Source organism: Gossypium arboreum, chromosome 3 (genome assembly GCF_025698485.1).
Source record: "Gossypium arboreum isolate Shixiya-1 chromosome 3, ASM2569848v2, whole genome shotgun sequence".
In the NCBI taxonomy this organism is placed as follows: Eukaryota; Viridiplantae; Streptophyta; class Magnoliopsida; order Malvales; family Malvaceae; genus Gossypium; species Gossypium arboreum.
In genome coordinates, this window is record NC_069072.1 from 1,349,404 (window position 1) to 1,458,410 (window position 109,007).

A 109,007-nucleotide genomic window follows, 5' to 3' on the forward strand; every position below is an offset into this window, starting at 1 on the left:
GACAACTTCAATAATTGATTTTTTTCAAAATTTCAAAATTCAAAAATACAAATGACTAAAATAAAATATATGAACTAAATCCATAATTTATGCATAATACTAGAACTAATAGTAGAATTCAACCATCACTTTAACAAGTATTATTAAGCATGGTTAACACTTCCATATATAAACTGAGGGTTAATATAACTTTTAGTCCCTAAACTTGGCAATTAGATCCACTTTGATACCTATACTTTTTTTTTCTTTAATTTGGTACCTGAACTTGACAACTAGATTCGTTTTGGTCTGAAACTTGGATTCCATCAAAATTTGATGACATTCACGTCATCAAAATTTTACATTTGTCAAGTTAAAGGACTAAAATAAACCTAATTGCCAATACAGGTACCAAAGTGAACTTAATTATCAAGTTCAGGGACTAAAATTTATATTAACACATAAACTAAATTAATCTTTATTTTTTTTCATTTATCTGTATTTATCAAAGCGAACTTAATTAGGGACTAAAATTAATATAATTAACACATAAACTAAATTAATCCTTTTTTTTTTTTCATCTATCTGTATTCTGCGACCATCTTTGTGGCATTTTAAAGGTACTGTCCTTTGAAAAAACAAAAGGTACTGAGTTGGCATTACACACCAACTACAATATTTTAATTTCTATAAAAAAAATTAAGCAACTTTAAAACCGGGACCCTGGGATGTTTAATGATGAGAGTAGTATCATAAATTTCTGTTTTTCAGGGGTTTAATTAGAGGTTAATATACTATTTAGTACCCATATTTAGTTTTTCTGTTCAATTTAGTGCCATAGTTGGGTGACCTCTATTGTAGTTTATCCTTTGTTTGTTACTAGAGTACACGTCAAATATTTGTTGGGCCACACAATGTTTAGTTTGGGTATCAAATTGAATACTAAAACCAAACTTAAGTACCAATTTGAACATTGAAACTAAATATAGGTACCAAATGATATATTAATCCTTTAATTAGTGATATAAACAAGAAGATTTATTAGTACAGTTTAGTTAGAGTGATAATCTGACATGAAGGGGAAACATAAGTAGGCGTGCTCTATCTGTCATCACAAAGCATAAAATCTGCTGTCTAAAGATTATGTCTGATATATGTATATATATATATATATAAGTGGATTCTTCTTTGAAAGTTAAACTTCTTTTTGGTCAGTTCTTGTCTCAAACTCAAAGCATAATCTCAGCCATAATTAAAAATAGCAGAGAGCATTACACAACACAACTGAGAATTGCCATGCTCGACAGCTCGAGTCTCAATGGCTACTGGTTCCAGACCCTGTTTTCTTTTTTAGTGAACTTTATCTTTGGATCAAGATTTGTTGACTGATGGGTTGATATTTGACGTTGGGTCAATGCACTTCAAAAAGTCCAAACTTGTCAACTGTTTTGGTATTGTTGTAGAGCTATAGACTATAGTATTGAGAATTTGATAGTGGATTAGTAGCTTAACTTAATAATTTTTTTTGGTTAACTACACACAATCTTACTAAATTACTCGTCATTCTAAAAATTTACAAGATGGTTATTAAATTATTTAAAAGTTTTCGTTCGAGTGATTGAAAATTTTTTATTTAATTTACTGAGCGGTTAAGTTTTTTTTTCTTAAAGTAAGATTAACGAGCTCCAAGTGATAATTCAATGATTGGTATGGTAGATCAGTACCCATCGATGAGTAGAAAAGCAGAGCTTAGATCCAAGTCAAAGATCGAAGAAAAAAGTTATTTGGATTTTAGTTCATAAATTCGTCATTTTTAAAGTCGTTTCATAAAAAAACTGAATTGTAGAAGAGAAGGGGAATGAAAGCTTTTGATTGATATAAGCGGTGCGAACAAAAAAGACTATACAAGAGCGATTTTAAAGGCCCAATGACTTAAATTAAAACTTTTGAATAGTTTAGTGACTATTTTGTAATTTTTAAAAGTTAAGTGACTAAAATACAAGCTTATTAATAATTTAATAACCTTAAGTGTAGTTTGCCATTCTTATGTAAATACCTTTCATGTCACTCTAATTTCTAAGTTACTGTTTTACTTCATTAGTAAATTCAATGTATTTTCTTATATTGTTAGTAAATATATTAAATATATTTACAAAATATTAGGTTTGTGAATACTTTATATATATAACTTATATTATACACATACAAAAGAATTAATTGTACCAAAATTATCTTAATGAATAATTTATAAATATATAATTTTATAGCATTAAATTGAAAATTTAATAAGAACACTTAAGGAAAAGCGATTAAAGATATAATTGATATCTACATCCATGCAAAGTGAGGTGAAGATGTACAAGACAACCCACACCCTAGCTCAAAGGTGAAATTAGGAATTTTTTTTATGAGACAAAATTAAATTATATATTTTTATGAGAGTTAAAACATAATTTAATCATTTTAATAGCTTATATCTTTATACTTTTTAAAGGATCCTATTAAAATTTTATCATTTTAAGATATCAACATATAATTTTACCATATACTAACTTAAAGTTTTAAAAATTTCAAAAAGCTGATATTAAATTTTTCATTTTAGGGGGACACGTCAGCCCCTCCCATCGCCCCTCCATTACATATTGTCAAGTAAATATGTTCATTGGTCAAGTTAGATGGGGTTCAAGCCAAATTAATGATACTATACATAGTTGTTCAAGTGTAACACTATTTAAAATTTGTAACTTACCAATTCAAGTTCCTTTAAGTTTATCAAAAAATATTATTTTTATTTAATATTTAAAAAATTATATTGTTCTACTCTATTATCGTTATATATTTATTTCCTTATTAATTTTTTCAACATACACTTTTTAACTTATTTTTTAATATTTACATTATAATATATTTTATTTAGTTTTTACATTACATAAATTTTATAATATACAAAAATAGTAAAGAAAAACATAGCATAAACTTAAAACATAAGTCAAGTCAAGCTCTAAGTAGTGAATATTGGGTTGAAACCTAATACATATTTTAAACAAATTCTTTTTTAGCCCAAAATTTTAGCCTAATTTTAGAAATGCTACCATAATTTTTTAAAAAAATTTATGTCAACATAATAAGTTGAAAGATTCACATAGAAGCCTTTCATCCTTGGTTTTTTTATGGTTCTTCATCGGAATCGAGATTGCTTAGTGGATTTCTCTATCTCGAAGAGCTCTTAATATGGGTTGTTTTCATGCTCTGAAATCCCAAGAATCCATACGAAAGGCCTCTCCACTTGATGGAAAGCCTTGATTGAAAGGCCACCGGTCTCCGTCCTCCATCAGAAGTGACAGTAAAGGATCTTGTTGTGAGAAGTACAACCAAATATTGCATGTGCTTCTATGTCCGGGGGTCATATTGTCTCTTAGAGCAATAGGGATAAAACCATTGCCACATCTAAAACATTAGAAGGCCTTTTTATGCTCTCATGACAATGTATGGATTTCTTGAATCTTTTTTTTGTATCCTTTCATGTGATAAAAGGACTTAATTGACAAAAACAAGTGATGACGGTTCACAAGCCACTTTCACATGGTTTAATAATGCTCCCAATCTCTCTACTCTTTAAAGATTTAAAATTCAATAATTCTAACTAATTGAATCTTAACTAGATTAACATAAACATTATTATCTATATAGGAGAATGTAAATTCGAATGTGCCGATGCGCATTATTTTTCTCTTTATGGATAGAGAAAAAATTATGAATACTTTTAGACACTGTGTCACATTAATTAATATATATATATCATTCTACTTCACTAAAGCAATTGCAAAGAACATTACAACCCTAGACTCAAAAACAACCTTACAAAGTTACAACCCCAAAATTCAACATCAATTTTCCCCATGTAATATTGGTCTTTTGAGCAGTTCTTTGTTTTAAAAATGCTACATAATTTAATTTAACAAAAAAAAAAACCTAGATTACCGAAATTAAAAGTAATGGGACTAGATTTCAAATATGCGAAGAGTCTAAGAGCATAGTGAGACCTTTTCTCATTTAGCTGGAGAAGTTTACTAGGAACATTCTCATGGACCATAATGTTTACAATGGTCTTTGACCTTCATAATGAAAAGTGAAGAGAATGAAGGGGTAGGGAAATGTTTATAAAGCCTTACAAGATTACATGACTAGAAACTTGGAACCTGGCAATGGCAATTTGATCTTCATGCAAAGCAAAGTACTAAAAACTAAAGGGTAAACTACATTGGTAGTCACCCAACTATGAGTAAATTTTTTTTTTTTTGTAGCGCAACTATTCATAGTTGAGTGACCATTTTAAAACTTATCATAGTTGGGTAAATAAATAAAAAAATTACCTATAGTTGGGAGACTACAAGTGTAGTTTACCCAAAACTAAAAATCACTGATCAATTCAAAGGCTATAAAGAAGGGGTCTTTGTAAGGCCAGTTTAGGGTTGAATCTGTCCTAAAGCTAGCACATGGTATGTGCTTGGGAACAAACCCGAGATCGGACACTAATCCTATGTGAGCATCAAGCAAATCTAATACAAAAACGCAAGAAGTCTTTACCTGATAGCAATGAAAAAAACGCAAGAACTTGAATGGTTACAGGATTCTCAAATCCAACTATTTTCAATATTCGAAAGCCACATTTGGCTACTTGGGCGATTATCAGTCACAGAAAGAAACTGCAATGCTTGACCACAGGTAAAAGTACTATGAAGGTCCTTATACTAGGAGTTAGATTACATTTTATCCCTTTACTAAAAAAATGGACAAATTAATCCCTATATGCAAATTGTTCCTTTCTGTTAAAATTTTCATCCATTTTTATTATTAAAACTAGCATGACTAACGAAATAACTAGACAATTACATGTGGCGTGCCACGTGTACCTTATACTGATGTACAAAGACATGTTTTAACTGTAAAAATGGATGTAATCTTTAATAAAAGGACCGGTTTGCTCTCTGATCTAAGATACATAGACTAATTTGCCCATTTTTAGTAGAGGGGGCGAAATGAAATCTGACCCTTAGTACAAGGGCCTCCATAATACTTTTACCCTTGACGTCCCCATCTTTTACAACTATTGGTAAGCTTAGTAGTCAAAACCTTAGTTAAAAGATGATAGGGTGCTTCCCTCAAGTATATGCATATAGCAGCCTTCCTAAACATGTTTATGGACTTAGTCATGCAAAATCAGAACAGAAATGGCTGAAAGCCATGCAAGCTGACCTGCAGCTTCCAATGTGAATCACATGCTACATCTACGGTGAGTGAAACTCGTAACTCACCTGCTAAAGGCTCAACAATGCTTAAACGTCATCAAATATATTCCATCTTCCCTATAAAAGAATTCATATAGCTTAGAAAGATAATGGTACAAGGTATACATCCAGGAGTTTGAGCTTTACAAGTTTGTCTGCTTTAAACCATAAACTAAGAAGACCATCAACCGAACTCTAATAACCCCCTAAGTAGGGTTAAAAAAACCAAAATTTGAGCTATAAATGAAAAAGATAATAAAAAAGCAATACAACCCAAGGGAAGAAGGTAATGCATCCCAAGGAAACAGCTTGTTCGAAGACGAATATTTATACTCCACAGACATAAACTAAGAAGAACACAATGAACCTCTAATGACACATAAGTAGGGTTAAAAAGAAAGAGCTGGAGACGATAAATGAAAAATAAAAAGGCAATGCAACCTGAGGGAAGAAGATGCTGCATCCAAGAAGACTGTGGATAATGCTCATGCCGACAATTTTTCAATCTGCTGTAGCTGCGCAAACTCCTATCAAGAAAACAAAAGTCAGTACCATAGCCAAAGCATACTCAAAAAAGAACAAATATCAGTACCTTATGTATTCTGCTGATATGTAAATTTATTATCGGTTGAACATTATTGGGAAATTGTCTTTCCAATTTTACATTTACCCGCTGAGTGATGATTAACATAAGTCAGATAATCAGGGTGAAACAACTTATCAAATCACACAAATCACTAAAATTTCATAGCAGTCATAATTTATCCTAATCAATAAAGACATGTTTTGACATACAATGTTTGGCTAAATCAAAGAAAAAACACATGCATTATTCTAATTGTAAATAAAAATGAAAAAAAAAAAAGGATAATGAGTAAAGTACATCTTGATGCTAATGGCTATGGACTACTTGCAAGCAGATCTCATTGCTTTTAGCTCTTCAACCAGTTTCTCAAGCCTGCTAATCCGAGCTTCAAGTGTTAATCCCGGTATGTCAACTGCATAGCAACTGCACTCTCCTTCAACACCATTGATGCTTAGCATTTCGGGAACTGGTTGTTCTGGCAGGCCATCCTCTGCATCTTTAACTGTTTGTTCTGATTCTCCCATCACAATTTCCTCCTGCACTATCTTTGGTTCTCTCTGATCCTTGTAGGGACCTTCAAAAGATTCCCCTATTCTTAGCACAGATTCATCCTCGATAACCTTTTCAGCCAATATTGCTAATGGCTCCAAATATTTAACAACCTCGTCATCTGCAATTGTAGATGAAAGACCTTGAGAATGGCCTGATGGGTTTCCATCATCATCAGAATCTTTAGTTTTGACCTTACGACTCTTCTTGCAAGATCTCATCATTTCTGCTATAGTTGGATTATTATCCTCAAGACAATCCTCTGCTTCCTTTCCATCAAACTTCCGCACGGAACAAATAGGATCATCGGCACTGGGTCCCTTCTTCCTTTCAACAGTGCTGGGTAATTTTATTGCATTTGCTAAAGGTAAAACCTGATGGGCAGAATCGCTGCTACCTTCCTCCTTGTCTTTCACAGCCAATGCTGGTTTTTTGGAGCTTCCAGAAGCAAATCTAGAAGAGGCAGACACAGGAGTATCTTCCTTCATTCCTTTAGATCTCACTGCGGATTTTTTCATGTGTTTTTTACTGAAACCGGGAGAAGCAGAATCTTTCTCATCTTTGTCCTTTCTTTTCAAAGTTTGAACTGATTCTTTGGAACTTCCCAAAGGAACATTGGGAGAAGTAGATCCCTCCTTGACTTCTTTCTTTCTTTTCAGATTCTTGGCTGATTTCATAGAGTTCCTTCTGCAAGAGCCGGACATAGAATCATTGTTGCTCACTTGCTTTTCTTCTAAAATCTGGGATACACTCTTTGATTTCTTAAGAGGAAAACAAGAGAGAGAACCACTAGCATTAGTAGTCTTGTTGATATTGTCTCCTTGTTTCTTTGAGCTCTTCGTGGAGCAATTAGGAGAAACCGACGGATCATTAGCTTCAGTCTTTCCAGGGAAACTCTCTATTTTCAGATGAAAGCCAAGGCAACCAGAAGAACTTTTCTCTTGTTTCTTTCCTTTAGGCTTCTTTGCTGATTTCTTCAACCCCTTAGCTGTTCCTTTGCTCTCCGATACCGACTTGTTCCACCATTTCAAGTAGCGTGCCGTAACACCAGCTTTATATAGCCGAGAAGGAATGTATAATTTTACACCAGTGAGTGATTCACAGTAATTGAGCCAGGCAAGCTCAGGAGTCTGATCTTTTGATTGAGGAACACAACTGGGAATATCTTGATCTATTCCAAATTGCCTCGCTACTCGATGGGGAAGGTACTGTTCTATGCAATCAAGCCCCACTAGCTCACTGGCCTTCAAACAACGAACAAAGGACTCTAGCTCTTTATCGAGACGTGCAGTAGTCCATATACAAAATTCATTCTCCCTATAAAACTTAGGTTGTTTCCAGTTATCAATCTGCATCGTATATGGCCGCCATTCAAAACTTCCATTAGCTAACTCTAGAGCTAACCTCACATTCTCAACCTTGCAACTCACATCGTGCCATTGAACCAACCTTGGCTCACCTTTTGCTATCGGATTCGGTTTGGGTCTTAACTCAGCAAATCTCTCCCAAGCCCAAACCTGAACTAATTGAAATGGTGACCAAAGGGTAAGCTTAAACACCTCTTCTTTCCCCATTTTAGTTGAAGCGGTAATTGCATCTTTCAACAAACACAAATCTCTATAAATACTAGCAAGTACAGCAGGTGCTAACGCAAGCCTTGTCCCTCTAGCTAAATGTACTGCAATGGGGAAAACATGTTCCCTAATCGTTTCGTGTGCATTAGTGAAAACATACCTCGAAAGCCAAAAGGCAAGAAACGCTTCATGCTCGATTTCATTGCCACTGTCCATGAACCTCTGCATCCATAAACGAGGGCAAGCCTTTTTAGCTTTGCTTCTCACGATTTCGATCCTTGCACTCTTTAAATTCTCTTCGGCTTCCTTCGATTCTTCAGCTTCGAGTGGGGTGAAAACAGGGGAACCCAGAACAGAAAACCCCCCAAGGATCATCATATCTTCAAGTGTAACACTAGCTTCTCCCCAAGAAAACAAGAAACTTTTAGTCCCACAATACCATTTCTCAGCTAAACCAAGAACTAAATCACTGTTTCTCTTAATCTGATAAGTTGAATTCACGATGGCTTCATAGATACCAGCTTTCTTCCAAGTTGATTCATGTAAAACAACCATCTTTTCAACCCATGCCGACCAATTACTTGCCCTGCATCTCCACCCATGGAAACTGATACTTAAAGGCAGATCTTTAGGTTCAATTGAAGAAACACGTTGTGAAGGAAGCTTAGGAAGTGGGGTTTCAAGGGAACTTGAAATAGGTTTGAGGAAATGAGCTGTTCTTAAACAAGGGTTTTTGTTTTCGTTTTCGCTAGCGGGTGAAACCATGAGCTCTTCCCTTACTTCAACTAAGCTTGTTTCTGGTTCTTCCATGGTTGAATTCATATCAGAAAATTTTGCAAAAAAAAAAAGAATGGTGCACTTTAGGTGTTCGACGGATTGTCAAAATCACATGCAGATAAAAAAAATTCAAAACAATGGAACGTTTAACACGGTACCGAAACAAAAGAGTGAAAAGAAATTACGGAAAGGAGAGGTTCGTGGCGGTGTAAGGACCATGAGGCGGCGCCGCCATCGTTTTGCTTTGATCTGCTTGAATGTTTGAGAATTTGGGCGACGGAGAGACTGCATTGACGGACCTTAAAAGAAAAAAAAAAAAACACCGATCTCTACGAAACGAAACCGAAGCTTTTTTCACTCTTGAGGTTTTAATCCTCTGCGGTTGTTTCTAGTTTTTATGTTGGTTTAATTTTACTTCTAATCCCGCAGATTTAAATTTTAATTTCTCTTTTACCTTTTAATATTATTTTTTTAATATCTAAGATTTAATTTATAAGATTATGGGTCGAGTAAGGCCAAGTCAACCTAAATTTTAGGTGGTTTTCTAGACCCAACCCATATTAATCTTTTTATATTATTTTGCCTAAACTCTTTTATTTTTTGGATGGACCTTTAGGCCTCGATAGGTGGTTTGGGCCAAAAATCTTACTCGATGCCTGACTCGTTTAGAAAATGAATCTTACTTTTTATCTAAATCCATTTTCAAGCCTATATTTTTATTCAAACTCTCTCACTTTTTGGGTGTGCATTCGAACTTAGATGAATAGCCCGACTCATGATCAAGTCTAATTATAAAAAAAGTTATTTATTATCTCATCAATTTTATCATATTATTAAATTTTAATTAAATAAAGAAAGACACTTTCAATAATTATAAGATTTATGCTAATTATAATATTTAATTTAATTGACATCTTTATTATACATCAACTCGAAAATAGTTGATTTGAATGTACTCGAGTGTCTCGATATCATTCAATTTAAATAATTTAAGAATTATATAAAATATATGAAACTTAATTAAATTTTATAAAAATATTTTTAAAATGATTCATATTAGATATTGAATAAAATATATTTATAAAATGAAAATAATATTTTTAAAAATTTATAATTACAATTACAAATATAAAAATAATAATATATCTTATCAAATATTATCCTCGATAAATCCAAAGCCAACCAAGTAATTGTAAGAAGGTTAAATTTTTTATTAGTCCTTATATTTTACAAAATTAAATATTTAGTCTCTATATTTTAATTTGATCAATTTAGATCTTTATACTTTTGAATTTTGAAATTTTAGTTTCAACCCAAACAGTAACAACTAAGTTTGCTTGTTTAAATTTAATTACTAGTTTTGTAATATGCATACAATTGTAAATTTAGTCCAAAATTTTCAATTGGAACATTCAAAGCCGTAAATTTTGAATTCAATCTTGACGCAAACGATAATTGTTAATCCATTAATTGATCTTTTAGCTAGTAATAAATGGAAATAACAAATTGACATGACATCACACATATGATATCATTTGGTGAGTCCAAAAATTTTAAAATATAAAGAGTAAGAAGATTAAAAATATCAAATTAAAATACAGGAACTAAATATAAATACGAGAACTAAGGACAACTTAGATGCTATTTATGCAATGTGTGAGTTGAATATAAGATATTAAAATTCCTTTTTTAACAATTTCAAGGCTTTATTTGCAATTATTCAATAATTATAACACCTATATTTTGGTATAAAGCTATTTGACAGGAAAACATGATTTATTAATTTAACATTCCATTTATGAAAAAAAAAAAGGAAATAAATTACTGCCCATAGTAAGATTACTTAATTTTATTGAAGTTACAATTATATTAATAAAACTAAATTATTAATAATTAATTTATCAACTAACTATAAAAATATCACAAATGTTCTTATACTTAAAAATAGATAAATTAATCTATATCGTTAAATCAAAGAGTAAATTAGTTTTTTTTGTTAAAAATTATCTATTTCTACCGTTAAATTTTGGTATAGCCTGACGTACATAAATTTAATTTATCCTTTTTTTTAGTAGAGAAGGCAAAATGCTATTTGACACTTTCATGGTACTTTTATCATGAACCAACATAAATCTAAAAAATGCGATCTCAGAGTTCCCAATGCCTCCACATTGTCATTGAAACTAATGTTTAAGTGACAATTCAAATTTTATTTTAATTCAAGATTTTTCGTCGGGAAAGTCTGTTTAGATTTAATCCTTACGTTCTGTTTAGATTTAATCCTTACATTTTTATTTTTAAGAATTTAGTCCCTCTATTTTTCATATTTTTAAATTCAAGTTCAATTGTTAACGTAATTTTTTTCTGTTAATCTTACTACTGTGAAATTATGACATAAAATAAAATACTCCATTAAGTAGTTATATACCTAAAATAAAGTTGAATCTACAAGGACTGACTATCTAATTTCGCCTTTTTTCGTGACCAGAATCGTTGTCGCGGTCAAAGTCGTGCCCATGACTTGTGTGTAGCAATGTTAAAAGAAAAATAAGGGGTTTAAATTGATTAAGATAATAAAATAATAAAATACGAAATATAATAAAATAAAATAAAACAGATTTGAAATTGCAAAAAAAAAAATTAAGAAAATAAAATAGATGGGTAAAAGTAAAAGAGTTGAAATAGCATAATAGAGTATGACGCAAGAATGGAAAAAAAAATAAAGAATCTATTAAACGCCGAAGGCTAAGTGTGTGTTTAATTGATTGTAGCACTAGGTATTTATACACCCTTCTAGTGCTAACTTTTAATTAAATTTTTAAAAATATTATCGTTAAATAAATCAAAATTTAAAAATCAAATTTAAACTTAAACTAATTACAAAGTTTTAACAATATTAAAAACTATTCAATATTTATCCAGCTAATTTAAAAAAATCTTGAACCTTTTAATCTTTATCCAGTCATCTTTATATCTTCAATCTTTCAATCAAGCTCTCCTATTTATTTTTTGTTTCAATTTAGCTCTTCTTTATAAGAGTTTAAATTCAACACACCAACTTCATTCCAGATAAGAAAAACTCAAATTTAATAGTATTTATCCGATAATTAGCCATAATTCGTCATTTTGGATCAATTTGATTCTCAATCTTCAAAAATTAATCAATTTTCTTTTATTTAGACAAAAAAAATTTGACTGGCAATGAAACCAACATGGTATCTTGCTTAGCATTTCATGTATAGTTGAATGTTGACGTTGATAATAATTTTTATGAACTTTTTTTTGGAAAGTTTAGAAATTTTTAATATACTTTTCTGAGTTTTTATGTAATACACGTGGATTATCACATGGGTTACAATGTTATCGTCTTTAAAATATTAACATTTCAATAAAAATTTCCAATAAAATAAAAGTAAATTGTTTAAAATTTGAAGGTCAATATCAAAATAATTGAAAAAACTTCAAAGTAAAAATAATAAAAGAGATCTACTAGGGACTAAATTTGTTATTATACCAAGTTTAAATTCTCACATATCTCTTTTTACGAGAATCTCGTGGCGACTAAGCCACCTCACATCTTCCTTTGATTCTTCTCTCCAAAAACCTAGAGAGAGAAAACAGGGCCTCTTACCCCCTCTCTCTCTACCTTTAAAATCCAATTCCTTTTCCTCCCTCGAACTGTGTTTTACATCCATGGCTGCCTCCACCACCAACCTCTCTCCTTTATCATCACATCTATCAAAACCCATCACCAACAAACCCCCTTTTATCTCTTCCCCCAAACCCTACTAAACCCCCTTTCTCTCCGTCTCAAATCTCTTTTCCGTACCCACAAACCTCACTGCACCGTCTCCTCCAAAAACCCCATCGCTGACTTCTTTCTGGCAAACAAACCCGACCCAGAACCCAGTTTTATCCCTTCTTTCATCGACGATGACAAGCCCCGTGAAGAATGCGGCGTTGTGGGCATATTCGGTGACCCAGAAGCCTCACGTCTCTGTTATTTAGCCCTCCATGCCCTTCAACATCGTGGACAAGAAGGTGCTGGTATTGTAGCAGTGAATAATAATGTTCTTCAATCGGTCACCGGTGTGGGTTTAGTTTCCGATGTGTTTAATGAAACCAAACTTAGTCAATTACCTGGTGAAATGGCAATCGGACATGTAAGATATTCAACCGCCGGTTCATCAATGTTAAAAAATGTACAACCTTTTGTAGCTGGTTACAGGTTTGGTTCTGTTGGTGTTGCACATAATGGGAATTTAGTGAATTATAGAACTTTAAGAGCTATGCTTGAAGATAATGGTTCGATTTTTAATACTAGTTCGGATACTGAAGTTGTTCTTCATTTAATTGCTATTTCAAAAGCTAGGCCATTTTTTTTAAGAATTGTTGATGCTTGTGAAAAGCTTGAAGGTGCTTATTCAATGGTGTTTGTAACTGAAGATAAACTTGTTGCTGTACGTGATCCTTATGGATTTAGGCCTTTAGTTATGGGAAGGAGAACCAATGGTGCCGTTGTGTTTGCTTCCGAGACGTGTGCACTCGATTTAATCGAAGCGACGTATGAACGAGAAGTGAATCCCGGTGAAGTTCTTGTTGTTGATAAAAAAGATGGTGTTCAATCACTCTGCTTGTTGCCTCACCCTGAACCAAAGCAATGTATTTTCGAGCATATTTACTTTGCTTTGCCGAATTCGGTTGTGTTCGGACGGTCTGTTTACGAGTCTCGACATGTTTTCGGTGAAATACTTGCTACCGAAGCTCCGGTTGATTGTGATGTTGTTATTGCAGTGCCGGATTCTGGTGTGGTAGCTGCTCTTGGTTATGCAGCTAAAGTAGGGGTTCCGTTTCAACAAGGGTTGATTCGTTCTCATTACGTTGGAAGAACGTTTATCGAGCCTTCGCAAAAGATTAGAGATTTCGGGGTTAAGCTTAAGCTTTCCCCGGTTCGTGGTGTGTTGGACGGTAAAAGGGTTGTAGTTGTTGACGACTCGATTGTTCGTGGAACCACGTCTTCAAAAATCGTTAGGTTGATTAAGGAAGCAGGGGCTAAGGAAGTTCATATGAGGATTGCTAGCCCACCGATTATCGGTTCTTGCTATTACGGAGTGGATACGCCGAGCGCGGAGGAATTGATATCGAACCGAATGAGTGTTGAGGAGATCCGAGAGTTCATTGGATGTGATTCCCTTGCGTTCCTCCCATTCGATAGCTTGCAGAAAATGTTGGCTAGCGATTCTCAGAAGTTCTGTTACGCTTGCTTCTCCGGTAAGTATCCTGTTATGCCGAAGGAGGTTAAAGTGAAAAAAGTAGGTGATTTCTTGGATGATGGATTGAATGGACCTATGGATTCCATCGATGGAGGCTGGGTTAGAGGTCCAAAAAATATCGATGTTGAGAAAGAAATCGATCCGTTGTATCAACAGAGTAAGATTTAGGGTTTAGGGTTTAACTCGTTTTGATAATTTCTGTGTTGGTCAGTGATTTTTTTAGGGTTCTTCACTTCTTCTACCACATGAAAGCTTTATACAATTTTGTCCCCATTATTTTCTTTTTGCAAAAAAACTAGTCTCCATTTTATAAATGTTGGGTTTTGATTTCTTTTTGCTTGTAAACAATAGACAAATAGATGAAATCATATTATTACAGGGATTTTGTTGTAATTATTGACAATTATTTCTTGCAAGCCTTTATGTTTCTTTTTATATATTTTCTTTTGATTATGGGAGTTTAAGGACTTCACAATTAATTGCTAAATTATGTTATTAGCCCTTTTATTATACATATGTTGTGAATTTAACCTTTGATTATTTTTCTAGTTTTGAAATTTCTATTTTAATCACAAAATATCTGTTAAATTTTGTCACTGTAAAATCGTGTAATGCTATATTAATTTGCTATTTTATATATTATTCAAAAAATTAATTAATAAATTTAATAATAGTTATTAGTATTTCAAAAATACAATCGGAAGCATAAACTAAACCTATATCAATGCGCATAATACAAAAATAATAGTGAAATTTAACCAAATAAATTTAGTTAAAATTTAGTTGTTAACATTTGGATTCGAACTAAAATGACTAAATCCATAACTTAAGCACTAACATACGTAATAATATCATAATTTGGATAAAAGTGCCATGAGCCTTTATACTAGAAATCTGATTAAATTTTATCTTTTTGCTCAATAAATAGATAAATTAGTCCTAAATATTAGACTAAAAATAAATTAATCTTTTAAAATTCCATTTATTTTTACAATTAAAATTTGTCTCTATACACAAGAATAAAAAACATGCGACAATTTTAATAGTAAAAATAAATTAAATTAATAATAAAAACCAATTTACTGATGATTTAAGGTACAAAAATTAATTTGTCTATTTTTGAATAAAGTGAAATATAATCAGACTTACTATAGGGTCCTATACGGTACTTTTACCCCGTTTAATTCAGTTTAACAAGCCATTAATCTAAGCCATGCATGATATCCGATGTTTCCATAATCGTACTAATGGTCAATTCAACCAAACAGCAATTATTGTACCGTTTGAGGTTTTTCAATTACGCAGCATATTACAATTTTTGTTAAAACAGTACTATTTAATCGCAACAATTATTACAACAACCGTAATGTTTTATTAAACCCAAAACAATCTAAACTCAAAATCACTCAAACAAATATTCCAAAATGACTTAAATGTAAACCAATCAAAACATGAAATTATTTAAAATTGTAATGACCCGACCCAAAAAATCTAAAGCCGAACCAATAAAAAACTGAATTTTCATTATGCATTTTATAATTTTTAAAAATTCTAATTAAACCCCCCAAAATTTTTGAAAATTTTAAGCAAACCCCAAAGCTTAAATGGCAACAATCTGAACTGAAATATAAATATACTCAATTAATAGAAACAAACAAAGAGAGAGCCAATATTTTGTGTTGTCAATGCAACAAATCATGTCAAACTTGATGCTTACATTCCAATATAATTTATCTACCATAAATAAGTACAAAAACTATAGCTATATATGATATATAATTGTTTAAGCTATATATATTACTTTATTCCGTGATCCGAGATGGATACCTGAGGCAGGTTGAACCGTGATTTTACCACGACCGTGAAACTCGTCAAACTTGGAAATCAGAAACCAATGAATGGATGCAGATGAAGTTATGAAATAATGAGGCATAAGGTGATTTTTTCAAATCTTACGAATGCCGGGACTCGGCAGCTACTGATTAGACTCGGATTTTGCAGCTGTGTTCCCGTTCTGCTGTTGCTGGTGGAACTGTTGCTGGTGTAGCTGGAACATCTGGCGGCTAATGGGAAGCTGCTGCGAGACCATGCCTTTGGATGGATCAGAATCGCCACCTAGTTCTTGAGTAGCGAGCTTTAATCGACGGACTTCCGCGGTTAATGTTTCGTTTAGAGCTGTGTCCAAAAAGCAACACAATAAGACAAGGAACGAGTTAAGAACAATCATGTTTTCCCGTGTACGAGACTTCGTAAACAGTGGGAGCAGACTTGGATTTGTTTTACTAGATGTGTATCGATACTACTACAACCCGAAAGTAGCATGCAATCTAAAACAAGTTAAAAGATACAAACAGTAGAGCATGCTAATGAAAATTCGATTATACCGTCACGGAGTTGTGCCTGTTGTTCCATGGATTGAATACGAAACTTCAACTCGTTGTTCTGATTGGTAAGCCCAACGGAATCTCTCTGCATCGATTTAAAGTTCAAGGATGAGAAACAGGAAAGTATGGAATATATCCTATAACATTAAAAAGCTCTAAATCTTCAACCTGTAGAAGTGTTAATTGAGCCGATAATGTGGTAGCTTCAGTTTGCAGGGTCTGAACCTTGTGCTCCAACTCGGAAATGTACCGCATCTTCCTTTCTTTGGAACGAGCAGCTGATTGACGATTAGCCAAAATCCTTCAAAAGAAACAACTGATAAGTTAATTGGCAATGCTTTAGTACAGTCGAAAAAGATATTAAATCAAGCAATACAATACCTCTTTGCACGCTTTGGATCAGTCATTGCGATTTCTGCGAGCTTCTCGTTTGCCATAATTTTCTTCAGTTCAGCTTCACTGAACTCACCGTTTCCGAGCTCCAAACTAAAGGCAGCTGAATTCCCATCAATTGAATTGCTTGGTGAGAGTTGTCCAGGACGAGATCCGGGTGAAGGAGGTAGTTTTGGTGATTCGTCACTGAAGTTCAACTTCCCCATAAAACTATCCATCGAAACACTTCGATAATGTCTCGAAGTAGGAGCAATGTCACCCCCTGCACTCCTTTTGTTCCCTTCTCTTTTCTCAGTTGAATAAACTCCGCCTCGTGTCACACTATTCCCGCTCTCGTTCGCACTGCTTTCCGCTTCATTGTCACTACTATCGCCACCGTTGGTCTTTGTTCCACTCGCTCGGCTATCTAAATCTTCGTGATTCTCGTTATTGTTGTTCTTATCCTCGGAAGAATTCAATGCATCGATGTTATCCAAATTCATATATGCCGAAAACAAATCATCCATTACTTCCCCTTCCGATTTCCTCTCACCCATTCCTTCAACGTTACCATCAATACCTCTTTCCCAACTCGTTTCCTTTTTAACCAACTGAACTGGCCTAGGCACACCCGAATTCTCAAAACCGCTGCCCCTTACCGGTGGGGTTACCGTATTAAACCCGAAAGGAATATCACTATTGGACCGCCTATGTGATTTTCGTGGTGGCAAACTTTCTCCAACCCGAGGAGAACTCGCCTTTGGAAAAGGCGAGGGCGGTAACAACGAATGCGAATCTTCCATACACACATCGTTCGAAATTTGGCTCACCGGCGCAGGACTCAACGGCGGCAACGAATCGAACGAAAAGAACGACGAAGGTTGTGACAAAGACCGAGAATGAGTCTGTCCAAGACTAAAACCCTGAGAAGAACCCATTTGATGGCTCGATGGACGAGACACAGGGATCTGTGAATAAGGCGAAATGGGTGGGATCTGGTTAGGGTGTGAAGGAGGAATACCAACTCTTTTATTACCATCACCACCGCCGCCACCTCCACCACCGCCGCCGTTAAAGTTTTGTCCAAAATGAGAGAAATGCCTAACAGCCCTGATTTGATTAGGGTTCAATTGAGGTATTTCAAGACGATTCATTGATAAAACTTGTTTAGGAATCGAAGAAGATGATGTTCCAAATGAAGATTGAATCCTTTGCATCAAATCAGTATTACCTTCTTCACTATCTCCCATTTTTCCTTAACAAAAAAAAAAAACAATTTAAGCTTAACCCAATTGAATTGAAGCCATAAACAACAACATACTAAAATTAAACCCAGATAAAGAAACAAAAACAACATTTTGTAGTGTTTTTCTTTAAGTACCTTAAAAACAAAGAACAAGTGCTATACTGCTACCTTTCTCACGCACATATACACAAACACTTTACCACCTTCTTAGAGGATAGAATCATCAAAAATGGTGAAATAAAGAGGTTATTGGGATTCTGTTTCTTGCTCTAGAAACTTTGACAAAAAGAAGAAAAGGATGCTTTTTTGTTTGTTCTTTTTTCTTCAGTGTTGAAAAACGAAATACCCCTTTTTAGGGAGGGGATTTTTTATTTTTTATTTTGGAAAAAATAAAGATTGGATTTCATGAGATGCACGTAATCTAATTTCTACGCGTGAAATTTGCATTTGGGATTTGAATTTCAATTTGATTCCGACTGCATTTCGCAAAATTTTCTAATCCCCTTTGTCTCCGGAGCTTATTTAGCATTTTTGTTTTCGTCTCTCAGTCAAAGTCCTAAATCCTAATACCAACATCAGAGGCAGCAACTATATGAATCCATCAGACAATTTTGAGATCTCAAGTTTGAATTTTTTTTATAATTTTATTACAAATTTTGGTAATTTCTGTTTTTTTAACTGAATGTTTATTCATAACTTCTTCTCAATTCATAAATAAAATGATAATACTTTTTAATACACTCAAACCCATGTTTTCTTACATTGACAACAATGTCCATAATAATTAATTTAAGACTCAATCAGTCAATTTTGAACCTTCTTATTTATTGATAAATGGTTGAAAAATAGTGGAAATGGAATTTTCTCATAAAAACATGTAAAATTTTTGTAATAAGAGTCTGACTGTATTTTGTCCTATTCAGGTTAAAAATTTATAAATTAGCCCTTATATGTTAAACTAAATAGTATATTAATATTTTCTATTAAAATTTTTATCTATTTATATTATTAAAAATTGGTGCGACTGACAGAATAACCAGGCACTCCATGTATACCTCATGTTGATGTACAATAACAAATTTTTAATAATAAAAATAGATAAAAATTTTAACAAAATAATCGATTTGCTCTTTTAACTAACACATAATGACTAATTTACTAATTTTTTAATAAAGGGACAAAATATAATCTGATTCTAAATCACATCATTTTATTTTAAAATATTATTTATATTTAAATTTTTCACTGATTTAAATAAAAATATTTATTTTATATTGTAAAAATAAAAATAATTCTAATTAATTAAATAAACCCAATTTGAAACCTTGTGGTTTGCATCGATTTTTGTTTTTTTTTCTCTTGTTGAACCCTGACCAACATTGTATTTTACAAATAAGAGACTAAGTAACATAAATGTCAATTTGTGATTTTTGCTCTTTACTATACTCAATTTTAGAATTTAGTCCTTTTATTTTTTAGAGTGATCCATGTAATATGACATATTTAGATCATAGTCCTCCAACACTTTAATCATCATAATTTGACCAAAATTTTATAAGTATTCAAATACAAATCTTATAATTATTAGATATCATTTTTAATAACAATTACACAAATCAATTGGATTAGGATTTTATCAGTTGTTTTTAAATGAAATCGTATATATTAACCATAAGTTTTAATTTTTGTTTTTTATAGAAAATAACATTAAGCGAGTACATCAAATCCAATCAAACTCATGCAGAGAGAGTATTATCCGACAATAAAACATCTTGAATTGACGAAAGGGGTCTTCAAATAAAATTAAATTCAAGGACTATTAGACTCATACTTGACCATTCGATTAGTAAGTACATTTTGACTTCTTGAAATGTGACGAATCCGTATCCTGCAGTCACTGTTGATGAAGCTGTAAATTAAACATAGCTCAACTAAGCTAGGTACAACCCACTAATAAACACTCAACAAGCATAGATTTTAATATTAAATTTTATTATATTTTTTTATCATTTTAGTATTAATCATTTGTGGCAGTAAATCTTTATATATTTCTAAATTAGCATATTTTTTAATATTTATTTCTTGAGATGACTAAAATGTTAACATAATATTTACATGGTGCATATTGATCTTCTACTATATTTTTTTTTTTTCCATTCTTATAATTATTATTTTTTTTGTGAATTACAATAGAAGGGTAAAGCTCTAATAGCAACACGACTAGTGCGGTTCGAACCCATGTCACACCTTGGGCAGTGAACGCCCTGACCATTAAGCCAACACACGAGTCTCCAGTTAATTCCTTACTTTGATTTATAAGATAAAAAACAATTATAATTTCCAAAAAAAATTGATAACATGCCTAATTTATTGGAATTTAATGAAAAGAAAAGATTTTATATCCCTTAAAATATTTTGTTAAGGTTGAGAAAATCGAAAATATTTTAAATATATTATAATTTTAAATTAATCAAAATAATTGAAAATTGTTATGTTTTTTATTTAAAAAACCAATCACATGATTAATTTATACAAATATTTAAAAAAACCATTTAATTTTGTAATTTCTTTAAATTTCAATTCAAGTTAATTTCTATTTGACCAAATTGCACACAAAATCACAGCAAAAACAAGCAATGCATGCACGTTTTGCAATGTCAAATTATTAGATGAGATAATGCAATGAACTTGCGTTACAATTCATGGGTGCTTATAAGCAATCTCCCAAAAGAAAATAATATTATCCTTATCATCATTATCCAATATTTATTTTATATTAAATTAGAAAAAAATTAAATATTATTTTTCACCGGTTGAGTCTTAATTCAATTAGCATGGGTATTATTGTCAATGTAAGACATGAGTTCTAGTGTGCTGAAACACATTATCTTCTTACTCACGGGTTGGAGAAGAACTACAAATAATTTTAGGCATTATGTCAAAAATATATATATATAATTATTAAAAAATTAAATATTTTTTTAATTTTAAACAAATTGAAATATGAATACATAATTTATCCTAATACAAGACAAGACATGTTTTTGGGACCAACCATAATTCAACTATAATTTTTTAATCTGAAATATTTTATCATTATATTAATTTATAAATTAATAATTTATAATGATATAATTTTACTATTTTTGAGGTTGTGTTTGCCTTTATTACAAGAAAAGAAAGTAAAATATCTCTCCAAATCTTATCAACTTCGATATTCAAGAAATTTGAATAGTTTAATCTTTATCAAATTTAAAATTGAAAATAGTTAATTATGATAATTAATATTTTTCGCCATAAGTACATAATTTAATTGATATACTTTAATATTTATATATTCTATTAATTTAATTTAATTCTATTATATATATATATATATATATATTTGGATAAAGTGTTTAAAATTTTAAAATCTATAAGAGTTCAAAACAATATAAAAATTAGCTTAAAAAATACTTATGAAAATAGATAGAATATGTAAGATTTGAGGTTAAATTTTTATTGTATCAATTAAAATTACGTAAAATTGACCAGAAAAAATAAATGTTGTGATTATTTGTTCTTAGATGTTCATTTTTTAAACGATTTTTAATATATATATATATATATATATATATTCAAACTACATGATATTATATTGATGTAATTTGAAAGTTTCAATCATTTTGACTTGAATTTGTGAGAAATCAAACAATGAATAGATCTAAAATATGAGTCAACTATGAAAGTTTCATTATTATAATGGAGTATGTTGAGTAGGAAGCGGAAATTGGTGCCTCAAAATTCAAATTTCACTTTATTTAAATACATTTAAAATATTTTGGGAAAAAAATGGACATTAAAAGGAAAAAAAACAATTTACCCATTTACAACTCAAATTTAATTAAAAAATTAATTTTTTAATTTTTTAAATAAATAGGATAAAATGTAATTTAACTTTTAGTATTTTTACCAATTATAATGCATGGATCTCTGTCCTACTCTGATCATATTTATTCTTTTTATGATAATACCTAAAATTATTTATAGTTCATTCTCAGCTCATAGAAAAAGAAGATAATACGCTTCAACAAACTTAAACTCGCGTCCTCCTGCCTTAAGAATAATATTCATAACAGTTGAACTAAAACTGTTACAACCAACTAAATTAAATTAAAAACCAAAAACATTTAATCAGTAATAATTAATGTTAAGGTCCCACCATAGCCAAAGTTTCACTTTTTTTTTTTTTGGTAATTATTTATCTTAATAATGTTTAAAAAAATTATCGTGTCATTTATCTTAATTCCAAGCTACCAGCAGACAGACAGGTACATGCAGTTGAGACCAAACGAATATATATTTGTTATGATTAAGTGTAAGAATAATTCATTGATTTCTTTTCTGTTAAACAAGAAAAAAGTATTCAAATTCAATGTTTTTGGTGTAATCGATTCAATTAAATTAATCATGATAATTAATTTAATTACGTAATAAATAAAATAAATTATTTCGATAAGTTATTGATTATAAATCAATTAATTGGTTTAATCAATTTTATATATACTATTTTTAAAAATTATTTTTATAATATGTATAATTTTTAGTCAACAAATAATATAAAATTTATAAAAACTTAAAAAATAGCGTGAAGTATAAGTGAATTATCATGCGGATTATTATGTTTAAAATTTAACATTTTAGTCAATATTTCTGTTAAAAATAATAATTCAACTCTCTTTAAAAGATTGAGAGCTAAATTTAGTTTAAAAAAAAGACTAAGGACCTAATTGACAAAAAATATGTAAAGGGCTAAATTTATCATTATGTTGAAAAACAATAACTGATTTAAGATTAAAATATATCATAAGTCTATGTACTTTTCCGAAATTTAGAATTTAGTTCTGTATTTTTATATCTAGGAATTTAGTCACTCTACTTTTCAAATTTAAAATTCAGGTCTAACTGTTAACAATATTAAGTTTATTTTGTTAAATTTAGATTCATTGCGACGCCATCTTTTTAATTACATTACTACCGAGTGACTTTAAAAAATAATAATAATATGTCACACTAACAAGTTTAACCAGGAAAAAATTAACAATACTAATAGTTAAACCTAAATATTAAAATTTGGAAAAAAAGACTAAATTCTTAAAATAAAAATACGAGAATAAATTCTAAATTAGTTCAATTAAAACCTCAATTAATTGGTAAAAGGATAAGATTGAGGGATTAAATTGAATTTACAAATTTTTAATTGAAAGGATCATGTCCCTCTGCTATTTTATCAAAGCCATAATTTTGATACATTGAAGCTAGCTCAGATTACAAAATAAAATTTAAAAGAGGGACCATTATAGTATAATATCTGAACTCAATGTCCCACCATTATTCATTTATGTCCTTAAGAAAAAAAAATTGTATAGAAATTCCCATGACATTGCAATCCTACAAATTTTGTCCAAAAAAAAAAAAAACAACACAAATGTTGCCAAAATTACAATTATGTCATTTACGATAGGTCCCTCAGAATCAATTACTATTAAAATAAATTAAATAAAGTCAAACTTTATTAGAGTTAATATTTAATGTTTAATAAAGTAATTTTTTCGTGAAAAATTAAAAGAAAATTGAAACCCTAAAATAAATAACTACTAATGTAATTTTTATATCATTTTGTCACTCAAATTTTTTTGGGTTATTCAATTATAAAAATTACAAAATAGTCATACAACTATTTAATTTTGTCTTTTTAGTCACCCAATTATCTTAGATTTTTTTTATTTTTACATTAGCTAGCTGGTAAAAAAATTAAATAATTGAATAATCATTTTGTAACATTTTATAATCGAGTGACCTCCACTATAATTTACCTGTTTTTAAATTATAACCTTAAAATTGAAGATATTACACGTTTAAAAACATTCGAACACCCGTTTTATATTATTTTTTAAATTAAAATACATATTTCTAATCAAAACGTGGAATCCAAGGTTACTAAACTTACTTTAAAGTTGCCCTACTTATCTTTGACTAATTTACATTGGTGGAAAAAAAATCATAGGCATTGCTTGTCTCATAAGTTATAAAGAAAATTATCTAGACATTCATTTAGTCCTTTCCGAATTATTAAAAATAAAAATATTGAATGGAAGAAATTTCTAATCTTCTAATATTTACGTTTATGTTTTCGTTACTTAATTTTAAAATTTTAACTTACGAAAAGCTTTTTATTAATTGGTATAATAACATATTTAGTCCTTAATACTTACAAACTCTATCAATTTCATCCTAATTTCAAATAATTTAATAAAATTAACCCTTCACACTTACAAATTTTATCAATTTGATCCACAATTTTCCTAATCAAACTTCTCTCAACTAACAAACCATGTTTCGAGCCAATTCCCGATGCCATCGAGTCTATCTTGAAAATTTATTTCCTTTTCTTTCTTTTTTTTTTCATTAGTTTTCTTCTAAATGCAATATTTTATATCCCTTTTATTGATAAAATTTTGGCTAAAGAAATGGAAAAACTTTATAAAAAAAAACACTGTAGATTTAATCTTGTTGTTAACAGTATGATATTTCTTCAATGTACATAAAAATAGTCCTCAAAGTTGGTCATTGAAAATGGAAATTAAATATAGAGTTAAAAATATGGCTTTGAAAAATCTAATTGTTAAATCAATACTTATATAAAAAATCATGGACATTTAAATTTTCATAAGAAAAAAATGTGAATGAATTAAATAAATTTCCTTCTTGTGCCTTTTTAATTTTATAATTTGATTAAGAGATTTTTATGTGTTTTATTTTTTAATTTTAAATCCACAATAAGCAATACATATTACTAATATTATGATTTAGTGTCAAATCATTTACCAAATTAATTAAAAACTAAAATTATGTTAGTCAAGGTGAATTTTTTATTTACAAATATTAAATTATTTATATAATTTTATTATATATTATATTTTCAAAATTTATATTTTCTACTATTTTTAATGATGTTTAATTAATTTTTAACAGAAAATTCTTAAAATATAAACAAAAGGGTTATGTCCGAAATTAGATAATTTCAACCATAAATAAAATAATTAATAGATGTGGAATGCCTTTATTTTAAAAGCTGAAAATTTTGATTAGGAAATTTAAGATCAAATTGATAGAATTTGTAAACGTAAAGGGTTAAATTTATTGAATTATTTTGAATTAGGATTAAATTGATAGCATAAAGTAAGCATTAAAGACTAGATGTATTATTATACCAGTTAGAAAAAAGACTTTTATTATCAATTTAATGACAAGTGACTAAAATAGGAAAGAATTTAAACGTTAGAGCTTAAATTGAAAATTTTTAAAGTTGAGTGACTATTTCTATAGTTTATTCTATTTAAAATTTTTTAAAAAATTAATTAAAATAACAAAATAAATTTAAATTTAAATCCCATTGTATTTGGATTTAAATTAACCCCAAATCTTTTTTTTCTTTTTAAAAATAATTTTTCTCTATTTTTTAATGAACAATTTGACATTTAAATAAAAGATAAAAATAATTAATTTTCATTATTTTCAATTAATATGATGTTGACGATTTTCAAATATATATTAATTAAATTTATTTAATGAATCATGTGACAAAAAAATTATTGAGTCCAAAAAACATAAATGAATCTCTCCCATCTTTCTTCTTCACCTTCGACCTTTCAAAACACTAAATAGTGAACCCACAATTATTAAGGAAAAAAGTCCAAAAAGTTTGGGGGTCCAATAATGTGCCACTTACCACATTGCATTAACTTCATTTTTTTATATTTAAAATAAATATCTATAGCCTTAACTGATATAGTGAATTAAATATCAACTCAATTAGGTAGGTGACTTATCTAGGGCCTTGATCCCTAAAATAATTTTTTAGGTTCTTTAAAATTTTAAAAATTTTAAATTAGTAAAAATAAAATTATATTTTACCCCTCAAAAATTTATAAAAATTTGATTTAATCCTTTAAAATTATAAAAATATAAGTTATTGAAATGATAAAATTATATTTTTACCATCGTAAAATTATAATTTAATTTCGGTCTCCTCTTAAAAAATGGCTTCGCCCTTGATTAGGTAGGAACTAAAATACCATTTTTTTATAAAGCAAATTATATTATTTTAAGGGTATTTTATCTTCTCATATTTTATATAAAAATTTACACATTTAATCGATTTGAACTTAAAACATATAACAACACCGACTCAATCAAGTGCTTAATATATAATATAGATGATTTGTCGTATAATAATCATATTAAAATTAGTTATTTATATAATATTAAGGGTTAATTGCATTAGCCATCTATCAACTATGATTCAAATTTTAAATTGAATCTCATGCTTTAAAACACTCTAATTGAATTTTGAAATATTAGTATTATATCAATTGAATCTTTCTGTCAGGTTGGGTGTTAAAACCAAACTCCAATGTTTAAAAAACGTGGATCAATTTATAGGTGCATTGATGACTTAAATCTGACATGATAAAAAAAAATCATAAATTTCAATCTCATTATCAGACTTTTAACACATTAAATTTAAAATTATATGTATGGTTGATACATGCGTATTAAAAAATTGGTCTTCGTATTCAGATTCAAGCTAGCATCTAACATTTAAGTTGATAATTAGACCAATAAAATATCAGATTAATACAATATTGATGCTTTAAGAACTAATTATAATCATTTTAAAATTTAAGGATGAATTCAAAATTTAAACCAAAATTAGGTGCAATTAACGATAATATTAAAACTACTTTCCAACAAAGGCGTTTCGTTATTCACGTGGCACGAAGCATCTTTGTTTGACCCGACTAGTTTATGAATACGTGAACATTGCTTTTCTGGACACGTGGCAGATTTATGTTTCATCAAGAAAAAAGTATGTGGAAACTTTCCAATAAACTAATATTTAATCTCAATTTTTTTATTTATTAAAATATCTACTAAAGCGAGTTAAGTAATTAATTATTCGTATTTTGTAAGTCTATTGTTTTAATTTCAAATTTTAATTATTTTTAACTTTATTTTAACTTATTTTATTGTTATTAATCTCAAAATTTGATTTTTATTTTGTTTTTGAATTCGGATTAAATTAAAAGCTTGATGAAATCATAAAAATAATTTAAAATTATAAGTCTAAAATATGTTATAATTTTTATACTTTTCGTACATTTGGAATTTAGTTCTTATACTTTTTAGATTTTGAATCTCATGTCCGACTATTAATATTGTTAAAATTATTTTTTAAACTCGCGTTCATTACAATGTTGTTTTTAGTTATATGACTATCAAGTAAGAATTTTTTTTTAAATGTCGCACCAACAAAATTAACGTAAAAAACTGTGTTAATAATTGGATTGAAGTTTTGAAATTTGAAAAGTGAGGATTAAATTTTTGAAAGTACAAGTACAATGACTATATTACAAATTTGTGACACAAAGATAAAATTTGAATGGTTGAGTGGCCAAAAATAGAAATTTATTAATAATTGAATATATATTTTGTAATTTTTTATAATTAAATAATTAAAAAATCATAATTCAGTGACTATTAATGTAATTTACCCAACTTTTTATCATTCGACCTTATCCGCTTAATTTTAAGTAGTTGTCAATTATCAACGATTAAAGCGAAAATTACGGACCCACCTTAACAGTTAGGCAATCCATTCCTCCATTAATAATTTGATTGCGAACGATGTCGTTTTATGTCTAGTAAATGTTCACTTGCTAAGGCCTTTGAGGATATTTTATTAGGTTAAATTCTACATTAGTCCCTATACTTTGAGTAAGATGCATCTTTAGTCTATGTATTCTAATTTGGTCGTTTTTAGTTCTTATACTTTTTTAAATTTTGAAATTTTTAATCTTGACATAAATAGTAACAATTAATCTGTTTAGATAAATTTTTATTATTTGTTCTTATTATGCGTAAGTTGTAGATTTAATATTTATTTTTCAATTTGATTATTTTCAATTTTTTGAATTTTAAAAATTTCACTCATTACTCGAACGCTAATATTTAAGTCCTTTAACTAAAATGACCTAACCTTATTTTTTGTGGGAAAAAAGATAACTTAAAGCGAAAAACTCAAAAAATTACACTAGTGACTCAAAGCAATAACATAATCTGCTTCAGTTAAACTTCTAGCTGATTGCAGGGGTTCCTCAAACAAATGGATTTCTATGGAATTAGTCGCTATACACTTGGCCATATGATCAACTACTGTATTTTGCGACCTCGGAATATGACGAACAAAGATCTTCTAATTTCGACTCAATAAATGATGAATAAGCCGTATTTTAGTCAATGACTATCTGCAGCTCCGCCAACTAAAATCGATTCAACTAAAAAAGCATTATCACATTTCACATCCAACTGTCAATATCCATAACATGACTTTTTTAAAAAAATATTATATGAAAACAGTAATATGATAAATACTACATAAGCGATAATTTGTTTGTTATATAATATTTTAGAAAGAACAGAATTTAGTTTAACAAATTTAATGGTTACTGTTTTGGTTAGGACATAGTTTTTAAAACCTAAAAAAGTATAGAGAGATTAAAAATGATCAAGTATATGACCAAATTGACAATTTACAAATAGTACATGAACTAATAGCAAAATCTTCTTGATTTAGGGTTGAGATTATTTTGGAGATTTTAAATAAACCATGGACATGATTGTATTTTATCCTATTAGTCATGTCTATCAAAAGGGTTAATTCATAAGATGACCTTAAATTATGGCTCATATTATAATTTAATCTTAAAACTTCAAAATATTTTAATTAAGTCATTAAATTATAAATATTGTAATAATCAAAATGTTTTATAAACTTAGTCATCAGCTTAAGCCTTAAATGCTAACTCGAATGGGGGCAAAGGTATAAAATTACGTTAGGAGCCAAAATGAATTATAGATTTTGGGAGCTAAAATGTGATTTACAAAATCATTAAGATCTAAATAGTAATTTTGCCATTATTAGAGGATCACGGTCACTGCCAGTCTCTTATCTTTGTCCCTAAACTCGAATCGATATGGGCGTATTTAAAATACGTAGATTAAATTAAATATTAAACATGTCATTTCAACTTGTACAAGTATTTAACTACTAATTTATGGCTTTTAATATTTTTTTAATTAAACTAGACTTTGGTAATTATATAATTTTTTTTAAATATTTAATAATAAACTCCTTAGCAATACTAGATCGATAATTAAATTGGTCAGGCCATCAGTTCATCAATTCAATTAATTTAATCGGGTCAATCTATTTATTTGATTCAATTAAATAAATTATCAATCCATAAATAAAAGTCCAGTTCAACTATTCGATTCAATTGGTTTTTTAGCCTAATTCAACTAATTTGTACCACTTTTCAAATTAATTAATCTAATGATTGTCTCCGAATCGATACCCTAACTGCTTTTCAATCTGGTCTAAGACACTTTCTGATGTAGAAAACAACAAATCTTTTAGAGATATGGCATTTGAAAAAAGAAAAAAAAGGGGTTGGCTTGCTAGATACTCGATAGCAACTTTTGGGTATATTTGTCGCATCTAAATTAAGTCAATTTCTCTTTTGTTTTGTTCTTCCAATTTCCAGATTGCTAATGACCAAAAAAAATTATAATTCCATTACCAAGATTTCAAAATTTCCACTTTGTATTTCACGGGCAATCTTAATGCATGCTTTTCTTTCTTCAAACGTGGTCACATTCATTCATTCCGGTAAAACTGTAAATTACAGAAGTTTGGGTGGGCAAAATAGGATTTTATAATTGTATTAATTTATATTTTTATAATTTTTAAAAGAGTTCTAAAATAATTGTATCATTTTTGGGTTCAAAGTCACTGTCAAACTTCTCTAGTTTCGTCATTGACTGTAACTTAGAAATTATAAGAAAGTCCTAAAATCTTCGTCATTGACTGTTTTCTTTGCTACTCGATCTGCCACCTTGTTCATGGAGTTTGACATTGGTAGGTTTAGATGGGCAGTTATGTTCACTTGCGGTTAGTGTAAAAATAGTGGTAGTAGTAAAATTAAATATTATAATATTGTAGCGTGAGATAAAAAATAAATTAAATGTACTGCGCACATTTAAACCCACACGTATTTTGAAATATTTAATCTTAAGTAGTTAGATTAGACTAAAACAATTTGTCAACTATTGAAATTAATAAGAAAGGAACTTATCCTTACTGTCAAGGTTTCAACCACAATCACATTGAAAAATTTTAATTGTGCGTGGAATTTATTAGACCACTAATTTGATCGACTCTATTGATTTATTCGATTTAATTAAATAAATTGTTGAACCGGTTGATACCGTTCACAAATTAATCAATCAAATCCTTTATTTTGGACTGTTATCCTGGTCAATTTTTAGTCTGACCGAATCGGTCCAATCCAGTTGCTTTTAAAGTTACTCTTTTAAATGGGCTACGGACTGGGAAAAATAAATAAGAAACAAACGGGCTCAATGGCTTAGATTGGGCCTTTAAGCCCATTAAATGCAAAAGTTTATTTTAATTTTTTCTTTAGTAAAATTTTATTTATTAGTCCATATAATATGCATAAGATATATATTTAGTCCTTTTGTATTAATTTGATTATTTTTAATCTATTCAAATTTTAAAAATTCAGCCCAAGATGGTATGAGAAAAACATAATATTATCACACATATAATATCATGCAAGCTTATTATTTCTACATATCACTAATAAAAAGATAATTAATGATTTAACGATTGTCATTACATTAAAACTAAAATTTTAAAGTTCAAAAATAAATTACTAAAATAAACAAATTGGAGAACACAGGCTAAATCTATAACTTTACATATAATACAAGATTGATAACAAATAATTTAACCAAATGAATTTAATTAATATTGTTTTGTAAAACTAAAATTAAAAATAAATATAAAAAGCAAGATGACTAAATTTTACCAACTCAAAAAGTATACGACTAAAATTAACTAAATTAAAAAAAATAGAGTTCAAATCTATAACTTACACATAGTGTAGGGACTAGTATAGTAAAACCTGACCATTTTATTCCAATATCGCAATAAAAACCAGATATAAGATGGGAGATCAAACACTGCCTTGAAGGAAAGCAACTCCGAGAGTCTCGACTGTTCTCAGATCTAAACGACAACGTTTCCAGATCCACAATGGCTTCTACATTCAGCGGCGATGAAACGGCTCCGTTCTTCGGCTTTCTCGGCGCCGCCGCCGCTCTTGTCTTCTCTTGTAATCAATCATAACCCTCCCCTATAAATTTATCGTTATTTTTTAAAATTTTACATCTCTTTAATTATGTTCATATTAGATCTTTTTTAATCTCAATTGGTATAAAAATCAAATTTTCCAATGTTTATTGTAAATTACGTGATGATTCTATTATATTTGACACGGATCTATGAATTTTTTATATGAATAGTTGGGAAATAAATTATTGTTTTTATTCATCCGAGTGAATTTCACGCTTTAAAGTTGTTAGTTCTGATTGGGAATTAAATGACGGAATTTAGATGTGGATCCAATAATTTAGGGTTGAAAAAAATATGTTTTTAATTTGTGAATTTAGGTATGGGAGCTGCATATGGGACCGCTAAGAGCGGTGTCGGTGTGGCATCTATGGGTGTGATGAGGCCAGAATTGGTGATGAAATCGATTGTACCCGTTGTTATGGCTGGTGTTTTGGGTATTTACGGGTTGATTATTGCTGTCATTATTAGTACCGGGATCAATCCTAAGGCAAAATCGTATTACCTTTTCGATGGTTACGCCCATCTTTCATCTGGTCTTGCTTGTGGCCTTGCTGGTCTTTCTGCTGGAATGGCTATTGGAATTGTTGGTGATGCTGGTGTCAGGTATATATAGTGCCTTTTATATCCATGTTTTTATTTCAGATTGGACATTGTTGTTGTTGATTTATACTTTTCACGGTTGCTTAATGCACTCATGGAGTTTGCAACCATAGCGTTGCCATTTCCCTATCCGGTTTTAGTTCATTTTAATATCTATTGCGGCCCTCCCATCCATGGTTCTTATTACAATGATCTAGTTGTAGGTTAGATAGTAAAAGTATCATGGAGGCCCCTATAATAGTAGTCGGATTGCATTTTGCCCCTTGGGCAAATTAGTCACTGTACGTTATATTAAAGAGCAAATCAATATTTTATTAAAAATTTCATCCATTTATTTTGTTAAAAACTAGCATGGTTGATGAAATAACCAGCCACTTTCAACCTCATGTTTTAACGGTAGAAATGAATGAAATTGTTAGTAGAAGGGCATTCATAGTTTTACTGTTTTAGACCAAATGGTAGATTACATGTTTTTTTTAGGTAAATAATTGTACGTGACAGTGAAATATAAAGCTATAGTTTGTGAGACTGTCTTAATCATAAGGACATTACTTTGCATCATCTTGTTTATCTATTGCTTTAGTGGAAAAAGTTTTGAGTTTTTCATGAAATGGGTATAATTCTGAAGTTCATCCCTCTGCTTTATGGTAACCGAGAAGTTTGTTCAATTGGATAACATTGTTAAACTTTGCCATTAAATCGTGACTTGGAAATCAGCAGCTCAATAATTAATATCCAATGAATTAGCAACAACTTAGCAGCTCAAGTTCATGTATTTACGAACACCTAGTCTAACTTCTTAGTTTTCATAAAGTACAAGAGCCAAAATTTGACAAATTAAAGTAAAGGGACTTATTTCATTAAGGTAGAGGGATGAAATTCATAATTAGACCTCATGAATTAAAACATACGTTTGCCATTTATTTTGCATATTTGAATTGAGTAATTCCTTTGTTTTGCAGAGCTAATGCACAACAACCAAAACTTTTTGTTGGAATGATACTTATCCTCATCTTTGCCGAAGCTTTGGCTCTTTACGGCCTTATTGTCGGCATCATCTTGTCTTCCCGGGCTGGCCAATCTAGAGCAGAATAAGATACTGGTGGAATTGGTTAGTATTCTTTTATTTGCTTATATTGGTATAGTACCATATGAAAAAAGAGTATTCAATCGTTCTCGGGTTAGTTCCGATTTAAGCAGCAAATCCAGGGTTGGTACTATTAGTATTTAATGAAAAGCAACTACTTTTGAGGGTTCATTTAGTGGTTGCTCTTTTCACTTTGTAGAAGTAGAAATGAGTTTCTATGAATAAATTGACAAGAACCTTTTTATCCCTGTTTGAATGTTATTTTCATCAGTCTATCTTTGCTTCTGAAATTGAAACTTTTCTCTATGGAAGTTCAATTTTGGAGATAATGCCTTAATCTGTTATTATTTTTTTAATGATCCGTGTTTGATACATATTCGGATATGATCTCGAAAGTGAACGTCCAAGCGTATAGAAAAAATTATACAATCAATCTTCTCTATAACAACATTCGTTATGATAGCTAAGTTTATATTGGTATAATGAAAATTATAACCCTTGATGTTTACCTCTTTTGTCAATTTGACTTTTATTCTTTCTTAAATTAAATTTAGCCAATCAACCTTTTAAAAAGGGACGAATTACTATTTTTTAATGAAAATAATGATGAAAACGTTAAATTTTTAAATATGGTAGTTTGTATGGCAATTCATGTGGATTTCAACGACTTAGATGAAATTTTTGAATAGTTTAGTGGTTATTTTATAATTTTTTAAAGTTGAGTGATCAAATAGTGGTTATTTTATAATTTTTTAAAGTTGAGTGATCAAAATGTATATTATTTAATAGTTTAGTGACAAATTGTTTTTTGAATTTTCAAGTCGAATTATCACAGGTTAATATCATTTTGGGTTTATTTATTTATTTATAATTTCTAATTATCCATTTCCTTTCCTAAGCTCCCACCCACTCTCACGGACAGCTCTGCAATAACCCCTTGGTTTAATTGCAAAATTGATCTTTAATAAAAGAAATGGCACTTGACATGTTTTTATTGGATATTCCACATTTTTAGATAAAATAAGATGAAATTAATAATTCAAATATCATTAAAAAAACTACGTACTTAAAAGTAAAAACAAAAACAATAGTGTCTAAGAGCAAAATTTGTAAAGTGAAGTGAAGAAATATTAATGGGTAAGTTATATTTTTAGCCATCTAATTATTAATAAAAATTTTTTGGTCATTCAATTATAAAAAATTACAAAATAGTCATGTTATTCAAGTACATGGAGAGATGAACCATTTATAACATGTACGGTTAGACTAGCATGTAGAGTACTTCTACGGGTGAGAGTGTTACCAAAAAAATGCTCAATAATGTTATAAAGCATGGGTTTGAGTTTAACTATGTGCAAATGCCATGATTCGACTTTTTAAGTATTCTACGTAGGGATCTCATTTTGAGAATGATTGCTTATTTAAGTACTTGAACTTTCGAAAGAGTTGAAAATAAAACTTTCGAAGCATGACCAACATCCTTATTATTTTAAGAGGTTTAATATTGAATTATAAATTTTTAGATGGACCAAAGCGAAAATTGACTATTGTATTAACTTATAATTATAGAAAAGTTAAAATATATTTAAAATATTTATATTTTTCATAAATTTGAAAATTAGTCTCTTAATTTTATTTCAATAGATTGTCTCACTACTTTTCGGATTTTAAAATGCAAGCCCAATTGTTAACATCTAATATTGTAAAAAAAATTCAGTTAAATTTCAAAAAGCCACATCAATAAATTTAACAATAAAATTTCAACGAAGCTAACTATTAAACTTGATATTTGAAATTCCAAAAAAGAGAGATTTGAACCATATTTTAACATTTTCTAAATTTCCTTATTTTGAGGTTAAGGCAGGGGCATAACTAGGGGAGGCTGACAAGGGCTCAACTTTTTAAAATGAAAAATTTTCTATTTAGGTTCTTTAAATTTTTTAAAATTTTAAATTAATAAAGATAAAATTATACTTTGATATTCCAAAATATTAAAAATTTAATTTAATCTTTTAATAATTATAAAGATATACGCTATTAAAATGAGAAAATTATACTTTTATTATTGTAAAATTACAATTTAATTTTAACCCTAAAATTTTTTCTAACTCCACCCCTAGATTAAGGTTCTTATCTAGCCTCTAACACTATCTATGAAGTTCGATATACCATAAATAAAATTTTGAATTTGAATTTTATAAATCTAATTTAAGGGTTGGATTTTCGAAGGACTAAAATGAAAAAGACAAATTGAGATAAAATGATCCGCGTGTCATTTACGTGTTTGATGCGCATCAAGTAAACGAGACATATAAAGGTGTCAACATTATTTTACTCTTTTTAAGTGTCAATTTTGCAGATTCTCTGGGAGATAAGGTTCTTTATTTTTACGGTCACCGCTCACAGTCGCAGATTCATTTCCTTTTCTCAAAACTGGCCCCCATTTTTCTTTTTAAGGTTGTCTATTTCTTTCTTTTAAGGTTAAAATATATAATAGGTACCTATATTCTTCATAGATTTAAAATTAGTCTCTAATATTTTATTTTCATGAATTGAGCCCCTATGCTTTTCAAATTTAAATTTCAAATGCAATAATTTATTAATTTTTTAAATTTCTTAGTGTGAAATTTTGAAATTAAAAAAAAACTCAATAGAAGTGTAACTTAAAAATATCGTTGTAATAAAATTTAATTTAACAAAATAATTTTAATTGTATTAAAAGATATTAAATTTCTAGAAATAAAGTATAGGGATTAAATTATGAATTACAAAAAGCATGGGAACTTATTACGTATTTTCACTTATTTAAAAGTATATTGTTTTCTCAATATAAAAATAAATATACCTTTGAAACAAATTCTAATTTGATTTAACCCTTTAAAATTATAAAGATAAAGGCTGTTAAAATGATAAAATTACAATTTTAATATCATAAAATATACAATTTAAGTCCAGCTCTAAAAATTTTTTGACTCGCTATCTGTACATGTTACAAATTGACCCACATATTTTAAATTATTTAAACATTATTAGATATAATTATTAATTAAAAGTTACCATGTATTTTATTTATTTTTATGAATAATTATAATTAGAATAATTATTATTTCATATATTGATAGTAGAAATTTTATATATTACAAATTAAGATTTGAATAATTATAATTAGAATAATTAGCTAAAATGATAAATTAAATAATATTAAAAACTAAATTTATCATTATGTCTTGTTTTAATTTAATTTTAATTAGGAAAATTATTTATTACAATTATCGTGCAGTTTTTAACTCTGTAAATAATATTAAAAGGAACATATATCATTAATTGATATCCAAAAGAATAAATAAATGTGACATATGGATAAATTAAATTTTCTTTACTATCAATATAAAAGATAATAATTATTCAAAAATATACTAATGAAAATTATTCTTAAAAATAAATGAGATATATGGTAACTTTTAATTAGTAATTATATTTAGAAATAATGTTTAAAATATTTAATATATGTGGGTTAATTTGTAACATTTACAATGGTAGAGTAAAAAAAAAAGTTAGGGTTAAAATTAAATTGTATATTTTATAATAATAAAAGTATAATTTTTTATTTTAATAATTTATATATTTATAAATTTTAAAACTAAATTAAATTTTATCATTTTAAGCTTAAAATATAATTTTACTATTACTAAATTAAAATTTTATAAATTACAAAAAGTAAAATTAAAATTTTGTCATTCTCAGAGAGTATGGCCCTTAAATCTCTTAGACGGATCATACCCCTGAGTCTCTTAATGGTTCGGCACATTGAGATATTATATACCAAATATAGGTTTATAAATTAAATTAATAGGTTTAAGTATAATTCACTGATAATTATATTTAAAAAATAATTTAATTGATAAATATTAATAATTTAAAAGTAGGAATAAAAATATTTTAAAATTTAACATTAATTTAAAGAGGTTTGGTAAAGAAACATTATTCAAATCACTACGTGGTAGAATCACAGCCGTTAATACAAAATCTTCGTCACGAAAAAAAAATGTCCCGAACGATATTTTCACGAGAACATGGATCCAAACCTAATGTCTCGCTCAAAAAGGTGAAAAGGGAATCCGTATTTATCGGGACACGTGGCAGCTCGACGATGATTAACCGTCACCAAGGAATCTCACTATAAAACCTTTTTTGCCTTTCTAAAAGAATAACAAAATTCAATAACTGAAGCTTAGCAATACACAGGAGGTTGGGCCCAAATTTTTTAAAATTTGTATTGTATCCTTATTTTTAAGAAAATTTTAGTTAAGTCCTTAAATATTCAAAAAAATTATAACTTTCCAAAAATTAAAAATTTAAATAGATTCCTAAATTTTTACAAATTTTATTGAGCCTAAACTTAATGTTAAAATTTTCCATTTGCAATTTATATTTTGAAAAATTTTAAATATACCTTCGTGTATTTTTTATATTCTAGAAATTTAATCTTTTATATTTATTGTAAAAATTTAATATATTTATTTATACAATTTGAAAATTAAATTCCATTTAGTAACACTAATAATTAATTTTTATTATATTTAGACTTATAATATTTTAATATTTAAAGTTCTAATTATAAAAATCCAATTGATAACACCTATTTAAACTTGGCAGAATTTTTCTCAATTGGAATTTAATTTTTAAGTCAAATAAGCACAAGGATTAAATTTGTGAAATTTAAAAGTAAATGGATCAAATTGCAAAATCTAAAAGAATACAGACCTTGATATTATTAATATTTAAAGTTCTAATTATAAAAAATCCAATTGATAACACCTATTTAAACTTGGCAGAATTTTTCTCAATTGGAATTTAATTTTTAAGTCAAATAAGCACAAGGATTAAATTTGTGAAATTTAAAAGTAAATGGATCAAATTGCAAAATCTAAAAGAATACAGACCTTGGTGCAGAATTAGACCTTTAAAAATTCTCACTTTTCTATTGCTTTTTCTCTTTTGAGGTTGTGGATAAAACTGAAAAATACACGAGAAATTGATGAGAAATTCTTCGGGTACCCATAGCCCGTATCATTAGCCCGAATGAGCCCGTGAAAAGCCCCTATATAAAGGAACATTTGCTTCCATGCAATTCTCGCCCATTTACCTTTCGTCTCACGTCTTCTTTGTAGAACACTAAAACCCTTATTTTTCCATTAATTTTCCTTTCTTTTTTGTGTTTTAAGATCTGCATGGTGAACTCCATAATGGCAGTGTAAATTTTTTAATTTTTTTTTAGTTTTAAGGAATTTTAAAATTTTATCTCTTTAACGGTCGACGCCGGAATTTCGAACTGTAGGGTAAAAAAACGGCGTCCTTCCTGTTGTAATTAGGGTTTTTCCGCTGCTTCCTTTTGAGGGGGTAGCCGGGGCCTCGGCCTCGGCGGGTTTCAAAGCCCCCAACCTTTGAAAAAGATTTATCAAATCTAGCATTTTTTTGGTACACCGTCGGGGATGCCGGTCATGGCTTGCTGCGTAGACTCCGCCGTAGCGCCTCCTGGTCACGCGGATGCTGGGGATACATCCATTCGCTCGCCGGTACCTTTTTTATCATCTAACGCGGCCGCAGTCACCGCTGCCGTGGCTAATTCCGAGTCAAGCCATTGGTCCCCCGCTCACTCTTCTGCACTTTATCGTATTGACGAATGGGGTGCCCCTTACTTTTCCGTCAACAGCTACGGCAATGTCGTCGTTCGCCCTTATGGTGCGGGCAGTTTGGCGCATCAGGAAATCGACTTGCTGAAAATCGTTAAGAAAGTTTCGGATCCAAAATCGGCGGGCGGACTTGGGTTACGGCTTCCCCTCATTGTTCGTTTACCCGATTTGCTGAAAAACCGGGTCGAGTCACTGCACTCGGCTTTTGAATCAGCCATACAAGCTCAATGTTACGAGTCTCATTATCAAGGCGTTTATCCCGTGAAATGTAACCAAGACAGGCTCGTCGTGGAAGACATAGTCAAATTCGGGGCTCCATTCCGGTTCGGGTTGGAAGCCGGGTCAAAACCCGAACTTCTTTTGGCCATGAGTTGCCTTTGCAAAGGAAACCCCGAAGCATTATTGGTCTGCAATGGTTTCAAAGATGCTGAGTACGTTTCCCTTGCTTTGATAGCAAAGAAGCTCGCGTTGAACACTGTGATTGTTCTTGAACAAGAAGAAGAGGTGAATTTGGTCATTGATTTAACCAATAAGCTCTCGGTTCGACCCGTGATTGGGGTCCGGGCCAAGCTGAGAACCAAGCATTCGGGTCATTTCGGGTCTACTTCGGGTGAAAAAGGGAAGTTCGGGTTAACGACGACCCAGATTTTAAGGGTCGTAAAAAAGCTCCAGGATTCTGGGATGCTTGATTGTTTGCAGCTGTTACACTTCCATATTGGATCACAAATCCCTTCAACCGCTTTGCTTCAAGACGGTGTCGTTGAAGCTACACAGATATACTCCGAATTAGTCCGACTCGGTGCCTGCATGAAGGTTATTGACATCGGAGGGGGCCTTGGAGTTGATTACGACGGTTCGAAATCTGGTAACTCCGATCTCTCTGTTTCTTATGGCCTTGAGGAATATGCCTCAGCTGTTGTTAATGCAATTCGCATTATTTGTGACCGTAAATCTATTAAACACCCCATTATTTGTAGTGAAAGTGGGAGAGCCATTGTTTCCCATCATTCTATCTTGATATTTGAGGCTATTTCTGCTACTGTTAACACCCCAGCAATGAATCATATTGACCTCCCTTTGGTCATTGAGGGGTTATCAGAGGATGCTCGTTGTGATTATTGGAATTTGAGTGATGCAGCAATGAGACATGAGAATGAGACTTGTTTGCTATATGCCGATCAATTGAAACAAAGATGTGTGGACCAGTTTATAGAAGGGAGTTTGAGGATTGAACAGCTTGCTGATGTTGATGGGTTATTTGATTTGGTTTCGAAAGTGATTGGTGCAGCTGAGCCTGCTAGGATATACAATGTCAATCTCTCGATTTTCACTTCGATCCCGGATTTTTGGAGTATTGGTCAGGTTTTTCCTATAATCCCAATTCACCGATTGGATGAAAAGCCCGAAGTGAGGGGAGTATTGTCTGATTTAACTTGTGATAGTGATGGGAAGATTGATAAGTTCATCGGTGGTGAAACTAGCTTGCTTTTGCATGAGCTTGAAGGTAACGATGGTGGTGCAAATGGGCGGTATTATTTGGGGATGTTCTTAGGTGGGGCTTACCAGGAGGCCCTTGGTGGTGTCCACAACCTGTTTGGTGGCCCGAATGTTGTTAGTGTTTTGCAAAGTGATGGTCCACAAAGCTTTGCTGGTACGCGGGCGGTGCCTGGTCCATCATGTGCAGATGTCCTCCGGATGTTGCAGCATGAGCCTGAGCTCATGTTTGAGACCCTCAAGCACCGTGCTGAAGAATTTCATGTGGAGGACCATGACAATGATGGCACCAATTATGCTACTTTAATCAGCAGCCTCGCTCGCTCCTTCCACAACATGCCATATCTCAATGCTTTATCTCCTTGTTCATATGAGGAAGTCCACAATGCTGCCGCGGAGTTTGGTGCTAGTGAGGACGAGCAATGGTCTTACTGCTACGCCTGATGCAGCCTTTCAATAAATTATTTCTTTCTACCTTCTAGTTGTTGATTTCCATCTTTTGTGAGCAAAAGATGTTAGTTAGCATAAAGGGTCATTTTCCATTTTCAAGGGGAGGAGAGATGGGAACCGAATCCCGCACTTTTATGTAAATTCGGGTTCTTATACTCTCTTGTTCATGTTTCTTTTTCAGTAAAACTTTTTCGGTTTTATAGCTTAAAAATTATTCTCCCTTTTGTTTTCATTACCATTGTTCTTAATTTACTCTGGATGGAGTTTATGCTGTGTTGTGCAATACAAACATACATACACAGACGAACACATGCACACATACATACACACACACACAAAAATAACGTAAAAGGATAAGATCCAAATGTGGGGTCTTGTCTTATATCTTGTCCTTTTGCTTTGGACCTCAATCAATCAGAGCCTAACTGATTGCCCTGAACATTGGGGATTTTCATATATTTTATTTTGCTTTTCCCTGTCTTGTTGTGCAGTGAATGTTGGGCACTAAGGTGCCCTCTGCCCGGGTTTTGAGGTTTGATTCGCTAACTCATTATTCCTTGAGTAATTATTTGGTTAAATATTGTTGACCACAATCATGTGGCTTTCTGGTTAGCCTCAGGTCGGCTTGGTTATATCGATTGAACCTGTACCTACACCTAAAATTATGGGATAAAAAACAACGGAATTTTGGTGCTCGTGAAGTTGTTACGATATATTGTATATTGCTGTTTCATGAATTAATCTTCTAGGAGAAACAGTGAGAGGTCCCATCATATTTTTCCCTTCGGTTAGATGGCTAGCCTTTGAACTTTTAAAGCTATTGATGAATAGTGGATTGAGGTGTTTTTTTTTTTTTTTTTTTTTTTATGGATATTATTGTTAATTTTAATAACTTAACTTGAGGTTTGCACAATCTGATCTTCTTGTAGGTAACTTGAACAATAAGTTATCTGGTATAGTTGTCAATGTTAAGTCTTTTGTTATTTAACTCAACTATTAATTTTGAAATTTTGGTTTATAATAGATGAGATGAGAGGTGACAGCATCAACTAGTACTTTTTAATGTCTCCTTTGCTTGGTTTCACAGTTTTTCAATCGATAAGGTTGCAGAGTTTTTCATTGTTGTTTCATTTATAATGCCTCTGTCAACTGCCGATCACTTAGGTTAGCTATATTAATTGTTGTATTAAGTATTGGTTTCTATCTTGTGGTTTCGAAAGATCCAGCTACAAGTGAACCAGGAACGGCAAAGAGCTTTCCTCTCTTCAACTCTTTGGTCATAAACTTGTTCGGTTTAATAATGAGTAGTTGCCCTTCTCCGTCTCTCATTACACAACCTGAGAGTGGGTAATTAATGCATTCCACTTATTGAACAAGATTCTATGGTCAATCCATGAACCCTTGATTCCAAAGGCGTTCAAGGTGGAGACAATGGGTTTGGTACATGGATTTGCTACTAGCATAAGGAGATATTGGGAAGGTGAAAAATGTAAAATCATTTAAAGGAATCTATGTCAAATTGCAACCCCACACAAAAGAACATTTTGGGTATTTCAAACCCAAAAGCTATGTGAATGGATTATTTGTGTGTGTGTGTATATATATATACATATAAATATGTATGCTTGATTCTTTTTATCATTGATAAACAGCTAATAGGAAAAGCAAAGCAAAGCCAAACACAGAAAATAACAATCGCAAAATGTTACTCTTCATGTTGGGAGAAAACCTAATAGGAAAAAAATGGAACCAAAAAGAAAACCTAAAGAATCCTATGAAAGAATGGATTTAAGTGCATCTTTAACATAAGGGTACTTAAATGGGAAACCCAATTCCTTAGCTTTTGCAGGAACCACTTTTTGTCCCTCCAGAACCTGCATAAACAGTATATATTGAATCACAATTGCATGTGTTTTATGGATGTGTAAGGAAAAAGAGAACATACCACTGAAGCACCTTCACCTAATACAGCTTTGAGAGCAAAGTCAGGCACCGGAAGCCATGATGGTCGACCGAGGACGTTTCCCAATTGATTACACATTTCTGACAATCGAACCGGATTTGGTGCAGTTCCATTTATAACACCTGACAACAATTAGGTCAACCAAAAAGCAGGAGATGAAATGCGACAGTTCTCATATTAATGTAACAGAAACTAGGGGTGTAATCAAGTTCAGTCAAGCCCGAATAGTGCCAAGCTCAAGCTCGACTCGAAATTTGAAGTTCAATACTCGGCTTGAGCTTTATTGAACATCTATTTTTAAGCTTGAGCTGGGCTCGAGATATAATCGAGCTACTTGAGTTCGAGCTCGACCTTGATTAAGCTTGTTTACCAATTTTTGTACTCAAGCTCAAGCTCGGCTCGATAAGTAAGCTTAGGTTAATAATATATATTAAGGCCAATAATGTAATTTAATAATATAAAAATATGAAAAGCTCAAAAAAGCTCACGAGCTGTTCGAGCCAAGTATTATTAAGCTTGAATTCGGCTCGATCCATAGTTCAAGCTCGGCTCAATAATTATCGAATTGAGTTCAAATCTTTTTCAAGTCAAACTTGAGTAGCTTGCAAGTATCAATGTCTCATTTACACCCCCAATAGAAACCACAAGGAGAAGACAACAATGGCATGATATAACACACAAAGATTGGAATAGAGTAGAGAAAACATCAAAGCCCATTTCAATTCAGTTTTCCTCCTACAATAATGGGTTATTCAGCCTTGTTTTGCATTGGGAATTTACAAAAATTTAAGTACATTAATTCATAGAAGATTTTACCTTTATAAGATGGATTGGATAAAGCTTCATATATTAGGTTCACTATGTCATCCAAGTGAATCCATGAAAACCTACATATGAAAAACACTATCGAATTGTAGATTAAAGAAAACAATATCAGCTGGAGGAATGAAAATTAGAGATGACAATGAGGTGGGGTCGGTTGGGTTTTTGCCCAACCTGATACTCCCCAACATAATCTGACCCCAATTCGAAAAATTAATTTACCCATCCCATGTCAAACCCAAAAAATCAAAGCTATTCCCGACTCTGACTCGATTTAGGTAAGCCACAATTTATATTATTTTGGTACTTATCTTGGGGCGGGCAGAGTTGGTTTTTCTTAAACCTGACCCACCTCGACCAAATGAAAAATTAGACCCACCTCGAAATCATATTAAAAGGAAACCCGACACTATCAAATTGGGTCAGGTTGGAATCCGTCGAGTCCGGGTTTTTTCTTACATCCCCAATGAAAATCAACAAGCCAACTCCGATAACTATTTGAAAGTAGTTCTTAGGGATGATATAGCATTACCATTGCTGTCCAGAGCCCAAAGGTCCTCCGGCAAACATCATGAAGAGAGGGATCATTTTAGCTGCAAAAGTAAATATATCTTTGTTGAGAAAAATATATCTTAATTTTAATTATATACCGAGCATGAAGAGATCGAGAAAGAAGAGCATCAGTTATACCTAAAGCACCACCATCTTTTCCGAGTACAACTCCGATACGAATAAGAGCTAATCTCACATCCTTATCTACTTTAAGCGCCGTTCCCTCCCATTCCCTACAAACCTGAGCAAATAAATATAGCATCAGTAAAAGGAAACAAAACAATGCTCATCTAAGCTAAGTAATCGTTTTCTTTCTTTCTTTACCTCAGCTAAGTAATCATTTCCCGATGGACTGTTCTCGTCGAATACTCGTGTTTCACTTGTGCCTGAGCATGCAGGAAGAAACAAGTAAAATATGTATACGTTAGAGGAGCCTAGTTGCAGAGCTCATGTTTGAAGCATTTCATTGTTCATATTAATATGAACTGTGTCCGTTTCTTAAAAACCTTATGGATGTAAAGGTAGATACGAACCATAATAACCGACGGCTGTTGCACTAACTAACACGGTAGGCCGAACTCCTTGAGGTGAACTGTTTATTAAATCTACAACCTTCAAAAGTCAGCAAAAAGGGGCAATGGAAAAAAAGTTAAAAGAGGTTATAGAATGTCGATTGCTTTAAAAGAAAAAAGTAAGCAGAAAATGAAACCTTTGAGGTGACTCTGATCCTGCTTTCCTTAATTTCCTTTTTAATCTGCAATACAGATAAAAACAACATCGTATATGTACAGAAAGATGCAGAGGTATCTATTTTAATAGCGGTGTATGGAGACTTAATCGATACTTAACAAAAAAAGTTGCTGAAGATTCAGTATCCATTGCATCACTTAGCCAATGCCATCAATCAAACGAAGTGTGTGTGTGTGCGTGCGCGTGCCAACAGGCTGAGAATTTAGTATATTTGCATCATACAAAAATGAAAAACGAATGAGCTAAAAAGTTATGTCTCGAGAAGTGGGACTTATGCAAGAATATATGATAGTAAATCATTATGTTATATTTAGGGTTTTATGGTTTAGGATTTTGAACTTTTTTTCCTGTCGGGCTAAAGAGCTAATGTCTATCAAGCAACATGATACGAAGTTTAGGATTTAAGATAATTCTTCTAATACCAACCTCAGGAGACCATCTTGTGCTTATAGGCATTCCAGCCAAATTCACAACAGCATTCGATCCTTCGATACAATCCTTCCACCCAGCCTCCTCTGCTATTACAATTCCCGGGAAGTTCTTCACTACAAATGACAAGGCGAAACAAAGAAACAAAGAGGGAAAAAAGATATGTAAGTAGATGCATGTATTAAGTAATATGCATATATACTGGATTCCTTCCAGAATAGCCATTAATGCATGTGTTTCATGAAGGAAATCGCTGTGCGGATGCTCTTGTCAGGAAGAGGAGTGATCCTAGTTTGTCGTGTAAGGATCATGTTGTTTATTTTAATGTTCCGAACTTTATGGTTTTTGTTTTTAAAGCTGATATTGCTAGTATTCTTATGTACTGAACAATTTGCTAAGTAATGAACTGTTCTTCTAAGACCAAAAAAGAGAATTATGCATATGTACATATGTATCTATATGCTTGTTTTTCAGATTCTCAAAGGTTTTTCACCCATTTCTGCCAACAAAATTTCTTTCATCTTCTCTTCTATATGCAGAAAAGCAATGTAAGAGCAAAATACAAAAAGTACTCATTACCTTCTTACCCGGAAATATTGTCTCAGCTTTGGACTTGGACCGTGTCAAAACACAAACTTTATGGTTGTCTGCATTACAATTTCATCAAAGTTAAATTGTTCCTAAAAAGCTTCTCAAAAAAAAGTTAAATTATTCTTAAAAAACATTTACACAAATTAATAGTCTTTCAATTATAAACTATTATTACCTGCATGCAATCTCTGCACCAATCTTGTACCTATAAAACCAGTAGCTCCTGTAACTGATACAGTCATCAGATTTGCCTACAAAACAATCTATAAAGAATCAAAAAAATATCTCCCAAGGAAAATACTTGATCCAACATGATCAAATTCATAACACCTCATTTTGGTTAAATTATGCTATTAGTCCTTGTAATATGCTTAAGTTGTGGATTTAGTCTCTATAGTTTAATTGGAAAAGTAAATGGATTAAGAATGATCAAACTGAAGAACGAAATGGCTGATGGTAGAATTTAACCGAAATGGTTTTAACTGCTATCATTTGAATCAAATTGAAATTTTGAAATTCGAAACCTACATATACTAAAATTCACTAAATTAAATCCACAACTAATAGCAAAATTTGACCCCCAATTTCACTATGAAACCATATCACATTCATGGAAGTTAGGAGACAATGGAAAATTTACTTTCAAGTTAAAAGAAGTGAGTATCTATTAGAACAAACCTTTGGGGACTGAGCAGCACTACAAATAACCCTGAATCTGTTAGTCTCACCCACCTTTAAAAAAATACAACAAAACCAGAAAGCACAAAACGATTAGAACTTGAAAGCAAGAAAAAACAACGAAAAAATGGTGAAATTGGGTGTTACTCGGAAACTTACAGAGAAAGAGTGAGGGATGTGAAGACGAGAGGAAATGGAATGAGTCCATGAAAGACTGCAAAACACCTCCATTTTTCCAAGGCTGTTAGCTGGAAAAATAAAACTACGTAATGTAATGGTGGATATAGCATGTGTATTTTTTGGGGGTTTATTGAGGAGTTAAAGAACAAGGAGATGATCGTGTTTAATTTGGAGCCACACTAAAAAGAAACTCCATCTCCATCACCCGTTTTTTCCTGGTTTGGAATCTGGGCTTAATTTTGGTTAAAATATACTTTAAGTTCCTTCACTCTTCTTATATTTTAAATTTAGTCCCTAATCTTTTTTTTTCAAAGATTGATTCCTCTTTCTTTCCAAAAATAATGAATTAGTCACCCTACTTTTCAGATTTAAAAAAAAAAGTTCAATTGTTAATACTATGAAAATTATTATGTTAAATTTAGGTCTATTACGTCTTTTTTTTAATTATATGGCTATCAAGTTAGTATTTCTTTTGTCATAATAACTTATTTGGCCCTTCAATTTTATAAAAAAAGTCATTTTACCCCTTCATTTAATTTTTGCCTCTTTTACTCTTTGAATTTGTGTTATTTACCAAATCAACCCAAAATGAATGAAAAAGTAAACGTTTGTTAGCTTTGCTGATGTGGCAATCTACATCATCAATTAATTCATTTTTAAAAATAATTTTTTGAATTTTTAAACTAAAAAATTAATTAATTGCTTACGTAACAATCTATGTGTATGCTACGTCAATAAAGTTAATAGATGTTAACTTTTTCCATCTATTTTGGGTGATTTGACAAGTAATGTAAATTCAAGGGCTAAAAGAGGTGAAATATTATATGGAAGACTAAAATGACTTCTTTTGTAAAGTTAGAGGGCCAAATAAGTCATTACACCTTTTCTTTTTAATCTCAAAATGTCACAACAATAAGTTTAATGTAAAGTTCATTTAAGGGATTAATAATTGGACTTGAACTTTTAAATTCAAAAAGTAAAAAAGATTAACTTCTTTGAAGGACTAGATTTTAAATATGCAAAAAAATATAGCAACTTGAAAAGCATATTTTTGCATTTCGTTTATTTTCAATTAAATCTGAGAGCAAACCGGGGAAAATAGTACAACAGAAAAAAAAATACTTTGGGCCAAAAGATTCAATGTTTCTTTTTGTTTTCGGTACAAGCATGCGAGTAATGAAAACATAAGTTATGTGTTATAAAAAATTAAAATAAATTATTAATATTTAAGAGGGTAAAAAAGAAATGATTTCACCCTTAAGTTCGATGACAAAGATTTAGCGAGGAGAATAAAAATGACAATGAAGCAAGAAGAGGGATGAATTATTGCCACCCAACTTTGTCTTAAATACTTTCGTGAATGTTGCATGTATATGTAATCTATCTCATTTGATTCGATACTTTCGATGAACATTTGGTGTAAAAAGAAACACCAAAACGGTTAGATACTTTGCCTTTCAAACAGAAAAACAGCCCCCTCTCTCCCGGCCACTTGATTCGAAATCTATCAAATGGTTCAAATTAGCATTTTGCTACCTGAATGTATGTTACCGTTCTCATAAATAAAGAGCAAGCATTGGCTGTATCAATGAGTAAAAAACCAAGCATTTACTTGCTTTGTTATCATCTGACTCTTTGCTTGTATTTTCAAATGTGGACTAGGCAAGTGTTGAGTTTGTGGGGAAACAAGCTTCTTCAGAACTCATGGTTCCAGCCGCTCCATTTTTCTTTAATCTCAGTATGGGAACAATGCAGGACAAGTAATGCCAAAGAGAACACGGATTTGATCTGGTTACTTCATGTAATTAACCTTTAAAAGATAACATTCGCCGGATTCAGAAACCGAATTTCAACATCTGAAACCTTAAATCTTATTTTCAAGCTTTGATCCCTCTTGTAAAACAAAGTAATGTCAAGAAAAACACTTAGGACACCTACATTACAACCCGTAATGTCAAGGAACCGGCCCCTTTATCCTAATGTCTCCGGCTGTTCAATTACCGACCATTGACATAGCCATAAACAAATTTATAAAAAAAACTGCATATAAAATTAAGAGAAATATAGTTTATGACAAGAAAGATTCAAGATCGTTGTAGTTCCATGCCATGTAAGCAAGCATTTTGTACCTTCAATCAGACCAATGATCTTTTATTATACAAAACACCAGGCACACAACAATAAGCACAATGGAGAATCACCATAAATGTTATTAAAAGCCTTATCTCGTTTCAATTGAAGTAATGCAAATTAGTTGCTGTCCTAGATCACTCGTTACACACTCCACGATCCTTTAGACCTGCATCAACTGAAAATTAAAAGTTCCGACATTAAAAAATAACCAAATTGGGAAGAGCGGGCAAGAAAGGCACTTGCTATCACAGTCTATGTGATTTTGCATTGAATTTTCTCATCAAAGAGTACGCTTTGAAAGGGTTCAGACCTTAGTGCAAAAATATACAAATTTAGAAGAGACAAAACATGTAGAATAGCATCCCATAAATTCAATTCGGTGAAATAACACATCAACCACTTCCTAAATAAACTACAATAATTTCAGGACCAAAAAGAAAACCCTCTAGAATTCAAATAAAATAGAACTTCTATTACTTCTAGCACATATATCCAGTGTTGTTGAAACCAGAACGGACCAGCCGGTTGGACTGGGAACTGGCCGGTATACCAGTCTAGACAAAGGGATTGAATCAGCCTCAGTGTGAACTGCTTGAAACTGTTAAAAAGCCAGCGGTTGAACCAGTTTATATATATATTTTAAAATTTTCATTAATTTTTATGAATTTATTTAATTATTGTTGGACCAGCAGTCGAATAGGGAACTGGTGGCCTAATTGGTTTGACTATCAGTTAGGTATCTCCCTAGACATGCAATTTCAAACTTAAACCATGTTATAAAGGTGGAGAAGTTCAATCCTCAACATAAAAATGTATTTTTCAGTACAAATCCAAGAGATTTTTGCAACTATACTTTCAAGAGCAGTGCCGCCAACCAGAAGGCAGTTATTTGAGACAAACCAAAATTTATTAAGGAAATTATACAATGAATGATGTAAATCTAGATACAGTATATGGCTAACCTTTATTTCTTGGGAAGTTGAAAAGATGGATGGCTTAGTCATTTTCTTCTCGACCATAATCATACAAGATCTCGATCTGCATCAAGAGTGAACAATCAGAACCGGATGAGCAATAATAAAGCCAATCAAAAATTTAGCAAATAATAGCTGATGGCACGTAAATGATATAGGTAAGCCACAAACATTAAACAACTCAGTGTCATGTATATTGAGAAGTTGCAAGCCAATTTAGATGAAATTTTGATACTAGACCATCCGCTATCGAGTAGTAAAAACAAGATAAGCAAAATGGCTTGAGTTACTCTTCTAGTTTTCTTCTTCTACTCCGCAGTATAAATAAATTGTCTATTGGGATGATAATTGATGGATAACTATAGACGAGGGCAATGAGCCAAACAGCATGGAATGTGGGAAAGAAAACACGGGTAGCAAGAAATGAACAAATAACACTTACCCCAGAAGGTGGGACAGGGTTTCGAGTAAACTTGGAACCACCAGGAGCCCAAGGAACTGCAAATGAACTTAGTACATAAGCTTAAAACACTGTAAAAGGTTTAAAATACGAAAAAATAAGCATCTTATAAGAAACCTACCAATATCACAGCCAATCAATCACATGCAATAACAAAAGCGAGAGCTAATCAACAATAACCAACAATTGATGGACCAAACACAAGAATGTAAGTGAACAAGAGATGCCGCTAAGCAATGAGAGGTGAATTGACATAGTAATAGTTAAGTAGCATTTCTCTTCACCTACTTCAGCAAACCTTGGCTCTCATTTGGATTGTTTCACACAATCAATGAAAGTTCACTAGTATCATCAGACTATCATCCTATAATAACTAATTAGTTATTGACGAGATTTCATTCCCTTTTCAAAATTCTGTGGTATTCTCCTCTCAATTGTTTTAAAAGAACGTTTCAAAACAACCTATGAATCCAAAAATTCACTTACAAATACTTTCCACACAAGATTTATTGAGACAACATAAAATTCAATATCCAACCATATGACACTCACTTCTATCCTATCCGTTTTTCTTTGAGACAAGTCTACGCATCCACAGAAAGACAGTTTTGCATGTCCCATTAATTCAAAACAAAACTCTCTTGACAAAACTACCGACAAAAAAAATAAAGTACATACCGATATAAGGATCGGGATGCCGCCACTTATTATAAGTTGCTTCACCTGCATCTATCATTTTGTCAATTGTATCAAGATCTTCCTGTAAAAACACACCAAATTGTAAAATGCACAACCAAAATAGCCACAGAGTTAACCATTTTAAAAAAAAACTTTAAACCATTCTGACTATCACAATGACTATTTACAAGTGCAGAAATAAACCTAAGGTTATCGATTGAGCTGATTAAGTCAGTCTTTTTTTTTAAACTGAAACGGCCGAATCGATAAGTTTATTGCAGAAGTTCAATGTGCTCAAATTATCATCATAGAAAAAGAAAAGGTAATAATAAAATAATGTACTTCACATTCACAGATAACGAATACTCGTTCAAGTTTACTTTAAAAAAAAATCAAATGATATGAAGATGAGTAACGAGGGAGACGAACCACATGCTTGTTGGCTTCGAATTTCTCGCGAAGGTCAGAAGCCTAAGAAAAATAAATAATATAAATTATAGATTCAATTGAATGGGAAAACAATTGTGAAAAGATGAGATATTGGGAGATTTGAGGATTTGAGGAATTACATCTTGATAGAAGAGGTGGCGATGGACGGCCCAGTTGAGTGTGTCTTTCAGGGCACGGCGGTAGAGGATCCGAACCCTCTCCTTTTGCGCCGCTCTTCGAGCTAAATACGCCGCCGTCGAGGCTCCACTCATTTCAGTTGCTTTTGCCTTTTGATTTTTTTCTCCTCTCTCTCAGGCTTTTCCCACACGGTTTCAGTTCAGATAGTGGGAAAGCGTTGATTAATCTACGACCGCGGGCGCGGACCCATTAATGATGAAACGGCAGCGTTTTATTCTCTTACAAGTTATAATAAGTTAATTGCTCCATACATCTCCAAAATATTTACAAATTTTATATTAGTTTTTTATTCTAATTTAACCCTCAAAGTATCAATTAAGTCATTTTATTAATCTAGCCAACCCATCAGCTTAAACATCAAATCTGAGCTCAAATTTAGCATTGAGTGTATTTAAAACATATTGATCAAATTTTAATTATAAGTACACATCATATTGATAACTTGTATACAATATGTTAAAAATAATTATTTAAAATTTTAATGATATTATTTTCCTTAGATACAAATTATTCATATCGTAACCTACAGATCGAACTCTAATCTCTGAGGCTGGATGAACTCACTTCAGCCAACAAACATACCTCGAACCACTCACTTCAACTAATGCTCTCGTTGCTTGTTCCTATAACTATCTTTCTATCGAATGAATGTTCTTCAATTTAGGGATTTAGATTGAATGTACAAATAGGTAAAATGGGTAATATATCACGTTATTTAATTTAGAAAAGCATATTAAAATTCCACATCAACGTTGAGTTTATTATTTGCTCCTCCATGCATCATTTCCCAAATTAAAATATAAATACAGCACGAACATAACAATCATATGTAAGAATAAGCAATCTATCAAAATTTATATAAATATAAGACCTTGAACACGATTATAGCCCGTGAATAATACAAGTACACAAATTTCCTACACATTCATGAAACGGAGATAACAAAATCAGAACGTCATATTTCCATATTCATGTCACCTAAGAACCAATACAGGGAGATACACACAAACCCGAATCGGCTGAAGACTATTGCGTAAAAGCCAGTTTTTGGATATGAGATATACATTCATACACCACTCTATCTGATAATCATTACAATCTGTTTAACAATTTCAATCATTAAAAAGAATGCTAACATGGCCTATAATCTTTTAAAGAAAAATACCTTCTATGGCTGTATACAGATGTTGATATATAGGCTCATATAAGAGAAGCCATGCTGTTTTTCCAACCATAGGATCTCCGCCTAGGCCGTGGAGGAGTAAAGCTAAGCCCGAACATTTCCTTGAGAGCACGTCCCTGCTCTACAAACCTAATCAGCTTTGCAACGATGGTGGCGCTCTCTGTTACGTGATCCATATCCTTGTTTTTGCTCCACAACTGGTTCACCAGTTGCAACCTTCTCTGCTTTGAGTTTAACGAAATACCCCATTTCAGATACAGTTTTTGTCTCTCTTCTTCTGAAAACCTTTTACGCATTAGCTTGCTTAAAGTTCGTCTCTCACGCCGAAGAGCTCTCACACTGCATCAATAAATTAACCAATTGAGACAAGTAGAAATTATATGGAAGGGATAATGTAACACATATGCTGGAAGAAAGTAAACATAAATCAGCAACAAAGTCACCATGGAAAAGACTTCAAACGAGTACTAGGCCACTAACACGACCCAGCCAGTTATTATCTATTTGATATTCATTACTCCATAGTATAAATACTACAAGAAGAAAACTAAAGCACACTTCACGGATATGCGGCAATTAGTATCAACACTATATATTTTCTATTCGATATTGAGTTTTCAAGACAGGAAAATTTTGCTCCAAGTGTCAACAGTCAGTATCCACAAAGATGTTACGGATAAGAAATAATTGATGTCAACATTAGATAATGCAACCTCCTATAGTTTTCAAGAGAAGAAAATTTTGCTATGCTGACAAAGACCGACATATATCATATATATCCTTTGTTCAAGCAAGGAATCAATCAAGTACAGTGTTTTCACATATACTGTTCATAGCCCATTAGGCAATCAATGGCTGCAAGAGAGAGAAAGAGAGAGAACCTTGAAGCCAGTGTTAGTGTGCGACCATCTTCTACGGCTTGATTTCCTTGAGAAAATGTTTCCTTGAGGAAGGTAAGTCTCCTAATCTCTACCTCCATGTAAATTGAATCGGTTCGATCACCTTTAAAGAGGAGGAAGAAATATGTTCTGTGAACCAAGGAAACATTGCAAGCTTGCCAAAGTTCGAGTATTGCTCTCTGCAACCTCTCAAATTCCAGGGGCCAATCCAAAGGAGTGCCTGATGCTTCATGCATTGGATCCAATCCTGCACCTTTCATACTCATTCCAGACTCATCTACTTCTAGACTGGTATCCTGAACCTGTGATGAAAGTACCACACATTTGCAAAGAAATCAAATGAGACATGCCCAATTGCATATTTTAAAGTTTCCACCACAGAAAATGATAGGCATATTCTCACCTGGCCATCAAGTTGTCTCTTCAGTCCAGCAACAAAAGTATGAATACTAGTAATTTGCTCGTCTGCAGAAGTCTGGACGGAAGCACTCCCAAGAGAAGACAGAGAATCATTCCGGGAGAGCCGCCCATTATTGGCATCATAGTTTAATGAAGGAAATTTCTTTTGGTAACCATCTGGTCTTCCAGGAAAGCCTTTCTCTAACCCATTAGGCGGGGTGCTTTCATTATGTTCTCCGTCCATATATGGAGAAGATGTACCACCCGTGACATCATCTCTACAACTCCAGCTCCTACTCAACTTCAGGCTATTTTGAATACGATTTGCTTCTCTATCTCCATTCCTTGGGGTAGACATTGTTTCCTGGCCAGCCACATCTCCAACTCCATTTAATGTCAATGCCAATCGTCCTTCACTTTCACCATTTGGTACGGCAAGAGATTCAGAATTATTATTATCCCTGCCTGATCCTTCCGTGTCAATACATTGGACCTCTTTGCAGTATTCATCGGGATCATCAGCAATTTCACCTTGAGTCTCCAAGCTTTGCGCAGAATCAGTCATGGAATGATCTCCATAATTGTTCAGAGGCTTGTGATAGGGCTCTTCATGATTACTCGTGCTCTCTGTGTCGTCATAACCATGGATTGGATTAAATTTTCGAACATGCACATGAAATTGATTAGAATCAGCCAAACATGATGACTCTGATGCTGAATAGTCATCTTCCCATGTATCCGCAGCTTGTTGATTAGGATGGTAATTGATTCTTGCCTGATCAGAAAAAGGGAAAGAAGTGTCGGTCCAAAAATGGAACTATTAACCAACATTAAGAAATGAAAATTTTATGAACAATATACATCAAAAAGAAAATAATGAATAATGTTGCTATAGGCATTCTATTCAGTGAAAGCACGACATGCAAGGATACCATAGGCAATAACACGTACCGATTGCACCGACTCTTGATCATTTCCAATCATCCTTAGCAGATCCTTGACCCGAGATTGAGCAAGATCACGTTGCATAGTCAACTCTCTAATCTCCTTCTCCATCTGAATAGTGCAGAGTCATGTAAACAATGTTAGGTGACATGTAACATGCAAATGCCTCGGCTTTCCCTTCTGTATTTTACATGTCAGACACCTCAAATCGGTAGGCTTCTTAGTCAGAAGACAACAATTTGCTTGCAGCCTAATTTTCCACAAGCAAAAGTATCTATCTGTGTACTATGCTGAAGTTTCAGCCATTTGCATTTAATTTTATATCACCAAAGCTTTATAAGTTTTAACATAGAATGCATGATTCACCAACATGTTTTTGTTTCACTTTTATCATGCTAGGAAAGATAAAGAGACGCAGTTGCATATGTTGCATATTAGACAAGACAAAATAATAATTTTGTTCATTAAAGAGGACCCCTTGACATCCTTAATAAATTTCCCAAAGGGGATGGTTACCTTTTGGATCTGAAGATCTTTCTTTCTCAGTAAAGTTGCATAGTCACTGTTTGAGGAAGGAGGCACAGGACTCCTGAGTTCACTTTCTAACCTGGCCACCTCTCTTTGTAAATGCTTAACTAAGGCCTTATCAGACATGACCACGTTGACCTGCGCTTTTGTAGTAACTTCTTTTGCACAACAAGCAAACAGAAGAGTATTTCTGGTTTGTTCAACATGGCTCCGTGCGGGGCTCAAGGTACATATGATGGCAGTCCTGGCATTGCCACCCAAACAGGGCTGCAGTAAGCGTGTCAGCTTAGAATCCCTATAATTGATATGTCCTTGTCTGCCTTTACTGCATCCACCATAGCAAACCATTGATGAGTTGAGCAATTATAGTGGGTGACAATAGTTTAACAAGACATTGTCTTTTTCTACATCATCAATATTCTGTACTTGAACACATTATTGTAGTAATAATTACTACAAATCCAACTGGATATGAATAATTATCCCTAAAGAATATAGTAAATAGTTATTCAAATATTAGTGTCAATGAGAAAGATTCAACACTGAATCTAATTAAGCAAACTGTCATAAAACTATGCCCCACAGTCTGTGTTTCAATTTAAAATTGATGAGTTGAGCAAATATAGTAGGTGACAATAGTTTAACAAGACATTGCCTTTTTCTACATCATCAATATCCTGTACTTGAAGACGCTATTGTGGTAATAATTACTTCAAATCCAACTGGATATGAATAGTTATCCCTAAAGAATATAGTAAATAGTTATTCACATATTAGTGTCATTGAGAAAAATTCAACACTGAATCTAATTAAGCAAACTGTCATAAAACTATGCCCCATACTCTTTGCTTCAATTTAAAATTGAAAAGTGACAACCATAAATGAAACGAATAGGAGCTCAATCAACCTCACACTAATGAAATATAACTCCTTAAACAATCAAGACAACTATGCTTAAAGAAATTAGACATTAAATAATCTCTTGCTGGTGATTGAAATGAAAAAAAAGAAAACTTTAGATATATGATAATCCAATCAACCTTAGCTTGCGAACAACAGTTGACAGAGTAAGTAAACTACGATTTATGTGGCAACCCTCTTTCAGTCTTGCCCCAGTGGATAAGGCCTGGGATGCTCGCTCACTTCCGGCCAAATCAATAAAATTCTGCACTCAAATACCATTTTTGCATCACTTTTTTTTTTTCATTTGAGAATAACAACTTATGAACTTAAAGTGTGAAAGTAAATTACATGAGCCATACCACACTTGCTGCAAGGCTTGTTGAATTTTCTTTTCCTAGGAACTCACGAGCAGAGCTTTCAATTGTCTACAAAAGTTAGAATGGACATTATGGTAAGCTAAAAAGGGAAAGAAAAACTCAACATTAGCAATTAAATGTTCAAGCAAGAGAAGGGCAAGGGAGAATACCAATCTTATAATTTGATGAGATCGGGAGCTTCTCTCATTCAAGGAAGTCTCACCTATCCTTCTTTGAGCTGCAATGCATTAGAAAATTACTAATAATCCATAATCATCAAGTAAACAGAGAACTTTGAAAATGCTCTACCTTCACAAATTGCAAGTAGTTCTTTCAAATGGTTCCAGTCCTTCAGGGGTTCCTCTGTGACTTTTTCCACAATAGTTCCTCTCTGACAAAATGAACTTGTTAGAGCAACCATAAGCGCAAGAAAATGAAACAAATATTATAATATGGATGTGGCTACTCACCTCAGGATCATCACGCAGCCTAAGTTGGGTGTTACCTGAGGTTAAGAGGTCTCTAATGGCTTCATTGTATATCTCAATTGCTGAGAACTTCAAAACAAATGCTCTCTCTTCATGCTGCGGTGATAATATCAGTACCATGTGAAAAAAATGCTTTTAGAGAATAATCGTGAGAAAATGCAACATGATGAAAGAAAAATGAGTTAAAACTTTCATTACTCTGTTTATGTAGTCAAATATATCTGCAACAGTATACTCAGTTATTCCATTCATTGTGTATGTCTTCCCACTGCTAGTTTGTCCATAAGCAAAAATGCTAGCTGGGGAACAGAAGGAAGAAAATTGTTAGAGAACTTTTTACTTGCCATGAAGTTTATCGACAGAGAACATTTACCAAGATGCCAATAACCATACTTACAATTAAGACCATTAACAACTGAAAGAGCAATCTCCTTGGCTCCTTTCTCGTACACTTGCTTTGTCGAGCAGTCACCCCGAAATACTCTATCTGTCCCCACCATAAAAAGGAAGAAAGAAGATACAATCTATTGATCAAAATTGCTTGTCAATCCGAAGCACACAACAGAAATAACAATTTCCACGTTTGATGCTTTAACACCTAATTTTGAACTTAAGCCAACAATTTACAGTACCCTCATAAAGCTGGCCTAGGTTCAATTAACCAGATTTATTAAAGGACAAATTTATTATCATTTAAGTATATCAAAGTTTTAAAAGAAAAATGCCTACGGCAGCAAATGTGAGCTAGAAACTGGGAGCTGGTTATCATATTTTAATGCAACAAAATTTATTAGATCACAACAAAGACATGAAAATAGGGGGAGTTTGCTTACCGAATGTATAGGCAGACGGGAATGTGGATCCTTCCCGGAGGGTGTTCCGGTATAGGATAGTACTGTCATTGATGCACTCCCAATCAGCAACTTCATTTGCTACAATTTCCTGGTCACTCAAAGGCCTCAACCTCACCAGCACAAGAATCCTCTCCTCACGAGCAGCAGCCAGTTGGACCTTCTGTTCCTTCTCCAACTTCTTCAACTCTTCCCCACCAATTGCCCCCATTTTTCACACTCCTCTTCTACAGTTACTAGCCCTACCACACATTATATAAAAATAGACCCATGAATTTTCACATTCTCAAACAGATTGGAAAAAAGAAAAATCAAACTCAAGAGGTACTCAACTATACAAACTCACTGTTGCTTTCCTAAAAATGCAAGCTAGTTTGTTGTGGCAGCCAAAGAAAATATTAGGCCTAGGCCCATCCTTTCACAACCATAATCTATCTGCAAGAAGAAGCAAATCATGATTATTTGATTACCAAAACAACTAACTAAAGAAAATTGATTGCCAATATCAGTAACAACGAACTAATCATAAAGTTTTATCCAACAAATCTGAAAATGATTTGATTTCCATACCTTATTCTTTAAGGTTAAACATCAACTAAAAGAACATTTAAAAAATGGAAACAGAAAATAAATGTCAATGAATCTAGTAGATAATATGGAAACCTCCCTCCCTACTAAAAAAATCATTTAAGAAAAAGCGAAAATATTTATTTTTACTTCTTGAAAGAGTAGAAAACTTTCCCTAGTGGGCACCAACATATGCTTAAACGGCAAGCTAAACCCACCTCCCACCCCCCAAAAAAAAAAAAAAAAAGAAGAACTATATACATGAAAAAATAAAAATATTTTCATTTATTTTTCTCATTTCTGCATTTTTTTAATTATTTTTCCTGGAAAAGAACTGACGAAAATAACAACTTCAGTACCAAAACAGTGTCGTTTTCCCTTCATTTATGCTCTGATCTGAATCTTTTTAACTAGACTCTTCCACCTCGATACTCGAGCACTGCAAAAAAAAAACAGAATAAAATCTAAAAACAGCTTAAAAACACAATATAACAGAGCATTTTCAACGTAAAACTCCAAAATTCACAGTTTTTTTAGTACTGATAAACACACAATTTTTTAGATCAACAAACACAAAAAATGAAAATATATATAAAAAAAAACTATTCTCACGTACAAAACAAAATTGAAAATCCACATTTGAAGTCTTTCATAAATTAAAATAAATCGTAATTCCTCATTTAAATTTAAAAGCTTTTTAAATAATGAAAATGAAAGCTGCTAAGAACTTCATCGAAAAAGAAGAGAAGAGAGAGAGACCTGGAAGAGTAAAAAAGGAAAATAGAAGCGAAAATCAAAGCTGCTATAGCTTTAATAAAGCTGAAAAAAATAAGACTAAGGATAAAATTGAGAAACTGAATTTAAACGAAGGGTTAAAATGGAAATAAAAAAAAGGATGTACGGTAGTTTATGGAACAGTGAAAAAACCGGCGATTAATATGAAAATTATGAAGGGAGAAAGAAGGAAAGAGCGGTTGTTTTAGCGGTTTTTTTGGGGGAGTGGGGGAGAGAGATCGGAAATGGGACCGGTGGTCCTGGAAATCTAGATGCTGCGTCAACGTCTCTTTTTGAAGCTTCTCTTGCTAGCGCCTCGTGGGGATCATATCTTTTGGTTAAATTTTATAAAAGGTCCTTGTATTATGTTTTTTTCTCGGATTTAGCCTTCTACTTTTGATATTTTAGTCTTGTTTTTTTGGGGGGAGTTTACATATGTAAATACGGTACAATCAAAAGTGCATTACAGCAATAAATAAGGTGGGGAATCCCAACTCCCCCGAGAAAATTTTTTGAAGTATTATCCATCAATAATAGATTGAATCCTTGTACTAAAGTTTTGTCTTGTCTTGTCCTTTTGAGGTTTGAGCCCCTAACCTATTGCATATAGGTTACCATTTAGGGCATGTAGTTGATACCATGGTTGCAAATAAGTGACCTAAATGCCTCATATTTGTGGTTTAAGTCCCTTTGTGCTCAAGTGAGGTTCATAATTATTACATATCTTGTACTGTCAACTTTGTATTGAGTCTTGCAGGTTCATCAATTGAGGCTCTCTCAGCTCCATGAATCAAGCTCATCGGGTGGCCGCTCATGGCACATTGGCTCTCAACAGTGTACAAGAGATAAAACTCCCTACTGGAGAATAATACATTCGATTGTTGGAGGATCAGTTGAGTGCCCAGTAGACGACACTTTGAAAACTTTCTCAAAATATTAGACTCTTAACAAATCACATGCTCGAGCAACTATAAAGTAGAATCAAACTAATACAAAACACAAACAATTGATGAATTAGAATATAACCGAACAAAATCCACCTATAAAAACCACGCATGATAGTATTTAATGACCCATGTATAACAATTGTATACGGTAAGACTCGAATATAATTACTAAAGGATCTAGGACTTATCGATTTAATCTTTTTACTTTAAATGTTTATTTTCATTAAGTCTTTTTCTTTTAAATCGATTTTTTTACAGAATATGATATATATTTTAATTTAATATTTAAAAATATATATGATGATATGATATATATTTATAGTGATGAACATTTTTTCCATATTAAAAATGATAATATATATATGATATTTTGAAACTGTAAAAAAATAAAGTGTGTATAAATCATATCACTGTATATTTAAAAATAAAATAAAATTGATTATTTGATAGAGTTAACATGGAAAAAAAAAAACGCTTGCCTCAATATTGAAAATACATATCGAAAAATAGAAGAATAAAAAAGATCAATTTAAAGGGACCTTTCGTAAAATTTGACCTTATAACTTTGGGACTGGGCCATTTGGATGATTCAATTACGGTTTTGACCTTGCTCTTTTTTTAATGTTGGGTTCATGAAAGGGAAGGCACGTGGTCATTATGTATTTGTCAGGTAGCTTTCCATCACACCGTTCGATCGGGATCTTATTACCGTTAGATTGTTGAAAATAATATTAATATAAATTATTTTTTTCTTTTGTTTTTCCTCTCGAGGAATTCCGAATTTCTAATAAATTTTTTATTCCATCATTTATTTTAGATAAAAAAAGTAAAATAGTTAAAATCTCTAAAAATAATTATCAAGTTGAGATTCATAAATGGATAACAAGTTAAATTTGAAAAATGCATTTATTATAACGGATAAATAAATGAATTTAATAATATTACTTCTAGCATTTTATTATTGTTTTTAAAATTAGACTATTGGTTGGATCGAGAATTAATTAAAGTATTAATTTGAAAAAAATGTTCCATTGGTTGTCCGGTAAATTGGCATAGACCGTTTGAAGTAGATTAAAAAATTGGTTGAATAAGTAGTTTAATCGGCTTTCTTATTTTTAATTTTAAATTTTTTTATGAATTTTAATAATTTTTACTCGAATTAAATAAATTAGTCATATCAACAACCAATGACTTGATCGATTCAGCCACAAATTTGATTCTAAAAAACTTGCTTTTTACGTTAAATAAAACATTTTAAAAGATATTTAAATTTTTAATAATATATTTAAACTAAAACTAATCATACATATTATTATTAATCAACAATTATGATAAAATTTTAAATTCAAAATCACACCTTTTAAGGGTGGGATTCGGCGTCTTAAAACTTTTAAAATTTCATATCTGAGTCTCACTCCATGTAAACTATGTTCGAATTCTAAATCAAATTTTATTTTATTTAAGTTTATGTTTAGATAAAAGTGTTAACGAGCAAAATTGAGTCGGGTCAAAACCTGGTTCCACAAAAATTCTAAGCTCACCCAAATGGCTGGTTTAACCTATTTAAATTTTCTTATTTTTAAATAGTAAAACAAGCCTAAGCAGACCGAGTTGAAAATAATTAAATTTAAACTCGACTCATTAACACTTTTAATTTTAATTATATTTTGTTTCAATCTAATTGTGATTATAGTTATTTAGAGGTTTATTATTTATATTGTAATTATGATAATTAAGGCTGCAAATTAATTGTCAAATGGCAGCCAATTAGGATTATTCCTTTGATGTATTTGTTTTTTTTTCTTATCATTTCAATAATAAAAAAGGATCGCTCTCATAAATATCAAATGTCAAACTTAAGAGCTCATAGAATTTTTATTTTGTTTTTAAAAGATAAATATTTTTATTATTTTTATGGATAATATATATTGATATAAATAGGAAAAAAAGTATAAAAATTAAATAAGCCAAAAACAATATTGTTCACAGAAAATTTATTATTTCATTTTATATGATATAATTAAACATGTAATTCTCTGTTTTCGTAGTCTCTCTATTAAAATATATAACTTGTAATTTAAGTGTTTTAATTATACTTAATTCGATGGGCTCACTAATTAAAATATTATCCAAATATGGTGTCAAAAGTGAATTTAATGGGGTAGGCAAGCGCCTTGACCCCTCAAATATGAAATAATTTTAATTTAGTCCATTCATAAACGATGGACTTATAAGTTAACGTACAGTGAAACTGTACTTTATCCCATTGAAAATGAATAGTTTCTTGTTTGGTCCCTTAAAAACTGATGAAATTATAAAATAATAAATGATAAAATTATATTTGGAGCTTTCAAAATTTTAGAATTTAATTTCAGCCCTCGCAAAAAAAATTTGAGTTCCCCTTACACGTCGCACATATGTAATTATAAATAACTACACCCAAGTCTAATTATTAGGTAACATTTCAAACACAGAATTAAATTCCACGAGAACAAAAAGTTATCTAAATAATTAGATTTAGATATAATGACGTGTAAGTATGCATGTTCGCTGTGTCTAAAAAACTATTATAATTAACGAGTCTTGTTGAATTAAGTGTTATTGAAACAATTGATTACTCATTCCAATTCTTATGGAAGAGTTTAGATTTAAAAAAATTAGGTCGAATAATTAGCCACGATGGTGTTTTTTTTTTTTAAACAATCTCATTATATGTTATAATCATATTTTCTTTTTTTGACACAATACCTAAAACTACTTATAGCCCATTCCCAACCCATAAATTAAAGGATAATGTGCTTTAGCGCACTCGAACTCATGTTATACTGTATTGACAATAATACTCATATCGATCAAGCTAACACTCAATAAACAATTTAAAGATTTTTTTGGTATCGAGATATTGTCATGATAGTGATAGTTGGCATTTGGCTATTGGATTATCCCCAACAAAATTAAGAAACAAAACTAATGTTGGAATTAGTCATACTCATTGAAATTAAGACTCCATTATTGTTTCTTTTTACTATTTAATTTCTTTTTCAGGCAAACACCAATTCTTTGCAAGGAATTACATCATAAACTAAGGTTAAAATATGTTTCAAGTCCCTCTACTATTTGTAAGTTCGGAATTCAGTCTACTTTTTATTTTAAGAAATTTGGTATTTTAATCGTTCGAAGTTATAAATGCAAGTTCAATTATTAATACAGTTTAATTTTTTTTGTTAAATTCAAATTAATTACATCATCATAAAGTGAGGTTTTTTTTTTTAAATGTTATACTAGGGAAATTAACAAAAGAATTTTACTGTTAACAATTGAATCTGAATTTTGTAATTTGAAAAGTAGAGAGGCTAAATTCATTAAAATTAAAGTATAAAGACTAAATTCTAAATGTGTGAAGATTACAGGGACTCAGAGCACATTTGAACCTAAATTTAATTTTGTTGAATTACTATTGTAGGTTCTTAGTCAATCGTAATGATTTCGAGCATGAACCGCGTGGTAAAAGCTGAATGAAAAAGTGTGCCATTTATATAAAGCCATAATATTATTTTTTTGCCCTAAATTTGGTAATTATGGTCATTTCAGTACCTGTATTCTTTATCCAATTTGGCACTCGAAGTTGACAATTAGGTTTATTTTGATACCTAATTTTGAAATATATAAAAGCTTAAAAATGTGGTACTTTGAGATTATATTACATCATTGAATAAAAATGTACACAGTTTTTTAGGCGATGGTATGATACAATTTTAGAGTATCATATTCATTGTTTTAATAACCAAGCTTGTGTTTTAATAGGTCAAACCACCGGTTCTAGATTTAACTAGTTTGACCTGCTTGACTGTCAAACCAACAATAGTTAAAATTTTGTAAATATCTACAAATTTACAAAATAAAAAATTATTAAGTCAATTCAATTGTCGATTTTTGTTTCAGTTTTCAATTTTTACCAATTTCAATCAATTTTCGACTCAATCAGTTCAACCCCTTTGTTTAGACTATTATATTAATCTCAATTTATTGTTCCTGTTACAGTAACACTTATCACATCATCAAATTTTGATAGAATCTAAGTTTAATTATCATAATAAATCTAGTTGTCAATTTAAATGTTCAAATTGGAAAAAATGTATTAAAGTTGACTCAGTTATCAAGTTCAGGGTCAAATATTATATTATCTCTTATATAATTTTTTTCTTCAAATAATCAATTTCATAAGAAAAAAATAATGTTGTTAGATTTGGAAGATCAATTTAATCGGGAATAAGTGAATGCACCAATTTAGACAAAGATATTAAATTAGATTTTAAGCGAATTGCTAGGAATAGTCTTTGAATCAGGAACAAAAACATGTTTGAATCACTAAAAATTACAGTTGAAACATTTTTTTTGACTTCTCTTGCCTAATTTTTCAACCTAGGCTCATAAAATCTAATCCAATCCAATAAAACATAATATAAAATAAAACCCAGAAATAAAAAAAAAAACCCAATATAAATAAATAAAAGTTAAATATATGTTTATTTATTTGTGATCATAATATTTTATTTTTATTCTTAATTTTTAGTAATTAAATATTATCCAATCGATTAGATAAAAATCGATGATTTATAAAATAACTGTAAAATTTAGGGCTAATTTAGAAGAAAAATTAAAATCTTGATATGAAAATAATTGCGAAAGGGATTAATTGAAGAAAAAATACCTAAATATAATAACAATTACCAATTTTATTGACAAAAAATTTATACTCTTTAATAAATTCAGGTCCCTAATAGTGCATCAATCCCACTTTTAATTAAAATAAAATAAATTAAGATGCGACGACGAGAAAAAGGCTAAAGCAATGAAACAACTTTCACAAGAAAAATAAAGAAACATAAAACCTAACAAAGCTGACCAAATTCAAAAGTTAAATTATAATGTGAATAATATAATAAAAACTTCAATTCTTAAGTTTCAATTACTGCTGAGAAAACTAATCCTTATTAAAAAAATATAATATAATTATTGGTCCCTAAACTTAGTAACTAGATTCATTTTGGTACATGAACTTTTATTTGATCAACTCTGGTACTTGAGTTTGATAACTAAATTCATTTTGATTCATGAACCTAAAACAATATAAAACATCATTGGCAGAAATTAAAAATTTTATATAATTTTTTAGGTGATAACATGGTATAATCTTAGAGTACCGTATATAGTATTTTAATAACTAGACTAGTGGTTGAATCGATTAGACCACTGGTTACAGATTCAATTGTTTTGATCGGTTTGACTGCTAGAGCAATAACAATTAATTAATTAAAATTCATAAAAGAAAAAGAAAAATAAATTACCCGTTCAACTATTGGTTTTTGTCCCAAATTTCAAATTTTATTGGTTTTGAGCAATTTCCAATTAATTTGGTTTAACCGCTTTATTTCCACCAATATATCAATAGGTTTTTGGTCTAATCGATCTAACTGACCAATCTAGTCATATTCCAATAACACTGGTCACATAATTAAATATTGATAAAATTTAAGTTTTTGGATCGAAATGAATGTAGTTGTCAAGTTCATATACTAAATTAAATCTAAAAATATACATGTATCAAAATAAACTTAATTCTCAAATTCGAGAGCAACAAATTATATTATTCCTGAAAAGAGATAAATCATATTTAAGTTCAAATATTTAATACATAAAATATTATTTTCGATAAAGATTTTATCTATTTCTATCTAAAGTTCAAGTGTCCGAAAAATAACTAATTCACAGAGTAAAAATACATTATCTTTGCATATTTTTAGGTAGTACTTGAAGAGGCAACGAATTTTATATGCCTTAAAAGGCATATGGGTGTATGCACGCCATAGAAGAAGTACTCATTTATATAAATATGTAAAATTAATTTTAAGTTTTATATAATGATAAATTTAGTTTTAATATTTACATATTTTGTTAATTTAATTATTATTATTATTATTAGTCATTTAGAAATAAACTTAAATTATTTTTAATAGAAATATTTATTATAACATTAAATTTTTAATGATGTTGACATGATAACTTATATGACAAGATACTCATATTTTATGCTAATATAATATAATTTATTTTATATGTTACGTCAATAAATGAATTAAAAACAATAAAAATAATATAAAGTACACGTGAATGCAACCTACCATGTTTAAATAAATAAATTTTGGTGTCGAACATTCTTGTTAAAAACAAAATTTTGATTAAATTGAAATTTTGATAGTAAATCATTTTAAAAGATCAAGGGTTAAAATTAGTTAGAAAATCAATAAGAGCAAAATTGACAAAAAAAAAAAGAATTTAAAAGTGCTAAATTTATCATTATGCTTTAAATATACAAGATTTCAGCACATATTAAGGTATATTGTGATTGATGTTCTCTTCATCTCTTAACCACGTGGTTAGGAATTCGATCCCCTCTCATGGGAATGAAACATATTTAAGTACTAATTGGTTATTTTTTGAAAAGTACTCGTAATGAAAAGATCAATTATAACTACCGACAATGAATACCCTAATTAAGACAAAAAAGAGAGAAGTAAACAAGATACTTGCTCCCAAACTATTTAATTTCTATTCGAAAAACTTTAAATTTAATTTAATAATTATTGAGTCGAGCTCGAACAAAATTTAAGCCCGATAATTACTATACAAACAATGAATCAATGAATCAAACATTCCATTTTTAACATATATTTGAAATAATTTATATTATTAAATTATATTTATTTTAAATTATTAAATTACATTATTACCCTTCCTATATTAACCAAATAGTAACATTTAACCCTTTATTTTTTTTAATCCCATTTCCTCCCAACCCTATCTGCGCCGCACACCAAAACTCTCTTTTTCTCTTCAATATATTCACAAAATTGGAAATTCCTGATAGCTTAATCCATTGAAAAAAGAGTGAAGCGTTTTTCGGGTCATCACGTAGGATCCAAGATCGGGTGAGTTTTAACTCGGACCCAAATTTCAAATCCCCTAGATCTGTACAGTTCTTATAATGGGTTTTGGTTTATAGATCTAATCTGCCAATTCTTAGTTTGTTCGAAACTCTTTTATCAAATTGTAAGATTTTTGCATTAGTATGAATCTTTTATTTTTCAGTTGTTTCTGTTGAAATTGCTATTTTATTTTATTCATTGTTGCTTATTTATTTATTTATTATGTATATGGATGTACTGCTTTTAAAGTTGATTTCAATGGAATTATTGTATAATTGCGCTTGTGGGTTTTTATTATTTTTAGTTAATGAAAGTTTTTCTGGGTTTAATATCCCTTGCTTTCTGATGGTAATTATTTAAAAAATAAGGATTTCCACCATGACAATGGGGTTTTTGATGGTGATTTCATATAAATTTGGTGCCGTGTAATTTATAAATCCTGATTTTTCAAAGACCAACATCAAAAAGTTTAAAGCATATACTTCTTTTACTAAAAATCATAATTCCATTTTCGTGTGGCAAATTTTGCATTCATGAAGCTTCTTTCTCTTTTCTTTTGCAGCCAAAGATGGCACATTATTCCATGCAATATGTTTTTTTTTTTTTTTTGTTAAAGTAACCAGTTATTCAGTAATTTCAGAGAGAGTAGATATCTTGTTTAGATTTGTCAATTTCACAAACACTCTGCAAGCAGATATGTGAAAACTGGTGAACATTGTCCATGAAAGTCAAAGAGAAGCTTTTGTTGTATTTGTGAAAATTCTGTGTGGTTTTCTTTGTTGTTTATTTGTTTATGATGCGTTGTTTTTTTTTTTTTTTAATTTCTTGTATATCAGTTTAATATTATGGTTAATAGTTTCCGGTTGTGGTAAGGTTGTAAAATATTAATTAGTTTCCATTAAGTGATTATACATTTTATAATCAGCCTTTGTTATTTACTTGGTTTTGAACTACTCTTTTGATTTTGTTCTTAAATTTTTGGAACCTTACTTTGTTCGATGCTAAGCTTTGTCTTAACTATGAACCTTTAGAATCTAGATAATTCCATGCTATTGCTCATGCTATGAACTAGAAATTCTTGGTCATGTTTGATGATTGCATATCTAGAGCAAATTCAGTTTCTCGTACATTCTTGAGCCAAATTATTGGCTAAATTAGCTTATCAATTGTTGTTGTCTCTTTTTTTTTTAGGTTTGATGGAGAAATTGTGAGCATCACATCACTTTTGAAGTATATTTGAATCTTTTTGCTCGGTTGATGATACATATGCCTGCATTCTGTTGTTTGCTAATGGGGATGAATGTGGGGGAATTAGAGGCCAGTGGTTTGTTATGTATTAACTGAGTGCAACTGACTACATGTAGGATGTTAGGCACTGAATTTACTTAAAATGGTTGGTTTTATGGTTGTGCCATGACTGCTTCCAGCATTCTTGTAAAACAAAAGAAAAAGGGTTTAAGCTTCTCATATTGTAATGAAAAGAGGACACTCGCTGGTTGGGGGTCTTTTATTAGGAAGAAAAGGGAGGTGAGAACTAATTTCAGATAATGAGGGAAACGAGGAGGCAGTTCAGTGTAGGTTATTGAACTTGGAATTGGGTTTAATGGTATGTCGCCTGGTATCATACAGAACAAAGAAAAATCATGAATCCTTTGAAAGCTTGGCAATTGGATTTAATAGTTTAATAGTTTCCCCTTTTTACATTCTTAATTGCTGCATTGCTTTTAAATTATACTGCTACAATTAAATTTGAAAGTCAGTTATTAGAAGCATGTTTCCGATGCCCATTGTGGCATCTTGCATGTTTCTCTTCATTCTCCTTGTTTTCTCTTTTGAACCACAACAGTTTTCCTTATGGACGCAAAAGCTCCTATCCTATCAGCCATTCCCTTTTTAAATGTTTAACAATGTTGCTTCTTTCTCTTTTAATTATCTCTTGGATACTGGCCAAGGAACATTATCTGTCTAGAAAGGATGGATGGCTGTGAATGGAGTTTATGTGTCTGTTCATGAGTTTCCAGGCCTGATGTATGCTGGCATGATGACTATTTGCTAGAGATGGTTGGACCTTTAATGAGGAATTTGGTTGAGGTGTGGGTGGGGTCATCAAGTACTCTGTAGTTGGCGCTGAATTTTGTGGTTTGTAATTGATATAAGATGGATTGCTTGTTGACTGTTCTGTGTGTTTTACTCTTGGGATTTGGTGTTTATGTTTGGAGGGAATAGTGAGAGGTTTGATATGGCTCATGGATGATGATTGGTGTATGGTTGTGCTGTGGACAGGGAGGAGCATTTATTGTGTGTTGGTTGAGGTGGTGTTTTATCTGATCGGAGGTGGTAGGTGTTGATAAACAAAAGTTTGAAAATGAGTTCAGACAGCGGGAGCCGAAGCAGGAGCAGGAGCCGCAGCCCCATGGGTCGTAAGATCCGATCTGACCGCTTTTCTTACCGTAATGCACCTTACAGAAGGGAGTCTCGTCGGGGTTTCAGGTTTTTTTAATTTTCAATCATTTTAGTTAATTTGCTTTCTTCTGTTAGGTAACCTGAGGGAAAACTGTTTAAGCACATGGTTCTTAGAAAGTTCTCTCTTCTCCTTCAAATAATATTATGATAACTCCTTAGAGAAAAGTATCTGCATGTCATTTTACATCCGAGCTTTAAGTCATGTTGGGTCTGGGTAAGCTGCCCTCATTTCACACTGGAAGGAACCTATAACATGATTATTGTTTTATGCTTCAGCAAAGTGATGATTGGGAAGATATTTTGAACTCCTTGGCCCTATATTTCTTTGGCTGTAGTGTTTACTGCAAAATTACTGCTCATAGGTGGGGTATTGTTTATTTCTACGTGGCTGTAATGCATATAATATTTTATATCTACGTGGCTGTAATGCGCTGTAGTGAATCACTTCTGTTTTATTCCTTTTTGCTGGAATGTGGTCAAAAGTTGAGTGATATCCTGGATTTTGGATGGATATATCCCATAAATTTCTCTTTTACTCTCCTTTTCTCTGTCTATATACATTTGTTCTTTCATGTCTAACAGGATTTTCTTGAGTACGTTTGGATGGGAATTTTGAAGAAATTTGAAATGAAAGCAATTTGAATCAATTCAAAATGGTAGCATTTGTAATCGTTTTGTTTAGATTAATATTCTTAGAAAGAAAATTAATCTATGGGAGTTTCATGAGATAATAAATAATTATAAAATATAATGTTTATTAGTAGATCATGTGGAATTTTTGAAAAAAAAAAGAAAAAAAATGAAGTTCAATTAGAATTTCGAGGTTCTTGAACAGGCAAATTCTTTTTGGACTTCTGAAAACTTTTATTGAAATGAAATATATCCCATCCAAACACACTCTTAAAGAATAGCGATAAAAAAATCTTTTCAATATTAACGCCGCTTCACTTCTCTTTCCAGCCAGAGCAATCTCTGCAAGAACTGCAAACGACCTGGTCACTATGCTAGAGAGTGCCCTAATGTGGCTATTTGTCACAATTGTAATCTCCCCGGGTAAGGAACCAAATCTCTCCTTGTAGTTGAAGCCGAATCTTATATCTTTTGAGTTACAAGTACTTGAAGGAGATAAAGTAGTTTCAATTCGGAATATGTTTACATGCAATGTGTTAATTCTTTGTCATCTCTTGTTTTACGGGAAATTCTGCTGTACGCTTGAGAAAAAAAACGGCAATACGAAAATTCCTAATGCTATACCACTATAAAGGATCCTAACGTTTTAGTTGGAATTTTGGTACACTTTTTTTTGGCGAGCCCATGGTAGAATTTTCACTTATTTTACGAGTAATATTTTTGTAGCGTCTTTGTGATGGAACTGGGTGACCAAATATGTTGCTTCTATTTTCAGTCTTGCGCATTTTGGTGCCGCTCTAACCATGTCGGAACTTCTTTGAGCAGGCATATTGCTTCTGAATGCACAACCAAGTCTCTATGCTGGAATTGCCGTGAACCCGGACACACAGCTAACAACTGTCCAAATGAGGGAATCTGCCACACCTGTGGGAAAGCTGGACACCGAGCAAGAGAGTGCACTGCACCCCCAATGCCACCCGGGGACGTTAGGTTATGCAATAATTGCTACAAGTCTGGACATATAGCAGCTGACTGCACAAATGACAAGGCATGCAACAACTGTAGGAGACCAGGTCACTTGGCACGAGAGTGTACAAATGATCCAATCTGCAACTTGTGCAACGTAGCCGGACATGTGGCTAGGCATTGCCCTAAAGGCAACATGATAGGTGATCGAGGTGGTTTTGGTGGTGGTGGTGGTAGTGGTAGTCGTGGCGGTGGCTATCGAGATCATCATCATAGAGATGTAGTGTGCCGTAACTGCCATCAATTCGGTCATATGAGCCGGGATTGCATGGGACCGTTGATGATCTGTCACAACTGTGGTGGAAGAGGACACATGGCATATGAGTGTCCATCAGGAAGGTATTTGGACCGTTATCCTCCTCGGAGGTACTAGATGATGATGCAGCCAGGTTATGGCAGTATCAAAAAATATTTTAATTGGTAACATGGTTTGTGATTGAAGATTTGGAACCCTATATGATAATAGGATCTTTTGATTTGGATTTTAGTGTACTAATTGCCAAGACTATATGTGAAGCATATATTGTTATTTTCCATTAGGATTTCAGTATTGGGTATGGAATAAAAGGATTTTATACTACCTATGCCTACTTTTTTACTCTGTAGAATTATGCTTCTTCTTTTCCTTTTTTTTTTTAATTAAACTACACACCAATTTCTATATTTGTTTAACAATTTTATAGGATTTAATCATATTTGGCTATTTTTGATATAATAATTAGAACTATTCATAATTCATTTTCAATCTATAAATAGGAAGACAATGTGTTTTAGCGTATTTGAACTCACGTCCTTTTACGTTAGCAAAAATATTTATGCCAAATGAACTAAGACTTAATTGACAAAAGTCACGTACTATTACATACAATGGGATAAACTTTACTTTATTCTTTGGAGATAATTCTTGATGAAAAGAAATTGGTAAAAAATTTAATTATTTTCAAGTTTGAAAGTGAGTAATTAAAAAAAATTGTTATGGTGCTAATGTCTTATATCAATTGTATATAAATTTGATTGATATAATAACAGATTTATGTTTACATGTTTTGCCAATTTGGTCTAATTTAAAAAAATCAATAAATTTTACCTTTATTTTTATACATTTACACAAATGTTGTGGGCTAAATTTGCTAATTCAAAACCAATTTAATAGAATTTGTAAATTTTGGAAGACCTTGTACTAGGAATTAGATTGTAATTTGTTTCCTATACTAAAAAAAATAGCAAATTAGTCAGTGTACGTTAGATTAAAGAACAAATTGGTCCTGTTAGAAATTTTATCTATTTCTACTATTAAAAACTAGTTTCTGTATGTCACCACGAGGTATGTATTACTGTCTGGTTATTCTAGCAGTCACTTCAATTTTTAACAGTAGAAATAGATGAAGTTTTCAACAAAAAGAATCAATTTGCTCTTTGATCTACTGCACAAGGACTAATTAGCCCAAATTTTCAATTAAGGGGGCAAAATTCAAATTGACTCTTAATATAGGGGCTTCCATGGTACTTTTACCCAAAAAAAGAGATAAGAGCCCACACCCCAACAATCACGGGCCAATTTAAGGCCCAAATTCCTGTGGATAGCCTTATTGAGATGGTGGATTAAACGCCCATGAGGTTAGATTCGTCATTTCGAAATTGCACTTTAAGACAATAAAATAAATCTCTCGCTCGTTCGCCCTTTACTAGTGTATGTTTTTTTTTTTTTTTTTTTTTCTTTTCTCTGCGAACGACAGCACCCATCTCTCTCTCCCGATTCTTTCATTTTCGCAAAATAAAAAAAAATTGTTTTTTAATTAAAAATTCAATAAAACGAGAGAAAAAAACGACGCCCGAAAATTTTTACTTCAAAACCCTAGGGCTTTCAATCTCTAGGGTTTCACTCGATTTTTAATTTTGTTAATTCCTGTTATTTTATAATTTATTTCTTCCATGGATACCGAGGAAGAAGAGGCTCACCATGTCCCCAATGTTGATTCTTCTGTTCAATTGGAAGATACACCGGTGAGTACAGCAACGGTTTCTGAGTTAGAGAATCGGAATAGTGAGTCTAATTTTGAGCTCGAGTCTGTTTCCGTGTTGGATGAGCCGGGAGTATCGACAGAGGTTTCTGCTGAAAAGGAGGAGGAAGGTGAGGGAAAGGGAGTTGTTGGTGAGGCTGGGGCTGGTGAAAAGGGCGGCGAGGATTTGATCGGTGGAGAGGAGAAGTGCGAGATGTTGGGTGGTGGTGTTGAGGTAAATGCTTCGTCTTCGGGTGTTGGTAATAAGGAAGGTGATGGCGGGGAGGATGGATACATGGCGGGGGGGAAAGCTGACGTGGTGGAGGATGCGGCGGGGGTTGTTGTGATGTGCAAAATGGAGGATGCGTCTGAGATGGCGAATGAAATACGGTCAGCGGGAGGGATTGAGGTGTCTGTGGCAGAACACGGAGCTGTTGAGTTGGCTGATGAAGCGGGAAATTTGGTGGAGCGAAAGGTGGCTGATGATGTGCTTGAACGAGTAGATGTTCCAGAGGAGAAACAGGTGGCTGACATGGTGGAGGAAAGAGGGATTGCTGATGCGGCGGCGGTGGATGGCGCCACAGAAGGTGTTTTGGCTAAAGAAGAAGAAACAAGCGTGGCAGTAGAAGTGGGTGGTTCAACAGAGCAAACTGTGGTTAAGGAGGAAACTGAAATTATGAATGAAAGAGAGGTGGCTGACGTGTCCGTGAAAAGTGAAATGATGGTGGAGAAAGAGGGGGAGCAAAGTGGGGTTATGGAAGAAACAGGGGTGGATGACATGACTGAGAAAACTGAATTTGTGGAGGAACCGGTGGTTGAGGGAGAAATGGGAACTGACATGGTTGAGGAAGGCGGAGTTTTGGAAGAAAAATCAGTGCTTAATGTGACTGAGCAAACTGAAGATTTGGAGTATGTTCATGCAGCCAGGGAAATAGGTAACGATATGGCTGAGCCAGCGGAGGACTCTGTGATGGAGGAGGAATCGGAGAAAGAAGAAGATACAGAGTTAGGAAATGAAGTAGAGGGTGTCGAAAAAGAAGAGGAGAGAGAAGCTGAAATGGGAGATACTGTAGAGGCAATGGAAGCAGCAGATGACACTGAGATGCCTGAGACGACAGAAGAGTTGGAAATGGAGGCTGCAGAGGAGACGGAGGATACAGAGGAGATAGAGGAGGATAGTAAAGCCAGTGGTGGCAAGAGGAAGCGGGGAAAGAAGTTGAGTACTAAGGTTCCAGCAAGAGCTCCATCTAGGAAGAAGGTGGAAGAGGATGTCTGTTTCATTTGCTTTGATGGCGGTAACCTTGTGCTTTGCGACCGCAGGTGAGTCTACCAAAGCCAGTTCTCATGCCAGCTGTATCTGTGTATCAGCTCTCTTATGGTTTTTGTTGTTTTTCCTCCTTAGGGGTTGCCCAAAGGCTTACCACTCTGCTTGCGTTGGTCGAGATGAGGCTTTCTTTCAATCAAAGGGTAAATGGAATTGTGGTAAGTTGCTTTATTGCTCTCTATGATATCTGAGTTTTATTTTGAGGCCTTGTGGAATATGAAACAGATATGTTGCTTGTTATGGTATTGCTATCCTATTTTGTAATATGAGTGTACCATATGCTTATGATTACTTTTTGCAATATTTTAGGGGAAAAGTTTGCTGTTTGCTATAGTTGGCTGATACCGATTTAGGAACATGAGCACCGAAAATTTTGAACTGTGATATCCCTTTTTCTTTTCAGATTTAATTGCAACATTATTGAAGTTGTTACTTCTTTTCTTTGCGAAATGTTTGATTTACATGACAGTGGAGCTTGCTGGAGTGGGCTTTTCTGAAGGCACAGGAAGTTCAGTATTTAGTTTTGCCCAGCACACCGTTAAAGTTCTGCATGCTCCTCAAATTGGTTTAATGGCTCTCGAAAGAACAATTGAAGTGTAGTACCTTTCTGTAGTAATTAGGGTCGACCTATCATTCCAACTCAAGGCAATGGCTACTGGCAATGCTTGGATTTGTAGTCTGCACATTGTAATTATTATTCCGGAATGTGATCATCTCTTAAGTCTTTACATGTCATGGGATCATGGAAAAATTCAATTAAGGTCTCAAAGGCTGAGCTTTCCGGTGAGACTTCAGTGACTATATTTGTAATACTACTCGTCAAGAGTTTGAGAGATTGGTTATCAGCCTTTTTGTTTAGACATAAGTACAGAACTATGCAACTGCTGTACTTTGACTTATTAGCGGGCAGGAAATAATGACTTCAATTTTGGAACTTGCAAATGATTGAGTTTCATGTATAAGTAGCGGATACCCACTTGCATTCTAAATGTGCATTTGGGGCCATCTAATATATATTTGGCATCTTCAAAATTATGATTTTCTTACTGCGAAGCACTGTTCGAATTTTATGTGGAGTGTAATGGATACTGAATTGCAGTTCTGGCCAATTGTTTCCTTATGTAAAGTTGATTGAGACTGACATGTAGCCTTTGCGGAAGGCAATATAGATCTGCCCTAAATGTCCTTTACTTGAGCCAGCCAGAAATACTCTTTGTTTGTCTAAACCATACGCAAAAAGGAATAAGAACTTACAATTTCAGTAACTTGTGTTAAATTATTATGGAACTAGAGGCTACTGTTTTGCAAACACTGGGTAGAGCTTTTGGATTAAGGTCTTGCTTCTGTTAGAAATTTTTTCTTTTCTTTTGTAGCTCTAAGCAGTGCCCTTTTCCTTGAGAAAGCTTCTTTGAGATGCTCATTAGTATGAGAAGATGCACTGAGGACTGAGAACTAAAACATTCTTGCGTCAAGAATGACAAAAAAGACTAGAATGGGAAATACATCTTTCTGCTTGAATGAGCTATAGCCTAGACCGTTGACGGAACTGGTTGTATAAATTTCAGGATGCATTGGGTCGGATAAGCCATCTTTTGAGTCATAATCTACTGAGTGAAAACAGTTTAATATGCTTGTGTTATACACTTTGGGATCATCAAAGAATGATGAACATTTCTATATTGTGTGAAAAAAGGGTGTGCACAATATTCGTATTCAAGGTTATACCATTGTTGCAGCTTGTATTTGTCTGCCTTTTTTCCAATGTCTGAAGAAAGACTGGTTTATTAAGCTTTTAGAATTCTTGATGCAAGTGTGCTTGTTCAATGCCTCTGGGGGCATATGCAACTAGGGGATTTTGAATGTGTGCTCCGGAATTTATTCTTATTAGCCTATTTATGTCACTGCTTTTTTGCTGTTGCTTTCTGTTATCCTGCCGCATGCAAAACATATGTTAGTTGACCCTGCATTTTGATTTCTTTCTTGGAGATTCTTGCTTAATCTATATGTATGATTTTCATTTATCAACTTCTGTTTTTATGTTTATAGGAAATGTCTGTTACGTTATCTTTTATATCTCTATCTAATTTGAGTTATGTTTTCTGCAAATTAGGTTGGCATCTGTGTAGCAACTGCAAAAAGAACGCACATTATATGTGTTTCACGTGTACATTTTCCTTATGCAAGGGATGCATCAAAGAGGCTGTAATCCTATGTATTAGGGGTAACAAAGGCTTCTGTGAGTCGTGTATGAATCTTGTCATGTTGATTGAAAAGGAGCAGCAGGTAAATCAGGAAATGGTATTATACTGTACTTTCATTGATTCATTTTTGTTTTATTCTTTGCATTTGCTATTTTCCGTTATTGATTTATTTGTTGAACATTGCCAGCATGATTGTGTTGTTTTTACTCATAGATGCATTAGGAATGTGCGACTCCTACTTCTGTCTTTTTTATTTGCAGTATGTTTCCATGATTTTAATTGATAGTGGGAATCTGACATTTGTAACCATTTCTGCACTTTTCTCAATTTCTCTTGATATATTCTGTTTGAAGTTTTAGTTTCTCTTGATAATTTTTTTGGGCTAATTGGGTTATTAATTTGTGGTAAGTCGTAAACATGTACCTGGATAATTCATAGCATCGACTTCCTCTCTTCCTATAGTGTCAATAATTTATATAATTCTTGAGGTCTTTTGTTCCTCTAGGTGGTTGTTTAGGAGGGTGGGGGAGGTGGTGGTGTTGGTTATTTCACTGCATATATCTTCAATAAATTCAGTCACTTTGGACTGTTTTATTTTGTGTGATTTATTTTGGTTTTATTGTCTTAACTGCTAGTGTGTTTCATTATAGATTGTTTTTAGTCTATGTTTCTTTATTGATGAACTCTGGGATGTAAATGTTTCATCATCTTTGAAAACAAATAATAGAGTCTATTTTTCTTCATTGATGAACTCTGGGGGTGTAAATGTTTCATAATCTTTGAAAACAAATTATCAGTGCATTTGAATTATATTCCATGTCAAGAAATTCTATGCAAGCCTCTTGGTCTTCTTATTGGCATTGTATTCAGTTGCAATCTTCAATGTTTTCTGCTTTTCATTGGTTAGTTCCCTGTAAGTGAAATTGGAGAAGACTGGAGTGTGTCCACCAGATAACATATTTTTAAGTCTTTCGGATTGAGAGAGGCTGTTCTAAGCTAAAAACTAAACCAAGATTCATGCATGGATATTTCTGTTTAATGCAATAAATCATTCAACAGTTATAACCGTGTATAATGTAGATGTGTTGTCATATGAATGTTGATTCGTTCCTTCTCTAGGGTTTTAGGGTTATATATTAGTGGCTTTATGCTCTCCATTTTGTGGTTATCCATTATATTTGTTGTTACTTTTGCAGGCACAAATTGATTTTGATGACCGAGGTAGCTGGGAATATCTATTCAAGGATTATTGGATTGATTTAAAGAGCAGGCTATCAATAACTTCAGATGAACTTGCTCAGGCTAAAAATCCCTGGAAAGGTGCTGCCAAACAGGAATCACCTATTGAACTCCATGGTTTTAATGATGCTGGAGGGTCTGACTCAGATAGTTCTTCTGGGAATGTTGAAGTAACCGTTTCTAAACGAAGAAAGACTAGGAGCCAATCAAAGGCACGTGCTACGGAGGGTGATTCTCCTAGCACTATGGCAGCTAGTGCTGAAGGTGCATCTGCAGATGAAAATGCTGAGTGGGCATCGAAAGAGCTCTTAGAAGTTGTTATGAACATGAGAAATGGTGACAAATCTGTTTTATCTCGAATGGAGCTAAGTCAACTTATATTGGATTACATTCAAAAGTACAAGCTTCGAGATCGTCGCAATAAGTCTTATGTCATTTGTGACATGAGGCTTAAGAATCTGTTTGGGAAACCGAGAGTGGGTCATATTGAAATGTTAAATCTTCTAGACCCTCACATTTTTTTCACAAAAGAGGACTCTCAGACAGATGACCTTCAAGGGAGTGTTGTTGATGCAGAAGCTAATCAGCTAGAGGCTGATTGGAACTCTGATGCTTTGACAAAGACCGGAAAAGATAAGAAACGTAAAACACGAAAGAAGGGTGATGCAAGGGGACTTCAATCAAATGTAGATGATTATGCTGCCATTGACATGCATAATATCAGTCTAATTTATTTGCGACGAAATTTGGTGGAGGAATTGCTTGAAGATACTGAAACATTCCATGACAAGGTTGTCGATTCTTTTGTGAAAATAAGAATATCTGGTGCTGGTCAAAAGCAAGATTTGTATAGGCTAGTGCAAGTTGTTGGTAAGTACCTGGAAACTGTCTGCCGTGGCACGTTTTTTGCCTTCAACACAAGTACCAAAATCTCATAAGATTATTAAATGATATGATTTGCTGTACAGGTACAAGCAAAGTTGCTGAACCATATAGAGTTGGGAAAAGAACTACTGATTTTCTACTAGATATTTTAAATTTAAACAAGACAGAGGCCATATCGATTGATATTATATCAAATCAAGAGTTCACTGAGGTAGTTATTAGCTGCATGTGGAATTGGATTTTATTTTCCTTTATTGATCATCTGCATCTTTGATGGTGTTCTATATCATTTTCTAAACACCAAAGTACAATATGATCCTATTAAGAAAATCTCGGGTTAAAACATCAAGGCTACCCGTTTTAGAAACATATCAAATACATGTATTTAAACATCAAGGCCAGTTTAATTGTTTCATTTGCTTTTAAATATAAAATCCTATTCTTGTTCATAAGCATCAATATCAGCTGTATTTTGTTTTGGTTATTATATTTATGAACTCTTTCCTGTTAAGAATATGCTAAGCCAGTTGATCTGTTAGGATGAATGCAAGCGGCTACGCCAGAGCATTAAGTGTGGACTTATCAACCGGCTGACTGTGGTAATTTTCACTTCATGTTTATCACATTTTCATATATTATACCATAGTTATCCTTGTTATTTTTTTTCCTTTTAAATCTTATTTGGAGTCCTTTTTACAAGATTTATTGATTGCTGCAGGGAGATATACAGGAAAAGGCCATGACAATCCAGGCAGTCAGAGTCAAAGATGTAAATATCTTTCTTTTCACCTAGGGCTATCCTACACACACACACACACACACACACACACATACACGCGGACACTTTTTTTTTGGGTGAGAATGGCTAATTAGTATGTTCTATGATCTTGAAAAGCATGATTCACAACTTTATATGTTGGGTTCTTTATATGTATGATACCTCGTAAGAAAAGGAAAGTCATCTGAAAAAAAGAAAGCAAATTTCTGGTATATGGATATTTTGCAAAATGGATCACAATCTTCTTTAGTCCTGAATATGATCTGCTTGAATAGTATCATTGATCATATCATATCAGCGCGTGTTATTGAAAAAGAATAACCCAAATTTTTCTGTTATCAAAATGCAGTGGGTGGAATCAGAGATAACACGTCTCAGTCATCTTCGTGATCGAGCCAGTGATTTAGGACGTAGAAAAGAATATCCTCTACTCATTATTTCAGTTTCTGCACTATTGTTTTCTTCAATTATAGTTGGATGCATATCAATTAGTATTTGACGGTTGATAGCAAATTCATTTTTAACATTGGATTTGCTAGAGGCTTGACCCTGACACGTAACCTCACTCTTGTTCAGTACATCTTTTAGGTTAGGAAGGTAGAGATAGCCCTGCTAAACCTCAGAGACCTTCAATATTTTCAACTGTCCAAATTTCAGGATTCAGTGGAGTAGGTTGCCTTGTTGAAATAGTTATAAAAATTGCTCATTTTTGCACTAAAACATCATCTTGGTGCTCAATCTTAAAAAAAAAAAAAAAAGATATTGTTTGTGTTGTTTTAAGATATTGCTCCGTACAATACTTTTCCTGTGGCTGAGTGTTTAATTGAACTTGTAAAAAAAATTAATTTCGATTCTAACTATGATTAGGATTTCATGTTTGCTGAATTCATCTACTGTTTCCTTGTATTTCTTTCTGATGAAAATAACTGTCTCCAACAATTTCATTGTAGTCCTTGACTATTGTTCACGCTTAGAGAATGTGTAGAGAAATTGCAAATTTTAAAGACACCTGAGGAGCTACAGCGTAGATTAGAGGAGATACCTGAGATTCATGTAGACCCCAACATGGATCCTAGTTATGAATCGGAAGAAGAAGATGAAGATGATAAGAAACAAGGTCCTTTTTTTTTCTTGTGATCCTTTTTCATGTCCTCTTTTACATCTCTTAATTGACATTGAGTTTTTATAATCTTTTGGTTCGTACAGGTAATTATATGAGACCAAGAGGTAGTAGTTTTAACAGGCGAGGGAGAGAGCCAATTTCTCCGAGGAAGGGAGGTTACAGTTCAACTGATTCTTGGAGTGGGGGTAGAAATTATTCTAGCATGAATCGGGAATTAATCAGGAACCTGTCTGGTAAAGGATTTACAAGCAAAGGGGACGATTCTATTGGAGCCAGTGAGACGGGGAATGAAAATTTATGCAATCTAGGACGGGAGAGAGAAACACAACAACCAAACAGTTGGAGCAAGCCAAAAATGGCCCTAAGTTCGGAAATTGGGACAAGGAATACCCACTCTGTTGTAATCCAGGAACCATCTTTGAAGGTTGCATCGGAAATTTCACCTGCACCTCCATCCATAGGAGTAACTACCAATGTCCAGGTTAATGAAACTGAGAAAATGTGGCATTATCAGGATCCATCTGGTAAGGTTCAAGGACCATTTTCGATAGTGCAGCTGCGGAAATGGAGTAATACTGGATATTTCCCTGCTGATTTAAAAATATGGAAAACTAATGAGACTCAAGATGATTCTATACTTTTGACTAATGCCTTGGCTGGAAAGTTTCAGAAAGACCCTCCAGTAGTCGATAATAGCCTTCCAAAAGCTCAAATGGCCTTGTATGGGAATTCTCTTGGAGCAGCCTCGAAACAAGGAATTGAAAGCCAAGTTGGAGAAAGATCAAGGCTTGATCAACATCGTGTAGCTTGGAGTCCTCAGCGTGTTCTGGCTTCACCAGGTCAAACAGATATCAGTTCTTCCGCAGTCAGACCTGCTCCATCTTCACTAGAAATCCCAAAGCATTCTCGAGATACATGGGGCTCTGATACAAACCTACCTTCTCCTACTCCGAACCAAAATCCCACTGGTGGGAATAAGGGACAAGCATTTGAAAGCAAATGGTCACCTACCCCTGGTCAGTCATCAGGTCCTCTTCCGGTACCTAATCCATTCCGAGGAGGTGCTGTAGGGCTGCAACCCCCTACTGTTGTTTCAGAGAGTGGGAGCCCAGCTGCTCCTGTAGTGCATTCACATCCGATGGTGTCAAGTGAATCACATAGGAGACAGGTCAATGTTCAGGCTTCAGTTAATTTAGGTGCTGATTTGAAAAATGCAGGTGTATCTATCCAGAATTTGGTTCAATCTTTGAGTTCTAATAATCCTCCTGCTGAAACTCATGGACCGGGTTCTGTCTCAGTTTCAAGGCAAGAAGCAGTTTCTGTACCCTCTATGCCTGCCACTGGAACTCAAAGGTGGACAAACGCTTCGACTCAGAAGCATGAGCCAAATCCCTCGCTTGCCATGCCTGCTCAACCTGCTGCTTATAGTCACTGGAATGACGCATCACAGGCCAGTCAATTCCCTGGGGTTTTCCAAACTCCTGGTCAACCGAATATGGTGCCATCAGAATCCTGGAGACCTGCTGTTCCAGTTCAGTCAAACGTTCAACTTCCTGCACCACCAAATTTACCTTGGGGTATGACTGTCCCCGATAACCAAGGCACCACTGCCCTGAGACAGGCACCAGGGAATCAAAACCCTGGTTGGGGACCAATACCAGGGAATCAAAACATGGGATGGGGTGCACCGGTCCCGGCAAATACAAACATGAACTGGGGACCATCTAGTCAGGGATCAGCATCTGTTAATCCAAATCAAAATTGGGCTCCACCTGGCCAAAGACAAGTACCCGGGAATGCAAATCCAGGTTGGTCTGCTCCTGGGAATACAATCCAAGGATGGACACCTCCTGGCCAAGGACCTACCGGATGGGTTGCACCAGGACAAGGTGCAGCACCAGGAAATGCAAACCCTGGTTATCCAACACCGTCTAGAAACTCAAGCATGTGGGGAGGAGCCGGAGCCGGAGCCGGAGCCGGAGCCGAACCAAATCACAACGGAGACAAGTTTTCTGATCAAAGAGATAGAAGCTCCCAGGGTAACGAATCAGGTTTTGGTGGGGCCAAACCTTGGAACAGGCAATCATCATTTGGCAGTGGAGGTGGTGGTTCTTCTAGACCACCATTTAAAGGTCAAAGAGTATGCAAATTCCATGAAAATGGACACTGCAAGAAAGGGGCATCGTGTGATTATATGCACACTTAAAAATTTTTGGTACATGTAGAGCAGCTTAGGGTAGGTATGTCTGTACGTTAAGAAGGAAAAATCCATTTGAAATGTGCTGCCATTATATTTTCTTTCGAATGATTTTATGCATTGTAAAACCTTGTTTCTTTTGTAGTTTTTCTTCTTAGCTCTTTTTTTTCCTTCTTCACATGGCATGCTGTCTAACAATGAATATCTTATAATAAGTTAATGTGAATTAGTGATGTGATTATATTAGAGTTCTACCAAAATTAGGTTCAATTTGTCTTATGGTCTGATCACTCAATCATGGCTTTGATTTCCTGTTTTCAGATGAAAACAAAAGTAAATTTTCGAATTTAGATTAATTGGTAGACGTTATAGTTACGTTTGCATATTTTGTTAAAATAATCTTAATTGTAATTTTAATTTTTTTATTTTTTAAATTGTTTTTTAATAGATTTAATAAATAAATTTAATGTTTCAATCTCTCTTTTTCTTTTAAAAGGTTTTAACTTTTCATTTGTTCATTGAGAAGTTTTTATACTGAATTAATTGTTTTTAGATAATTATATTTATTTTCTTTAAATTAAGAGTTATTTTCCTTAATTTAATATATTATTTATTTTATTATTTTCTACATGTAATTATCTTGTTGGGTTATCTAAGTAATAAATTATATTTTATTAGAAATATTTCACATATATAATTTCATATTATCTCGGTACTATCACTAAATCTATAAGAAAAAGCATATTGAAAAAAAGAACAAAGATTGAAGGTCAAAAAGCTCAAAGATACAATTATTTTGACAAAACATACAAATGTTAGTGGTCAAATTTTTCATTAAGTCTTTCTAAAAGTGATTTAGTATATTTGAATATTTAGTATAAATGTATGTACAATTTTGATTTGAGATAAAAGTAATATTTAGTTTTTAAACTTTGTAATTTTTTAATTTAATCCTGAAATTTTCTCTTTTGGTCTACATTAGTTTTTGAAGTTAGTAATTTTTCTTTAAAAATTAAAAACATCAAGTGATGATATAGCATAATTTTAAAGTGTTACAACATCATACTTTAATGGCATCTATGTTTAGGGATCAAATTCAGAAAAATTGTCAAATTTTGAGATTAATGTGAACAAAAAATTCAAAGATCAAAATGAAAAAGTTATCAAATTTAGGGACTAAATATTGCTTTGACCCTTTTTTATTGTAATTAACATAGATAGACATGACGTTATTTTAAGTTTACTTATTATTTGTTTTCATAAATAGAAATAATTAAATCAAAGGCGAAATTTTATAGATGTAATTCAGGCAATCGCTTGTCCTAATTAAAATTTTATGTATATTGAATTAACTTTTATTTATTAATAAATTAAAATAGAAAAAGCTAATTGTGCAAAATTAAAATAGAATAAAACAAAATTTTGAGGATGAATTAGAAATGATTTCAAGTTTAAAGGATCGAACTTGCAAAATTACAGCTTTGTTTATACTCCTCCCACAATTTCATTTCTTAATAATTGGAACAGAAAAAAGAAGGAAAAGGCAAACTGCCCAAATCAGGAAAAGAAAAATCTCCAACCTTTAAAACGCGCGCGTTGCGGTCGCCATTGCAGTTGCAGAGAGAGTATAATCCAATCTCTAAACCTTAAGGAAGATGAACAAAGAAGAGTCGAAAATCGAAACCCAAAATCAAAACCCTAATTCCAACTCTAACCCTAACAATCAAAACCAAATCCAAGGATCCAAAGGGAAATCATGCAAGGGTTGCCTTTATTACTCTTCCGCTCTTAAATCTAAATCCCAAAACCCTACTTGCGTTGGCATCCCTAGAACTCTCCAACAAGGTCTCTTTCTCTCTCTTTTCCATTTTATATGCTTTTTTTATGGGTATGGACTGAATTAAACTTATGATTAGTACCTAGGTACATAATTGGGGAATCTGAATTGGAAGCTTCAAAGGAAGGCCGTACACTCACTGATTTCAAGTATGCTTGTGTTGGTTACTCGGTTTACTTAGATAATAAAGATTCTTCAGCTGATAATCAATCTGATAAACCAGTTGAACTACCATTTTGTGTTGGTCTCGAGGTATTTCCTTTTGCACTTCCATTTTTCTATCTTCCTTTTGCATGGTTTGGGGATTGTCGGTTTTGGTAAAAAGTTTGTATTTTGTGTTGTATTTGAATTGTGTGGGGATTATTAAGGGTTAATTGCACTTGACATCATCAAGCTATGGCTTGAATGATTGAGTTGTAAGTGCCAGCTCAAACCTGTAGTTGATAGGGGTGTAAATGAGAAACTGGTGCTCACAAGTTATTCGGGTTTGACTTGAAACAAACTTGAATTTTATTTGGTAATTATTGAGCCAAGGTTGAACTCGAGCTCGAGCTATTGATTGAGCCGAAGTCGAGCACTGTAATGCTTTCATTTTAATATCTTTTTTATATTATAAAATTATATTTTTACACTTAATGTACAGAAAGAGATTAATTATGAACAAGCTCGAGCTCAAGTAATGAGCTTAGAAATTGAGTTGATCTCAAGCCAAGTATCAAGCTCTGAATTTTGAGTTAAGCTCCATTAGTCGTAGAGTATATTTTAAGCACATAGGTGAAATTGCAAACATAGGTACACAGAGTTCAAATTGCAAACATGTGTGTACCTGTGAACTACTTGGATCTAACGTGTTAGAGAGCACTCTGACAGTCTGTTTTTTAGTATGTTAGATTCAAACTGTTCATACAGTAGGTACACACTTATGTACAATTTGATCACATGTTTTATAAATGCTCCACGGTGAATCTAAATTGATTTTTAACGCCTAAACTGGCGTTTAAGTTGATGGAAGGTCATGATTGATATAGTATTGATACTTTATGGATTCTAGGAAATAGTCTAGGAATGTTTGGTACATTTATCCCCTTTTTTAATTTTCTCCTGGAAATTTAGTCTATTGTTTATTGGTTTCTATGATGCTCTACATGAATGCTTTGTGCTCAAAGGCTTTAAGGATTTGAATTGAAGGAAATAGATTCTCTATTTATGTCTTTGCAAATTTCTTATGTGGTTAGTTTGCCTTCATCTCTTGTGGTTTGGAGATTGGTGATAATATGTGGTGGGTAACTCGATCATCTGTTGGCCCCCCCACAAAGATAATTTAGGTTTTTAAAGGACTGGAACGAACCACGAGCAGTCCAACAGTTCTAAAATATATTCCATCCCGTATATGTCTTCTGTTGAATACTAAACTACTACATTTACCTGTTGCTTCAGGTATTGTTGGACAGAACAGCTGCTTCAAACGATCACGTTCCTGCCAATATCCATAAAAACAAAGGTATTTGAATTGAAATCACTCCATTTCAAATTCGTCTTTTCTTGTGCATGTGTGAGGAAACAGTCGTGAGTCTGAGAATGGTGTTACACTGATAATGTAAAGTCCTGAGCTCTTTGCACTAGTTCTTGATGGAACTCATAAAGAATATTTCTGGGTGTCTATCTCTTGTTGCATGCTATTCACAAACATGATATAGTCGCAGGCCGGAGTTAATCATCAGTTAGAATTCTGGATCATTACTTTGAGTTCAAAAGATTTGTGTTTAAGCATTGACCAAACCATATGCATGAGAGCTATTTCATTAAAAAGTAGAAGCAAAGATAGAGTCAAAATCAGTAACCCCAAATACTCCTAGGAGCAATTTGTTGTTTGGATTTGGTGATTCTTTAGGGAAGGTCTTTCGAAGAGAAGAGAACAGTGAAGAGAATAGAGATAATGCAGAAGAGCCAAAAAAAAAAAAGGAGGGGGGGGATATATTGGAATTTTAATGGGGAAAAACTATTGTTGTTCAAGCAGGACCGGCCAGTCGAACCGGTAAATGGTTGGTATACCGGTCCGGATAGAGGGCTTGGACTGGTTTTAGAGTGAATCACTTGAAACTGGGAAAAAGCCATTAGAACCTGTTTGTTTATGTTTTTAGCCCAAATTTCATGGACCAAACCGGAAAAAAAAAACCATTCTAAGAACCAACTGGTCCAACTGAGCCCAAATCCTTTAAAATTAACCACTTAAATTTGGGTTTAAATTTGAATTTGGAATTTATAATTGAGTTTGTCATTATTGCTATTTAATTGTGTTTTTTTCTTTTTTCTAATTTTACTTATTTTTCTGAATTTTTCTTTTTTTAATTTCTGGACTGGTAAGACTGGCAGTCAAACTGGGAATTGGTGGTCTAATTTAGGGGTGTTATCGAGCTGAGCCGAGCCCAAATACTGTCAAGCTCGAGCTTGAGCTTGACTCGAAATTCAAAACTTGATACTCGGCTTGAGCTTGATCAAACATCTATTTTTAAGCTCGAGCTTGACTCAATAATTAAGTTTAGGGTTAATAATAAATATTAAGAGCAATAACGTAATTTAATAATATAAAGCTCGATAATGCTCGTGAGCTGTTCGTGTCTAGTATTATTAAGCTTGAATTCAGCTCTATCTTGAGCTCGGTTCAATAATTACCAAATCGAGTTTGTATTTTTTTTGAATCGAAGAATGCAGATGAATAGAGAGAAGAGACAGGGAAATCTCATTCATATGTTTTCTTTTCTATCATTAGTGTTTCTTATATTTCCTCACTTGCAGATACTCATGTGCTTCCTCAACCTCGAACCCAAAGGTCGACACCATCGACAGGAGATGAGTTCTATAACAGGCAAGCATTTCTCGAAATTTGGGATCTCTTAGATGCATTTCCTGTTTTTTCCTAATATATATTTTCAAAAAAGGAAGAGCCCCTAAATTGCCGGCTATCAAAAATACAGATTCAAAAGGAATGCAGGCCTTGTAGCATCGGGTGTCGTCAAGAATATGAATAAAATCGGAAACCGCATCAAAGAAACTCTTGACGACATTCTGTATAGGCGACCAAAGTAAGATTTCCTATTAGTAGTATTATGATTATATGTATACTGAGAAGAAATTCTATTGTTTTAGTTCTTTTTGGTCTATGGATTAAATTATTGAACCCTTTTGTTCAAGGCTAGAAGATGATGATGCCATTGACTGCTGTAATGATAAATGAATACATTTTTGTTTTGAGTACATGAAGTAGCTGCCTGCCATTGATGGAAGCTTGTTTATTTAGAAAAGCTCATCCTTTGATTATTATAGTTGCTAAATTGCTATGAATTTTGATGCTTTACTATTGATGGATAGAATATATATTCATTGCTATTTTAGCCTTTTGATTTTAGCCCACCTATTATAAGGATTAGATTAATTTAATCATCGATAATTGATTAAGGTTAAATTTTAATGGAGTTAATATTTTTTTTTACAGACGGAGTTAATATTTATTGTTATAAAAAAAAAAAGAAGAAGCCATTTTCAGATTATTTGTAAGATGAATGTTTTAACATGTTTCTTTTTATAAGAATCGGATCAAATTAATTTTTCATATTAAATGGATCAATTTAATCCTTGTATGAATTAAAAGAACTAAATAATGTCAAATTTGAATAAAGTTAATACTTATTATTTGAATAATATCATTTACTGTTAACCAAAATTAATATTTTAAAGGTTTTTATAATTTTACAAATGAAATTATTTATTTTAAGTTAAACTGTAAATAAAAAATGCAATTTTAAAATTGTAAATGCTAATTTTGTTACATTTTACTTTGTTTTAATTTTTAATATAATAGGGATTACGGGAAGATTGATTACGGATAAAAGGCGATAATTATTGGATAAAAGGGAAAATGAATCTATCTGATAGTTACTGGACTAATTTGATTCAATTTTTATAGGTACTTTCGTTTTAGTAAATAATAGTTTGCTTAGTGAGAAAAGAAGTTCTCGAAAAAAAATCCTACAATTTCTTTTTATTTTTATTTGAATAAAATGGATTCTAATTTCTTTTAAAATGTAGAAATTCCCAAAAAATGGGATTTTTGTTTCTAGTACTCAAGTCTTGACAATATTGTTGAATTTTATTTTTCTTTGAAGTTGAAAATTTCATAAATAGATAATTTTACATTAAAATAAAATATTTTATGTCCATATAGTGAATTCGAGGAACCATTGTCGGATATAAAATATCCAAATCCATTTTATAAAAATTACTTTCAACACAATTATGCTATAGACGTATCAATTGGTCACAAATGGTTGAATTTGGGTGATATAAAATTGAGTTATCCGAATTTTTTAATTTTTCTCGTCATTTTCAGTTTGTATTAAATTTTAAGTTTGAATACTTGAGACATGAGTATGAACTCGAATCATTTTGAGTTTTAATTAATTTTAAATTTATATTGAATTTGATTTTTATTAATTAAGATTTAAGTTGTACAAGTTTAATTGTTAATTTTTTAATGATCAAATTAAATTAAGTTTAATTTATATTTTTGTTGAAGGGTGAATAATTTCTTTTGAAGAAGTTTTCAAAATGTTGTCCATCAAAAGTTGAGACATCCTCAATAAGTTAGAATTGACTTCGGGATAATTTTAATTGATTGAATCCAATTTTTAAATTCATGTTAGAATCTCAACACACTAATACTTTTAGAATCGAATCGATAGTTAAACTGATCAGACCATTAATTTACTAAACTGATCAATTTAATAAAAGTAATAATATTAAAAACTAATTAATCCTATGAACCGATTTATACCAACTCATGACTCTAATCAATTTTCTGAGTCAACCGATTCAACTCGGTACAATCCGGTTTAAACATTCTTACCACAAACAATTTGTTATGGCGCCTTCAACTCTGGCGACTCTATAAAATTCTCCCTCGTTTTCCTCGCGGGTCTTTTTCTTTTCTCTTTAATTTTATTTTCTTTCCTTCGTTGGCTCTCTTTTCAGACACAAATTGATCGAGTTTTTTCCTCGTTTTCCTTTGCAATCAATCCGAAATTTTTAAAATTTTCACTCTTTTGGTCCATCAATCTCAGATTCGAAAAAAAAAAAATTATGAGCGCGTATAAACGCGTGGTTCAATTAGGGTTTGATGCGTATTCAAGTTCCCTCGTTAACAAAATTGGATCCCGGCAGATTTCTCAACTTGTTAAATCCAACGGAAAGCGTGCATTTCTCGTCGATACATTGGCTCTGGTAATCCTTTTTATTTTTCTTAAGAGTTTCCTGTTTGGTTGCCGGGAAAAAAACTGAGAGAAATCTGGTTTGAATAGTTGAGAGAAATCTGGTTTGAATAATTTCTTGTAATTAGGAGGATAATTGGAGTTTGTATAGTGATTACTGCTTTTAAGTATTACACTTGAATGAAATCTGGTTTTCTTACTGTCCGACATGGAATTTAGTTTTTGAAAATAAAATAGAAATGGTATTTACTTAATTTGTTTCGTCTCTTTTTTTCAAGTTTATGAGTTATTTGAACATTTGATAGGTTCGAAGTTTGGAAGCGCAAGGCGTGCCATCAAAACAAGCAGAGGCAATAACAGCAGCAATCACCGAAGTGTTAAACGACAGCTTGGAGAATGTTTCTCATTCTTTTGTTTCTAAAGCAGAAATGCAGAAGGTAAGAGGATATATTTATGATTTTCCTTTTGGTTTTTTGTTTTCGGTACTCAAGACTGTTTAATGTTTTCTCTATTAAGTATGATCTTCATCAGCTAGTTGATATTTTCTTCTTGTTTTACTTTGTAGATTGAGATGCTCCAAGAAGCCAATTTGTCAAAGTTTAAATCTGAAGTAAAAAGTTCTCAGGTACTCCTATCTGAATCGGCAAAGCTGGACTTGTTATTATGTTTGCATTATTTAGATAACTACCATTTGGTTCAAACCAAACACTTCCTATCAATCGCTTACTGAGTTTAGTATTTGGGATTCAATTCTATTTGAATCAATGATCTCATGGCACTGAAGTTTTTTTTCCTTGCGTGTCAACTTTAGTGTTGCTTGTTGGATAAGGTCTAACACGAGTATATTCAATTTTATTCTTAGTTTTTTTCATATTTAACGTCTGAATGTGTGTTGGACAGAATCACTTAAACAAAGCTGAATAATTGAACATAGAATATTGCTATTTCTAATGTTGAGTCATTTAGGGTAAGTGTGGTTCTATACTTCTATTTGGAATTTCTTAAGTGCTTTTTTGCTCCAGTAATTTCTCCTTTTGCCCTTCTATTGATGATAGCTCGGGTTTAGAGAAGGAAGGAGGTTAAGGAGAAAGTTGACATGAATAATCTCGTATCAAAGGAGAGTGTAGGTTAGAGAACACTATAGGAGGTGAAGATGCTTCAATGGTGGTTGACAACATATCAAGTACAGGGTTTAAGATGGAGTACAGAGTTTTTTGGCAGTTTTATCAGATCCTGTTGAAATTGAAAGAGAATTCTTCTCATTGAGCTTGTTTGGATCAACTTTTAAGATTTGGCCCTTGTTAGGAAGTTTTTTCTCATGATTAGATGTTATAGTGATTCTCATATTAAGTTATTCTAAATGTTCTTTTTAGTTCTAATGCATCCATTGTAAATTATCATTGAGAGTGGAACAACAGATGGTTATGCAAATACTTATAGTCTTTGTGTGGTTCCTTACAAGTGTTTCTTTTTAATGCAGGATTATCATTTTTCTATGTTGCAACGTGAAACTGAAAAACTTCGAGGTGACATAGAAAAAATGCAAAGTGAACTAAGGCATGTTTTGTGGAGCATAAGGCAATGTATTTTTAACTTCTTTAAAAATTTACTGGCTTGATTTTATACAACTGGTCTCTCAAACAGGTATGAAATTGACAAGGTCACTGCCGGGCAGCGCCTGGATTTAAATCTTGAAAGAGGGTAGGTCAACTTAAATTTCTTCTCTTCATTACAGTACTTGCTTTCTTCTGTTACTTCAGCGGTCATGCATTTATTTTCCTAACTCTGAACTGATTTTAGGCGCATACGTGATGAACTAGCCAATCAAAATGCAGAAACTACGAACCTGACAAACAAGCTAGATAGAGTGAGCTTGCTTGTTTATGTTCATTTGAAAACCTCTATTTAGCTGACATTCAGATATTAACCCAATATTGAATTGTCTACAGGAAATTCATGCCTTGAGAGCACAGTTGGAAGCAGCAAAATATGATGTGATTAAGTACTGCATAGGTACCCTTGTCTCCATATCTGCTGTCGGCCTAGCTGTACTTCGCATCTTGATGTAGCATTACATCTGTTTCGGGTAATGCCAACTTTCCCTTCATAAACCTCAAATTTCATTCTTTTTTTCGGGCAACTTTAATACTCAGGGAAAAATGGGTGAGAATTACGTTTTTCATAGCATGGTTGTCTAAGTTGGCCAGGGAAGACAATTCCCAGTTGTCCGGAACAATTATCAGTGCTTCTTTTAGGATTAAGCACTGTTTATTACTGTACAACCTTGTTTACTTGGTATGTTCTAAATTTTAATGCTATCCTAGGAAAGGCTAGGGAGATAGTTGTAACTTGACCTAGTTCTTATTAGACCATGTAAAAGGCCTGTTTTCACCCTCTTGAATATAGGGCTCGTAATTGCCTTTCTGGCTAGTTGATATACAATGACAAAGGGGAAAAAATAAAGTTTGAAATGTTTTCATTTTTCGATTTGTGATCTTTATACGTGGTTTGCTTGAGTTTTATGATGATGATCTTGATGACTGCAAATGCTTGATTTAACAGTTCATATAAGGTTTCTTTGATTGTTTGATAGCAATTAAGTCTATAAATGGTAGGCTTCTTCAACATCTTCATTCATTCCTTAAATACCATATAGGGAAAAAAAAACATTTATTTTGAATTTTGTTAGAAAATATATTTTCATTTAAATTATTTTTAACTCTTAGGCATATAGGATAATTTCAAACTAAAATATATCATTAATTATTAATCATCTTGAGACTTTCTAATTTCTGAACACTGAAGATTTAGTTTATCTTAAACTTATGTTTAATTATTATCAAATTAAATTCTAATTAAGTAGATGATAAATATTTTAAACATGATCTTTTTAATTATGTATTAGCCTTGAGATAAATTTACTTATTAAATTATCCTCATCTAAATTACTTAGAAAATAATGATTTAAAATTTAAAAATTTGTATATATAATTATCACTGATAAGATTTTATAAACAAAAACTTATCTCTATTTATTTGAAAGACACATCTTATGATTAGTATATGATAACGTCAAGAAATTTGCTACTACCTTTAGACATAAAATGAATTTGCACAATTAATAGTTAAATTTTATAGCTTAATTGTATTTGGAAAGTGGTCTTTAAATTTTCTATAAACAAATTCATTAAGTTTTCTATAAACAAATTGTCTACTGTTTAATTAATAATTATATTTCCCATACCATTTTTTAACCTACATTTGTCCCCTTTTTGTCTGACTCAAATAGTCTTGCCAAACTTCCCTAGATATTGTATGCATAGTAGGGTTAATATTAAAAACATATAACTAAGGTTAAAATGGATCAAGCAATTGGTCCTCTTTCTTTGAACTATATAAATTGGGGGTAAAGTGCAATATTACCATTATATAAAATTTGAAGAGACTGCTAACTGAGTTTTAGCTCAGCTGGCATCAGCATTGTTGCCAGTGGAAGAGGGTGTGGGCTCGAGTGTGTTTATCCTCCTAAGCGTTAGGGAGGAATTATGGGTAGTTTTAGATATTGTATAAAAAAAAATGAAGGGACTAAATAATATTTTTATCATTTTAGGGGGTCAAGGTCCCAATATGCCCTGTTTAAATGCCAAACAATTATGCCATGCCTCTCTCGAGTAAAATTATAAAAGGTGTAGAAATCTACAAAATCTGGCTTAATAATTCATTTGATTGTCAACAAAACTGGGCATTAGACAGTGCAAACTGTGGGAAAATAGTTCCATTTTTGGATGTGAGTTGACTTTTCTGTCTTCAATCATTGATGTATTATATTTATTGATGGTCTAATTGTGAAGTTCATCCCTCAATTTTAACAAAATTGAGAAGTTACTCTCTCTAGTTTGCTAGAATTGGAACCTTGTGCTTTACAAAAATTGATAAGTTAGTCCATTTATTGGTAAACGATGAATTGCTGATTTTTGCTAATTTATTGCGTATAAATTGTAGAATTGCTAACTTTTACTAATTTCGTGTACATAAATTGTTGAACTACTAATTTTCAGATTAACAATTTAATAGTAAAATTTAGCTTTGTTAATTAAACTAACTTCCTAATTTTCGTAAAGTTGGTGGATGAAATTCATAATTAAACTTTTATTAATTCATTGCAAAGGGTTCTAATAATTCATATTTGGATGATATCAGCTGCCAGGGAAGCTGCCTATTTTGCAATTTCATTTTACAAGCTTGCATCACAAACCCTTTGCGTTGCATTGAATTCTGAGTTTGATTGACTTATTCATATAATTAGGTTTGGTCAAATTTGATTTTAGTCCCTGTATTATGCTTTGATTTTAGTCCCTGTATTATGCTTAAATTTGATATTTAGTCTTAGACATTAATTTGGTCCTCCACTTTTATAGTATCTTTAGTTTTTAATTATTCTAGTTGAAGACCAACCTGAATTATTTTCTTAAAAAACTTTTTTATCAACCAATCATGATTTACTAGATCTTTTTGTGTGAGTTTTTTTTTTTTTTTTTGGTACAAGAGGAAAAAGATTATGACTAGCCTTGTCGAGGCCAAGTTCACTTTAGATCAATCATCATGTAGCCTTTGAAAGATTTCATCCGGGGGGTTGCAGATAAACACACCTGCCCCGATGCCTTGAAAATGTCATTGCTGCCATACCATCAGCAACTTGATTACTCTTCAGGAGCGTTGAATGAGATCTTTAATTGCTCATAACACAACTGAGTGGTGGACCTCCATTGTCTCCGCTTGAATCAAATGGATAGCTGCCATACTATCCTAATTTGTTGAAGGCCTAGACTCCAAGCTAATTGGAGACCCTCCTACATTCCCCAAAGCTCAGCATTAAGAGCAGAGCAACAACTAATATATTTAGAGAAACCAGAAGTCCACTTACCATGCTTGTCCCGGAATACTTCCCCGGCTGAAGCATTCCCAGACACTCCGCACACAGCACCATCAGTCTTCACCTTATGCCATTCATCCTCCGGTGGATTCCACCTAATTAATTTACAAGCTTTGGTTTGTCTTTGCCCGATCGAGCTTGCCAAATCCTTATTGAGATGAAAATACTCATCCCTCGTTCTGTAACTTTTCTCCAAGATACTAATCCCCTCAATGAAATCTGCATTAAACACCGAATTGTTCCTTCTAATCCATAAGTGTCGACAAATAGCACCAAACAGAGTCGGCCAATCATTAGGATTACAAACAAAATAATTGGATTCGATAGATTAATCCCAAACCACTCCAAACTGATGTTAAAAAATTCATCTTGTTTATTCGGTTTGATCACTACCAACTATGTCACCACAGCTGAAGAGTCTCAGTACATGATTAACGGTTTCTGTCGAATGCCCACACACCTTACCGCTTGCATCCGAAGTAAGATGCTATAATAAAAATAGAATAATCAAACTATGTCAAATTAAAGCATAAAGAGTAAATCCTTAACTATAAATAAACATAACAAGAGAAAAAAAGTGAGAGTATCTATCAAGAATTTTTAGCTTTTCCTATTATTAAATGAATTAATTAAACTCTTGTAATATTAAAATGAATTAAATAAAGTCAAATTGTAACAAGTTAATATTTATTGTCTAAAAATAACATTGAATTTTCAATTTTTTTGTTTGTAGTCTAAAAGATTTATTAATCCTATTAAATTGTAATTGTTGAATAGAAATTCAAGGATTTTAGATTCGGATTGGTGGTCCATAGTCAGGCTATCGGTTGGTCAGTCCAATTAATCTGTTCAGTTCAATTAAATAAATCATTAAAAAGTTAATAAAAATTAAAAATACATATAAAATTCGGTTTAACTTTTTGCTCTTTTCAACTCGTCTATACTAGTTTAAAACTTTTTTTGGATCAATGTCCCTATTAATCTCGATCCAACAGATCGATTGAGTTCAAATGATTTGGACTTTGTTAAAATTTAACTTTAATTTTATTTTTGGTACAACTGTGATTTGAATTTAAGATATTCTTAAAGAAACTAAACACTCAATTATGAAATTCTTAACCATAATTTTTTATAGTATAAAAATTAAAAATAAACTAATTTAAACCCATCCTTATAACATAACCAAGCATTACAATCTAAACAAATGGCAAAACAAAAAAAAAATTTAAAATTTTCAATCACCATCAAAGGGCGGCTATACCAATATCGCCCTACCATTACCAATACCAAGTTTATCATTTTTGTTTTAGTGAAAATAGTGTGGTCCACTAAAATGGTATTGAGAGGGCTAGTTTGAGTCATTGACCTATTTTTCTCTTCTTTTTTTGTCAATTTTCATGGGGGACATTGGGGTCTCTAGGCATTTACACCACTGACTCAGCACCCATTAATACATTTTTAACCATTTTGATCCAGATATTTCAACAACTTGTTCTTTATTTCCTGGTCTCTAAAAATAAAAATCTATGCTACATTTCAATTTTGACATTTATTCAAGTATAAGAATATAATTTATCAACTGAATTACATCTATGAAGTGGTAAAATATATATATTTAAGCCCTTAATCAATGTTTTTAGAATTATACATGTGATCTAGTAGATTTGATCGGTCTAATTATTTTGATAAATAAAATTATTAAAAGCTCAGAAAAATAAAAAAATTATTACAAAAATCTTGCTCCAACTAAGTCGGTTCTGTCCGTCCGGTTGAAACATTATTGCCTTTCTGTTGATGTTAATTTTGAATTAATCCTTCAACAATTCCTAGGTTAAATTATGATTTTAGTTTTATATTGTGATCAAATTTTGGTTTTAATATCTATCTTTAGATTTGACGTTTTCTGATTTTTTAATTCTATAAAAAATCCAATCTATTGAAGTATTTTTAGGATGAACTCATATGGGTGTTAACTGTTAACTAACTGATAACATTATAGAAATAAAGATTAACTTCTATCAAATCAAAATGTAAAGACAAAATTTTAAATTTAAGTATAGTAAAAGGACCAAGGTTGTAATTTGACCGTTAAATATATCAGTCCAAACCCTTATGGCCGGCTGAACTATTTTGAACGTGTCAAAAACAACATGAAAGTAACCATTTTCAAAGTTTGAATTTTTTAAAAAATAATAATAAATTAATAATAATAGTAGAAATTATAAAATTCAACTTGTAAATTTCGCCCTCCTCGTTAAAAATCTGCTGCTAATAAAATGACCAAAAAAAGTCTAAAAGGAAATATAAAAGAAAAAAAACCTAGAAATGAAAGCCTACCTAATTTCCGTAATTAGACCCTTAAATTCTAGAAACTAAACACTATAAACCCTAATAAAAAGCTAACCCTAATAAGAGTTAAAACTAAACCGGGTTCTTGTTAAACTCAAAAGCTTGGAACAACCGGGGTCAACTCATCCGGTTCTTTCCCTGCTAACTCTTTCTTTTTCCTCATTTCCAAAACTTTCCTATGACTATTGGAGTGCATGTCACCGGAAAAAGTGGGGCTACAAGCAGGTCTGTACTCGGGATAGAGCCGACCGGACTTGTAACGAACCCCGCAAGCATTACATAAGGTTTTGGCACCGAGTGGACCGGTTCTCCATTGCGGAGTCTTTTGAACTTGGCAATGACTACATCTTCGTTGGAAAGCGTTCCCGTTGGATTGAACGACCGATTTTCTCCGTTGTTTCTTTGTCGGCGGTTCAGTGGTGTCACCCAAATTGGGTTTTTGAGTTGGTGTCGAAGAAATTGAAAATCCCGAAGAAGTGCTTGATGACGAAGCCGTTGTTGTCGAAGAAGTTGACGACTCAAAACGAGGGATTGACCCGACCGGCCATGTTTTGCCGGTTGGTTTAGCCCTTTTGCTTCTCGATTTTGATGGAATTGGTGATGAAAAACATGGAGTTTTCACAAAAACTGGTGCTGATTCTGGTTCAAACCGGGCTTGTGTTTGGTTCTTGGTTTGTTGCTTGAAAACAGGACATGAAAATGGTAGCACGGGAAAGGAATCGTCCACAAATTGTGATACCCATTCAAGCCCTGCAATCTCATCATCCTAAACACCAAAAAAAGAATCACCAAATTTAAAAAAAAAAAACACGAAATTTCAAAAAAAATCTAAAAAATGAATGAAAAAAATCGAAAATAAAAATAAAAGAATTGCATGAAAATATTTAAAATTGAATAAAAATGTAAATCACCAGTAAAAGAATGCAGGAAAATTTCAAAAAGTTCAAAAAATGAGTGCAAAAGATCAAAAGATGAAAAAAAAAATTAAAATGAAAATCGCCGGTGAAAGAATGCATGAAAATTTAAAAAAAAAAAAAGAAGTAAAAATGCATGAAAAAATAAAAAAAACAATAAAAAAATCCTGCAAATGATTAAAAAAAACCGGTAAAAGAATGCATGAAAAAATTCAAAAAAAAATCCAGAAATGAAAATTACCGGTACGGATAGTTCATTCGTAAGACCGGAATAAAAACTGCTTGAATTCGAGTTACTATCATCATCTGTTACTCTTTCTTCTTGAGAGAAAATAAGCGCAGAATTTTTCTCTTCATTTTCTTCTTCAAATTCTCCATTAGTAAAATCAAAAAAACAATCAACTGAGAATTCTTCACTCGAAACGCCACCGTTTAAGCTAAAAAAATCATCAAAAGCAACATGCTGGTTCTGGTTATGGCTGTTCTTCGTGAATTCTCCTCTTACACTTGATTTCAACGCTTTGGCTTCCATGCAAAGCTCCATTTTTCTATTATTATAATTAAATTCCCAAAATCATATATAGGATTAAACACATAAATTTTAAAACAACAAGAAAAAAAAAATAATAATTAAATTTTACATATACATATAATATAACTTTATGAAATAATTACCTGATAAAGATGAAGAATATGAAGAAGAAGAAGAAGAAGAAGAAGAACGAAAGTAGGAAACTGATGGGAAAAAAGGTAAAGAGTTGGTTAAGGCTTTGTTGAAGGGCGAAACTAATGCTAAAATTGATTTTAATGGCCTATCCCTTTTTTTTTATTACAATTTTTCAAATTATTTATACCCAAAAATATAAAAGAGTCTTTTTTGAAGAGCTTGACTATTCTGTGGTGGCCTTGTTTGGACCGAATCCATTATTTTTTCCACAAAGATTTCTTTTTCTTTTTTCTTTTTTTATTTTTCGATTGTTTCATGTTCATTGGATTTGCTTTTGACATATGTCTCTTTTCTACTTTTTCTTTATTATTTTTATTTTCTTAATTATTTATTTTAAAAATATGCATACAAATATAATTCACCCTACTAAATTTATTTACATTATCTAACGTAAGTTTTCGTTTATTTAATTTTTTTATAATAAGTAAAAATATAATATTTATTTTAATATTAACATAAGATAAATTTAAAAATTAAGAAAAATATTAGTGCGGAATTTTATGTGTGTTGAGCTTATATTATAAAATTATTTGAAATTTTGTATTGTTTTGAATAGTTCTAGATAAAAGTTAAAATTTTATTATTTTATTATTTTATTATTTTATTTTTAATAAAATTATAGATAATTTATTTTAAATATAAGAACATCAATTACTTATTTATCTATTTACCTTATTAACATTTGTTTTAAAAATTTTGTATTGAGAAAAATTATATGTTATCAACACACTTTTTTAATATATATAATTAATCAAGTTTTTCCTATATAATATTTTTTTATGGTTAATTGCCCCATATGTCCTCAAGCATGACCGAATTCTAAATTAGCCTTTAAACTTCAAAATATTCTAATTAAGTTATTCAATATCGATATCATATTAATCAAGTCCTTTTATTAGTTTAGCTAGTATTGATCGCAACTCTAGTATTTATTATCAAATTTAGTAACAAATGTGTACTTATTAAAGAATAACTATTATAAATTTTAATGATTCTTTTTAAACACGTTGGATTTAAAATTATTCATGTAATAAGTATACACATATTTACAATTTAATTTATATATTTTCAAATGTTTAAGATTAGATTAAAATTAATGCATAAACTAATAAAATGACATAATTGATATAATATTGATATTTTGGAGCCTCAATTAGATATTTTAACCAATTTAGAATCATAATGATTGGTCCCTTCCTATAATGCAAACTCCAAGAAAGTCATTTCCCGTTAATTTTGTTGTTAATAAAGGGTAATAGTGAATGGTGATTGGTCTGTGAGCGGAGATAGGTGACAGGCGGCTTTAGGCGCTAAGATAAGTTCGAAAAACTATAACAAACGTACTAATGGACCATCCCTTGAAACTGCAATCATTTCATCATTTGTAGAATTATTTTTAATTTATTTATTATTCTCCCAAAATTGCCACTAATTTTGAGATTATTTAAGAAATTAGATTGCTTTGCAGCGTTAATCTCGGCCTCTTTTCGGTGGATTTTTGCATAACAATTCCCGCCCCTTTCTTTTATTAGGAGGGTTTTATCAACAAGCGATAGAAGTCGAGCGTGTATAATCCAACGGATGTTAGGGCTTAGGATTGTACATCGAACGGTTCAAGACGCGAGTGGAAATCACGTGGTTGAAAGGTTGTTGGTTCTTTGATTTAGTGGCGAAATTACGTGTAAAATGTTTTCACGCATGCAATGTGTGTTGCAGCGTGGACTAAAACACTAATTGGAAAATCAAATTAAATAGTTTACTTAAACTTTTAATTAACTCTAACAAATATTATTTCTTATAAAAAATCCTAAATTTTAAAATATTTAAATACTTGGGTTTGTAAATACTTTTCACAAAACCTGATTTTAAATTTATTATTAATAAGAAAATAAAAATATAATTTAATCGATTATTTGAACACATATTTTTACCTTTTCACCTATAATTCATTCATTATTGTGATTATCAGTGGCAAAGTCAAAAAAAAATTGGAGGAGATAAAATTAAATTATATATTTTTACGATAGTAAAATTATAAATTTATCATTTTAATAGTCTATATCTTTATATTTTTAAATGGTTGAATTAAATTTTTATCATTTTAGGCCAAAATTTAATTTTACTATTATTAATTTAAATTTTATAAATTATATAAGGTTTAAATTAAAATTTTATCATTTTAAAAAACCATGACACAGAGTCTCTTAATGGCTCCGCCATAGATGATTATTGAGATATTATTTTTGTTTACTATTAAAAACTAAAATGTAATTTAAAAAATAGCAAATATACCTTTCAAATATTTTAATTGGGTAATATAACATTAAATTAATTTATATAAAATTTCAATTTCAAATCTCAAATTGTATGATCATCATGATTTTATTTAATATATTTTGATTTATTTAAACATGTATTATAATTTTTAAAATTAATCACTTTTGTGAGTTAAAAATTCTGAAACTTGGTGCACTAAAATATTTTCCATTTATTAAGATAAAATAAGAATATTAATATTTAAATTTTTAAAAATATAATATTTTATCATTGTTTTTCTTGAACAATTTTATTATAGATTCGATCATATCATTCTTTTTTTTTACAAAATGGCTAGAATTACTCATAGTTTCCCCAATTCATAAATAAGAGAATAATGCGTTTTAGTGTATTTAAATTCAAATCCTCGTACATGACAACAATACTCACACCAATCGAGCTAAAATTAAATCAAACATCATTAATTATTAAAATAAGACTCCGGCTTTTTGCTAAAATATATTGGACCGTTTGGTCACCTTATTTGGTATTTTCCTTTTATAACATTTAAAATAACGATAAAAATACATAGAAAAAACCATCACAGTGAAGTATGATCCAAATAGTGGGATTTAGCCGTACATGATGATAAGAACAACAAAAATGGACAAATAAAAATTAAAATTAAAATTAAAAAATGGTAGACTAACTATTATTATTTAATTGGATTAAGTATATTTTAATACAAGTTATTTTTACAATTATAAATATAAATAATTATAATAAATCTACATCTTGAGATCTGAGCTAAAATGATTTATAGAGAATCCACACATGATTTTTGCATAATTAGATTCAAATACAAGCAATCAAAATTTTTAATTAAATCATTCAAATTTTTAAAATTTTAATTAAATTCTTTAATTTTTTTTAAATTTTCATTAATCATTTCAAGATTTAAAAAATTTTATTCAAAATTCTCAATTTAAAAAATTTATTATTAAACTTTAAAATTGTTAAAATTTTAATTAAACCCTTTAAAATTTTAAAATTTTTATTAGACTCAAAAATTCTAACCCGGTGGCAATAAAAAGGTCTATCAAACAACTACGTAACCTTTCCAATCATACAACACAAGCTGAGAACGATCCTCTGCGGTCAAGCTGAGCCAGTAAGAGCATCACCAGACCAATAATCATGCGCAGATCACATAGTCGTGATTCATCAACGAGATTTGGAATCCCGTCTATTTTGAACTTAAAAGGACACAGAGGTAATCCAGCAGTCCACTATCGATACTAATGTTTCATTGAAGAAAAAAAAAAGTTTGATATTATATTAAGTTAATACGTATTATATATGAGAATTATATTAAATTATGTTAGAAATTTTAATATAAATACTATGATTAATTTTGGAAGGTTCTAGAACAATAACATTTAATATAATTACTTATTTAAAAACTTTATTTCCCAAAAAAACCTAATAACTTATTTAAAATATAAATTAAAATTGAGTATTTAAATATAATAAACCGATAACCACTTAGATAAGCATCATAGATGCTAATTTATGTCTGTGGTTTACTTACAAATTTTAAGTACTGTTAAAGTTGACTAATTTCATAATAAAATAATAATGACTTGATTTGTTATTACAATCACGTTATTCGTTTAGGTATTAAGATTTATTTGAAAAAATGAGAGTATTTGAATAAAATGAACAAAAATGGACTTGATAAAATTTATGGTCCATTTTATATGGATCGAGCTTTGACCAATAATTTTTACCTAAGCTCGACCTAGTTGAATATATTATGTTATAAAAATATTATATATGTTAAATAATTATTATATATATTTATATTTATATAAATTATTAATCCAATAACAATTAAACGCCTTACTTAAAACCTAAAAAATACTTATTCAACTAAATAATCTAACTCAAAATTTTAAAAATTAAAAACTATATTTAATAAAATAAAATATTTATTATATTTATTCGTGTCTTTTAATATAAATACTTTTTAATGTGTTAGAAAATTTTTATTTTAGAATTTTTAGTGTATTATATTTAAAAAATATTTTTAAATAAAAACTAATCTTAAAAAAGTCAAATATGGGTGGGCCAAGTCAGGCCTGGGTTCATTTTTCTTAAATTGGGCTAAGTTTGGAGAAAAAAGTAAGCTCATTTTTTGGGTTGAGTTTGGCCAGAGTTTAGAAAATTTGTCTAGATACTTTGTATGGGTCCAGCTCGGTCCATGAGCACCTCTATTTGTTATTACGTAAATTTTACTTGCAAACGTATGCAAAGGTTGAGTTAAATTTTTTTTTAATTTAAAGTTTAAACGAGATATAAAAATGTTTAAGATATTAAGTTTGAAAAATAGGTTTGAACTAAAAAAAAAATTATTTAAAATACGAGTTAAATTGAATTTAAATATTTAAAACTTGATCGGATTCATTTTAAATAAAAATAAAAATATCTCATAAAAAATCAATATATATATATATAATAGCTGTATTTTTACCTAAAATTGATATAGTTATTTTACAAATTTTATTATTATGTGATTACATGACTCACACAAGACCAGTTCAGCAAAATGACTATTGACTCCACTCCATTCTTTTTAAATATCTTATACCCCTATTTTCATATAATCAATAAATCTAATTTTCAATTCCGTCCTTTTTTTACTAAAATCGATAATTAAAAATCGAAAATTTAATCTTTTATTTTAATTTATCAAAATTTGATTATTATATTTTATTATAATCGAAAATTTAATTGAGTTATTAATAAAAACACGAAGTCAATTTTCAAGTTAAAATTTTTTAAATAACAAGGATTAATCATATTACTCAATTGGATTAATTTTTCAATTTTCATAAAATTTAAAAATTAAATTCCAATAAAAATAAATAGCAAAATTAATATTTCCGTACAAGGATCAAATTCATAATTAACAAAAAGAATAAAGAAAAAAAAACTTTTGTGAAAATAGAAAGTTAAAAGTTTGTATAGCTTTAAAAAAAAAACCCAAGTGTTTTAAAATTTAAATTTTAAACAAATTATATATGCCTTTCAATTTCTTCTTTATTAAAAGGTGGAGTTTTATTTTATTTTCTGAGAATGGACTGCTTAGTTAGGTACTTTATCATCCATCCCTACCCCTCCACTTACCTAGTTTTTAATTAATCAAATAACAAAATTGAGCTGGTCAATTTAGTCTTAGTTCGATTGGTATAGGTATTATTGTCAATGTAGAAGGACGTGGATTCGAGTGCGTTGAAGTGTATTATCTTCCTATTTATAAATTGGGAAGAGATTATAAGTAGTTCTAAATATTACGTAAAAAAAAAACAGAGATTTAAAAAAGTATATACAAGCTGGGCTGATACTGCAAGCAACATACGCCAAATTGCTCAATGAGCACACACCACCATCCACATATATTTTCAAAATGGACCCCAAAATTTACAATTTTTCTTTTTTTTCTTTGTTTTTTTCTCAAAAGAAAATAAAAAAAGGCCATTTGCTTGCTTCTATAATTGTGTTTGTGCATGTTGAATCTTATCATCAATAAGGGTTTTTTTTAAAGCGATCCAACAACTAGACAAATGAATTATTATTTACGATAATAATAAATTTAATTTTTAATCTTTTATTTTTTCGTTATTTTGGTAATAATTCATTATATTGATGATTTTAGTTTTTAAATTTTAATAAATTTGTTCAAGAGTTAAATTTATTTACCTAAATTTAAAGGTTTGTTCGAAATTTGAAAAGATTTAGACGAAAAAAATTTAGGCTTATTTAAAATATAGGGTGAGCTAAGACTCAAACATTCAGCTCCCATATCTGACTTAACATATGAACACCTCTAACCCTAAAGCTTCAAAATTAGTCAAAATATTTTTTGTTGGATGGAAAATGAGATAAATATCAAAATTGTACATAAACTTTGATTTAATGTGCAATATCATACATAAACTTAGATTTTAATGATTTTAAATGTAAAACACTAGTTTTTCCATTTGACACAATCCAAACATGTCAAGTGGTGAAAACAACCAAAAAAAATATTGTTGTTAATCTGTAATGGTCGACCATTAATTTTAACGGTTAAAGATTTAATTTATTATAATTTTAACAACATTCAATGAATTAATTGAACAAAATATATCTAATTAATTTTTTTTAAATTCAGTAACTAAAATAAGTAAAAAAAATAGAGCTAAATTTATCATTTTACATTATTATTTTGATGCTAAAGTCTTATATATTATTATTTGAAATGAGTATGTTGGTTTAACTTTGAGGGCCCAAACATTGGCTGACTTTAAGACATTGGGTTTGCAAAACCTTAGTCATTAAGCTGGTAGCAGTGCTGTTCAGCCCGCAGTAGAAGGGAAGCAGACACTCTCAGTGATTTTCGGGATATAAATTCGGTAGACCCGAACTTGAAAATTTGACCTGAACTATCAGAATCTAGTTTTGAAACGATTCGATAAGAACTCGTTGTTCGATAATTTAAATTCTTTTAGGATGATTCTAAATTGAATTGACCTCAACCTGAAATAAAACTAAAATAATTCGAACTTGAATTTAACTAAATCCAACACGATTCAAATTTATAATGATTTGATCTAAAAAAATCAAGCTTCAAACCTTTATAGCCTGAAATAGTCCATAAGCAAATGGGCTATTTGTATCCTTTAAACCTTCTCTAGCCCAAGAAAAAAAATAAAAATGTTACATTAATAAGTTGCAAAAAAAAACCTAATTGAATCGAATCGAATTTTACTGATTTGAATCGATTCGGTTTATTAATTTTAATATTTCTTAAAAAAAAAGTTACGTTAACAAGTTCTAAAAGTTGTCATGTATACATTAATTTATTTTCATAAATATCAATTAAGAACATATGATAATATTTTAATTCTATTTGTGAAGTAAAAAACTTCATCCTTAGTGTATCAAATAATTATCTATATTATTAATTAAGTTCATCGCTGAGTTAATGTCACGAGTCAACTGACACTAACTCGGTTAGAAAAATTACAAAAATATCCTCCCGTAATTAAAATAAGTTTATATCATTTGAGGGTATTTAATCTTTTTCATTTTAACCTAAACTTATAAGAATATAGATATTGTGAGATTTGAAACCCACATCAATTGAATTAATAAAAAATTATATTTACCATTTAACCAAAGCTTCATTTTATTACTTTCTATACGTTTTTACTTTATTATACACAATTTATTATCTTAATCAGTCGTATAGCTATACTTACTCTTAATTAAGCTATCGACTGAGGTGTCACAAGTCAACCGACATCATCCCGATTAGAAAAAATTATGAAAATATTCTCCTACAATTTAAATAAATTATATTATTTGAGGGTATTTTAATTTTTTTAATTAAAACCTACAAAAATATAGATATGGTGGTAGTTGAACCCACACCAATTGGATTAGTAAAAACTTAAATTTACCAATCAACCAAAGCTTCATTTTTTTATTTTTATAAGTTTTATTTTATTATGCACAATTTATTATATTCATTAATTATAAATATTAATAATGTTGTTGATTGTGTTGGTGTCACAAGTTAACTCGACAACAACTCAAAATTGATGACAACACCATGATAAACAATTGTACTCATTCGGTATTCTTAATGTAATATATTTATGTGCTTAAATTTCGTTTTATTAACAATTTAATCTAATTTTTTATACTAATATTATACATATTTAATTTGTTATTACTAATTAATTTCAAACCATACATTTCATTATTTATTGTATGTTATTTTCAAACACATCTCTATGTTCTAAATGGTCTCCATACATGTCTAGAATTTTGAGCCCTAATAATCTAATGATACATTAAATAAAAATATAATTCAATTTGAATAATTACTTTTTTTAACTCATGAATCGAATATCGAATCAAACGCATGAATTAAATTAAACTTAAATCGTACTTAATAAAGTCAAAACTTAACATTATGATTCGATTCGATTTTCAATTTTTTTTGTTGGGTTGATTGTACTAGACATTTTCAAATTACAACTCAAATTTTAAATTAGTCCTTAAAATTTAAACAATCTGAACTTTTAAAGTATCGACATAATATCAATTAAGTTATTCCGTCAACCTATTCATTAATTTTTACATTGAATGTCAACTTAAATAGAACAAATACCATATTAATATATATATATATATATATATATATATATATATATATATATATGTATATCAAATTGTGAACACATGTGTTCCTATTTTACAAGCAACTTGAATATGAATATTAAAAAATAGAAATAATACTCAATTTGTATTGACAATGTTTGTTCTTTTTAACACGTTAAACTTAAATTATTCATGTGATAGGTGGACATACGTTTATAATTTGATTCATGTATTTTGAATACATACTCCACGTTATATTTAAACCGACAAGTAAACTAACAAAATAATCTAATTAATATTATACTAATATTTTGATAACTTAATTAAAATCTTTTGAAATTTATAAATCTATCAAGCCATAGTTTTGTCCTTGAGGCATTTAGTGCAATTAAACCCTTTTTATTTGTCTGTTTTTATTTCTAACTTTTGACGTTTACGTAAATATAAAATTAGAATTTTAATATCGTTAGCATTCTCTTTAAATTTCAAAAATTGTGATATTCTTTGTTAAAAAACATAAAAATGTATTATAGAATATATCGACTCGAAATTCAAATTATTCGGGTGATTCGAAATTCGACAAAAAAAAATCCATTTATATATACTTTTAAGGACTCTCTTTAAAGAAGTTGGATTTCTCAAGACTTCACTTTTTTTTTTCACGACAAAATATTTTTTCTCTATACTCGATAACTTATATCAAGAATAAGATAAATTGATCAACTCAACTATCAATTAAATCTTGTATCATCGAAATGAAAATGATGATGAACATGTTTTGTTAATGATATTCACAAGAAATTCATGAAGACGACAATAATAATAATAATAATAGCATAGAATCTAGTCAATTGCCAATAAAGCATGCTTATACTTTAGGGTCAATAATTATATTTGCTTTCTCATAAAATTTGTAAGACTAAATATAACATTAATGAAAAATTTAAGATAAATAATTACTTAATTATTGCACTAATAATTTGATTTATTATCAACACATTTATAAATAGACTAATTTATATTTTTATGCTATTGCAGATGATGTTTCATAAAAAGTTTTTTAAATAAATTTAAATTCATTATTACATTCATCAATAATATATAATATTTTTATCAAATATTAATTATTAACAGAATGTGTGTTAAAATTATATAAAAAGTTGGTGGATTAATTATAATAAAAGAGAATAGTGAATTTGATGCATTTATTTGAACAAACTAACTCCATCACTTCAATTTTCATGGAAGAGTTTAAATTTATAAAGAAAGAAGAAGACTTAATGTGGAAGCCAATTTATAAAGGGGTTACTCA

At 31.3% G+C, this 109,007-nt stretch overlaps 13 protein-coding genes across 26 annotated transcripts; 7 read left to right on the plus strand and 6 right to left on the minus strand.

Annotated features, from left to right (window-relative positions):
- Positions 1-5,341: 5,341 nt before the first annotated feature.
- LOC108476293 (uncharacterized) lies at positions 5,342-9,212 on the minus strand. 2 transcript variants are annotated; one of them, XM_053025364.1, is made up of 2 exons: positions 6,151-9,212; positions 5,342-5,794 (listed from the first exon to the last, which is right to left on the minus strand). In XM_053025364.1, exon 1 carries the CDS (start codon positions 8,796-8,798, stop codon positions 6,174-6,176), a length of 2,625 nt encoding a protein of 874 aa, XP_052881324.1. In that variant the 5' UTR covers positions 8,799-9,212; the 3' UTR covers positions 5,342-5,794; positions 6,151-6,173. The 2 variants fall into 2 exon arrangements, with proteins under 2 accessions (XP_052881324.1, XP_052881325.1); XM_053025365.1 differs by having other exon boundaries at positions 5,574-5,791.
- Positions 9,213-11,965: 2,753 nt separating this feature from the next.
- On the plus strand, positions 11,966-14,513 carry LOC108474582 (amidophosphoribosyltransferase, chloroplastic). The gene is made up of 2 exons (XM_017776551.2): positions 11,966-11,989; positions 12,362-14,513. The coding sequence occupies exons 1-2, from the start codon at positions 11,966-11,968 to the stop codon at positions 14,192-14,194; spliced, it is 1,857 nt and encodes a 618-aa protein (XP_017632040.2). The 3' UTR covers positions 14,195-14,513.
- A 1,129-nt stretch (positions 14,514-15,642) lies between these two features.
- LOC108476408 (bZIP transcription factor 29) lies at positions 15,643-18,588 on the minus strand. Its single transcript, XM_017778622.2, has 5 exons — positions 18,164-18,588; positions 16,792-18,037; positions 16,579-16,711; positions 16,411-16,495; positions 15,643-16,201 (listed from the first exon to the last, which is right to left on the minus strand). Exons 2-5 carry the CDS (start codon positions 18,030-18,032, stop codon positions 16,002-16,004), a joined length of 1,659 nt encoding a protein of 552 aa, XP_017634111.1. The 5' UTR covers positions 18,033-18,037; positions 18,164-18,588; the 3' UTR covers positions 15,643-16,001.
- A 12,539-nt stretch (positions 18,589-31,127) lies between these two features.
- Positions 31,128-33,326, plus strand: LOC108474479 (V-type proton ATPase subunit c2). The gene is made up of 3 exons (XM_017776416.2): positions 31,128-31,329; positions 31,667-31,952; positions 32,912-33,326. The coding sequence occupies exons 1-3, from the start codon at positions 31,251-31,253 to the stop codon at positions 33,042-33,044; spliced, it is 498 nt and encodes a 165-aa protein (XP_017631905.1). The 5' UTR covers positions 31,128-31,250; the 3' UTR covers positions 33,045-33,326.
- Positions 33,327-38,016: 4,690 nt separating this feature from the next.
- LOC108474453 (arginine decarboxylase) lies at positions 38,017-40,884 on the plus strand. The gene has a single exon (XM_017776383.2). It carries the CDS (start codon positions 38,529-38,531, stop codon positions 40,665-40,667), a length of 2,139 nt encoding a protein of 712 aa, XP_017631872.1. The 5' UTR covers positions 38,017-38,528; the 3' UTR covers positions 40,668-40,884.
- Positions 40,885-42,302: 1,418 nt separating this feature from the next.
- On the minus strand, positions 42,303-46,867 carry LOC108474825 (epimerase family protein SDR39U1 homolog, chloroplastic). 2 transcript variants are annotated; one of them, XM_017776848.2, is made up of 13 exons: positions 46,618-46,867; positions 46,459-46,512; positions 45,956-46,031; positions 45,777-45,836; positions 45,187-45,305; positions 44,720-44,764; positions 44,544-44,622; positions 44,335-44,396; positions 44,149-44,251; positions 43,991-44,051; positions 43,453-43,523; positions 42,619-42,758; positions 42,303-42,547 (listed from the first exon to the last, which is right to left on the minus strand). In XM_017776848.2, the coding sequence occupies exons 1-13, from the start codon at positions 46,687-46,689 to the stop codon at positions 42,446-42,448; spliced, it is 1,044 nt and encodes a 347-aa protein (XP_017632337.1). In that variant the 5' UTR covers positions 46,690-46,867; the 3' UTR covers positions 42,303-42,445. The 2 variants fall into 2 exon arrangements, with proteins under 2 accessions (XP_017632337.1, XP_052881326.1); XM_053025366.1 differs by having other exon boundaries at positions 44,335-44,401; positions 44,543-44,622.
- A 1,798-nt stretch (positions 46,868-48,665) lies between these two features.
- Positions 48,666-51,706, minus strand: LOC108474675 (NADH dehydrogenase [ubiquinone] 1 beta subcomplex subunit 9). Its single transcript, XM_017776668.2, has 6 exons — positions 51,453-51,706; positions 51,313-51,354; positions 50,884-50,965; positions 50,188-50,243; positions 49,734-49,809; positions 48,666-48,946 (listed from the first exon to the last, which is right to left on the minus strand). Exons 1-5 carry the CDS (start codon positions 51,582-51,584, stop codon positions 49,768-49,770), a joined length of 354 nt encoding a protein of 117 aa, XP_017632157.1. The 5' UTR covers positions 51,585-51,706; the 3' UTR covers positions 48,666-48,946; positions 49,734-49,767.
- A 657-nt stretch (positions 51,707-52,363) lies between these two features.
- LOC108476202 (kinesin-like protein KIN-7E) lies at positions 52,364-59,686 on the minus strand. Of its 6 annotated transcripts, none has more exons than XM_017778338.2 (16): positions 59,389-59,686; positions 58,989-59,068; positions 58,409-58,497; positions 58,045-58,304; positions 57,609-57,698; positions 57,410-57,510; positions 57,194-57,307; positions 57,033-57,114; positions 56,894-56,961; positions 56,727-56,792; positions 56,505-56,629; positions 55,453-55,789; positions 54,943-55,047; positions 53,996-54,766; positions 53,575-53,894; positions 52,364-53,032 (listed from the first exon to the last, which is right to left on the minus strand). In XM_017778338.2, exons 4-16 carry the CDS (start codon positions 58,271-58,273, stop codon positions 52,711-52,713), a joined length of 2,730 nt encoding a protein of 909 aa, XP_017633827.1. In that variant the 5' UTR covers positions 58,274-58,304; positions 58,409-58,497; positions 58,989-59,068; positions 59,389-59,686; the 3' UTR covers positions 52,364-52,710. The 6 variants fall into 6 exon arrangements, with proteins under 6 accessions (XP_017633827.1, XP_017633824.1, XP_052881328.1 ...); XM_017778335.2 differs by having other exon boundaries at positions 58,396-58,497; positions 59,389-59,666; XM_053025368.1 differs by having other exon boundaries at positions 59,246-59,390.
- Positions 59,687-67,164: 7,478 nt separating this feature from the next.
- LOC108476041 (uncharacterized) lies at positions 67,165-72,035 on the plus strand. Of its 5 annotated transcripts, none has more exons than XM_017778103.2 (5): positions 67,165-67,339; positions 68,528-68,566; positions 69,620-69,826; positions 70,760-70,852; positions 71,255-72,035. In XM_017778103.2, the coding sequence occupies exons 3-5, from the start codon at positions 69,702-69,704 to the stop codon at positions 71,826-71,828; spliced, it is 792 nt and encodes a 263-aa protein (XP_017633592.1). In that variant the 5' UTR covers positions 67,165-67,339; positions 68,528-68,566; positions 69,620-69,701; the 3' UTR covers positions 71,829-72,035. The 5 variants fall into 5 exon arrangements, with proteins under 5 accessions (XP_017633592.1, XP_017633590.1, XP_017633594.1 ...); XM_017778101.2 differs by having other exon boundaries at positions 67,166-67,339; positions 68,528-68,543; XM_017778105.2 differs by lacking the exon at positions 69,620-69,826 and having other exon boundaries at positions 67,166-67,339; positions 68,528-68,543.
- Positions 72,036-73,105: 1,070 nt separating this feature from the next.
- On the plus strand, positions 73,106-83,462 carry LOC108475908 (zinc finger CCCH domain-containing protein 19). 2 transcript variants are annotated; one of them, XM_053025370.1, is made up of 10 exons: positions 73,106-74,775; positions 74,858-74,937; positions 76,890-77,077; positions 78,177-79,089; positions 79,188-79,315; positions 79,644-79,703; positions 79,823-79,873; positions 80,232-80,302; positions 80,851-80,999; positions 81,089-83,462. In XM_053025370.1, the coding sequence occupies exons 1-10, from the start codon at positions 73,388-73,390 to the stop codon at positions 83,209-83,211; spliced, it is 5,151 nt and encodes a 1,716-aa protein (XP_052881330.1). In that variant the 5' UTR covers positions 73,106-73,387; the 3' UTR covers positions 83,212-83,462. The 2 variants fall into 2 exon arrangements, with proteins under 2 accessions (XP_052881330.1, XP_052881331.1); XM_053025371.1 differs by having other exon boundaries at positions 76,890-77,062.
- A 1,247-nt stretch (positions 83,463-84,709) lies between these two features.
- LOC108474560 (uncharacterized) lies at positions 84,710-88,341 on the plus strand. The gene is made up of 5 exons (XM_017776525.2): positions 84,710-85,047; positions 85,119-85,291; positions 86,477-86,540; positions 87,836-87,905; positions 88,015-88,341. The coding sequence occupies exons 1-5, from the start codon at positions 84,858-84,860 to the stop codon at positions 88,124-88,126; spliced, it is 609 nt and encodes a 202-aa protein (XP_017632014.1). The 5' UTR covers positions 84,710-84,857; the 3' UTR covers positions 88,127-88,341.
- Positions 88,342-89,902: 1,561 nt separating this feature from the next.
- On the plus strand, positions 89,903-94,808 carry LOC108474763 (protein FMP32, mitochondrial-like). 2 transcript variants are annotated; one of them, XM_017776777.2, is made up of 8 exons: positions 89,903-90,316; positions 90,609-90,740; positions 90,869-90,928; positions 91,784-91,860; positions 91,948-92,004; positions 92,104-92,170; positions 92,253-92,389; positions 94,504-94,808. In XM_017776777.2, exons 1-7 carry the CDS (start codon positions 90,176-90,178, stop codon positions 92,370-92,372), a joined length of 654 nt encoding a protein of 217 aa, XP_017632266.1. In that variant the 5' UTR covers positions 89,903-90,175; the 3' UTR covers positions 92,373-92,389; positions 94,504-94,808. The 2 variants fall into 2 exon arrangements, with proteins under 2 accessions (XP_017632266.1, XP_017632265.1); XM_017776776.2 differs by lacking the exon at positions 94,504-94,808 and having other exon boundaries at positions 92,253-92,790.
- A 2,421-nt stretch (positions 94,809-97,229) lies between these two features.
- LOC108475417 (GATA transcription factor 5-like) lies at positions 97,230-99,351 on the minus strand. The gene is made up of 3 exons (XM_017777378.2): positions 99,175-99,351; positions 98,741-99,047; positions 97,230-98,351 (listed from the first exon to the last, which is right to left on the minus strand). Exons 2-3 carry the CDS (start codon positions 99,041-99,043, stop codon positions 97,680-97,682), a joined length of 975 nt encoding a protein of 324 aa, XP_017632867.1. The 5' UTR covers positions 99,044-99,047; positions 99,175-99,351; the 3' UTR covers positions 97,230-97,679.
- Positions 99,352-109,007: the final 9,656 nt, after the last annotated feature.

What these genes read in the sequence shown, in the direction of transcription:
- LOC108476293 (XM_053025364.1), bottom strand. Translation starts at nt 8,798, where the DNA reads ATGAATTCAACCATGGAAGAACCAGAAACAAGCTTAGTTGAAGTAAGG.
- LOC108474582 (XM_017776551.2), top strand. Translation starts at nt 11,966, where the DNA reads ATGGTATCTTGCTTAGCATTTCAT. An exon ending in TATCTTGCTTAGCATTTCAT is followed by an intron (nt 11,990 to 12,361) that starts GTATAGTTGAAT and finishes CCAAAAACCTAG; the next exon opens with AGAGAGAAAACAGGGCCTCT.
- LOC108476408 (XM_017778622.2), bottom strand. Translation starts at nt 18,032, where the DNA reads ATGGGAGATAGTGAAGAAGGTAATACTGATTTGATGCAAAGGATTCAA. An exon ending in GATCCAAAGCGTGCAAAGAG is followed by an intron (nt 16,712 to 16,791) that starts GTATTGTATTGC and finishes TTTCTTTTGAAG; the next exon opens with GATTTTGGCTAATCGTCAAT. An exon ending in CTCAATTAACACTTCTACAG is followed by an intron (nt 16,496 to 16,578) that starts GTTGAAGATTTA and finishes AAATCGATGCAG; the next exon opens with AGAGATTCCGTTGGGCTTAC.
- LOC108474479 (XM_017776416.2), top strand. Translation starts at nt 31,251, where the DNA reads ATGGCTTCTACATTCAGCGGCGATGAAACGGCTCCGTTCTTCGGCTTT. An exon ending in CGCCGCTCTTGTCTTCTCTT is followed by an intron (nt 31,330 to 31,666) that starts GTAATCAATCAT and finishes TTGTGAATTTAG; the next exon opens with GTATGGGAGCTGCATATGGG. An exon ending in GTTGGTGATGCTGGTGTCAG is followed by an intron (nt 31,953 to 32,911) that starts GTATATATAGTG and finishes TTTGTTTTGCAG; the next exon opens with AGCTAATGCACAACAACCAA.
- LOC108474453 (XM_017776383.2), top strand. Translation starts at nt 38,529, where the DNA reads ATGCCGGTCATGGCTTGCTGCGTAGACTCCGCCGTAGCGCCTCCTGGT.
- LOC108474825 (XM_053025366.1), bottom strand. Translation starts at nt 46,689, where the DNA reads ATGGAGGTGTTTTGCAGTCTTTCATGGACTCATTCCATTTCCTCTCGT. An exon ending in ACAGCCGTCGGTTATTATGG is followed by an intron (nt 44,402 to 44,542) that starts TTCGTATCTACC and finishes TCTTCCTGCATG; the next exon opens with CTCAGGCACAAGTGAAACAC. An exon ending in TAGGTGAAGGTGCTTCAGTG is followed by an intron (nt 42,548 to 42,618) that starts GTATGTTCTCTT and finishes CTGTTTATGCAG; the next exon opens with GTTCTGGAGGGACAAAAAGT.
- LOC108474675 (XM_017776668.2), bottom strand. Translation starts at nt 51,584, where the DNA reads ATGAGTGGAGCCTCGACGGCGGCGTATTTAGCTCGAAGAGCGGCGCAA. An exon ending in GCCACCTCTTCTATCAAGAT is followed by an intron (nt 51,355 to 51,452) that starts GTAATTCCTCAA and finishes TATTTTTCTTAG; the next exon opens with GCTTCTGACCTTCGCGAGAA. An exon ending in TCGAAGCCAACAAGCATGTG is followed by an intron (nt 50,966 to 51,312) that starts GTTCGTCTCCCT and finishes GTGTTTTTACAG; the next exon opens with GAAGATCTTGATACAATTGA.
- LOC108476202 (XM_017778338.2), bottom strand. Translation starts at nt 58,273, where the DNA reads ATGGGGGCAATTGGTGGGGAAGAGTTGAAGAAGTTGGAGAAGGAACAG. An exon ending in AAGATCTTCAGATCCAAAAG is followed by an intron (nt 55,048 to 55,452) that starts GTAACCATCCCC and finishes TGCACTATTCAG; the next exon opens with ATGGAGAAGGAGATTAGAGA. An exon ending in ACACTAACACTGGCTTCAAG is followed by an intron (nt 53,033 to 53,574) that starts GTTCTCTCTCTT and finishes TTATTGATGCAG; the next exon opens with TGTGAGAGCTCTTCGGCGTG.
- LOC108476041 (XM_017778103.2), top strand. Translation starts at nt 69,702, where the DNA reads ATGAGTTCAGACAGCGGGAGCCGAAGCAGGAGCAGGAGCCGCAGCCCC. An exon ending in GAGTCTCGTCGGGGTTTCAG is followed by an intron (nt 69,827 to 70,759) that starts GTTTTTTTAATT and finishes TTCTCTTTCCAG; the next exon opens with CCAGAGCAATCTCTGCAAGA. An exon ending in CACAATTGTAATCTCCCCGG is followed by an intron (nt 70,853 to 71,254) that starts GTAAGGAACCAA and finishes TTCTTTGAGCAG; the next exon opens with GCATATTGCTTCTGAATGCA.
- LOC108475908 (XM_053025370.1), top strand. Translation starts at nt 73,388, where the DNA reads ATGGATACCGAGGAAGAAGAGGCTCACCATGTCCCCAATGTTGATTCT. An exon ending in TAGGCTAGTGCAAGTTGTTG is followed by an intron (nt 79,090 to 79,187) that starts GTAAGTACCTGG and finishes TTTGCTGTACAG; the next exon opens with GTACAAGCAAAGTTGCTGAA. An exon ending in GATTTAGGACGTAGAAAAGA is followed by an intron (nt 80,303 to 80,850) that starts ATATCCTCTACT and finishes ACTATTGTTCAC; the next exon opens with GCTTAGAGAATGTGTAGAGA.
- LOC108474560 (XM_017776525.2), top strand. Translation starts at nt 84,858, where the DNA reads ATGAACAAAGAAGAGTCGAAAATCGAAACCCAAAATCAAAACCCTAAT. An exon ending in CCCTAGAACTCTCCAACAAG is followed by an intron (nt 85,048 to 85,118) that starts GTCTCTTTCTCT and finishes ACTTATGATTAG; the next exon opens with TACCTAGGTACATAATTGGG. An exon ending in GGAGATGAGTTCTATAACAG is followed by an intron (nt 87,906 to 88,014) that starts GCAAGCATTTCT and finishes TCAAAAATACAG; the next exon opens with ATTCAAAAGGAATGCAGGCC.
- LOC108474763 (XM_017776777.2), top strand. Translation starts at nt 90,176, where the DNA reads ATGAGCGCGTATAAACGCGTGGTTCAATTAGGGTTTGATGCGTATTCA. An exon ending in CTAAAGCAGAAATGCAGAAG is followed by an intron (nt 90,741 to 90,868) that starts GTAAGAGGATAT and finishes TTTACTTTGTAG; the next exon opens with ATTGAGATGCTCCAAGAAGC. An exon ending in CTGAAGTAAAAAGTTCTCAG is followed by an intron (nt 90,929 to 91,783) that starts GTACTCCTATCT and finishes TTTTTAATGCAG; the next exon opens with GATTATCATTTTTCTATGTT.
- LOC108475417 (XM_017777378.2), bottom strand. Translation starts at nt 99,043, where the DNA reads ATGGAGCTTTGCATGGAAGCCAAAGCGTTGAAATCAAGTGTAAGAGGA. An exon ending in CGAATGAACTATCCGTACCG is followed by an intron (nt 98,352 to 98,740) that starts GTAATTTTCATT and finishes TTTGGTGTTTAG; the next exon opens with GATGATGAGATTGCAGGGCT.